Below are 121,896 nucleotides of genomic sequence, written 5' to 3' on the forward strand. Positions count from 1 at the left end.
CGAGCAATAAATATCTGTAAGGTTGAGATGTTATGATACGCCTCCTCGAGGAACTTTGGATCGTTGATGAGAATAATTCAGATGCGCGGGAGGGAGACGTAGCGGAACCGGCACGCGAATCACAAACGTCAAGCAAACTTTCTAATCTTGACGAGTATGTAAATAACTCATATACTATGGGCCGATTCTTTATGTAGGCGCGAACGGCAAAGCTTCGAAAAAATATTAGAAAATGTGCCGAAAAGTTTTTGTGCCAAGGCGCATTTACTTTTGAAACATTTAATTGATAAAGCAGAGAATTACCCGAGAGAATTACTTGAAACGAAGAAGGAATCGTAACTATCGACGGTAACGTTATAAAAAATTCGAATATCACGGAATTGATAAACGATGCGATGCGCGAGAGAAAAACCATGAAAGCAATAGGAAGAGGTCAGTTTGCGCGATTACTATGTACGACAAACACCCCGGCTGTACTTGTAGGAAATAAGGAATTGTTAGCAACCACATTTGTCGAGATATTATCACCACTACGAGCGAGTTCCACTCCGAGTCCCACTCTTAAAGTACCGAAAAAACTTTCGACGACGAGGAGGAGAGTACGACGCACGAGAAAGGGACAAAAACGCAAGATCGATGAAGAAGAGCGAGCGAACTGCGCATTGTTTTATTCGCCTCGCTTTCGTAAAGCCGATATAACGTTCATGAAAGATTCTTCACAGGCGAGAAAGAGACGCTTACTCGATTGGTGTGAATTGAAATGACCGGGCTTGAAAATTTGTGCTACGATCCAGCGCATGCGAGGTATTCAGCAACGGATAATCTGTCGCGTGCAGCTAAACCGAATTTTTCTCGTAAAGAAGTAGCTCGATGGCTCGAATCGCAAGACGCATACACGTTGCATTGTCCGTCGTGACGAATATCAACGATCTATGGGAGGCCGATTTGATCGAACTCTGTAATTTCAAAAGTTACAACGACGGATTTTCTTCTCGTGATTAGCGACTTAATAAATTTGTCTGGGTAGAACCGTTGCGAGATAAAACAAGTAATTGCATGACAAAGGCCTTCCAAAACATTCTCTCCAGAAGCGATGGTCAAGTATCCGTGTACTTACAAACCGACAAGGGCAAAAAATTTATCGCGCGACCGTTGCAAGATTTTCTGAAAGAAAGAAGCATACGTTATCGAGCAGCTCGCAATCCGGACATCAAAGCCGTCGTTGAACGCTTCAATAGAACATTGAAGGAGCGAATGTGACGCATAAAAATTTTACGCATAAAATACGCGGCGTTACATTGAAATGTTGTAAGATATCGTGCGCGCTTACAATCATACTCGTCATTTATCCATCAGGATGCAACCGGCGGCCATTACGAGAGAAAATGCTCGCATCGCACACGAAAATATGAAGCGGCGTAGATATGGAGAGAGAAGGGGGTGCCGAAAGTAATAGAACGAAAGGCTAAATTCGATGTTAACGATCTCGTTCGTATCAATAGAGCAAAAGTCACTTTCGAGAAAGGCAGTGGAGCGAGGAGATATTTCGAGTTTGTCGCGTTCTCCATTGACGAAGACTCCGCGTGTACGAATTGTGTGATTTATCAGGAGAACACATCGATGGGATTTTTTATGAACAAGAATTAACACGAGTCAATAAAATTTGGCGGAAGAAGAGTTTATCATCGCGTGATAAAGAGAATGCGGTGCTAATAAATAGCTGCTAATTAATTGGCGAGGATATCCCAGTAAATTCGACAGTTGGATTCCCGCTTCGAGTTTAACTTTTCTCCAAGAGGAAAAGTAATTTTTCATAATTCTTCCGAGCAATAACAGTATGGTTGTTGAGTATAATGAGGATGTGTTGTACCACCACGTGTCTCGAGAGGAGAATTGAATGTGCGGAAATTGAATGTGCGAAAGGAGAATACGAGTGTGTATGTGGTCTGTTGTACTGCGTTGTCCGCGATTGGCTGAACAGGCTGATGATAGCCGGTGATCTTTCTCGAGAGAGGTGTCCTCGACCAGTTATGTGGCAGGCCAACGGTGTAGGTGTCGGTGTCAAACAAAGCGGAAAGATAAGCAGCCAATTGTCTGTGTTTCGCAGGTAGCGCAAGCTAAAGAATGTGCGGGATATGAAGGTTGCATGCACGCTCAATAATCAAGAAACTGCAGAGTTAATCAAAAGCCATGATATATATTCTATACGATAAAGCAGATACAGAAAGTTTGGTTAACGGGATTGCGTTTGAGTCCCGCGAAAAAAGCGTGTGGGTGCGTCTAGCGTGTCCACTTGTGCGCGCAGGCAACTTTCACAAGTTCCTGGAGTCGTTCTCGGCGCCTTTCCCGGGTCCCGGCTCCTCCTCGTCGTAGCTGAGCGGTGCGTATCCGCGGAATAGCGTGGGCCGGCGGCAAGCCCTCGTCTGCGTGGCGGCTTCCGCATAAAAGTGGCGAGAATCGCGGCGCGGTGGCCGGTTATGGACGTGGCCGAGCTCGATGGCGCAGAGGCGCCACGGTCTTTCTTGAATGGTGTCGAGTTCCAGAGAGCGACCAGGAATGGGTGGTCGCTCGAGCATTGTCGGCTCCTCCTGTGGAGTCGACGGTCTCGACGGGCTATTCTCCTGTGGAATCGGCGGTCTCGGCGGGCTCTCCTCTGAGGAGAAAGCTGATCCAAAAAGGTCTAAGAGCCGCTGTTTGAACCGGCGAGAAGAGCGCCTAGTTCGCCGTCCGGGAGGTCGTCCCTCTGTGTCCGCGTGTGCCGAAGGAGGCACGTAATCAGGCGGCGGCGTAAATGGCCGCGAGGTAGGCTGCGACGGACATCACGGTGCGGGTGACTGCCGGGCGGCAGGCAGCGTCGGTCGTCCTGATGGAGTAGACGAATCGTCGCGGCTGGCCTCTAAAGAGGACGCTTGCGGAGATCCGCATGCTGCATGGCATTTTCTCGAGGCGGCTGAGATCGGCGCGACGAAGGCCGCGGTTCTAATCAGGTCGCCCGGACACGAGCGAATTGGGCGGCGTCTCTGGCCGCGAGAATCTTTCCCGGATGTGGTGTCTGCGGCATTCACGGCCGCGTAGGAAGGTCGCGGCGATAACTGCCACGGAGGAAGGATTGTCCGGAGAAAAGACGGACTGGACGGCTTTCACGGCCGTCAGAGAGATGCGCCCGGAGGAAAGGACGAGTTGGTGTGGTGGCTTTCACGGCCGTCAGTGGTGCGTCCGGAAACGGACGGATTGGAGTGGCGGCTTTCACGGCCGCTAGAAAGATGCGTCCGGACACGGACGGATTACCGCGGCGTTTACTGTCGCGGGGAGTACGGTCGAAGATCAGTCGGTTTTTCCGAACAGAAAAAAAACTGCCGTGTAGTGGAGCTTGAGGCCAGAGCAGGCCTCCAGAGCTCGGAGGGCGTCGCAGTACAACTCTTAGCCTTTAACAGGGAGGCGACTGAGACAAAGAGCGGTGCTAAGTGCCACTCTTATATAGCACCGGTGGGGCGTTTCGAACACGAGCAAGTAATTTCCCGACTCGCCATCTAGTGGCGGGCGCGCGAACCACTATGCTGCGCGGGACTGACGGTGTGTCGTGGTGCGATAGCGTGGCAGTGACCGTCACAACAGTAAGAAATATTTTCCAGGAAATACATGCTCTTCTTTCACCACATAATTTCCTCATAGTACATTTATTCGGAGAATGGGAAATCGCTTAGCGAGATTCAATTTTCCTCTAATCTTTTTTACGTACGTCGAAATGATAATAAGATTAGATTTGCCGATTTGAAGAGCATAAAGGATGAGAAGAATGCTGATTACATCAAGGAAGTTTATAGTGAAAGAATCACATTTACGGCCAAGTGTTTATGAAAATAAAGAGGATCTTATCTACGCGATTAATAGAGGATGTAGATACATCAATTCGTATTTTATTTTCGAACTACAAAAAGGCTTTGGTGATAATGTCCCTATAAGCATCGAATGTGACAAAAACTGCACTCTCGTTCATTATATAAATCTGCCAGCTAATATTTTTCAAATATTGGGGAAAATCAACACCAATGATGCCAGTCTTTTTTACCATCACGAGTTACCTAATTTAACTCCGTTTTTCAAACTCGGTTTTATCACCGGTGGTGGAGGATGCGTTATATCTTCTTGGACTATAGAACCCTGTAGTCTATGGCACAGTATCCCTGATAAAATGTACTTTTATTGCGATATTTGCGAGTCTTACATAACCGGCGATACGTGAAATTCGTTTCTTTAAATCGTTCCAGTCGAAATACCCAATTGTAATTATACGTACGGGACGAATCTGGTAAAATATCTCTCTACTCTGCAATATACTCCACTGCGTCAAACGAAATTCTGTAAAATTGAAATAGATATAAAAGACCATTATGGAGAAAAAATACTATTCGGAACGCTGATAGTGACATTATACTTTAGACGTGTTCGTTAATTACCATTTGCGGTGTCTACGGAAAATTTACGGAACTTTAAGAAAAAACTAATCCCGCATGGAATACGAGTATTACGAAATGCAGAACGGTGGAGGTAAAGGAGGAGGAATTTTTCGAATTTTCGTCGGATCAGCATGTCAGCGTGGTCATGGAATCAGAAGTTTTCTCGGAGGATTATTTAGAAGAGTATTTCCTTATCTAAGCAGGGGAATGCGCGCAGTCGGAAAAGAAGCTTTACGCGCTGGAATTGGCGTGATAGAAGATGTTGGAAACACTCCGTTCAAGGAAGCAGTCAAAACGCGGCTCAAGAAATCAGGGGGAAATTTCAAGAGAAAAGCCAAAAAAAATATAAGTAACTTGATGAAGGGATCAGGATATAAAACATCCGCGAAAATACGAGTGGCTCAGTTTCCCTTCGGAGAGCACGACGCACGCACCGGTAAATCCGGGAGAAGCACGGTATGCAGACAAGTCAGTAAAAAAAAATAAATCGAAAATCGGCGTGAAAAAAACGATTTAAAAAAATCATCGAGGAGGAAAGCGGGAAAAAATAAAAAGGCAACGAAACAGCGGGAAAAAGTGCACCGTATCCGATATATTCGTTTAATCGACGTGAGTGCGATTTGTAAATTTGAGAGATATGTCCTTTCTTCTCGAGCGAGTGTTACTCAAGAGCGAGCTTTTCAGTTTACCTCCTATTCAAACCAGTATCGAGAGTTCACAATGAATTTATTACAAACCGGTAACTTAGCTCGCGGACGACGCACTTATAGAATTCGTCGTACCCGGATACGGCGAAAATTATCTAGATTTCACGTATACCATGCTAAGTCTTCGCGTACGAATGGAAAGTTTATCCAGTTCTGGAACATCGGCAGGAGGAGAAAACAATGTAGGCCTTGTAAATCGCCAATTACATTCGATGTTCAATCAGATCGACGTGTACTTCAATCAAAAACTCGTATCACCCCCAAACAATGCTTATCGCGTACCGCGCGTATATCGAAGCATTGTTAAATTATTCTTCACCGACAAAAACTTCCCATCTGACTTCTTGTCTATGGGACACGGACGAACTCGGTTATATGGAGGCGCTATTAGAATCGGACAACCTCAATCAAACTCTCGTGAGACGCGCGCGATACATCCAAGGAGAACGTTCGCTAGATCTAATAGGCCATTTTCATTGCGACGTTTTTAATCAGGATAAATTTTTAATTAACGGAGTGGAGAGAATGAAATTCGTTCGCTCGAGAGATGCATTTTATCTCATAGGCAACTCAACGTCGAAAATACGTATTCTAGATGCTAGTTTCCTCATAAGAAGAGTAAAAATAAATCCTGCAGTGTTATTCGAACATGCGAGAATGTTGAATAAAACAACCGCCAAGTATCCTTTGACGTGAGTCGAAGTTAAAACATTTACGATTCACGCCGGAGTGATAGGAGAATCGGTTGATAATGCTATACTCAGGCAACTTTCGAAGCGCATAATAGTCGGATTCATCGATAACAAAGCGTTTAAGGGTGACAGAAAGTGAAATCCATTTAATTTCAAAAATTACATTTGTATAAATTTCTTCTCGTTATATGCCGATGACGTGCAAATTCTGAGCAGACCACTACACTCAAATTTCTCAAAAGACCAGCCGCTCTATCGAGACTTATAACGCCCTCTTCTCGGAAACCGGTATCCATTTTCTTTCAAATAAGGGGAATTCTATAAGCAGAGAAGATTATGCCAAAGATTTCACGCTTTTTGCTTTCGATCTCACCCCCGATCTATCGGCAAATTGCGCGGAATATTGGAATCTTGTCAGACATGGAAGTTTACAATTAGAGGTGCGATTTGAAAAAGCTATTACCACAACGATTAATTGTATCATTTACGCAGAATTCGATAACGTATTAGAGATTCTTCGCGTCAAATTATCATTGATTTTAATGGATAAGATATATTCGAATTTCTCCCCTTTTCACCGTCGACTTTTCATTTCTATTTCTCCGAAAGCATAACGAAAAATAGCCGCAGTTTTACTTTAGACGTGAATGTCATCACTTCGTGCAAAACAGATTGAAAGTGCATCTATGCATCATGGATATAGTTATCGATATACAAGGTTTCTGCGAGGGGAAGTTTATACCGAAGGAAGTGGCGGTTGTCGCTGTTAACGAAGTATTCATAAGTCACTGCATTATGTTATCTCCATATCCATTTGTCAAATTACCCGAAAAATACAGACAAGAAAACAACTGGCTCTCTCGAAAGTTCCATGAAATCGAGTGGTTTGACGGAACAACCAATTCCAAACATTTCCTGGCGGAACTACGTGAAATTGTACGGCAAACGCGTTACATATACACCAGAGGTCGAGAGAAGTTACATTATTTGCAAAACACACTCGCGAGAAACGTATATAATCTAGAAGGAATCTCTTCCGCATTCAAAAACCTGTCGGAAGGCGAAGAGCATGAGTTACGCTGCAGTCATCACGAGTTTCATCGAAATTCCGACAAATTTCATTGCGCGTTATGCAATGCATGCAAATTGAGATACTGGATGCATTTGCAAGAAAGGAACTGCGACATAAGCAGCGATAATTCTTTTACCGATGAAAGCTCCGATGACAGCGATGCAGAAAGCGGGGTTTTTACGATAAAACAAAATTTTCCGAATCTCGTTACATAGAAAAATAAAAGATTAGAAACAGAACAAGCGAGGTGCGAATAAATAAAAGCGGAGAAAGAAGATCTATCGAAACTCACGCATGAAAAAAAGGAAGCTCCTATCGTATAATTCTCACAAGAGGATAAAAATATAACGACACCGACGAGCCAGGAAACAACTCAAACATCATTCCTCTCTGCGAAAGATGTTAGGTGTACAAAAAAATTCTGAGCTTTAGATTTCATACAACCGAAATAATAATTTAAATTTTATATATCTTCCCGCCCTTTTGCGGTTTTAAAGCGTTGACATTTGACCTTCTAAAATGCTATACGGTTTGATGCACATAACCTCAAAAATCAGTAGTGTTCACGATGGCAATAACAAAAGAGCATATTCGATTTTCCATCCACTTCGCGTTTCATCTGAAGAAAAATGCTGCTGAAGCCACTGCAATGATTTGTGCTACATATGGAGAGAATGCTGTAAGTCATACTACATGTAAAAGATGGTATTCAAAATTTCGCCAAGGAGATTTCAGTCTTGAAGATGAATCGCGTGCTGAACGAGCCCTCAAAAGATTGAAACGGACGAATTGCAAGCACTGCTGGATATAAACTCTATCAACGCAAACTGAAAAGGAGCTTGCAGAACAACTTGGCGTTACGCAGCAAACCATTTCCGTACGTTTACATACGATGGGAAAGATTCAAAAGGAAGGCAGAGGGGTTCCGCATGAATTGTCCGAAGACAACAAAAATCGTCGGCGTGACACTGTAATCACTTTGCTTTCAAAGTTCCGGAGAAAAGATTTTCTGCACAAAATCATTACAGGCGATGAAAAGTGGATTCTTTATGATAACCTTAAACGTAGAAAATCATGAGTTGATCCTGGTCAACCTTCGACATCGATGCCAAAGCCCAATATTCACGGAGGTTTTGCTCTGTATCTGGTGAGATTGGAAAGGTGTATTGTATTACGAGTTGTTACAACCGGGTAAAACAATCACGGCAGACCGCTACCAACAACAATTGACCAATTTGAGCGATGCATTAGAAGAAAAGAGGCCATTTACTGGCCAAGGACGTCGTAAAGTGATCTTGCTTCATTATAGTGCTCGACCACATATTGCGAAAGCGACTCAGGACCATATCTAGCTGATGGAATCGTCTTCACCTTTTTCAGAGCAGATTCACTCTTTGCAGTCCACTGTTTTGACTGTTCTTTTGTCTCTGGAGTGTAGTGGTGGATCCAAGTTTCATTTACAGTTATGAATCGACGCAAAAAATCTGACTCGTTTCGCTTGAACCGCTCCAACAGGGCCTTGGAAATGTTCATTTTCGTTTTTGATCCAAAGTGAGCAAGCGCGGCATCCAACGCGCGGATAGCTTGCGCATATCCAAATTCTTCAGTCAATATATGACAAACGCGTTCTTTCGATATGCCCATAGCCTCTGCTATCTCTCTAACCTTGATTCGACGGTCGTCCAGTACCATTTGATGAACATTTTCGATGTTATCAGCGGTGGTCGCAGTTTTTGGCCGTCCCGAACGCTCATCATCAGCCAAGCTGATACGACCACGTTTAAATTCAGCTGCCCATCTTTTTACGGTGGCAAATGATGGGGCAGAATCCCCGTAAACAGCATCCAACTAAATTTTAATTTACACAGGCGTATCGCCTTTCAAATGTAAGAATTTAATCATGGCACGATATTCAATTTTTTCCATTTTTACAAAAACACTGACACAAACGACTGTCAAATAACAACTGAGCGTCCAAAATGGCTGAAATTTTCACAAAAGTCTTTCAAAGCATATACTATTGTAGTATTAGAATGGTTTTGACGAGTAACGTCATCTTCATGTTAAGGCTCAAAACTTTTCAGACTACCGTATTACACAGTTCATTGTGGCGCTCGCAAAAATTTACCTGACTTATCGAACGACCCTCGTAATTAAGAGATGTAATATCGAATACAAAAACAGAAATAATGTTAAAGCTGGCAATGATAGACAGACAAAAGTACAAAAGACAAAAATACGAAGCCATCGAGGGAAAGGTAGGGGAAGAGTTATTGTTGTTTATTTATTCGAAAAAATATCGAGAATATCAAAATAGAAGTCGCTAAGCAACTCGGTGTCTTTGTTTAAATTAATGCCTTTCTTTTGTTCTTTGATATGTACCATCTCTGAAATCAATCTTTTGTGATAATTGAACTCAAAATCTAAAATCTTTACGTTGTCCCAGTCGAATTTATGATTTGTGTTAATAATGTGTAATTCAGAGATGACCGAATGTTTAGATGGTCAGATTTTATATTGTAAATATACTCTCTAATTCTGATCTTTAACAATCTTTTTGTCTGCCCAACATATGAAGCCTCACAATCCATTCATTCTATTCTATATACAACATTGTTGTTCATCAATGTCTGGTTGGTGTCTTTGTGGCCTCTTATAAATCGATCTAAATTATTAAAAACTCTGTATTCCTCCATAACTTCCGTATTTTTTATGGCCGACGCAGCAGAATCAGAAATGCCCAGATAGGGGATAATAAAAACCTTTTCCTATTATCATTAGTGGAATTTCTCTTGTGTTATGTTGTCATATACATATCTCTTTTACTCAGTTTATCATAAAATAGTACTTTAAGTCTGTGGTTTAGTCTATTAAATATAGTTTCTAGCGGGTAACAATTGTTTAATAAAATGTTTATACATAATTCAAGATTTTTTTGCAAAAAACGTGGATGTGATAACAATATAGCCCTATTGATTGATACAAACTATTGATTGATCCAATTTTATGGCAAAGTGGGTGGTTTGAAAAATATGAGAGAGAGAATTTTTCATTTTTATTCGGTTCGGTCGGTGCGGGCATCACGCATACGGTTCTTGCAATCGAAGCACGCGTCGGTCACGAGGCACAGTCATTTCTTGACGCATCAGTCACGAGGCATGGCCATTTCTTCTCGTGTGCATCATGAGCCACGGCCATTTCTCCCGGAAAAGGTCTTTTTATGAAACTAATCAATATAAATTATGTTATCGATGACTGATAAAGTAAGGTCTAAAAAATTAATGCTGCGATTAGTTTCAAGCTCCATAGTAAATTGGAGACGTTCATAGTAGTTGTTAAATTTTTCTAAAATTAAGAAAACGTGATCTTTGTAAATCTGAAAACATCATTCCGCAATATTTATCACATTGTTTCAAATCTAATGTAATTTTACAGCATTATAAAACACGACGAAAATTTGAAGGTTTATTACACAGATCGAGGACAAGAGTTCTGAATTTTGAAATCTTTGATTTAAATAAGATGATTAACTATCTGAAACTTGAGCTTCTTGATGCCTCTTATCTCATGACCGCTGAATTTCCAGTCAGAATCGTTTAAATATTTTATTAAGACTTTGATACGATTTTTACAACATTTTAAAGAATTTTTCATTTTTATTCGGTTCGGTCGGTGTGCTGGCATCACGCGTACAATTCTTGCAATCGAAGCACGCGTCAGTCACGAAGCACGGTTATTTCTTCTCGTGTGCACCACCAGCCACGACCATTTCTTCACGCGTTGGTCACGAAGCATGATTATTTCTTCTCGTGTACATCACGAGGTATGGCCATTTCTTCACCGCGTGATCACCACGAGGAACGGCCATTTCTTCTCGCACGTGAGAGACACGCGGCGCACATTTTCCGTGTATCTATTCTTCGTTAGCCTGTAACAAAATGGACAAAATGGAACGTTCAACGTTAGATACTCATGATATTGGAGCAACTAAAAAAAGAAACTCGTAAATATCACTTACAAATCACAGACGATCATCAAATACTTATCGAATCCTCTCTCTATAGAATCCTCTCTCATTTTGTAACAGTCCGACAATGGATCTATTGTTTCACCGCTGTTCAGAGGAGGACTGATGAGTCGTTCACTTTCTCAGCTCCGCTGAGCGCTGCTCCTGCACATCCTCGCGCTCAAGCTAGAAAGGAACCAACTTTTTCGTCGAATATTGCAGCAGCGTTCACGACCGTAATAAAGCCGATGCGTCTGATGCAGCAGCAAATTCTACAAGCCCAACAGCATTAGAATGACACACTTCAGCAAATCTTAAAGGCCTTTTTAAGGACGATTCCTTGGAACGATTCTTCCACCAGGAACCGCCAGACGTGGGTGAGTCGAATGTACCATCACCACACAGCGCTGCTTCACAGCCGTCGGGCATTGCGTCAGTGTCTTCCACGCATGCAGTGTTTATGCTTGCCTCTCAATTTCCTGAGTTTGTGGCAGGAATCAGATAATGTCCAGCTGTGATTCAGGATCGAGCAAATCGCTCGTATCCACCGAGTGCACGATGATCTCGTGCTGTTAGCCGCCTCTTCAAAGTTGACGGATGCTGCACATCGCTGGTTCGATCTAGGAGCAGGTACGATGTTGGAATCCTAGCAAGGATTCGAGGAAGTTATTCTGCTTCCATCTCAGAAGACCATGTAATCCTGCAGAAAATTGAAATTCGTAAGTGGCAATCACAAAGAGAAAGTTTCATAGAATACGCAATGGACAAACTTATGTTGATGCATGGCCTCGACTTATCCATGGATAGTCAAATACAATACATCTTCTGATTGCCGGCATCAATAGCAGGTCATTGCGCAAAACAGCAGCCTCTCTCAGTACTCAAACCGTTGATACATTTCTTGACGAAGTGCATCGCTTTATTGGAGAACGTTTTAAGATCCTCCAGTGAGCCGAAAGCATCGAGATCCAAGGATCAGTCAGTCGTATCCGGTCTACCACTTCCAAGGCTTCCCTGCCACCTAGCAAATAATGCAGCTTTTGCCACAATTTGAGTCATATACGAGACAAGATGAGCGTAAACTTAAAAGAAAGGCCGCTGAAGCAGCTTTATCGCGGACATTCTCACACATATCAGTGTCAGTCTCAGCAGTCCTCGTCGCCGGACGTCACCCAGGTGCAACAGAGCAGGATCCTACGGATCAATAGTTTTCCAACAAAAATTGTACGTTTAAACAATCTATATTATTCGCTAACCGCGCTAATCGACACCAGTAGTCCAATCTTTTTTATTAAGTCGTCCATTTCAAGTAAGATTGTCTATGTCTAATCATAGAAGTAAGTTACCTTCGGCATCACTCATCTACCATGCGATCAACGACAAGCCAGTCGACATTATTCGTCGTTAAAATCTCTATTTCACTTGCACGTTATGTCTAACGCGCAAATCTTTCAATGAATTTGGTTATCGGTCAAGATTTTCTCGATCATATAACCGCCGAGTACAATTGTTTAATTAGTGACGTGATCGAGGATTTTCCGAAACATTTGTTACAAATATTAGCATGCAATGTTCATCAAGTAATACCAGACCCGTACGAACAACCATTATCTACCGATTGCGGTGCACGAGTGCTTTATAAGCTCAAAAGTTTATTAACTGAAATTGATAATATGATGGTCGATACGATAAACAACGGATATACCGATAAGATCGATAAGATAACAACGATCGACTATACCGTCAGTATTCGTCTTAAAGACGAATCGATCTTTGCTTTCGTGCCACGCCGATTTGCGCACGTCGAACGCTTGCAATTACGCAAAATCACGGATGATCTATTAAATCGCGGAATTATCAAATGTAGTAACTCCCCATACTGCTCTCGAGTCGTTCTGGTTAAGCGCAAGTAACCGAAGAAGAACGTCTTTGGTTATGCGTGGACTTGCGACTACTTAACGCTTGTATAGAAAAGCAGAAATACCCTACTGATCGAATATTACATTGCTCATTTAATTGATAAGAAGATCTTTACTCTTTTGGATTTAAGAGACGGTTTTCACCAGATTAAAGTTCACAAAAATTCACAAAAATTCGACAAAATATTTAACTTTCGCAACCCCAGACGGTCAATTTGAATATACGTTTATCTTTTTTTTTTTGCAAGTCTCCGGTCGAATTCCAGAGAAGGATCATAAACATCCTCGAACCATTGATTCAAGCAAATAAAGTCATCGTGTATATTGACGATATAATGATCGCGACGGAAACGATAGATACGAATCTAGCAATAATACAAGAGATAATGATATTACTTAAAAAATACGGTTTCGAAATTAATCTCGGTAAATGCCAATTCTTGAAACATAAAATTGAATATTTAGGCTACCACATTTCTTTTAACAGGATTTCGTTAAGCTCGCGTCACATCGACATGATTAAAAACTTTCCTTTGCCACGTTTGGTTTACGAGCTGCAGCGATTCTTGGGTTTAACAAATTATTTTAGGAAATTTATTATATTACGGTTATACCGATATTACGAAACCTTTTCGCGCCCTTCTAAAAAAAATCGGTTTGTTTTCATTTCGATAACGAATGTATTAACGCCTTTAAGCAATTAAAAAAGAAACATATATCGAAACCAGTCCTCACTTTCTATAATCCATGGAGATCGAGCTGCATACCGACGCTAGTACACAGGTCTTGGCGCTATATTCTTACAAAAGCAGTAGCAAGGGAATTGCGCAAATAAAGCGGAATCGAACTATCACAGTTACAAATTACGAAAAATATTGACAAGAGAAAGAATACAATGCAGAATTTGGAATTAATAATATATTAATAATATATTACTTAATAAATTGGTACATCGTTGATATAATAATTACACAACTTTGATTTATCTATTGTAATCAGAAATCAATTTTGTCACTAGAAATGTTATGTAGATAAATTATTGATATATCGATTTATCAAATAATTCCAGCTTCTTATATTCTTCCTCTTCAATACGTTTCCGAATAGTTTCATCTTAATTGCGTTCTTGTATATTATATTAATATAAAACATTGGAGTACTAAATAAACCGAGTGCCAATATTTTTATAGGTTACATTATATTGAAATTGATCATGTCATTTATTCCAATCAAAAAATATGTAGTCGCTTCTCGATAAATGTCACAATCGGTAATGTAAATAACTATATTTAGAACTGCCATTCAGAACTTTTAAAGGTTATATTGATGACAGATTGAGGTTATGGAACATATGTCTTAGAAAAGATGTTTTTAAGACGTCAGAAAGACGTCTTTTTGACATAATCTTAAAAAACATTTAAAAGGACATCTTTAAGATGTCTTTCTCAAGACATCTTTAAGACATGTCCAAAAGACGTATTTATGACTTTTTTTGGTAAAGTCTTAAAAACTCTTATAAGACATCTTTTAGACGTCTTTTAGATTTGCGTGTTGTCTGGGTATATATATATATATATATATATATATATATATATATATATACGAGGGCGGTTTGAAAAGTCCATGCAAAGTCAGAAAAATAGTACTACTGGTGTGTATTGAGATTATTTTCAGTTAGTAGCATCTCTTGGAAGAACACACACCAAGTTTCAGCCAGACTGATCTATTTCTCTGTATTTGGCATTGATCTGAATCGAGGAAGTCGAGTGATTTCTTGTTGAAAAAGATTATTTCATATTCCAGTAGACACAATCTTTCTTAAAGTTTATTTATCACACTGAATACCAAGTGAACCACATAAAAAAAATGAAGATACAAGTGAAACTGTTTTATGGCTTTTACTCTCCTTCTTAGCACGCACGCAAGATTTTTTAGCAAGTTTAAACTAAAAGATCTTAAGATGAAACGAGAGCTTATATACGAGAATAGTCTGAAAAGTTTTGAGCTTAACATAGAAACAAGTATTTTTTCGGTCAAATATAGTTTTATTTTTCAATATAATCTCCTTTTAAGTCGATACTTTTCCCATCGATACTCTAACTTCTTTAACCCCTCCAAATAGTAGTTGGCGTCTTGCTCCGCAAAATTGGCAGGCGTTTACGTATGCGATGACCCCCTCGTTAGATGAAAATCTCTGTCCTCCAAGCGAAACTTTAGCTTAGGAAACAAGAAAAAATCACTGGAAGCCAGATCTGGTGAATACGGTGGGTGGTCAACCAATTCGAAGTGCAGTCCGTGAATTTTAGCCATGGCGACCGCCGAAGTGTGAGCAGGTGCGTTGTCTTGATGGAACAGCACTTTCTTCTTCTTCAAATGCGGCCGTTTTTTTGCAATTTCTGCCTTCAGCTTATCAAGTAATGACGTATAATACGCTCCCGTTATTGTTTTACCTTTTTCAAGATAGTCGATACACACAATTCCGTGACTATCCCAAAAAACAATCGCCATTACCTTCCTAGCTGATGGAACCATCTTCACCTTTTTCGGAGCAAGTTCACCCTTTGCAGTCCACTGTTTTGACTGTCTCTGGAGTGTAGTAGTGGATTCAAGTTTCATTTACAGTTATGAATCGACGCAAAAAATCTGACTCATTTCGCTTGAACCGCTCCAACAGGGCCTTGGAAATGTTCATTTAAGTTCGTTTTTGGTCCAAAGTGACCAAGCGCGGCACCCAACGCGTGAATAGCTTGCGCATATCCAATTCTTCAGTCAATATATGACAAACGCGTTCTTTCGATATGTCCATAGCCTCTGCTATCTCTCTAATCTTGATTCGACGGTCGTCCAGTACCATTTGGTGAACATTTTCGATGTTATCAGCGGTGGTCGCAGTTTTTGGTCGTCCAAACGTTCATCATCAGCCAAGCTAGTACGATCACGTTTAAATTCAGCTGCCCATCTTTTTACGGTGGCAAATGATGGGGTAGAATCCCCGTAAACAGCGTCCAATTCGATTTTAATTTGCGCAGGCGTATTGCCTTTCAAATGTAAGAATTTAATCACGGCACGATATTCAATTTTTTCCATTTTTACAAAAACACTGACATCGACTGACACAAACGACTGTCAAACAACAACTGAGCGTCCAAAATGGCTAAAATTTTCACAAAAGTCTTTCAAAGCATATACTACTATTGTAGTACCAGAATGGTTTTGACGAGTAACGTAATCTTCATGTTAAGGCAAAAAACTTTTCAGGCTACCCTCGTATATATATTAGGTGTACAAAAAAATTCTGAGCTTTAGATTTCATACAACCGAAATAACAATTTAAATTTTATATATCTTCCCGCCCTTTTGCGGTTTTAAAGCGTTGACATTTGGCCTTCTAAAACGCCATATGGTTTGGCGTTTGCTGCACATAAAAATCAGTAGTGTTCACGATGGCAATAACAAAAGAGCATATTCGATTTTCCATCCACTTCGCGTTTCATCTGAAGAAAAATGCTGCTGAAGCCACTGCAATGATTTGTGCTGCATATGGAAAGAACGCTGTAAGTCTATATATAATACTACATGTAAAAGATGGTATCAAAAATTTCGCCAAGGAGATTTCAGTCTTGAAGATGAACCGCGTGCTGGACGAGCCCTCAAAAGATTGAAACGGACGAATTGCAAGCACTGCTGGATATAAACTCTGCGCAAACTGAAAAGGAGCTTGCAGAACAGCTTGGCGTTACGCAGCAAATCATTTCCGTACATTTACATACGATGGGAAAGGTTCAGAAGGAAGGCAGAGGGGTTCCGCATGAATTGTCCGAAGACAACAAAAATCGTCGGCGTGATATTGCACTCATTTTGCTTTCAAAGTTCCGGAAAAAAATTTTTTGCACAAAATCATTACAGGCGACGAAAAGTGGATTCTTTATGATAACTCTAAACGCAGAAAATCATGGGTTGACCCTGATCAACCTTCGACATCGACGCCAAAGCCCAATATCCATGCTAAGAAGGTTTTGTTCTGTATCTGATGGGATTGGAAAGATGTGTTGTATTACGAGTTGTTACAATCGGGTGAAACAATCACGCTACCAACAACAATTGACCAATTTGAGCGATGCATTAAAAGAAAAGGGACCATTTACTGGCCAAAGACGTCGTAAAGTGATCTTGCTTCATGACAATGCTCGACCACATGTTGCGAAAGCGACTCAGGACCATATCTTTGCGTTAGGCTGAGAACTTCTCCCGCACGCGGCGTATAGCCCAGACATGGCGCCTTCCGATTACTACCTATTCCGGTCGCTGCAGCATCATTTGGCTGATACACATTTCGTGAGATTTGAAGAGATACGAAAATGCATTGATGACTTTATCGCTTCGAAGCCGGTGAGCTTCTATCGTCAAGGAATTCGCAAACTACCCGAAAGATGGCAAAAGGTCGTTAATGCAAACGGGCGAATATTTCGCTGATTAATATTTTTTTGTTTGTATTTTTAATAAAGATTGAATTTTACAAAAAAAGCTCAGAACTTTTTTGTACATCCAATATATTAAAGGATGGGTACAAAAGCAGTTACAAACTTCTTCGCTTATTCGTTACTTTGTGATACTCTCTGCGCGAGATCTCTCGACTCTCTGCTGCTCCTCGCGCTCATTGCCTCTTATATCTTTTGACTCACACACACGTATCGTTCACATACACGTACGCACACAACTTTACAATGTTTTTCCAAAATCTGGACTACGTATCTCGAAACGCTATGTCAAACGACACCGATCGCGTCTGTCGGACGTCGAACGCTACAGCCAATTTTGCTGAAGACGCCGCTGTCTTCAAAGCATGACGCCGCTGCCTCCATCAAATGACGCCGATCTCTCTTATGCGACGTCGCGATTTCTTCCATCGGACGTCAGGCTCTCTCTCTCTCTCTCTCTCTCTCTCTCTCTCGCTCTCTTTCTCTCTCTCTCATAATCAGACATCCTACACTCGCATCCATTCTGCAAGGACATTCGCCCTCGAATGCTTTCATCTTCATGGTCATCGTCGTCCGAATCATCGCTCGATAGATCCATCCATGGCTTCATATAATCAGCGGATGTAGATGTTTTTAATGGTCCCTCGTGTTTGCCTACCTTTTGCACGACATATCGGTCATTTCGCAGAACTTTTACTACGCTATATGGACCGAGACTTATTAGCTAGTTTCAAGCCAGGATCTAGTTGAGTTCGTCTTATCGCCACTAAATCATTTTCATTATATCTTCTCGCCGCTTTTCGCCTTCTCGCAAAAGTCTTTCTGTTTTCGTACTGAATCCCAGCGATACACTCTTTCGCTTGTCTACGTAACTCATCTCGATCACTGAAAATTATTTGCCTATTCTCTTTGTATAATAATAATTCTATGATTTGCAGGTTTTCTCGCACGCGCGCATGAGTTCCAAATAACAAATGAAATGGGGTAGTGCCGATACTTCTATGCGACGCACAATTCAAATACAGTTGAGCCAGATCGAGATGTTTAAACCACTCTTCACGCTTAGGATCTGAGAGCTTGGTTAGTAATGAAATCAAAACTCGATTTACGCGTTCAATCTGACCATTCGCACGAGGAACTCCGGTCGTAGTTAATACATGTTCTATATTTTCTATCGTACAGAAATCCGCAAATTCTTTAGACGTAAACGCCGCATCACGGTCTGAGATTATTCGCCTCGGATTGCCAAAGATAAACAATTGTTTTTTAAGCCTATTTACAACTTCAGCCGCATTCGTCATTTTCGTAGCGTAAAGCCACACAAATTTAGTAAAAGCATCAACTATCGCAAAAATATACTTATAATTTTTTCTCGTAGTAAGTAACAGCCCTAGATGATCAATGTGAAACATATCTAATGGCAATTCTCCTTTCTCAATCATATTCAGATATCCTTTTTGTTTACCTTGTTTTCTTTCAGCTAAAATACAAGTCATGCAATTTCGTATTATTTTCTCGATTCTCGATTTTGCATTCGGTATAAAATAATCTCTAAATAAAAGTGCTTCTGTCTTCGCTACCGAAAAATGACCTTGATCTGCTTGATAATCTGTATGCACATTGATTTCGGAACAACCAATAAAATATCTTCATTGCGCTTTTTAAATAATAAATCATTTCTTATTATGTAACCATCAATATTTCCTTTTTTTACTGCGTCAAATACCTTTTTTATGTCGCTATCATCCTGCTGTGCTTGCTTAAATTTTATAGTTAAACTATTGTGTTCGTCTATGATCATGCAAAACGGAAGAGGATTCTGACTTAACGCGTCTACATGCATCATATTTTTTCCGGATCTATGCTCGATAATATAATTAAATTCTTCTAAGAGTAGCACCCAGCGGACCATACGCACACACAAATCTTTCTTATTCATGGTTAACGCGAAGGCGCGACAATCTGTCACTATTTTAAAATTCCCAATAAATATACTCGAAACTTTATTAGAGCCTTATAACAATAACGAGTACCTCTAATTCATAGCTCATATATCGACGCTCTGCGGGTGAAGTCTTGCCGCTTGAATAATAGACAGGATGAAACGCACCGTCGTCACTTTTTTGCAAAAGAATTGCGCCATAACCATTGACTGACGCGTCCGTATGCAACTCCGTCGTCGCGTTTACTCTATACAACCGTAATACAGATTTATCGCACAAAATATCTTTTAGCCAAATAAATACTTTTTTCTCTTCTTCTCCAAAATGAAACTTAACGTTCGATTTTAACAAATTAACAAGTTAAGAGGCGTGCTATAATTGAATATCTCGGCACGAATTTTCTAAAATAACCGCTCAATCCAAGAAAACTTTGCACTTGCTTAATGTTGCTTGGCTCCGGAAATTTACGTACGGCCTCGATTTTTCGCGTAGACGGATATATACGACCATCTTCTACTGTGACCGAGAAATTCTACGTTGGTTTGCAAAAAACGACATTTTTTCCAGTTAATATTTAATCCTCCTCGCTTGCGATTTTTAATATAACTTCAAGATTCTTCCCAATTTCATCCGCGGAAAGGATTATTAAATCGTCTAAATAGCTTAACACTATCCCATCGCGTATCGCATCCTTGAAAGTTGCGTTTATGAATCGTTGAAAAACTGACGGCGAGTTAAAAGCCCGAATGGCACTCTCAAAAATTCGTAGTGTCCGTCTGGCACTATGAAAGCCGTATATCTCTGACTATCCTTATATGGGAACGTGAAAAAAACCATTTTTCTTAAATCTAATGTACTGAAATATCTCGCATTTTGCAAAAAATTTAATTGATCCTCAATAAGTGGAAGCGGGTATCTATCGCGTATAATTTTTTTATTGAGCTGTTTATAATCCACGCATAATCGAGTGCTTCCATCCCTTTTTTCGACCAGAACTACAGGGCTCGCATAGTCGGATAAAGAAGGCCGCGCAATGTTGTCTCCACTCAGCAACGATATTATTTACTTTCTCTCTTTCTATCGCTGATAACCGTCAAGCCCTCTGATACATCGGTTCTTCGTTTCTTAAAATGATTGACATTTTAACGTTAGTCTCTTTAATCTTTACCGGTCTGTAATTACTCACAACGTTTTTGAGTTTCGCATCGCTACTCGATGCTCGTTATTTGAAATGTTTGTCAAATCTATTTTATCGGTTTCTTCGCGTCCTATATCTATTTGAAATATTTCAGGTAATATATTTTTCGTAATCGTATTCTCTACAGGATTAATCAGTACATTTCCGCCTTTTATACGCAACTCAACTGTATTTAAAAAGTCGGTGTCGATAAGAAACCTATGACTAATTATATCGTCAGCGACAACTCTAATAAGAACGGGGTAAGAATGCCCGTCCACTGACAATTCTGCACAGAACTCTCCGAGCATTACATTTTCTCTACGCCACGGAATCGCGTTTCTTTATGATCTAACGAAGGAGATTCTATGTCAAAATATTGATCTGCACGCATAAGACATAAATCGCTCCCGGTATCGACTAATGCAACAACACTATGACTGTTTACCGCAACCTCTTTACTACATTTTGTCTGTGTTACCTGCGTTGCGACGTAACTGTCCTTCATGTCCACTCGCTCATGTTTAGGACATTTTGCTGCGATATGTCCGTGCCCACCGCACTTAAAACATTTCGGGCCACTTTCTTTCGTTGGACAATCTTTATCATAATGATCCGACAAGCCGTAGTTAAAACAATTTCTCTTCCTTTGCTCATTCTTCTTGTTCTCGTTGCTCATATCCATCTTCGGCCTGAATTGTGATTTTTCCTCACTACTCCTTATTCCCGACTTTTTATCCCACAATGTGATTCGCTCGAACGATTCCATTAACGCTGCTCTTGTTTTGAGACCTAACTCGCACTTGATCTCTTAATATGCGATCAGGAATGCCATCGATAATATATTCGACAAGCTCCTCGTCCTGTATAGGAACGTGATTTCCAAGAATGACCTTCTGGTGCACGTAATCGCTGAATACTTCGATCATCTTTCTCCACGTTCCTCGAACTTTTTACGCAGCAGTATTTTACTGGGACGATGGTCAAACATAATCTTAAGTTCATCAAGTAAAGCTTCCATAGATGCTTCCACAAGTTCAGCTCTTGAATGTAGCCATTCCAGTGCCTTTCCTCTTAATCGCATACCAATTAATATTCTCGCATGTTCATCCAATCGATAGGTGCGCTTCAACAATCTTAACTGATTTTCTCAATTTTCAAAATTACTCGTCGTACCATCAAACGTAGCGAGAAGTTCGATTATGGCACTCATATTAATTTTGGGTTGATCTGCTTTCTGTGTCTGCACACGCATCCGACGCACGAACGGCTGTCCGCGACTAAATCTTCAACAACTCTATTTCAATATCTCCAATTCCATTTCAAGCATACGTGTGTCTCGAGGACGATGTTCCAATTGTGCTTCAGCCCCGGAAATGCTTCTCTCGCTTGTCATTATGCCAGCAGCTTCTTCTAAATTTTCAGTCATTGAAACTTCCGGTTGCTTCTCGATCCACACACCGAAGGAAACCGAATCATTTAATCGTATAATTAAGTCATTCTTACTGCCTAAATAAGGTAGCCCAAGCTTCCTCAGTTCCTCCTTCAGCTCTACCATCGTCAAATCACTTGCACATCTAGCACTCATTGTCTGTCTTGAGTTTACTAGTCTCACAGAATTATCATCTGTCACTCACAAAGCTCGTTGCACTGTAGACTAAACTGGCTTTATCCGGCTGAGCCCCCAAGAATTATGTAGGAATTAAGGATATTATATTTTATAATATAATATATTAAAGGATGGGTACAAAAGTTACAAACCAGTTACAAACTTCTTCGCTTATTCATTACTTTACGATACTCTCTGCGCGAGATCTCTCGACTCTCTGCCGCTCCTCGCGCTCATTGCCTCTTATATCTTTTGACTCACACATACGCATTGTTCACATACACGTACGCACACAACTTTAAATGTTTTTCCAAAATCTGGACTACGTATCTCGAAACGCTATGTCAAACGACACCGATCGCGTCTGTCGGACGTCGAACGCTACCATCAATTTTGCTGAAGACGTCGCTGTCTTCAAAGCATGACGCTGCTGCCTCCATCAAACGACGCCGATCTCTCTTATGCGACGCTGCGATTTCTTCCATCGGACGTCTCTCTCTCTCTCTCTCTCTCTCTCTCTCTCTCTCTCTCTCTCTCTCTCTCTCTCTCTCTCTCTCTCTCTCTCTCTCTCTCTCTCTCTCTCTCTCTCTCTCTCTCTCTCTCTCTCTCTCTCTCTCTCTCTCTCTCTCTCTCTCTCTCACGCACACGCACGCACACACACACACACACACACACACACACACACACACACACACACACACACACACACACACACACACACACACACACACACAAACACACACACACAAACACACACACACACACACACACACACACACACAATCAGACATCCTACAATGATACAATAAAGTATAGTCCTTTTTGCAAATATGTCTGTTGCACATTTTATTAACTATTTCAATCATATATGATAAAAATATCAGAATCGAAACGATGACCAACGAAGTTCTACGTTGGTAGAACTTCATAGTGCAATGTATGAGACTTTCTGTGCAAAAAGCTGGAATTTGATCTCCAGCCACTTTCCGTTAGGAAATATGCTATTTGCTCATATCTTCTTTTTTTTATCTTTCTTACAATATAAAATATACGACTAATGTCTGACAAATTTAATTAGAATAAAAAATTTTTTTTAATAACATTTTATTTGCAAAATAAAAACGTTATACGATATGGGTGTATCTTTAAAAATATGAACAATTTATATATCATTGGACATTACAAATATATGTAATATATATATAATGTAATATATTTGTACATTATTTATATATATATATATAAATAAATATATATAAATATATTTTACGTATTTGTAATGCCCAATGATATATAAATTATTCATATTTTTAACGATACACCCGCACCATGAAAAATTCACAAATATACAGCGCGTTAACATTTTTATTTTGCAAATAAAATGTTATTAAAAATTTTTTATTCTAATTAAATTTTTTAGATATCAGTCATATATTTTATGTTGTAAGAAAGATAAAAAAAAAGGAGACATGAGCGGATAGCATAATCTCTTAACGGAGAGTGGCTGGGGATCGAACCCGAGCTTTTCGCACGACAAGTCTCATACATTGCCACTCTACCAACCCAGAACTTCGTCGATTACCGTTTCGAGTCTGATATTTCTATTGTATACATAATTAAAATAGTTAACAAAACGTACGACAGATATATTTGCGAAAATTTCTTTTCTATGTTACAATTTGTACATTTGCCTTATACGTTATGCAAGGCAGAAACACGATGTCTTATTTCGACGAATATAAAAGTTTTGCAGCTTTGCATGTACAAAATGATATAGTTTCGCACTTCGGATTACTTTAAAGTACAATACTGAGCTTGTAAAATTACAATCCAAAATCTAACAAAAAAGATCTAAGCATCAACAGTAAGTATAATCATTTCTCACTTCGACGAAATGAGAATGAAGGACTCTGATTGGTCTTTCATGCCTTACACGTTATGCAAGGGAGAAACAACGATATCGCCTGTCTTTTTTTTTTTCGTGTATTCATCCTTGTCTTTCATCAAAATCAGATTGCAACGCCATCTACCATAAAATCACGGCGTTGCAATCTGATTTTGATGAAAGACAAGGATGAGTACACGAAAAAAAAGACGGACGATGTCATCGAAATGAGAAATAATTATACGCATACTGTGATTGATGCTTAGATCTTTTTTGTTAGGCTTTTGATTGTAATTTTACAAGCTCAGTATTGTTCTTTAAACTAATCTGAAGTGCGGAACTGTATCATTTTGTACATACAAAGCTGCAAAACTTTTATATTCATCAAAATAAGACATCGTGTTTCTCCCTTGCATAACGTGTAAGGCATGAAAGAATGGACCAATCAGAGTCCTTCATTCTCATTCCGTCGAAGTGAGAAATGATTATACGCATACTGTTGATGCATAGATCTTTTTTGTTAAGCTTCAGATTGTAATTTTACAAGCTCAGTATTGTTCTTTAAAGTAATTCAAAGTGCAGAACTATATCATTTTGTCCATACGAAACTATAAAACTTATATATATATATATATATATATATATATATAAAATAGGAAAAATAGGAATATATATATATATATATATTCCTATATATTAGGTGTACAAAAAAGTTCTGAGCTTTAGATTTCATACAACCGAAATAACAATTTAAATTTTATATATCTTTCCGCCCTTTTGTGGTTTTAAAGCGTTGACATTTGGTCTTCTAAAATGCCATACGGTTTGGCATTTGATGCACATAACCTCAAAAATCAGTAGTGTTCACGATAAAGTTGGTCTTTAGCCATCGAGTGAGTGGGACGTCTTTTGTCCTCACATGAATTTTTGTGTTGCGTCATGCAATTTGTTAAGGATAAAGAGAAAGCTAAACGTGGATAAAGAGAAAGTTGAACTAGAATATCACAGAATACAGAGAAACTTATAAAGGATTTAGATAAACCTGTGTTATATAACCCTAGGGTTGAAGACACATAGTCGGAATTAATCCGACATCCTCCAACCGGAGGAAAAGAGAAAAAAAAAATAGTGTTCACGATAGCAATAACAAAAGAGCATATTCGATTTTCCATCCACTTCGCGTTTCATCTGAAGAAAAATGCTACTGAAGCCATTGCAATGATTTGTGCTGCATATGGAGAGAACGCTGTGAGTCATACTACATATAAAAGATATCAAAAAATTTCGCCAAGAAGATTTCAGTTTTGAAGATGAACCGCGTGCTGGACGCTCTCAAAAGATTGAAACGGACGAATTGCAAGCACTGCTGGGTATAAACAATGTGCAAATTGAAAAGGAGCTTGCAGAACAGCTTGGCGTTACGCAGCAAACCATTTCCGTACGTTTACATACGATGGGAAAGGTTCAGAAGGAAGACAGAGGGGTTCCGCATGAATTGTGCGAAGACAACAAAAATCGTCGGCGTGACACTGCACTCACTTTGCTTTCAAAGTTCCGGAAAAAAGATTTTCTGCACAAAATCATTACAGGCGATGAAAAGTGGATTCTTTATGATAACCCTAAACGTAGAAAAGCATGGGTTGACCCTGGTCAACCTTCGACATCGACGCCAAAGCCCAATATCCACGGAGGTTTTGCTCTGTATCTGGTGAGATTGGAAAGGTGTATTGTATTACGAGTTGTTACAACCGGGTGAAACAATCACGGCAGACCGCTACCAACAACAATTGACCAATTGGAGCGATGCATTAGAAGAAAAGAGGCCATTTACTGGCCAAGGACGTCGTAAAGTGATCTTGCTTCATGAATGCTCGACCACATGTTGCAAAATCGACTCAGGACCATATCTTTGCGTTAGGCTGGGAACTTCTCCCGCACGCGGCGTATAACCCAGACATGGCGCCTTCCGATTACTACCTATTCCGGTCGCTGCAACATCATTTGGCTGATACACATTTCACAGTGAGATTTGAAGAGATACGAAAATGCATTGATGACTTTATCACTTCGAAGCCGGTGAGCTTCTATTGTCAAGGAATTCGCAAGCTACTCGTAAGATAGCAAAAGGTCATTGATGCAAACGGGGAATATTTCACTGATTAATATTTTTTTGTTTGTTTTTGAATAAAGATTGAATTTTACAAAAAAAGTTCAGAACTTTTTTGTACACCTAAGTGTCGGTCCACAATAGGTGATTTAAGCTTTAAGAAGTAAGAAATTGACCAATTATAATCGAATATGAAAAGAATAATCGACTATGATTGGTCAATTTCTTACGGCTTAAAGATTAAGTACCTATTGTGGATCGAGACTAATATATTTAAAGTAAAAACACAAATTATATGTTGACTGTTTTTATTGAAAATACTGAAGGGATTATCGACATATTACAGTCGGCATCTTTGAATTGGCTTTGCAGATTACAAAATCCTTTTGTGCAATTGAAATAAAGCACGAAAAAGAAATGCGGGATAGTCGATTTCGATAAAAAATTAAATTCATTCTAGCAAGCAGGCTTATTGAACGTTTTATCGATTCCATAGATCGTTTATCTTTATCTTTCCTCTGCAATGCCATCTATTGCAAGATCTGTCAACTACAATTACTGCTCTACTTATTATTTTATATCTGCGCCAAGCATATATATATATATATATATATATATATATATATATATATATATATATACGCGTAAAATCATATACAATCTGTTCAAGCCTCAAACTTTTTTTCTAAGCTTTCAATCATAAATCCAAAAATATAGTTATTGTATATTATTTATTCATCTAGTCCGAAGTGCGTACTCATTTTGTATATATATGAGCTGTAGAATTTTTGTATTAAGGAAACGAAGATCTGATGTAACAGCTGTACGAGCTAAAATTACGTGAATTTTTTAATTTTTTTCTTATTTACTTGTTAAATCGATTGTCCCGCATATTCTTTTTGTGCGTATTTTAATTGCCTGAAAGGATTTTGCAATCTGTCAAGCCAAAGTTCTTTGATGCATTATAATGTGTCGGTAATTCCCGTCTCTTTAGGGCCCCTTAAGAAGAAGGATTGGATAATTTGGAGCGCATATTCAACTTTTTCAAAAGCATTATAAGAATCATATAATTATAGAGGAGGTCACATAAGGAAGACAAAGTACCTATACTAAATCACTCCTGAGAGATTGAAGGCACTACTTTAGCTTCCAACCGGGAGTAACAAAAAAAATGACAGTTCCAAATAGTTATTTACATAGTTATTTACATTATCGACTGATTGATTTCTGATTATAATGGATAGATCGTTATCAAAGTTGTGTAATTATTATATCAATGATGTACTGATTTATTAAGTAATTCCAAATTCTGCCTCGTATTCTTCCCCTTGTCAATACTTTCCGTATAATTAATTTTTATGTTATCATAGAATGTCCAAAAGACTCCAAATAAGACTAAAAAAAATGTCTGAAAAAACATCTAAAAAATGTCATTTATTTGAAAAATAAGACATCTTTGAATGTTCAGAGTGTGGACCTTGATAACATACATCAAAGTCAAAGCCCATCAGGGCAGACTCCTCTCATCGATATATTTACTAAATTTAATTTTATCAGAATCTTTAATGTTAAAATTATTCAATAAGATTAATTTTATGCACTTATTATGTATCAATAACTTATTAGTTTATTTTTATGACAAGGTAACTTTGTCACTAATTGGGATATTGATCTTACGAAAATATTTCGATAAGTTCATTTACCAATAAGAGATAGTCTCGCAAAAAATCACACGAGACTTGTTTCACTATTTTTGTAATAAAATTTATAATATTGAGTTGGCGGAAAAGTCATGACGCATTTTTGTAACAGATGGTGCTAATTCATTTTTAGTACTAGAGTTTGTGGCGGTCCCCCGCTCATACAACTAATACCTAGCAAAGCATTCACGAAAAGTACCATGACCCGCATAGTGCGCCAATTAGACATCTGAGGACCTAAGTTCGAATCTCACCGCGGCCAACATCTTTTTCCGTCATCAAATTCAACACATCGTGGACAATGCTCCTCACTAACGTCACCAAAGTGATGATCCCGACGTGATTTGAACACGCAACGCAACTTTTCAACTCCGTCGAAATGCAGACACGGCCACATGAAGCTCGCTGCTTTCGACGACGTGACTCTCCATGGCCAATCGGACGCACTCGACTTGCCAAGGTTCGCACACATCTCCCTGTCGACGTCTATACGGCCAGCTCAACATCGCCAACCGGTAAAGACAGCCAATCACTGGACACTTCGACACTTTCAAGGTTCGCTCACAACCTCACTGTCGATGTCCAAATTGGCTAGCCCACGCAACGGAGGAGCAACTAGCGCACAACTGAGTCGCAGTGGCAACCATGTCCTCTTCACATCGCGCATCTCATACCTCCCCCTAGGCAGTAACATACCGGGAAACGGGCAACAAACATCAAAAGAGAAGAAAAATCGGAGCTTGTCCCTTAAGGGGGGAGTCCTGTGGCGGTCCCCCGCTCACACAACTAAAACAGTCTCGCTTTCCCGCGCGGAGAGCGGTCAGTCGGTTACCAGGAGGAGAAGCGAGGACGTTGGAGACAGAAAGGTGTGATTAAATTGTTGGGCGATAATTATAACAAAAAAACGATGTTTATTTGACTAATAGTGGTGCGATGGAATGCACCGAATCTTCGCGTTAATGTTCGTGGCCGTGGACGGGCGAGACGGCGATCGGCGCGCGGATAGCGCGTGAATATAAAATAAGATATCGCTCGGGCGGTCGGCGCGATACTGATCGCGGCGCGCAGTTCGGTGGCGCGGGGCGCGCGCGGCGGCGGCGGTGTCGCACGTGTTCGTCGCGGGCCTTTAAATCAGCGTGGATTTAAACGTGCACGCGTGTCGCGGGTGTTGTCGCGAGGGTGGATATTTTGCGAGGTCGGCGGATCGTTGAGATCGGAGAACGGGTGCGCCCGTTCCCTGCCGAGAGTGCTCGGCTGACGGGGGGTGCGTCCCTCGTCTGTCTGTCTGAATGCCGAGTGAACTCGGCCAGCTGGGGAGGGCCCCAGCTGTGTGCGGAGAAGAAAGTGGCGGTGCCGAGTGTACTCGGCCGACCAGGGTGTACCCTGATGCTCGGAGAGGTCGTATCGGGGAGAACCCCGATACTCGGCGGTGAAATCTCGGGAACGGCGGAGTCGGGTCGAGCGAACTCGACGCACTGGGGAGACCCCAGCAACTCTCGGCTTGCCGTGCGAGCTACGGAGACGGCTTTCGGCCAGGCCAAGCGAACTTGGCACGTTGGGGAGAACCCCAACAAATCTCAGGCTTGCTACCGGTTACGGATGCTCGCTTCCTTGAGACGGGCTCTCAGAAAACGAGCTAGGAACAGGAGTAAACGAGGAGTGATTTCCTGTGGAGAGCGATGCCTTTTTATATCCGAGATCGACCTCGGTATTTTCGGTCGGATCGGTCGAATTGGTCGATCTCGGGGTTAGCATCCCTCTTCCCGGGAGCGGGAAAAAAGGATCGGGGGATGATTGGTTTTTTGGTAGGGAAGGAATTCGGTGGGAAGGTAGCGGCGCGGTGCGGGGTGGTTGCGCGCTTGTGGACGCGGTCGTGGCGCGGTGCGGGACGCTCGCTCGGTTGCGTGGCGCGGCGTCGGTGCGGCGCGGGACGCGTTCGCGCTCGGTGGTACGGTGCGTGGCGCGGTGCGGGGTGCGTTCGCACTTGTTGACGCGACGCTTGGCGCGGTGCGGGGAAATACCACGAAAACATACGTGTTTTCGTGGTATTCTCCGACGCTTTCGGAGTTCGCGTATAAAAGTATTAAAAAGGTGGCATTTCTGCCTTTTTGCGGCCACTGCCGCACTCCGCCTGATGTTCGGCGGTCCCCGACGGATGGTCGGTCGGGGGAGATCCGGAGGAGGACTGGAGCGGAAGGATGCGCTCCGTTACACAACTAATACCTAACCAAACATCCATGAAAAGTACCATGACCCGCATGGCAGATAGCGCGCTAGTCTTAGACACCTGAGGACCTAGGTTCGAATCTCACCGCGGCCAACATCTTTTTCCGTCATCAAATTCAACACATCGTAGACAACGCTCTTCACCAGCGCCACAAATCATTCGCATCTATGTCATTTGACAGCTGACAGTTCTAGCTTCATTCTAAAAAAAAAAAATTGAGCGATTTAGTCGAGTTTTGGAGATTTTATAACATGTTGAAGATGGAAGACCAAACTGTGCATTTTCGCCATATATTACTGTTTTACTTCCGTAAAGGGAAGAACGCGCATCAAGCTTGTGAAAAATTGTGTAAAGTTTATAGTGACAATGCTCTACAAGAACGTCAGTGCCAACGATAGTTCACGAAATTCCATGCTAGTGATTTTGATCTCAACGACGCTCCTCGGTCAGGGAGGCCTACCGAGGTTGATGACGACAAAATAAAAGCAGTGATCAAGTCAAACTCACGTTACACGACACGAGAGATTGCACAAACATTGAACATCCATCATTCAAGCATTCACGACCACCTGAAGAAGCTGGGATACGTAAGCTCGATATTTAAGTTTCTCATGAATTCAAAGAAGTTCATTTGATGACGCGTATAAATATCTGCGATATGTTCATTAAACGTGAGAAAAACGATCCTTTTTTGAAGCGACTGGTGATGAGAAGTGGATTGTTTACAACAATGTGGTGCGCAAACGGTCTTGATCCTGACGTGATGATTCGCTTCAAACGATAAAAGCAAACATTCATCAGAAGGTTATGCTCTCAGTGTGATATTTTAAAGGTGTTGTATTTTTCAAGCTCCTACCAAGGAATTAAACAATCAATTCGAATGTGTACTGTCGGCAATTGAACAGTTTGAACAAATCCATCATTCAAAAACGTCCAGAGCTCGTTAATTAATTTAATCATAAAGGAGTTGTGTTCCATCGACAACGCGAGATCACACACAAGTTTGACCACCCATCAAAAATTATTGAAGCTTGGATGGGATGTGTTATCACACCCACCATACTCGCCTGACCTTGCGCCGTCAAACTTCCACTTGTTTCGCTCTCTTCAAAATTTCTTGCATGGTATAACATTTAATTCAGATGAGGCTAAATCAGCACCTTGTTTAATTTTTCGCCAATAAAAACAGGTCCTTCTATGAACGAGGAATTATGAAACTCACTGAAAGATGGCGAAAGGTTATCGAACAAAATGGGCAATATATCATTGATTGATCTTTGTTCTTTATAAATAAATAACCTTTGAAAAACAGAAAAAATATGTCATAACTTTTCCGACAATCCAATAAATGTAAATTAAAAACAGACTAGATTTGTACGGAGTTTTACAAAAAATTTTGCACTCTCGATGATTCTTAAATCTATAATTTAAATTAGCACTTAATAATTTAAGCATGCATAAGCGATATCTCCGATTATAAAAAATATATTAAAGAATTATTTATCTATATCTCTTATGTATCTCTTACCTATTATATTCAGTGCAAATGGCAATACTTTTATTCCATAGATTCTGATATCAAATTCGATCTACTTTGATATTTCTCATATAATTTATAAGAAATGATTTTATTGTAGTCATTTATCTAATCATAAGAAAGGATAATCATATATTAGTGTAATATCTAAAAAAAAATGTGAATTTAGAAAATTGTATGCAAAATAAGATATGCACGTATATTCATGTATATGTATGTATTCAGACAAAAATAATCGAAAAATTTGATAAAAAAAACCTACATCAACTTTTTCTTCATGCTTCTCTTATTCTAATTAAAAATGTGTTTTATGTCTATGCCACGTCCACTTTTCAACATTGTTAATAAATCACTAATATATATTCATATGCTAAAATTATATAATATATTCGATAGAGTTATAATATACACGTGACATCAAATTATAATAAATTATTGGATGTAAAAATTATATATTTTACAGATGTATCAAAATCGATTAACATAAAATAGATAGCAAATATTTAATTTCAGAATCACTATTTTTCGATTTATTAATTGTGCTTAAAAATTATATTATTTATGTACAATTTTTTAATAGAAAAAAAGAAAAGAAAGAAATGCAACAAACAGATAAATCTCATATGTATTAAAATTTTTGTTGTTGAAAAAATAGATTTAAAAAAATAAAATGCGCAAAAATATTTTTTGTTAATTTAACAAATGTTTTATATTTTTTAACAAAGCATCGTAGACATTCTAAGATTTTTTATTCATCAGGATTTAGATAAAATAATTATAGAGTATCAATCCTTGATAATAATAGTATAATTAAATGTATTTTGTATACTTAAATTATAGATTTGTATGTCTTACAAAGTCACCATAAAAAGTATTTGCTACTTAAAGTATAAATAATTATGTGATTTTGATATATTAAAATCTTTAATATACACTTTTAAGCATTGCCATTCTATTAATAAATATTTCTCTCTCACTCGTGCACTCATGCACGCACGTACGCACACGCGCACGCACGGGCGCGCACACGCATATGTGTGTAGAATTTTATTAAATGGAATGATGATATTTAACATATGCTATGGCTGCAAGATCTTTGCAAAATTCCTCCGTCACTACAGCGCATTCATATAAAATGTCCTCCTTTTTCCTAAAATACAAATATTAGAACATAAAACATACTATTTTATATTTTATATGTATAATAATATAAATTAATGTAATATAAATAATGTAAATATAATTTTGCAAATTAAAAATGGTTAAAAATGATTTTAAAAATGAATTTAATGGATAAATATGAATATATTATAAGTATATATTATAATAATATATTAATAAATTATGAATCAAATAGTAAAACTTATTATTTTAAAAAGGATGTTTAGAAATAAAATTTCTTTTAACAAAGTTTTAACTTGACAATTAATTACAAACATATTTAATATAAAAGAATAAAAGAAAAAATATTGATCCATCAATGATTGATTGATCAAATTTTCACTTACTCTTCTTGGGAACAGTAACTCAGTAGTCTCTGTCTCGTCTCCTTCAATATCATCTTATTCTCTGGTGACTTTGGTATCTCATTAACAAGTTGCTTGATAACCTTTTGTAAGCACAAGAACAAACTTTTTGTACCAGGAATTAAAGGTAGTAGAGGATTCAACAGAAACTCATGCAGGTACGGGTGTGGGAGTAGCGCCAATCTGGAAATCAATCCTGTGATCTCTAAATTGATCTCATATGTTTGCTTCGGCATATTGCTGATTTTGTCAAAGAGCATGCTCAGAAATGGTCCCATATAGAATCGACCTGAGCAATGATCGGCTTCTGGTCGCGAGTCGGAACTCGCAGAGTCGTCTACCATCACCGCCTCCAATGGCCATGCCATCAGACCACAATCGGAAAGTACTGAAGTATATTGCTGTTCCCAAGCTGGTACGTATTTTTCATAATTATTGACATCTGAGTCTGTTTGCAAGTAATATGGAATCATTGATAGAAAACTGAAATAAAAGTTCATTTCATAGTAATTATGTGTGTCATTTTCGCATTCTTATTTTTTATTTATCTGATTTTCTAAAGGCAAAGAGCGCCACACACCTTTATATTTAAGATTGAATAATTATATTTTTACTTATTAAAAATTATCTTTTTATTATTGTAGCATTCTTAATTAATTAATTATAGTCTCACCAATTAATAACTCGATGAATATTGCTTGGTGCCAAAGTCCGGCTATGATTCTGCTCATACGAAAGATCTAAAGATCCTTTCTTCTCCTTCTCCCTTTCGTCTTCCTCATCACTCCATGAAGCGATAGCACTATCGGCAGCGGTATTATCATAATACGCTCGCGTAGATAGATAAATCAGTAAGAGACAGTGCAGTATGTGCTCATTTCTTTTGTCAATTGCCTCCTCAAACAATTTCAACGTTTCTACCACAAGATCGTTACTATCCGTAAAACAGTTCTCTATCAATCTGTGCAATACTGGCGATGTCCATACATTTGATATTTCCGGATCTCTATTTTGACCGACCAACCAATAACTCATCTCTAATAAATTGTTACAATTTTAGAAATATATAGAATAAATCAATAATATGTATATTAAAAAATTTTTGTATCGCATACCTGTGCACAATATGGAGGAAGTTGTTTCCTTCAAGCATTTGGCGACAAGAGTTGTAATAAGTACGACATGATGATCGGCCAGAGCAGGCGTCACTATTCTCTCAAAAAACATTACTCGAATAGTTCTTGCTAACGTTTCGGCGAGTTCCATCTGGGCTTCCCTAATCAGTTGGTCACAATAATCATACCACATGAAGAACGCTGCTACTTGCCGGCAACCAGGAAATTTCTTTTCCTGCGTCCATAATGGCGAATCGAGACCCCATGTGACATCTACGTTGTAAACATCTAAGTGATCCACGTGAGCTGGAATGGAATTGAACAAATTCTCCAGACGATTTGACACAATCGACGGTAGCTTGCTCCTGGCCACTGTTTGTGCGAATGAAGTATCATCCAGAGAAGCTAGAACCATTATTCCTTCGCACGCTCGTATCCTCACGGTGTTGTCCTGCAAATGAAGAATAGAGAAAATACAATCAATTATTATGTAGCCACAGCTATGACTAATTAATCGTTAGTTTTAATCATTAACGAAAAGAATATATTTTTTACCGCGCTATTTAGATAGCTCATTAAGGCGTCCAGCAAAAGACATTTGGACTTTTCCGGTATCTTTAGTGATTTTAAACTCTGATTATCACCCGTCATATAATTCGCATTGTCATAGAGATTGCAATCAGTATCTAATCGCAAGTCTCGCAAATTCTGTAAATGTTCATCGATTTTATTTTCTGAATAATCTCCGTTTTTATCTCCCCACTGTTCGTTTTTCACATCCAATGAAGGTGAATCACAAACAGACTTTTGGGCCAGAGGGCTCGATGATACACTCTCCTCCCTCGAGGACACAGACTCGTTCGATCTCCTGGACAAATATCCAGGATCTGATGCGATCGTCTTGAAAACATGATTTGAACGTAGCAATTTTCGATGTTCCTTGTCGAAGATATTTGGATTGATTAATGTGACCGCTTGGGTATTCAAGGGCTCAAACAAGAGATTGGAATTATTCCTTTTTCTAGTCGGGACATATGTCACTCTCTGGATTTCTGTTCTTTCATTATCTTTTTTAATAGAACTTTTGACTGTTTGTACAACTGCGTCATAGATAATATTAGTTATATGAGGATATTTGCACACCACGAAGCAGATTGTCAGCAGAAACTGCACCTATAAATCAAAATAATATTCCTTTAAAAGAGTAAATATTTTTGTCATTTAAATAGTCGCATCAGCATTTACTGCGTCAATATATTTATATATTCAAAAATTAAAATTTTTACATTTACCCAGAATCTGTTTACAAAAATTTGAGAATTAATATATGTAATATGGACATGTAACAATACATAATAGGATGAGAAAGAAAAACAAAATATCTTGTTCCTTCTCAAAAGATCAGACATTCATTTATAGAAAACTTGCTATTTTTTGCTGTTTTTGCACTCACTTTAGAAATTAAAGACTTTAAGTGACTTATAAACAATATTATTTTTTGCAATTGTAATGTTTTAGTAAAAATTGATTATTTCTCTTTCTCTTATACAATTATACGATTATATATATGTGTGTGTGTGTATATATACAGAGTGTTCGGAAAGTGAGTTATTTAGATTCCTAAATAACAGATAGAGATAATTGTATAAAATTTGGAGAACATTTATGGTATCAAAAAATCTATCTTTTGACATAAGGGGCAACAACCCCCATCTCCGGGAACTCAGGGATAAGATATAAATCACAAATCTTAAATGGAATAATGGGTCAAATGATAGCTTGTTTGAAAAGCCTTTGAAAGACCTTTTCAATGAGCCTCTTTGCAACCCCCCACCTCCATGAAGCGGGAATGGGGGTGATCTAAAAATTTTAAGGTACAAAAAAGATAAAGTGACAGCTTGTTCGAAAGACCTTTCCAATGAGCCCTTTTACGACCCCTCATCTCTATGGAGGCAGGGATGGTTCACAAACCCTAGCTAACTCGTCTATTCTGAAAACGTTCCACGGGATATCATAAGTATATTTGAGATATTCTCCGAACATTTAAAATACGTATTACGATATACTGTGGCATGTACTACGATATACTGTGGCACGTACTTAGATCGTTACCGTTCACTAACCTAATCCCTAGTATGTACTGGAGAATATCCCGCACTATGGCCATAGGATGAAGATGGTTTAAGAACATTATATCATGTAGGGCATAAGGGTATCCCAGACAGCCATATAAATCGTGAAAATCTATAATATACGTGATATCTCTTACGGAAAATAAGTAAAAAAAATGAAAAAAAATGAGAAAAAGTAATGAAACATTTTTTATCTTGCATGCTTATTATTGCATGTTTTTAAAACGGTCATCTATCCTACTTGGGATCTTGCTCGATGCTGCTTAACTTTTATAATGGGATGAAACCTGTAACTGAAATGATGATATAAGTAAATACGGAATTTTGACATAAAATATAATTCGGTTAATGAATGTTGTCTACTATATTGTCATATAAATAATCTTAATTTTAAAATCTCGATTGCATATATAATTCTTGTGAATAATTTAATTACATAGATTCGTAAACTTAAATTATCTTTAATAAGAGTCATTTTTATTATGAAAATTGTTTATAAATTGTTGAATATATTTTGTTTATAAATTTATCAATAATTGTATTATGGTGGCGTGTCACCAATGTGGCGTTTGTTGCCTATGCGGGTTGTCACCCGATGTGTGTTGTCGATGTGGTTGATTGTGATGGTAGTTGTGATGTCTGAACGGATTTGACGAAACCATCTCGTTGTACCTCCCTGCACGCCCCGTCAGTTCACGCTCAGGCGAAGCAGAAAATGGTGGCGGGTTCGAGAGGAAAATGAAAGTTGTCGTGCAGGTTCCCAAGATTTAAATGAGGCGATCTTTAAATGTTCATTGTATATTTTCTACGTTCTAAAACTACAAAAAACTACAAAACTACAAAAAAGAATGGAGATATCATGGGCGTGACGCGGGGGTTTGCGTGCCTCGTGTGTTTGGCGTGCGGCCTGATGTGGCGGAATCGCGTGGCTCTTCGCGGAAGCGCTGTGCTCGCCTTTCGCGAGCACCAGCCCCGCCATGGTGCGTGATCCTGGCGCGAGTCGTCAGCAAGCCTCCAGCGTGCTGCGGGGCCTCAGTCTGCGAGGCGACGTAGGCTCTGGTCGGCGCGAAGTCGCCGATGATCCGGGATGAGTTGGAGCCGGGGTGTCTCGCTGTCCTCCTAGCCGGTGAGAAGTCCGCTCGGCGCTGGTCCTAGCGGCAGCGGGGGAAGGTTTCCCCGCGGTGATGGCTGCCAGCAGGTTACTCGGGCACGGGCTGATGCGGCTGCGAGGTCGGCGGCGGTGAGGAGGCGGTCCCGACGTAGTGGCGAAGTCCTGGTCCCGGGGCGGCGTACTCCGGTGGCGTCTCCGCGGTGTGGCTCTCCTCCGGTAGCGGAGACAGCGACTCGATCGGCGGGTGTGCCAAGAGTCTCGTCCAACGGCGTGTACGGCCGCTAAAGAGAACTCAGGCGAGAGGAGGCACGGCGTGCGCGGCCACTGAGGGGGAAATACGACCAATAATGGTCGGTAACGCCGGCCGTGTAAAAAGGGCCGTATAATGACCGCAAGTGGTCAGTTCTCAGTGCTAGCTTAAGTCGTGCGCGGGCTCCAGTGCGCACCGAAGGGGTAGTGCCAAACGGTGGTGCTGGCCGCTCTTATATAGCGTAAAGACGGTTTCCGCGCACGAGTGGATGATCAAACGGTTGGCCATCTCGTGGCGAGCGCGTGGATCACTCCCGTGCGTGGGCCCACTGTGTCGGCGCGCGCCGGCGCGCTTGTCGATGGGCCAGAGTGGCGATGACCGCCACAGTATTAAATATGAGAAATATTTTTCTTATTTATATATTATAGTTAATCAAAAAAGATAATAATTAATGTAAATTAATATAATTAAAATAAATTATTTCATTATTTATTCATTAAAAATGACTTAAAAATGACGATTAAATCAATATATTTATGATAATATTTCGCGACAAATGTTACGTTTATTTTACATTGTTTACATTTTTAGTACACTGACAAAAATGACCTTAAATCATTGACATCATCTTGTTATTTGGGATACATAGATTTTATACGAATAATCTTAGTATATTCGGTATGATATCAGTATAAATACAGAATATTCGTACTGCTGCTGGGGTATATTTGGTATATTAAAGAGCTTAAGAATATACGAGAAACGATATATCATTAAAATATCATATGAATGTTCTCTGGTATATTAGGCAATAGTACGTATGACCACAGTACTTTCGAGTGTACGAGTGTAAAATATTCGAATGATATGTGCAAGTTGTATGCTGTTTGATTTTAAGGTCGTTCTATATTTCTAATAATATGTATTATTATTAATATGTATTATTACCTAAATATATCGCTCTATTTAAAATATATAGCAGAATGCGTGGCACACAGTACAATTATATATATTCGTGTAATATTGAAACTGTTTTGGAATTCTGATAGTTATTAATTAGAAAACATATGTTCAGTGTTTAATACGTTTAATGAAACGTTATTGTTATATGAAGCATCAAATCCTTTATAGATATAATTATTAGGTCTTATTTTTCGAAACTGACATATAATAATTTATATAACTTGGCGCCAATTATTGATATCAAATCTTTTATACAAATGGTATACATGGTATTATTTAAGAAATATATCACTTAGATTGGATACATATTATTTGAATTAAGTTAAGCAATTTCATATTATTATTTTTTAAAAAGAATTAGAACTACTCATTTGAATTAGAATAAGAAGACTTTAATGGGAATATAAAGATAGTATCATATGAATTTTATTTTTTAAAAGCAGTTGTATATTGAACTTTCGAGATAACATCACTATAACTATAACTTGGCGCCACTTTTTGATATCAAATCTTTTATAACAAATAATACAAATAATAATATTATTACAAATAATAATATTATTAGGTGAGTATTATATATTATTTGAACATCAGTAAGATGACGTAATTTTGTAATATAATATTTGGATCTTTGGTGCAAAGATATGTGAGTTTTTACACACTGTGCGTAAATTGGCGACTTTTTTTACTTTTTTATAAAAAGTAAATTTGATATCATTTATTTTGTTGTGTTAAGCATTTTATAAACAGTATATATATTCATTTTTTGCGACATGATTACATTATAACATGATAATAAATTCTGTACAATTATATATGTCGGTGCTACATAAAAAAAAAATGGAGAAACTATAAAAGCTTCTGCAAATAAAAATAAGGTATAAATAAAATTAAATATTGACAGACATTATAAAAGACGACACAATTCTTTATTATAAAATTATGATTGTCCTTAATAAATTTATTATTATATTTATTATTATTATATATAATAAAGAAATAACTTATATGCAATAAAATATAAACATATTTAGTTTAAAGTAAACTTTTGTACAAAAAAATTATTTATGAAAATTTGATGAAAATATATTATGTAAAATCTGCATCTATATTTTCATATTATGCTGTTTATTATATATTTTTATTTAAACTTTTTTGTAAGAATAATATATAAATATCTTTAGCACCTCTGGGCCATTGCTTTTTTTTAATTTGCGCATTATCAATTTCAATTCAAGATTTTTCTTCTCTACACAATTTATTTTTAAATAGTATATTATTTTTTCCACAATATTCACATAATTTGTCATATAACTGATACCAATGTGAATATATTAGGTGTACAAAAAAGTTCTGAGCTTTTTTTTGTAAAATTCAATCTTTATTCAAAAACAAACAAAAAAATATTAATCAGCGAAATATTCCTCGTTTGCATCAACGACCTTTTGCCATCTTTCGAGCTTGCGAATTCCTTGACGATAGAAGCTCACCGACTTCGAAGCGATAAAGTCATCAATGCATTTTCGTATCTCTTCAAATCTCACGAAATGTGTATTAGCCAAATGATGCTGCAGCGACCGGAATAGATAGTAATCGGAAGGCGCCATGTCTATACGCCGCGTGCGGGAGAAGTTCTCAGCCTAACGCAAAGATATGATCCTGAGTCGCTTTCGCAACATGTGGTCGAGCATTGTCATGAAGCAAGATCACTTTACGACGTCCTTGGCCAGTAAATGGCCTCTTTTCTTTTAATGCATCGCTCAAATTGGTCAATTGTTGTTGGTAGCGGTCTGCGGTGATTGTTTCACCCGGTTGTAACTCGTAATACAACACACCTTTCCACCAGATACAGAGCAAAACCTTCTTGGCGTGGATATTGGGCTTTGGCGTCGATGTCGAAGGTTGACCAGGGTCAACCCATGATTTTCTACGTTTAGAGTTATCATAAAGAATCCACTTTTCATCGCCTGTAATGATTTTGTGCAGAAAATCTTTTTTCCGGAACTTTGAAAGCAAAGTGAGTGCAGTGTCACGCCGACGATTTTTGTTGTCTTCGCACAATTCATGCGGAACCCCTCTGCCTTCCTTCTGAACCTTTCTCATCGTATGTAAACGTATGGAAATGGTTTGCTGCGTAACGCCAAGCTGTTCTGCAAGCTCCTTTTCAGTTTGCGCAGAGTTTATATCCAGCAGTGCTTACAATTCATCCGTTTCAATCTTTTGAGAGCGCGCGGTTCATCTTCAAGACTGAAATCTCCTTGGCGAAATTTTTGATACCATCTTTTACATGTAGTATGACTTACAGCGTTCTCTCCATATGCAGCACAAATCATTGCAGTGGCTTCAGCAGCATTTTTCTTCAGATGAAACGCGAAGTGGATGGAAAATTGAATATGCTCTTTTGTTATTGCTATCGTGAACACTACTGATTTTTGAGGTTATGTGCATCAAACACCAAACCGTATGGCATTTTAGTAGGCCAAATGTTAACGCTTTAAAATCGCAAAAGGGCGGGAAGATATATAAAATTTAAGTTATTTCGGTTGTATGAAATCTAAAGCTCAGAACTTTTTTGTACACTTAATATATATATATATATATATATATATATATATATATATATACAGGGTGTCCCAAAACTCCCGCATTTGGAATACGCTACGTGATTTTTTATGCTAAAATAAACAACTTTTTCCTTTAGCAAAATTGCGTGCGAGTAGTTTTTAAATCATTTAATAATTTTACAATAAATCAAATTAAAAGTGACGAAAGAGCGCGCGTATGTGCGTAACGGTTAAGGCCGGCGCACGTTCTTCAGGCCTGGGACTTAATCTTTGACGACTTCACGTATTGTATTGTTTAAAATATAATACAAGTTAACAAAATAAGTATTCATCCTTTACGTAACAATTCAATAAAAAAATTGTCTGATTTCATAGCATTATCTGGAAATAAAAATAAATGTAAATTATATGGTGTATGAACTGAGCATTCTATTATTTTCATTATCATCATCATTTTTTATTGTCGTATGCGCAATTACATATAACAATAAAAAAATACTGAATTTAATGAATACTTACGTGAGTACGTAATCAAAAAATAAAAAAATTAATTTTTTTATAATAGTATGTAAATAATTCGTTAAATTCAGTATATTTTTTTGTTATATGCAATTGTGCAATAATTAAATTAATAGAATGCTCAGTTTATACACCATAGTGTATTTACATTTATTTTTATTTCGAGATAATACTATGAAATCAGACAATTTTTTTATTAAATCGTTAAAAGATGAAAACAATACTTATTTTGTTAACTTTTATCATTTATTTTAAATAATATAATATGTGAAGTCGTCAAAGATTAAGTACCAGACTGCGGTCTGAGAAACGCGCGCCAGCCCTGACCGCTATGCACATACGCGCGCTCATTCGTCACTTTTAATCTGATCCACTATAAAAACTATTCGTCGCACGCAATTTTGCTAAAGGAAAAAGTTTCTTTTAGCATAAAGAATCGCGTAGTGTACTCCAAATGCGGGAGTTTTAGGACATCCTGTATATATTCATACAAAATTTTGGTTAACTTATTAATTGTTTTAATAATACATAATGACAATTATATAATGCATCTGATATATTTCATAATCTCTGGAAAGCTAATCTTTTTTTACATATTATCAAGATTTAAGGTTAATTATTATGTATGATTGCAATATGTAAAATTCGAAAGAGTTAGGAGAACACGAATATCCCGCGTACTGCAGTAGACTACACATATTACTTGATATAAAATAAAAAATGCTATTAAACGCAGTGATAAGAATAATACATTGGATATTATCAATTTCAAAACAGTCAATCGAAACGGTAGTCAATCGGGACGGTAGTCAATCGGGACGGTGGTCAAACGGGACGATGATCAATTGCAATGTGGTCAATCGCAACGTTACCAATCGTAACGTGGTCATATGGGACTGTGGTCAATATTAACATAGTCAAACAGGTACCACTCGTAAGTGAAAGTACTGTGGTCATACGTACAATTGCCTAATATACCAGAGAGAACATTCATATGACATCTTGATGATATATCATTATATATATATATATATATATATATATATATATATATATATCGTATATTCTTAAGTTCTTAAGTTCATCTTCAGAATATACCCTATCAACACATGATCTCATACGAATATTCTGTATTTATACTGAATGTACTGTGATCATACCGAAGATATTAAGATTATTCGTATAAAATCTGTGTAGAATATCATTTGTCGTAGCAAGATGACATCATTATGACGATGATTTGATTATTTTTCGTCATTTGATGTCAGTGTACTAAATAATAATGTAAAATAAAGGTAACATTTGTCACGAAATATTACCGTTATAAATATATCATCATTTAATCGTTATTATTAATGAATAAATAATGAAATAACATTGTTATTATCTTTCTTAATTAATTGTAATATATAAATAAGAAAAATATTTCCCATATTTAATACAATTATTGACAAATTCATAAACAAATAAACAAAATATATTTATCAATTTATAAACAATTTTCATAATAAAAATGATTCTCATTAAACACAATATAGGTTCACGCATCTATATATGTAATTAAATTATCCACAAGAACATATGCAATCGAGATTTTAAAATTAAGACTATTTATATGACAATATAGTAACATTCATTAACTATCATCTTTTGGATCTATCATATTTTATGTAATTCCGTGTTCGCTTATCATCATTTCAGTTGCAGGTTTCATTTCGTTATAGAAGTCAAGCAACATCGAGTAGGATTCCAAGTAGAATGGGTGACCGTTTTAAAAACATGCAATGATACAAGATAAAAAAATGTTTCATTACTGTCTCTCATTTTTTTTCATTTTTTTCACTTATTTTCCGTAAGAGGTGTCACGTATATTATAGATTTTCACGATCTATATGACTGTCTGGGATACCCTTATGCATGCCCTACATAATATACTGTTTTTAAACCATTTTCATTCTATGGCCATACTGCGGGATATTCTCCAGTACATACTAGGGATTAGGTTAGTAAGCGGTAAAGCGATCTAAGTACACAGTATATCACAGTACGTATTTCGAGTGTTCAGAAAATATTTCGAATATACTTGTATGATATCTCGTGGAACGTTCTCAGAATAGACGAGTGCTATTAGGGAACTCAATAATTCAATACATATATAACAAAATTTATTTGTTATAATTTATTTGCCGAATATATATGAAAATATACGACAAATGACATTCTACACAGATTTTATAATTATAATTATAATTGTAAAAGATACCGAATAATTTTATTCTTTTACAATACCTTTAATATAAATACAGAATATTCGTATAATATCATGTAGGGTATATTTGGTATATTCTGAAGAAGAACTTAAGAACATACAAAAAAAATGATATATCACCAAGATGTCATATGAATGTTCTCTGGTATATTAGGCAATAATACGAACGATCACAGTACTTTCAGTACGAGTGTAGAATATTCGAATGATATCATGTGCTATTAAAATAAGTATATCTCGAAAACTAAACAAGATCGCCGATTAATTTATAAGGAAAAATTGATCAGTATCCTCACCTCTATAACATATCAAGGTCAAGATCATCGGAGTTGTGTCCCCTAATGTAAAGAAATACTTTATATCTATATATGTATATAATTGTATAATTGTATGCAATGCAATACCAGCGTTAAAAAGCTAATGCTATCGCTTCCTACCTTCCCTTTTCACTGGCTTTAGATTGTATTATTATTTATATTTGTCTTGTATTTGTGCTGAATATATACAATAAACATCACAATAAAAAAAAAGAATTAAAAAGTAGCTTGAAGCGTATTAAAAATGGATTACAATAATCAATACATCGCGTATATCCGTATATAAGAGATTCCCCTCTCTTCCCTCTTGAAGATAAATGACGAACATAATGTCCTTAGTACGGAATGTCCGACTTTTAAAAGAGCAATACAGGAGGAGAAGAGAAGAGCTGGCTAGGAGGACTAAATAGCAACTACGGAAAGAAGCGGAGCTAATACGAATGCGCAAAGTTTAATGGTACATAAAGATGAGATACAGCATCAGGTTTTGAAGAAATTAAATCTTGTGTTCTTGGCATTATTCGAAACCAGATTGACTGAAGAAATTGAAGATAGTGAAGTGAATGTGCCGGGATATAATATAATTAGATGTAATGCTGAGAATAGAAATACAGAAGAGGTAGTTCTATATATAAGAGACGATATGAAATATGAAATAGTATTAGCAAGAAAATTAGAATCGAACTGTTAGTGTGTTGCGGTAGAAGTTAAAGAAAAAATGTATAAAGGAATAATAATGGTAATATATCACTCACCGAGCATGGAGAATTTTTGAGATTTTTAAAAGACACAGTATAGGAGTTAATAATAAAAGGAGAATGCATGATAATAGAAGACTTTATATATAGATCTTAAGATAGGTTCGTTCTATGCGAAGAAGCTGCAAACCACAATGTTAAATTTAGGTATGAAACAATACGTTAACAAACCGACAAGAATCACGAAAGATCAGACAATTATAGATTTAATTTTCGCTAATAATAATGAAATGGCAGCACAGGTAATTCATGAATCTAAAATTACGGACCACGCGTGGCTAAAAGTTGAGTTGAGTGCGAGTAAAATTGAAAATAAATATAGGGAATTTAATGCTAGGAATTATAAAGAGTTCGATGTAAATAAATTTACTAGATTAGTGGAAAGTAAGGTATAAAAAAATTAAGATATGGATGTTAGTGAGAGCGAAAAAACTTGTCGATAGTGTAAAACGGTCTCGCTTTCCCGCGCGGATAGCGAGTCAGTTACCAGGTGGGGGAAGCGAGGACATTGCAGACAAATTTGGTTTATAAATTCGAATCAGTTGTTAGGAAATTATAGTGTAACAATAGTTTATTAAAATAAAAAGAATAACAATGTGTAGTGGCGATGGAATGCACAAATAGTCGCGAATAAAATTGTCCGTAAACGGGCGAGACGGCGATCGATGCGTATTTACGATTTTTACGCGGATGAGGTATCGCTCCGGCGGTCGACGCGATATTGGTATCGCTGCGCGGAATTCGGTGACGCGGGACGCGCGCGGCGGCGACGGTTGTCGCGGACCTTTAAATCTTCCGGCGATTTAAATCGTGTACGCGTGTTAGGAGCGCGGGCGTTGTCGCGAGGATGAAATTTTCGCGAGGCATTCTGACCGTTCAGGTCGGAGAACGGGTGGGCCCGTTCCCTGCCGAGAAAGCTCGGCTGACGGGGGGTGCCCCTCGTATCAAGAGTGCTGAGTGAACTCGGCCAGCCGAGGAGAGCCCTAGCTGTGGCAGAAGATGTAGGTATCGAGGCCGAGTGAACTCGGCCGACCGAGGTATACCCCGGTGCTCGGAATCGGTCGATGGTATCGGGGGGGGGGGAGGGCACCCCTATATGGATATACGGCGATGGAATTCAGAGACGGCGGAGTCGGATCGAGCGGACTGGGGAGACCCCAGCAGCTCTCGGCTTGTTGTGAGAGGTTTCGGATGTGGTTTTCGGCTAAGCGAACTTGACGCGTTGGAAAGGGCCCCAACAGAACTCAGGCTTTTTACCAGAATCGGTTCGGATACTCGCTTTCCTCGAGACGTGCTCAGAAGGCAAGCGCGGAACAGGATTTTCTGTGGAAAGCGATGCCTTTTTATATTCGAGATCGACTTCGATATTTTTCGGTCGGATCGGTCGGATTGGTCGATCTCGAAGGTAGCATCCCTCTCCACAGGAGCAGAGAAAAAGGATCGGATATAATTAGTTTTTTGGGATGATAAGGAATCGGAGTGGGGATGTGGAAGAGTAGGAAAAGGAGTTCGGTGGTAAGGTAACGGCGCGGCGCGGGGTCGGTTACGCGCTTATAGATGCAGTCGTGGCGCGATACGGGATGCTCGCTCACTTGCGTGGCGCGGTGTCGGTGCAGCGCGAGGTGCATTAGCGCTCGCTGGTACGGCGCGTGGTGCGGTGCGAGGCGCGCTAGCGCTTGCTGGCGCGACACGTGATGCGGCGCGGGGGGAATATCACGAACATAGTCGTGTTTACGCGGTATTTCTTCGTTATGCTCCGACGCTTCGGAGTTCGCGAATTTAATAAGATTAAAAAAAGGAGGCATAAATGCCTTTTGCGACCACTGCTGTATTCCGCCTGGTGGCGGGTCGGCGGTTCCCGACGGATGGTCGGTCGGGGGAAAATCGGAGAAGGATCGAAGCAGAGGGATGCGCTCCATTATAAATGTAGTAGATGTGTTAGATGTAACGGCGCCAAAAAAAAAGTTTAGAATTTCGAAAGTATGGGATGGGAAAAAGTGGTATTCTGATGAAATAAGAGAAGCAGCGAATAGAAGGGATAAGGCATATAGGAAAGCACTGTATGAGATACGGATTGGTCGCAAAATTGAAAGAAATGCAGTAGTAAAATTAATTAGGGAAAAAAAAGAGTATTATGAAAATATGATAGATCTTAATAAAGAAAATTCTACGACTATGTGGGAAATCTTAAAAGAAATAATTAGAAGCGATAGGCGTTAAGAAAGTGGAAAATATAGACTTTGAGATTTTAGATAACATTGAAGAATGCGAGTTAGCGGATAAATTTAATTTATATTATATACAAAATATCAATAGTATAGTAGAATTAGATACAAAGTATCAATAGTATAGTAGAATTTATAAATATAAATAGGCCCGGTGACACAAGTAAGAAAATTATTTATGTTATCAAAGATAAAAGAATTATGAAAAATTTTGAAACAATCAGATTAGAGCAGTTAGAGAAAGTTATGGAATTGCCAAAAAAGAAAGGTACGGAAGAGAGGATAACTAACGATATATTAAAAGCAGCCTTTTACGTAATAAAAGAAGAATTTATAGATATAATTAATAATTCTTTGAGAGAAGGATGCTTTCCGGAAGATTAAAAAATTTCTACAATAATACTAATATCAAAGTTAGAAAAAACCAAAAAAAGCAAGCGAGTACAGACCTATCAATATGTTACTAATATTTGAGAAAATGTTAGAATTAGTAGTGAAAGATCAACTTGAAATGTATTTGGAAAATAATGGGCATTATAACATTAATCGGGATTTAGAAAACATTATTTATACGAAACTGCGATTCAAACTGTCATCGATGATTGAAAATTAATAGTGAGCGAAAGGAAAATGGTGAAAGTAATTTTCATGGATCTTAAGAGAGCGTTTGAGACAATAGACAGAAAAAGATTATTAGAAAAAATGTTTCAATATAAAGTGAGAAAGGGTATTTGAATGATTTAAATCATACTTAAATAATAGAAAACAACAGGTACGATTTAATCATAAATAGTCTAAACTTCTAACAACAGAATATGGAGTGCCACAAGAATCTTTATTATTTATAATATATATAAATGACATGTGATGGCACGCATGCCGTCACTAGTGTAAGGACCGACCTTCAGTCTGGCGCTCTTAGAGCGCCACTATCTGTGTAATCCCCACCGTGGGGAATTCCCCCCCGAGAAAAATCGGAGAGGTAGGGGCAACCGGAGCGGTATAAGCCGGACGAGTCGGCACTAGTTCCCATCTCGAGCGAGATAACTCAGCGTGCTCCCGAGCCTCGACCGAGACTTCCTTCCTAGCCTTCCTTTCCAAACGAGACCACGGAGAAGGGTGCTATCTCTCCGAAACCAGGGTATTACAGGTGTTGATCTTCCCGACTTCCTGACGCTACCGCGGAGAAGGGTGCTACCTCTCTGAAGCCAGAGACTCCCGGCGTCGGTAGCGGGCTTGCGCACGCGCACGTGACTGCCCTCGCTTGGGCTTGTATATATTGTATATAGTTAGCTTGTAAGTCTATCGCTGTCGTTACTCCGCTTCTGCTAGCTTGTGCGTCTATAGTTACCGTTACTCTGTTTCTGCGATCCGTGTAAATATCGCTTCCCGCTTCGGCGGCCTCTGTTCCGCTACTCCGCTTCGCAAACTTTGTATTTCCGCCTACCATTGTGAATATTATCATGCGAAACATTACACTACGCCTGAATACACACTCGCATCTACACACACACACACACACACACACACACACACACACGCGCGCGCGCGCGCGCGCGCGCACACATACGCACGCACCCACCTCTATCTTCTGTATATATAATTAGTCTCTCAATAAATCTTATATTTTGGTTAATTGCTGAGGTTAGTAAGCTCGGATCTCCCCCCTTCTCCCGAATCCTGGCGAGTTAATCCGCGACATCGGGAAAACTACACCGTTACATGGTGCCCGAACAGGGACCTGCTCTGTGGATATCCTAGCTTATACAACCTTCATGAGCTCATGGATAAATAATCTACCCAAGGAACAGATTGTTAATTATATGAATCAGCTTGTGTCGATACAATCGCAAACCTCGATTCCTTGCGAAAGCAATTGCGTCAGTTCGTGTCCGCTAATCCCGCGACCGCCCCTCCAAGCGAAATGGCGAAACAAAATGTCCCCTGCGACCTGATCGAGGTACCCCAGCCAACCATACTAATGGGGCCTCCACTTCGAGGGGAAGGACCCCCTCGCATTCCTGGAACACGTGGACGAGCTACGCCACGGCTATGGTTTCGACGGGGAGATGCTATTACAAGGCCTACTAGAAATGTTAAAAGATGAGGCCCCGCTATGGTATCGGAACTATAGTGATTCCTGGATGACCTGGGCGGACTTTAGCCGCAGCTTCAGAATCCGCTTTTTACCCCCTGACTACTATCATCAAGTAAGACGCGATATGCAAGGCCTTTACCAAAGACCAGGAGAAACGTTCGCTACGCGAACTCCTGACTATGATGCGGCGGATCGGGGGATACACGGAGAGACCAATTATACGAAATACATGGACCCAGACTTGCAACTTTGCATTGCTCCTAATGATGCCTTCACAGTAGGAGAGCTGAGTATTCGAGCAGCTCGCATAGAGGCCATCCAAAGTCGGAAACAGGACCGTCAGATGACGGCGTCACGACCCACCAAGAAGACCACCGCCGTCTACAATCGAGAAGACTATTGCTGGAGATGTAAACAACGGGGGCATACGAGGAGAGAATGTAAACACCCTCCCAAGAAGTTTTGCTCCCGGTGCGGGAAGGACGGCGTCCTTACCCGAGACTGTCACCCATCGCAGGGAAACGGACCAAGGGTCGAAGAAGACGATCATCGACCCGATTCCATCTAATCTATAATTCGCGACCGCACGTCCAGATTCAGATCCAGAATCAAAAATTGTGGACTCTCATCGACTCGGAGATCTCTTTTCTGAGTACCGAAACGGCTCGACTACTGGACTCTGACCGACTCCAACGGAAGCCGACTACAAGCCAAGTCAATCTAGCCGATGATACCAGAGTCAATTAGCGAAACTCTCGAGATGCCCTTCACTCTAGGCGACAAGTCGTATTAGGTGTACAAAAAAGTTCTGAGCTTTTTTTGTAAAATTCAATCTTTATTTAAAAACAAACAAAAAAATATTTATCTGCGAAATATGTCCCGTTTGCATCAACGACCTTGTGCCATCTTTCGGGTAGCTTGCGAATTCCTTGACGATAGAAGCTCACCTTCGAAGCGATAAAGTCATCAATGCATTTTCGTATCTCTTCAAATCTCACGAAATGTGTATCAGCCAAATGATGCTGCAACCGGAATAGGTAGTAATCGGAAGGCGCCATGTCTGGGCTATACGCCGCGTGCGGGAAAAGTTCCCAGTCTAACGTGTTACGTCCGGGGGACTTCACGAATTCTTCTCTTTCGGGAAGAAAAAATTAACGGCCGCTAACCCATAAACGGAGCACTTCGAACGATCTAAAGAAACCCTAAATAAACAAACTTTCTCTCGAGATATGTCTTACTATCAAAAAAATCCTTGGTAAACAGCCTTGTCGGCGCCGACAAGTTTACGACTTACCAATAAAAAATTAACATTAACAAAAGCAAATTCCTAACGGATAAGAAACGCGTTGGATCGTTCGGGGGTGACACTCCCCAAATTGGTGGGGAAACACAAAAAAAATGCCAGTTAAGAAGAAACGATTAGTGGCCGTTGGCGGGCACACCAATGAACGATTGAGGGTGTGAACTAGCGGGAAAATTTTTATTAACTAATTCTGTTATTCGCTGGGAAATCTGGAAATATAAAAAGAACCACAATTCACAGAACACCGCTCCCCTCCTTTCTCTATATTCACAATTTTCCTAAACTATCATTCGACAAGCCAACACGAAAATCCATCACGCCCTCAGATATTCCCACCCCTCCGGAACCCTTTAAAAACCGCGACTTGGAGCGGATCGCTCTCTTCTTCCTGCTTCATCGCAACATTCGTGGTCGGCACCATCCGAAATTATTACAGTTAGAATCTGTGCGCGACTTTATTATTTTCGAGTGATTCAACGATCCAGCCTAGCAATTGCATTCCTCGACCATCACCAGCGGCCGCTGCAACAAAAGTCCAAGTTTATCATTTTTCCCCCGCGGTAACTGGCAGTTTGGTTCGCGACCTCTTATTTACTTATTTATCTCGTTAAAACACTCCAACCTTCCAAATTGGCAAGCCGCCGATTAACTCGGTGAAGCTGCCTCCCCCGACTCCACAACTTTCTATTCCACAACCTTCTAACCTGGCAAGCCGCCGATTAACTCGGTGAAGCTGCCTCCCCCGATTCCACAACATTCCAACCTGGCAAGCCGCCGATTGATTCGGTGAAGCTGCCTTATCTCGATTCCTCAATTTCTCTCTTATCTGACTCTCATTTATATAGTGAACCAAACAAATGCCATTCGGAACGGACGAACGAAACGGGCATTGCGACACCGTCGAGAGAAAGCGAATAAGCGGATTCGTCGCGAAACCAGCCACGCCGAAGAACTCGCTGAGCGATTAATAGAAGTAGAGCCGGGACTAGCCAACATCTCGCTGCATCAGTACGCCTCCGCCCTCCGCTCCGCGGCCGAATTCGAGAACCAATGTACTCCAGAAAACTTCGATGTGGAGAAGTTTTTTTACCTCGTCCGTCAATTTCCTCGCTCTCCCACCCATCCACCTCCTGGCACCTTCTTCATCCCAAGAAAATTTAAACCCGACAAGCAATTTTGGGACCAAATCTTCAAACACGAAATAACTGATACCGTCCCTATGTATATTACCCGTGATCCTCTTCCCTACCTCGTCCCAATCAAGGCTTTCCGCACCGCGCACCCTAATCCTCCTCCACACCTGCAACCCGATCCCATAGACATGGTCGCGATCACCAACTTTTTGCCCCAATTAGAACAATTGGGAATATAAGTCCAGATTTTCCTTATCCGCGATTATTTTTTTTTTTATATTTTTTTATGTATAAGACTTTTCTTTGTAACGAATACCTCAACTCTTTTTAATGTACACGAACGGAATATTGTAATCCATTTTTATTATTTATTATTAAATTAGTTAATCAAAATTCGGTCTTAAATTTTTTTTCTCTCTCCTAAACTTGACCCCGCGCCATTCCCGGCTCCCTGAGGATCATACTAGGTCCATCCCTGGTCAAAGAGATTCGGTTCTCTGACCTAAAACGGACCACCGATAGCGCGGGCGCAGGCAAGGGTAATAACGTCGCCGACGCTGACCCGATCCCTGCCCCCTTAACGCGCGTTCGACTCGCGGATCGGCATCACGACGTCGTTCCGCGAGAACAGAGGTTCCGTGCGTCCACCCGAGTTCTCCTCCTCCTGACGAGAGATATTATCTTTCGTCCAGAACACGGACGTAACAAACGCAAAGATATCCTGATCCTGAGTCGCTTTCGCAACATATGATCGAGCATTGTCATGAAGCAAAATCACTTTACGACGTCCTTGGCCAGTAAATGGTCTCTTTTCTTCTAATGCATCGCTCAAATTGGTCAATTGTTGTTGGTAGCGGTCTGCCGTGATTGTTTTACCCGATTGTAACAACTCGTAATACAACACATCTTTCCAATCCCATCAGATACAGAGCAAAACCTTCTTAGCATGGATATTGAGCTTTGGCGTCGATGTCGAAGGTTGACTAGGGTCAACCCATGATTTTCTACGTTTAGGGTTATCATAAAGAATCCACTTTTCATCGCCTGTAATGATTTTGTGCAGAAAATCTTTTTTCCGGAACTTTGAAAGCAAAGTGAGTGCAGTGTCACGCCGACGATTTTTGTTGTCTTCGGACAATTCATGCGGAACCCATTTGCCTTCCTTCTGAACCTTTCCCATCGTATGTAAACGTACGGTAATGGTTTGCTGCGTAACGCCAAGCTGTTCTGCAAGCTCCTTTTCAGTTTGCGCAGAGTTTATATCCAGCAGTGCTTGCAATTCATCCGTTTCAATCTTTTGAGAGCGCGCGGTTCATCTTCAAGATTGAAATCTCCTTAGCGAAATTTTTGATACCATCTTTTACATGTAATATGACTTACAGCGTTCTCTCCATATGCAGCACAAATCATTGCAGTGGCTTCAGCAGCATTTTTCTTCAGATGAAACGCGAAGTGAATGGAAAATCAAATATGCTCTTTTGTTATTGCCATCGTGAACACTACTGATTTTTGAGGTTATGTGCATCAAACGCCAAACCGTATGACATTTTAGAAGGCCAAATGTCAATGCTTTAAAACCGCAAAAAGGTGGGAAGATATATAAAATTTAAATTGTTATTTCGGTTGTATGAAATCTAAAGCTCAGAACTTTTTTGTACACCTAATATATTATAATTAATTAAAAAAGATAGTAATTAATGTTATTTCATTATTTATTCATTAAAAATAACTTTAAAATCACGATTAAATGACAATATATTTATGACGATAATATTTCGTGACAAATGTTACGTTTATTTTACGTCATTTTTTTAGTACACTAACATCGAATGACAAAAAATGACCTTAAATCATAATGACGTTATCTTTCTACTTGGGATACGACAAATCATATCGAGAGACACGATCGTGGCTCGTCGCCAAGTGTAGTTTAGACGGAAGTCGGAGGAGATGCTTAGCCAGCGCCAGTAACTCCTGGCTGGGACAGCGAATACGCTACCTCGAGCGTTTCCGGCAAACGGATTTGGTGGATCGGATAGGAGAATCGGTTCTGGCCAGTAACTCCTGGCTGGGGCGGCGTACTCGCAACCTCTGCTTGGCGAATTCTCAATTTGGAATCGGAGTCGGTTTCGCTAAGCGAGCCCGGCGGATGTTTCCGAGGATCTATCTGTTTTCTGATCGGATCGGGTTTTTTATACCCTGCGGATCGATAATTCGGTGAAATTTGGTATCTCTTCGCGTCGATCCGCGAGTATTATTTTGCCGAACTAATTTGTAAGGACAAAATAACTTTGTTCGTTGCTTCTGATCTTTGAAACGCATTCGGGTTTCTCTGGGCGCGTCCGTGTATCTCCGCCGTGTCGCGCTACGTAGCGCAGATTCCCCGTACGGCCCGTAGGCTGTACTAATTATTTCGGTAATTTAAAGCGTTTATTGGCGCTTTGCGCCTTTTAAGCCGACGGGTGTCCGGTAGGATGATGATTCGGAACGATGCGGCGGGATGCATTGTCACAACTTAAGTGGCTTCATCAACTCGAGACCCCGTCCGGACGGTTGGGAAGATGGCTCTTCGAACTCCAGCAATACGACTTTGAGATCCGATACCGCAAGGGGACTCTCAATCAGGTGGCAGATGCTCTCTCCCGCGAGCCAAGTCTGCATCATAAGCCGGAATCCCCGCTATCCATGGTACCAAAGAGTCAGCACAGGGATCAAGACGCAGCCCACCGAGTGGCCCGACTAATCCGTGCAGGCCGCCTCTACCGACACATTCTCCACGACCTAGACTTTCGTGAAACATCAGCGGAGGAGCAATGGAAACAATGCGTGCCCCGAGAAGATCGGCCCAATGTAATACGACGGTTGCATGATGATCCGGTCTCCGGACATTTGGGAATAGCCAAAACTATTTCCCGCTCGCTCGGCTGTATTACTGACCAGGCATGTTCCATCGCGCAATACGGGCGATGATGCGTTAATTGCCTGGCACACAAACTGGTGCAGCAACCGCCCGCAGGCCACTTTGCCTCGGGCATCCCACGCACTACGGCCCTGACCCCCCCCCCCGTTCCAAACGCCGCTCGGGGCGCTGCCGACCCGCCGAGTAAAAGGCGCATCCCGTAGGGCGGAGCCACCCGCCTGATCTGCTTATCCCGCCAGCCCACGAGCTGACCTATATAAGGCACTGCACCGGTCAACAACCCGTCAATCGATACAGCGAGCCATAGCGAACGCCATGTCGAACGATACGGAGCGAGCAGAAACGCGTGATGAGGGAGCTGTTTGGCGAGATGTCCGACAGCTCAGAGGAGAAACTGCGATCGATCACTGTCCGATTACCGCCAGTGTCTCCAGTCGAACCGAGCGGCCAGTGGAGCGTCCATCTGCCCTGGCCCGGTATTTCGATCCAGCGGTCGGACGCCGACCGCCAACAAAAAGCGATCTGGCTGGCGTCGCCACCAGCCTATCGTGGTCCGTCTCGACGATGGAACCATCGTCGAAGTACTATTCCTGACGGCCACGATAGGCAAGAAATACCGCGCGACCAGCCCGACCGGCCGATGGGTCATCCGGTCGACCCTCGGGGCAGGCCATGAGCCATCCGCCGACTAGGTGCGATCACTCCACCCTCCGCGTCGTAAGAGGATGATATGACGGCACGCATGCCGTCACTAGTGTAAGGACCGACCACCAGTCTTAGAGCGCCACTATCCGTGTAAACCCCACCGTGGAGAACTCCCCCCCATCGAAAAATCGGAGAGGTAGGGGCAGCCGGAGCGGTATATAAGCCAGCTCGCCGGACAAGTCGGCACCAGTTCCCGTCTCGAGCGAGACCTCCTTGCTAGTCTTCCTTTCCAGACGAGACTACGGAGAAGAGTGCTACCTCTCCGAAATCAAGGTGCTACCGGCGTTGGTCTTTCCTAACTTTCCAGACGAGGTCACGAAGAAGGGTGCTACCTCTCTGAAGTTAGGGATTCTCGGCGTCGGTAGCGGGCTTGCGCACGCGCGCGCGACTGCCCTCGCTTGGACTTGTATATATTGTATATAGTTAGCTTGTAAGTCTATCGCTATCGCTACTCCGCTTCTGCTAACTTGTCTATAGTCTATAGTTACCGTTACTCCGTTTCTGCGATCCGTGTAAATATCGCTTCCCGCTTCGGCGGCCTCTGTTAGCACCGCTACTCCGCTTCGCAAACTTTGTATTTCCGCCTACCATTGTGAATATTATCGTGCGGAACATTACACTGCGCCTGAATACACACTCGCATTCACACACACACATACACACACACACACACACACACACACACACACGCGCGCGCGCGCGCGCGCGCGCATCCACCTATCTTCTGTATATATAATTAGTCTCTCAATAAAGCTTATATTTTGGTTAATTGCTGTGTGGTTAGTAAGCTCGAATCTCCCTCCTTCTTTCGAATCCTGGCACCGACGAGTTAATCCGCGACGTCGGGAAAGCTGCACTGTTACAGATATAATCAAAGTTTGTCCAGAGGGGTGCAATATAAAAATGTCCGCAGATAACATGCTTATATATGTAAATAGAGAAAGTAGCACGGATTTAGAAATAAAGATGAACACAGTATTCAATGTAGTTGAAACATGGATGAATATAAATAAGTTAAAAATGATTGCAGGAAAAATAAAATATATGATAGAGGTATAAGAAAGGAAGTGAAAGGTAACATTGTATTGAATTGCTTGGATGGAACTATAATAGAACATGTGGAAGTAATAAAATATTTGGATATAATTATAGATGATAGACTTAAATTTTATAATCATTGTAATTATATGTTAAAAAAGATAAGGAAGAAAACAAACTTCTTAAACAGAATAGGTAACTCGATATCGATGTATACTACTAGATGTATGATATATAAAGCAATTATAGCGCCGCACTTTGAATATTGTGCTACATTGTTGCAATGAGAGAAACTCATTTATGTAATTTATAAAAAGCACAGAATCGGGCTATGAGAGTTATTTTACAATGTAATAGGTATACTAAAGTAAGAGATATGTTGCAGGCGCTACAATTTATGTCGATAAAATAGAGATTACACTATAATGTATGCATATTCATTTTTAAAATTCTGAATAATTTATTACCGGAATAGTTAAGAAGAGATAAGTATAGGGTAGTAGGAAGTGAGGGAAGACACGACAAGCAGGCAATATTGAAATTCAACTTAAAAAAATAACTAGTGCACAAAAGAGCATGTTCTGAGGGATTAAGATTGTATAATGCATTATGTAAAGCAATGTACAGGATTGATAAATTTTAAATAAAAGTTAAAGGATTATGTGTTAAATGGAATAGAATAATTGTTTTCGTTGTTGTTTTGTTTGGCGTTAATTTCAATTCTAATTATATTAGTGTTGTATTAGTTATTAGCATTAGTTTAGTATTAATATTAATATTAGTTTTTGTTTGTTAAAGTAGCTCAGAAGGCTAATAAAGATTAATCTCTTTCTCTCTCTCTCTCTCTCTCTCTCTCTTTCTCTCTCTCCTCCCTCTCTCTCCGCCCTATTAAAAAAATCTTAAAGATTAGAAAGTACATAGCCAAAACAAACGTTTTGATATTTTTGTAATAAATTATCGATTTATTTTAATTAATCGATTAAATTTATTTAATTAAAATTATAATAAGTGTTCCAAGTAAGCCCCTTCTACTTTGATACATGCTCTTGCTCTTTTCTGTATGTTTTGCGTAGCTCTTTGAAACTTATTATTAATCTTATTTAAAGATATTGTCCGCCGTTATCTTAATGAAAAGTTTTAAGAATGGTTCGGGAAAGATTCAATAACTCCGTGGTCTGCTCAATCTCCAGACTACAATCTATGCGACTTTTCTTTCGGGAGCAAAAAAAAAGTATTGTTGTATACAAATATCGAGACAGCGGATGAGATGACAGAATTAGTATTCCGTATTATCGAGAAAATCAATAATGATAAAGTTCAAAGAGCTACGCGAAACATACAGAAAAGAGCAAGAGCATGTATCAAAGTAAGAAAAGTTCACTTTGAATACTTATTACAATTTTAATTAAATAAATTTAATCAATTAGTTAACAATAAATCGATAATTTATTACAAAAATATCAAGACACTTATTTTAGCTATGTACTTCCTGTTCTTTAAAACTTTTTTAACAGAATGGAGAGAGGGGGAAAAGGAAGAGAGAGAAAGAGAGAAAGAGAGAATTGAATGAGATTGATGACTACAACTGCCTCGCTCACTGTCGGCGTCGTTCTCCCTCCGTGTAATTCGTCTATTACGCTTTGCTCCGTCCCTGCTTTCCCTGTATAGACGGGCGTCGATTCATTAATTTTAACAATGTATAATAACAAACAAAAAGCTCAGATCAAAAAATGACTCAGGACTTTTTGATTTGGATTCTTGTCCTATATCTCATGGTATACACCATATGTTTTTTTAGTTACATCCTGTATATAAAACTATGAAGGCTTTTACATAAAATAAATAATAAATAAGGCTATGTTATAAATTATTTCTCGATTTATCAATTTTAGACATCCATGAAATATCGTGTTATTTTATAAAATTTTATTCTATATTTCATAATCTCTTTCAAAATATTTATGTATATTAGATATTATGTAAGTGTATTACATATATAACACACTTATAATATATGTAAAAAATAAAAAAACTTCAAAAGAAAAAATCAAAAGAATTTATTTTGTGCGTGCGTGCGTGCGTGCGTGCGTGCGTGCGTGCGTGCGTGCGTGCGTGCGTGCGTGCGTGCGTGCGTGCGTGCGTGCGTGCGTGCGTGGTGCGTGCGTGCGTGCGTGCGTGCGTGCGTGCGTGCGTGCGTGCGTGCGTGCGTGCGTGCGTGCGTGCGTGCGTGCGTGCGTGCGTGCGTGCGTGCGTGCGTGCGTGCGTGCGTGCGTGCGTGCGTGCGTGCGTGCGTGCGTGCGTGCGTGCGTGCGTGCGTGCGTGCGTGCGTGCGTGCGTGCGTGCGTGCGTGCGTAATAGACCTTTACAAAGTGATTGGCACAACGTAAATTAGCGCGTAAATTAATTAAATATGCAGTAAATTGAATATTATATACTTTTGTAAATATTTCTATTTCCATTTATCTATATTATTTGTTTAAAGACTCAAGCTGTATAAAAGTTTCCGTGGTGACTTTAGTAATTGCAGTAGTCATTGAAACAATACCCGGGATTATATATCTAAGGGAATCTATATTTCGAAAGATCACAAGATTTATATTTGTTTTAGAAGTATGGCTGATACTTAAATGCAGTATCAATAGTGAACATACTTAACTAAGTTTTATGCAAATTATTGATTTGCGAATTAAGCCAGTTAATAATTTTAATGGAATAATAGTACAAGTAAAATATCAACTACGAAGGGACTAAGGATAATTATAAATATTTTTAATTTTAATACGCACTCTTATTATTCTGAACAATATTTTATTTAGAATAAGAAAAAAAGTCGAACAAACAAGATACTTTATATGTAGAAAACATTTGTATGATTGATGGCATATTTCAGGAGAAAATGTAAAACAGATTGCATAATTTACACATAATCGTAATTGATTATTTAATTTTTTCAACATTGATTATTTTTATAATTATTACTATCGTTGGATTTTGTAAATTTTTTTTCATGCAGGGAATAAAAAAATATAGTACACACAGTTATTATAAGAGGGATATTAAACAGATGTTAAAAATTAAATGTACAAGTTGGAATAAAAAATAGAAAATTAAATAATATAAAGTCTAATCAAGAAAGAAGACGTAAGTTTTAATATATTATAAATATGTAAAAAAATGTAGAGAGCATAATATGTTATTATGTATGCATTTATTTGAAGATACTTTAAAAAGGAATAATATCTTTGAATATTTAATTATTGTGAAATTTTACACAATAAACTATTATACATTTTATACCGCTTGCATAGCTCTTTCACATGCGAACATGATTTAACGTTATATTTTATCAATAATGTATTTTTCCTTCAACACTGTACAAAAAATTCTGTATTTCAATATTTTCTGTAATTCATACATCATAAAGCGAGATTTTCAAACTTGAAAAGAATTTAATAGAGAATTTTTGTCATATCCTCTCGCTATGTTGATAAAAAAGTGTATAATATTGCTATGTACAATTATATATTTTTGTAGATCTAGAAAAGATTAGCGCTCAGAATATATATCTATGTCTCTGATCGGTATTTCCTATTCTTCGTTTATAATCAGTTCTTAGTGTTTATGGAATTATCAGCTCAATGTACTTCATAAAACTTCAGAAATTTTTTACACAAGAAGAGTAGGAAAAAACTGAATATTAGTTTTAAAATTATCAATTTTATATATATGTATGTATGATATGTATATATATATATATATATATATATATATATATTATATATATATATATATAAAAATATATGCACACACACACACACACACACACACACACACACACACACACACACACACACACACACGAAAGAGTTATCTGAAAAATAGTGTATTAATATTTTCTTATTAATATTAATATTTCCTTCAAGTAATTTTAAAAATGAAAAGTTATAATACTTAGCAAGGAAGCCTTGAGTTTAGTTTCCTATTAATGTTATTTTGTAAACTTTTCATATGACATTTTATATTTGACTATTCAATCATAATTAAATTATTTTTAAATACAGAATAGAATTAAAAATAATTATTAAAATATTTAATGTACATTCAGAAATACAATAATTATCGAACTTACGCGCGCGCATATATACATTCACATGTACAAAATTCAAGCATATTGTATACAATTCAATCGAAAGTAAAACATATATGTTATCACAAATATGTGTACACACGCGCGCGCGCAAATCAGTTTTGTGATTAATGAAATAACGCATATCAAACATTAACCTATTTATCTTCAAATTTTATAATTCACACATATGAAAATATGTTTTTGAAAAGAAAGTGGAAACTATACATCAAGGTCAACCTCGTAAATACAATAAAGTATACATACCGAAATACATTACCATTTCTGGTTATAAAGTGGAATATCCTGAAACTAACAGAATTAATGCGCAATTTATCATCTGTTTTTTTTTTTAAAGTAATATATTAGAAATAAATATATAATCTTATACAGAGAACGAATTAACTCTCTATTTTTACTAACAATGTCTCTTAAATAGAATTGTGAAGATACTAATATATCTCGATGGTACTTCAAATTTTTTTCTTTTAAATCTAACACGAAAGTTTATGGGGTTGATGAGTTTTCTCGGACGAATAATGCCGAGATGTGTGTAGAGGGAGGGGAGGGTGGTACAGTTACAATCATCTTTGCTGAATCTGAGCAAGTCTTTCCTTCTATTATTATTAGTTATAATGAAGAAATAAATGCATCCCAAATCATTGGAGTAGAGTGACTTATCGTAAAAAATCTCGTAGTTTTTCGCGACCTGTCAATCATTAATACCGTAATAATATGTTTCTTAATTTTATTTAAAAAAGTATTAGATTTTCAAGATTTACAAGACGAAGATTGTGAATTACAGATATATATATATATAAAACTTTATAATTTCTCAAAATGATTGAAGTCTAATTACAAATATTATATAGAGTGTATCTATATAACTATAAACTTAAAAATAATTTAATAGCTGAATATCTCCCTTTGCTTTTGTGGCTCACCTAGTGACAAAGGTATAATACCTATTAGTATAATACCTATTAATGGTATATAGTTTCAATTCAAATATTGCATCCATAGGACTGTACAGATATGCTTTTAAATGAAAAATTATATTTCGTGGCATAATCTTAATTTAATAATATTTTACAATATAATATGGGATTATTTAAATAATTAAAGTAAGCCACTTGTTTTGTAAAGATTTGAATTAGAATTTTAACATGAATTATTATCTTCCTGTAACAATGAATCTTTTTTACATATAGTCCTATTCTGCACAATAAGTAATCAACGTTATTGAGCCAAATATTTCATGAAATTAGAAAGAATTATACTAAATATAATCATTAACTAAAACAGCAAGGATTGCTTTTTTATGTAATTATACACACACACCACACACACACACACACACACGCGCGCGCGCGCGCGCGTGTGTAAAAAAATTTATATGTGTAATTTGTATATGTGCTTGTCGATTACTACCAATGTTTTTCAAACATTTTAACATTTGTATTCTACAGAATAGGACTATTAAGATGAGAAATTGTATAAAATATATACTTTCATGAAAACAAAAACTAGTGTTTTATTAATGTCACTGTTAGATACAATTATGTATCAATCAAGTTCAAATGATATAATCGAAGTAATGAAATAACTATAATACTGCATTTATTTTTTGTGATCTTATAATTGCTCTAAATGTTATTTACAATATTAATTATAAGATTATGGGAAACTCATATTTATTAATTTTATTGTTAAAAAATTGTAATATCGTACATATTCTATTATTATTATTATATAATCATTTTAAATCTTAATTGTGTTTACATGATATTGTGTTTAACTTTTTTAAAATTTTGCAAAAATTAATATCAAATAAATATCTTTCTCTAATATTTATCTATTATATTAATGTTTCACGAATGCAACATACTTGAAAGATTCTTTCATTTTTTATATTTATTCGATTATTATTATCGAATATCTATTTGATTATTATTTCTTTTAATGAATCATCGTTGTCACATGTTTTTATCGTAATCAGAAATTTGATTAAACAATTATTCATTTAATTTTTCTAAATCTTATAAATCTTCTTGATGAATTTGGAATAAAATAAATGTTGTACATTATCTCTTTATTAATCTATTACGAATTATTCTTTAATCTTTTTATAAAGTTTTTTCAGCCTTTCCTCATTCTTTTATTGAATCAGAACACAAGTCTGCCAGGGACATACAGATCCCCACTGACCAAGCTAATAACAACTATTAAAGTTTTGATATATCACAGCTTCTACTTAATCTTTCTTTTTCCGATTTAATTGTAGGACAAAGTAAAAATTATATATATTGCTATTCTCAAATGCGGCGTTTGAATCATACAGAGTTAAGGAAATAAAAAAAAGAGTTAAGGTCTTACAATAAGCGCCTGTCGTATATTGCAGAATTTCAGCGGTTTAAATGCGGTGATACATTATTTTAGATATATTAATTATAGTCATTGTATTCGTCGACATAATTGTACAATACCTGTCTATGTTTATTGTACATAATACGCAATTAAAATGATTTGATGGGAACAAATCTTTTATTTTTCATAAGTAAGCGTGTGTGATTACACTTTATCTATTTCTTTAAGCAATTAGTTAAATATAAAATACCTTGTTAATTATTATGTTATATTATCGCAACAAATTAGGATTATACCATTTTGAATAATGTGACTTTTTTATAGTGTTTCGAAAAAGAATCGGATAACAGCAAAAGTGACAATGGTCTATTACACAAATAGAATAGATACCGAATGCGGATATTCCGCGAGTTCTACTTTCTTTTTTATAAAAAGATTATATATGTGTTAGCCATAGTATATCATTGTAATTAATTACAAAATATTCGTATAACAGGATGGCAATAAGCATGTGTGATAAAGTTATCAATTATTATCTCCATCAAAAAAAAAGAACAAAGTAATTTGAATTAATGACATAGCTCTTAATGAAAATTTCAGACTACGTTTTTTTGTATTAATATTATATACGTTATTTTTTATTTAAAATACGTTTTCCCTAGAAATATGCTATTGATGTTATTAATAATTAGCTGATATAAGATATAAATGTTTGATGTCCACGTAATATTTGTCCATATAACATTTGTTTGATAAAATATTTTCAAATAATATTTATATAACTCTATTATTTAATTTATCTGAAGACCACTTTATAATTATGATTAAACGATGATTATATTAACGATGAAAATGCAATATTTTATTTTAGAAAATAAAATGTAAAATACAGAATTAAAATCATTTAAGAAAAGTATACACAGAATTTTGAATCTTTAAATAGATATCTAATGGTACAACTTTTATGGTACACGTTTTTAAATAATCTAAGATTTTCCATTTAACTAATATAATATTTCCTTTTTCTATTATTATTGATATTTGATAATAGTCAAACACTAATATATTTTCGTGTTATATTTAATATAAAGAAACAGTAGTTATTAATATTTATAGATGATAAATTATTGATATTTCATTTATATAATTTACATTATTTATTTGTACTAAATATATTATAAAGTGTATTATTACCATATAGCGATATAACAAGCTATAGTTTTATTAATCAATGAAATATTTGTATCGCAAAGATATAAATAATGTTGAAAATAGTGAAAATTAGATTAATAATTTTGGAGTCAAGAAAATTTCAAATTAGCAATTAAGAATTTTAAAAAATTTGAATTTAGATTGTCATATAATATCAATCATTATTCTGTGATGTTTTAGACAAAAAAAGTTAAATATAAAAATATTTCATATTTAATTTAAAACTATGCAATTATTTTTGTTTATAAAAAAATAAATTATTTATATACGTAATATTTAAATTATTTATATATGTAATATTACCAAATTAATTCAAAAATACTGAATGTCAAAAATATGTGTATACTCATAAAAAAACAATATAATATGCACGTGACTGTTATATTTTTAGAAAAAGATGTGTGCAAAAATTAAAGTACTATATAATGATGTGATTACAGAATTCACAGAGCAGTTAGTGTATACAATACGTATACGTATACGATTTCGTATATGCGAAATTGAAATAGACTGGCCAATCCAAAAATGGTGAAAATGAGATATCTATTATCAAGAATCATAATGGAGTACTATACAAGCAGAGACTGTGCAGAGTGGTAATTGAATAGTGTCAGGTTGTCACATTTATTTTGTGTGATATTAAAGGAATACATCGTACAAAGCGTTTTTTTTTTTTGTTTAGCTAAGGATAGAATGGAGAAAGATTTGAAAAATTCTTTTAATATATATCTCATACCTACATTTTTTATTTCTTTTATACATTGAATTATACATGAAATATATCTTCATAATGAATGTTTTTAATGAAATTTTATTAATCTCAGCAAAGAGATGGTTGTAACTTTGAAATAAAATTATGTTACATAATCGATAATTATGTAAAGAATTAAATATTATAATGTTACTCTTATTAAATTAGAAAACTCAGTATTGCTCGTGAAGTTAAAAAGGCTATTCTAAAATTTTACATATTTTTTTTGTGCATATAATTTTGTTGATATATGTAGAATTATATTTTATTTTAATGAAAACATGAGCATTTACATTATTTAGTATTTACATAAAAACATAATATATATTAAATGTAGAAATTGATGTATTTATTTGGTACTGTTGTATGATTATTATACGCATAACAGGCTTTTCAAGGCATAATTAATTTTTTTATACTATATTTGGTTGTATTGCTCTTCTGACGCAGTTAAAATAATTTTATTCGATCATAAACAAAATAAATTTTTTGCTTTTTATATAAAAATAGAAACCAATGCTTATATGTTCCTTTTCCTTTTATATAAGACTTATTTATCCAGCAACTTGTTATTTGGAGTTACCTGTGCCAATTCATTTTATGTATTCGCTCAGTATGTGCGTGCGTGCGTGTGTACATATATAATATATATATATATATATTTACGAATAAAGTATTACAGATTACTTTTACATATTTATTCCAAAATATTGAAGAAGATACAAAAGATTTAAAATGGTATGGACATATTATTATCGATATATTTAAAAAGTATGCAATTTTTCTTATTGATATTACTTAAATAGCAATAACAATAAAAAAACAGATCCTAGTTTATTCGAGATATCACAATATATCTTTGTTCAATAAAACATAGCCATTTTTATGATAATAAGATAAAAAACTGTATATTCGCCCATCCACGTACAATCCACATATGTAATATACTTACACTATTTCATATATTTTTACAATTTAAAAAATGTGATTCAAATTGTTGCGCTTTGTAATCCACTGCCATCGTTTCTATAATATATATAACTTAAATCTAATCTAATTTGAAATATATTGGTAACGCTTGTTTTAATGCTACAAACAACAATGGTCAAAATAATAATTACACACATACATACATATACATATATACATTATTAAATAAGATATACATTTGTGCTAAATCATATATCAGGTGAATTCATGTTTGTCAACATTTTAATATTGTAATCTGTCTATTTGTGAAATTATTTTTTTCTACTTATATGTTTATAAAATTTTGTAACATTATTCAGAAAATTGGATATATGAAAATTATGCTAATTATTATTAGTATTGTAATGAAAAAGTATTTATCTATTTATAATGTCGTTTTTTCGCGTCTTTATTTTTGTACTATTCAAAAAATGACTTAGGAAATTTATAACGGAATTTCAACATTTGATGATGTTTTATAGAAAGCATTTCTCATCATAATTATGAAATAGATTATGCTTACATTTATTGATTTTATATTCATCGACAAATTATTAATTATTTTCATCCTAGTCTTCTCCATCAAATGACCAAGAATAAATTACTATTTTTTAATATAAGAAATATGAAAATCAATGCATTATATAAAAATAAAATAAGATTATTGTATACTAAATAGACTAAATATTTAATCTGGAAAATCATATTATTAACTATCTACTTTTGTAGAATGTGTGCTAGTTTCTTATGGATGATCATATATTCTACAATGACCACAATATTATTTATTGATGCTCTTTTGATATAGTTAATATAATCAAATTCAGTTAATATATTTCACAATTCTCTTTTCGCTTATACTATTAAGTATGAAATTTAATAAAATCTATTTCTATATTTATAGTAGAAAATATATTACATAATAAATCATATAATAAATAATATATGTATTATTCACAGTTTACTGAAACATTTTAGTACTTATTTAGAATATATCAAATAAACAGGATTTATCTCGCATTATTTAGCAACAAACACTTTACATTATATTATTGCAATTAAAGTTTTTCTTCTTCGAACAGAAGCAAAAAATTAGTTACAAACTCAAGATACCCAAAAACTTTTACATAAGATGTCAAATATGTTAATGATATATTTAATATAGAGAAGCATATCTTATTTATGTGAATAATCACATCAAATACGATGAGCATAGAAAAGGCAGTCATTGCATACTTATATATTCTACCATAATTAATTCTATATAAATATATGCCTGTGCTAATACATCCTGTTTTATAAAATTATTAATATACATTTACATACATTTATATTAACATACTATTAATATACATTTTAATATATTACAATTTATTATTTTCGTGGTACAATATAAAATGTCTGTAAATTTATTAAAACAACCATAAGTTTTCTAATCTTTTTTTACTTTAAATTCGAGCTAAATTAGATATTAGATCTAACAGAATCTGTCACAATGTATTTGAACTATTTTGAGTGTTAAATGTAAGTTAAGAAAGTCACATATTTACATGTTGATTTTAAATCACATCTCCATATCTCCACAATATATAAATATTATTATATATAAATATCGCTTCATTTTACATTTACTTCAAAACATCTCTTCAGAGTTTCTGTTCTTTGACTTGAAATTCGAATATACAATACCTGTACAGAATACCTGCACAGAAAAAAACTTACTAGTCAAAAGGAAAAAAATTATTTATTAGTCCAACCTCGCCAAATCGATGCGATACTGGCTGCTGCACTTGTTACCAAGCCACCAGCGACACTCTGATGCACTTGCATACTAGAAGACTGCTGACTAATCATCGCTCCAGAGACAGGTACTGCCATTTCAGGACAAGCGATACTTGGTACCTATATACATATAGTACCACATGAATATAATACAATATATAATCATGTTCTTATTGTTCGAGACTCATAAAAACATATATAACTTACAGAAGTGTGACTTACAGCCTCCCAACCCCAACACAAGTCTTCTTCATCGGAAGCTGAATCATCGCTGTTTTCCAAATCAGGAACTAATTGATTATGAAGTTGTGCTATTATAGATGGATCAACTTCCATTGGTCCAATTCTATGATACATAGTACATAATTTTTTAATAATTTTTTTTATAAACTTAATTCTGTCTGTTAAAGTCATGAATTACCTTCCGAGGTCACTAATTTCAGTATTGAGTAAATGTATCAAGTTTTGCAATGTATGCATGGGATGTAAAACATCTATTTTTGTATTTTGTGTAAAACACAAATGTAATACATTACTATTTAGCCTTGCTACTTTCCTAGCAAATTTTTGGTCCGACAATTCATTCCCGCAAAACTCTCTGAAAGAACATAAGTAGGATAAAGAAACTGTTTATAAACAGCTTATGTTAATATGTGTTTGTGCATTTCATTATCTAAAACTGAAAATAAATATTCAAAATATCTAGCATTTATCATATATAGTAAATGCTAGATATCCTCGATATTTTTAGTTTTAGATAATGAACAAAATAGTTCAGGATTTTTCGACTTTTTTACAAGGAATAACGCTATATAATGAACAAGTGCTATTTGAGTTACACACACGCGCACACATAATAAAAAATAAATAATAAAAAGTTTTTGTGTGTGTGTGTGTGTGTGTGTGTATAAAAAGTTTTTATACATACCCACAGGTAAGTTTGTATGGTAATTTTACATTAACATAATAGGCAAGAACATTAACCAGTTGTGTAGCATATGTCAAAGCAGCACTAATATTATACGCCGGATTGTGCATTGCATTTTCTTTGTTCGCACCTGGTACTCCATCTTTATTTGCTGCAACTACATATAATATGGTTTATATTACAATTTATAATTACGCATAACATTGTTAATCAAAATGAATAAATGCAATTACCCCAAAGAGAGTAAGCGCTGTAATCTCCCGTTGCTGGCAACGTTGGTTCAACTATACAGTGATGGATTTCTAAAGAACTTTCTTTTTCACTGATCCATCTACCTCGAACATATGACGTACCTGATGCATCTGCTAATGCACTAGTAAGGATGTCTGAAGTGGCACTGTCGCTGTCCTCGTTGCATAAGCTATAAATAATAATTATTTTAACATTAAATTTGATGATTTAATATTAAAATTTTAATATTAAAAATTTTAATTAAATATTAAAATTTTAATTAATTTTTAATTTTAATATTAAATCTTGTATATTTAAATTTCTAAAGAAATATTTAAGGATCTGATACCTTCTATTTGGCTGGATCTTAGATAACGGAAAAATATACTGAATTAATTGCTTAGCAGCAGTTTTAATAACTTTCTTTAGTTGCTCCCGTTTTCTTTCCACGGCTTCCTTCTGCTTTTCCTGTTTAACTTTTAGACCATTAACATAACGATGTAATTTTTCTATTCTATCCTCATGCCGTGGCACTCGCAGAGTCAACTGAGAGTTGACGTCTTTCAAAACATTTAAACGTTCATTACCTATATGTAAAAAAAAGATCAAATAATTAATAAAAAAGTGTATAGAATAAATCAATTGTAAATTTTAGGTCTCACCTCTATTGATGCTCTGTCTTGTTTCATTTACTAAAGATTGAAGTAGTCTTACTCTTTCTTTACAAGTGTTTATATCACAAATCTGAAATTACAAAAATTTGAGATATAAAACATTATATTACTGAGTAAACATGTTGCATAAAAAAAAATATTCTACTTGATGATAACACAATATATTTGTTTGACTTATATGATAATTTTTTATAATAATTTTTATTTAATCATATTAAAATATTAAATTTGAAATTAGATTTGAAAATTCCCCTATATGCATGTATTGAAATGAATGTATAAACAACATGTATATATTATCTTCTTATGGATGTAAGAGCTTCAGAATAAAAGATAATTATTTTTTACCAGCTTGTCTCTTTGCTTGTGCCTCTCGAGAGCTTTCGTGCACTTCTCCTCTAATTGTGCTCTAGCAGCCTTCAATCGTCCGAGCCGTGTCTGTTTGTCTGCAAACCTAAACATCATCAGTAATTATAACCATGGTTCGAGCGTGTTACCGTCGCTCCAGACGTCTTACTAGATAGTTAAAATGTATTCTCAGAAATAACGCATTTGGAAAATCCCCACTTGGGGGACTCGATTGCATATTAAAAATGAAAAAAAAAAAACGGCGACACGTTACTCCATTTGTAGAAAGGCAATGAAAGGAGGAAACAAACGCACCGTTCCGAGTAAACGGTGTTCGAATGTATAAAATCCCCGTTCTGGACACACTGGCGGCAGTAAAAAATTCGACGGCTGTTATGGCACAATGGGCACTTGAGCAAGTTCATGCTCAAGCGACTCGACGCGTCCTCCAGTTCAGATGAAAGCTGAAAATCCGCGGGCGCGGTGCAAGAGCCGTCAGAGCTACTCGTCGCCATAATCAACGACAGCAACAGCGGCAACAGCGACAGCAACAGTAACAGCAACAGCAACAGCAACAGTAGCAGCAGCAGCAGCAGCAGCAGTGGTAGCGAGTAGCAACAGTAACGGGTAAACGACAGGCCCTCCTCACCCTCCGACTGGCTTGTGTTATGTTGTGCCTCATCAGCTGATTCGCAGTTGTTTACTCGTGTCGCCGCGTCGCGCCGCTCCGTACATTCCTCTCCCTCTCCACCGCATTCCATTTCTTTACATCAACGTTCGTCAAATTCAAGGCTGCGTTCCATAACTTACTGGCAGTACTGCCAGCATGACGTCATTATAGTGTGCTATGCAAGCGTTCCATTTTTACTAGTTCACTAGCGCTGTACTGTGAAATTATGGAAACGAAACGAGATTGAATAGTATTGCGTACAACTGCATATGACACTGTCACATAATATAAGAAAATGGAAAAAGTTTTTATAATTGATAATATTGCACATATAATGGAATCAAGTAGCGGTGAATCTGATAGTAACTCTGTATGTAATGGAGGAAATGTTAATAATATTAAAGAAAAGTAGATCAAATTCTATACCTAAAATACGTTGTAGAAGATGTAGTATCTCGATATACAAATAAAGAATTTAAAACTCACTTTTGGTATATTTTTATAATCTTTTATTCTTTGTAGATACGATAAACTGTTTTTGTAATTTTACTAAAATATATTTATTTTAGATTACATCGGAATACATTTTTTTTATATTGGAATTAATAAGGCCAATCTTAGAAAAGAATAGAAAATCAGATAGACGATCTCTCTTGAAAAGCAATTAAAGCAATAATTTCGCATATAATAACGTTTATACAAATTTGGTGTAGCGCGAATGATCGAATCTGCTATAATATATCAAACTTTATTTTTATCTCGCAATGCTTTTTGTGCGTTTTCTTTATTTATTATTATTTTATATTGAATATTTGTTTCTGCATCAAGTAGAATTAACTTTTCTTTTTCGAACGTCGCCATTTTGTACTGTGATTGCTGCATCTTTTTGGATACGTTCCTTTATTCACTCCGAATACTGTCAGGTTGGTATCCCATGGCGCGGAAATCCACAGCAAAACGGAACGCGCAAACCAATCACAGCAAAAGAACGAACAGAATGAACGAGTTTTCTTTTCTTTTAGTTCTTTCGCTGTGATTGGTTTGCGCGTTCGGTTTCCCAGTAGATTTCGCACCATGGGACACCAGCCTCAGCATTACGAATAGCGTTCCGATATAGAGAGTAGTGCACTCCGAAAGTATTGCCTTGAATTCTATGAGTACGTCATCGATTTTGACGTACTTCCTATTGCGGCTATTGCAATCAGCGAAGTAAAGCAGTTAGAGCACAAAGATGGCTGTTTTCATGGAGATTGAAATAACCTTGATTGATATTGAAAAAAATAAAGCGTATAATATGAAATAATATAATATAATGAAATTATTATGATATTATATAATTTATACAATTATTTATTATTATTATTTATTATTTTTTATTATTGTTATCATTAATATTAATATTATTATTAATTTTTTTATTATTTATTATTTATTTATTTTTTTATTATTATTAATTATTTTATATTATATTTAATATATATAATAAAATTATATTTTTTTTAATATTACATATGCTAGCCATTTTCAGTTGGAGCTTGAAAATATATTGCAACTGCGTTTCGTTTTATAATCTTGAAGCAGTAAAAAGCGTACGAAACTAAAACGATACACTTCCATTACATATCATGACGTGATACTCGGAGTGAATAAAGGAACGCATTCTTTAGCTACAGTAGCTGCAGAAAGTGACGACAAAATTTATAATATCATTATTCTATCGTAGTGCTATCGCAGCACACTGGAATGAATTTCGGAACGGCATTACAGTACTGACAGTGAGTTACGAAACGCAGCTCAAGTCTATTCCTTCTCTTTTATTCTGACGTCATGCAATGATTTCCAATACGGTTCTATTACTACCGCGATCCATCAAGGAAAATATTTCTTTCTTTTTTTTTCTTTCTTTTATTTTTTCTTTCTTTTTATTCTGATTCTTTTAGAATATAACATCATTCGGAAATCATCTTTCAATTCTTTTTTTTAGCTTTTGTTTTTTATTAGCAGTACTGTCAAAATGACGTCATAATGATATAGTGTCATAGGGTGCGTTCCTTTATTCATTCCGAGTGCTCATACTACGATGTAATGGAAGCGTACTGCGGCTGTCGTTCTGGTTTAGTTTCGTGCGCTTTTTAACTACTTCAAGATTATAAAGCGAAACGCAGTTGCAGTATGTTTTCTAAAACTCCAACTGAAATAATGGTTGGCATATCTAATATTTAAAAAAATATAATTTTATTATATATATTAAATATAATATATATATTAAAAATAATTAATAATAAAAAATAAATAAATAATAAATAATAAAAAATTAATAATAATAATAATAATTTTATAATATTATATAATATCATAATAATTTCATTATATTGTTGTTCCTCATAAAATGATGCACTCGCAGCGGGTTCACTTACGTTACACTCGCGTCAGGAAAGGAAGAACAGTTTAAGAAAGAAACACTTTATTATACACCGAAATACGAGAGTAATAACAAAAGCTTTCACAATAAAATCAGAATTTGCGATACGGCTCAAACTCTCGCGCCGCGTCGTCGACTCTCTCATCACAAAATTTACATACAACATAATTATTATCTATGGACTACTTATTGTTATCAAACAGAACTTCTCATCGTAACGTGTGTCGTGTATGTAACACATCTTTATCAAATGATTTCAAAACCAGTCGATTAATTGGTAATAATTAAATGTAATTTATTACTTTGTAATTTATTATTTGTGAATTTTTCGATTTATTGATCACGTGTATAAATCCGTAAAAGTGTGATATGTGTTTATAATATTATATTTCGCGCCTCCTTCTCTAGATTACAACATGTAGTACTTCCTTCGTGTCGCCAGATGTCACATCGGTTAAGAGAAATTTCAAAATAAAACGGGCCCGCGCGCCCCCATCACGATCCGCCATCCTTAATGAAAAAATGTGAAAATTTCCTATGCACTTGCACGAGTGGCAAGACAATGAAACATAAGTACGCGCTTGCATAGGTGGCAAGACGTTATGAGATAATAACCTAGATCACTGTAGGAATGATAATTTGTCTTTTAACATTGGCCTGTATCCGTAAATAAGTTCAATTCCTTGTAGAAAAAGAGACACAGAAAAAGAGATAAAATGCCTCCTTTTCTTACTTTTTTTTTTAGTTACAGAAAAGAACAAGGAAAATGATTCATCCGTTTTAGAAATAAAATATATCTCAAATAGCGAAGCTTATTTGGATGAGTCAATATTAGAGGTTATGGGAGAGGATCCTAAATCACAAGCTTTAGAGCTGGATATACATCCAACCTTTTTAAAGAAATGGCGCTTTTGGACTGTAAATGGCGTGCCAGAGACCGAAAAAGACAAATTATTAAAAAAATATGTTAGATCATTACAGTTTGAAGCTCCAAGTTTAAATCCAGAAATAGCAGCTTCCTTAGGAGAGTATGCCAGCAAGAGAGATAATTATAGAAAAGAGGCACAACAATTAACAGGTGCAGCATTATCAGCTTTAGGAGCTGCAATCACTAGTTGTTCACAAGAAGAAGAATCTATAGATAAAATCTCTTATCTATAGATAAGAACTCTTAAGATGACTGTTTGATGCGGCAAAATTACTATCTGATCTGCATTATAACCAGACAAGGTGTAGAAAGTCAGTTACCATACCAGGGCTATCGCACGAAGTTAAAAATGTCCTACGAAAGACAACACCCGGCAGTTTACTTTATTTGGAGAAGGTCTAGGAGAAAAAATAAAGGAGGCTAAAGCATTTGAAAAAATGAGCCTCAAGTTAAACGTTTCAGCCACAGAATCTCCCAAATCTACCATACGTGTCGAAGCAGCCTTTAAACTTAAGAGGCCCGTATGGGATGAGGCCTTATCCCAGAAATACGGGCAATTCATATGTATCAAAACAGGCCAGAACAAGATTGTTCTTCAGAGGAAGGAAGCCAACAAACAATCTGAGGACAGATTTTGCACCAAGAAGTCAAGGAGCTTTCACGCTGAGAGGACAAAACAAATACAAGTAAAGGTTAGAATTATTAGAATTTTTACTAAAGTATTAAATGATATTACAAAAGTTATTAGAATTTTGTTACAAAAAGGAGCTATTGAAAAATGCAAAAGCTCAAAAAAAAACAATTCTAAATTTAAAAAAAAAATTAAATCGATTTATTCGTACTACACTCATTTCAAGTTGGAAGATATAAGAACGGCAACAAGATTAATATTTCCTAGAGATTTTATGGCGAAGATATACTTGGAGGATGCATATTTCTCAATTCCGATTCATAAGAGGAGTAGAAAATACCTAAGTTTCGAATTTTCTGATGGAATTTATCAGTTTACTTGTTTACCGTTTTTATGCACTAGTCTCAGAGTATTTATCAAAGTTTTAAAACCAGTTATTAATCATTTAAGAATTAGAGGATGGAAATCTGTGATTTATTTGGACGACATCTTATGTGTAGCGGATAGTTTTGTAGATAAAATGTTTTAGAAACAATTAATTGTCTGGAATCGTTAGGTTTCATTATAAATAAGGAAAAAAGTATCTTATTCCCCACAACAAGATGTACATTTTTAAGCTTCGTCATAGACACTATAAAATTCTCATTAGAATTACCTGACAAGAAGAAAATATCGTTAATAAACCTGGTGAGCTCTTTCTACAATAAGAAATCATGTTTAATATCCAGACATCTTTTATCGGAATTGGATTAATAGAAATTGTCACTTAGATCAGCATACTGTGATATCAAGAGAGATATTTTTGATTTAACGATTTTTTCGGATGCTTCAAACACAGCTGGGGGGCAAGGTGGGGGGCATAGTTCTCAATAGGCGTATGGTTTTTGGAACAATGAACAGAAATTGCGGCACATTAATTATAAGGAGTTATTAGCGGTAAAATTAGCTCTAGAAGCGCTAGCTCCAAAAAAGACAAAATGTAACATTTTATTGAGAATCGATAATACAGCCGCAATCTCTTATATAATATAATAAACAAAATAGGAAGTATAAGATACCCTGATTTTAACAAGCTAGTTAGAAGTATTTGGCAATGAGCAGAAAGCAGACAGATTTTTTTGTGGGCTTCATACATTCCGTCAAAGGAAAATAAGGAAGCAGATAAACTTTCAAGAATAAAAAATGATGACACAGAGTGGGAATTGGGCATTTGAGACTCGTTGATTCTTTAGGCAAATCGCATTTAGATTGGTTTGCGACTCTGGCTAATAGGAAATGTGATGTCTTTTTCTTGAGATTTCCTATTAATCAAGCTTCAGGAATAGATGCTTTTACAGTTTCATAGTCACAATTAAATTTCTATGTTTTTCCACTTTTCTATGATCTTAAAAGTGTTAACTAAGATTAAGAATAATAAAGCGACAGGAATCGTAGTTATGCCAAACTGGCCAAGTCAGCCGTGGTTTCCATTTTTTTAACGAATTATTAATAGATAAACCATTAATATTTGATCCAGATAAAAGTATACTTTTATCCTTACGCAGGAGAAAGAGATATCCGCAGACCAGACATAAGTTTAATGGCAAGAAGATTATTGGCCAGGCATTCATTTATAAATGAAAGCGTACCAAGACAATAAGACATAAAAATTTTACTTGCATCATTATCTGAGGCGACACTTAAACAATATCAATCGGTCTTAAAGTTATGGTGGATATTTTGTAGAGGCTCAAGAGAAGAATTCTTTAATCCATCGGTGAATAAGGTACTAAGATTTTTAACGGAAAGATTCAAAATGGAAGCGTCATATGGTACTATAAATACATTCAGAAGTGCGATTTCTCTAGTTTCAAAAAATAAAATAGGAAAAAATAAGATTATAAGCAAGTTCTTAAAAGAGATTTTTAATTTGAGATCAATGAGACCAAAGTATACCTTCACATGGGACGTTTCGATCGTATTGAAATACTTGGAAAAATTGTATCCGTTAGAAACCCTGTCCTTAAGTCAGTTGACAGAGAAAATGGTCATCTTGTTAGCCTTATGTGCAGCACATAGAGTACAAACTTTAGTAAGTATAAGGATATCAAATATTGAAACAAGCACTAACGTACAGATTGCAATTGATAGCAGAATTAAGACCTCAGGACCAGGAAAATTTCAGCCATTATTGATTTTGTCTAAATATAAAAAGAAACCGAGTTTATGTGCAATAGTGCTCACTAGATATTTACAAGTAACAGAAAAATTAAGAGGAGGAGAAAGCAACTTATTTATAGTTACAAAGAAGCTGTATAGGCATGTTGGATTACAGACATTAGCAAGATGAATCAAAAAGTTGTTACAAAAAAGTGGAATAGACACATCGATTTTCAAAGCGCACTCGGTACGGCATGCATCTACATCAGCAGCATTTAAGAAAAGTATACATCTTGAAACTATCAGAACAGCTGGCTGAACTGAGGCGTCATATACCTTTGCAAAATTTTATAATAGACCGATAGTTAAAAAACCAGACACATTTGCGAAGGCTGTCCTGAGTCATAAAAAGTAAATTAGAATATGTAGGGTTTATTTTCTTTTGATTTAAGAATTTCTGGTAAAAAATCCAGAGCAATATAGATATTAAATGGTATCAAATGTTAAATTCTCTTTTATTTATTAGTTACAAACTCTGAATAAAGATATAATTATGAGTGATAATTAAAATGCTATAAAATATAAAATAAAATTGCTGCTCCTCTAAATAACTACATGTATTGTAATCTAGAGAAGGAGGCGCGAAATATAATTGAATAGTCGAGCGAACTTACCTGTAAGTGAAGTTCTACAATTATATGAAGAGCCTCCTTCGAAGAGATTACAATCCCTCCCAAAAATAAACTTTTAGAAAACCTTAGTCAGGTTTTCTCCCTCCCTATGTGAACAAGTTTACAGCAATTTTAATTACTTTCTAAAAATTGAGGATAAGATGGCGGATTGTGGTGGAGGCGCGCGGGCCCGTTTCATTTTGAAATTTCTCTAAACCGATGTGACATCTGGCGAAGGAAGTACTACACGAAGGAAGTACTACATGTTGTAATCTCTTCAAAGGGGGCTCTTCATATAATTGCAGTCGAACTTCACTTACAGGTAAGTTCGCTCGACTATTCAAATATTGATTATTGTAATTATGCATAATGTGTTTTTTTTTCATCAAGTATTCTCATTCGCCGAATGATTAACTGATAGTGATTATTATTGATGAACCGATTCATTCGTCTTTTCCATTCGTCAAAGACCTTATTTTATCGATTGAGTGCGTCAGTAAATGTGTTGATAATGTGATACAATTTATAAGAAAAAGAAAATTTCTAATTTCTCTAAATTGTACGTAATGTGCTGTTTAATTCGAATAATTTTCAGTCGCCAAATAATTAATCGTGGTAACGGTTAATAGTGATGTGGACCGATAAATTTGGATTTTTATAAATCAATTGAGTGCGTGAGTATTGATATAATTCAAGGAAGAAAAACTTTGATTTATTCGGTGTGGATTCGTCGTATGGAAAAGAATTGCTATCACGGCGAGTGAAATTATTTGTCCGTTTTTTACAAGGTATGAAGACATCGAATTTTTACAAGATAATGTGTGCATGCATGTGCGTGTGCGTATGTGTATGTGTGCATGCATGCGTGTGAGCGCGAATGTGCATGTGTATTTGTGTCTCGTAGCAAAACAGCTGATCGCAACGTGCACCCGCGTCGGACGGTGAGTTGCACCATTCCTGCCTACCTTCTATACTCAGCCCGTAATTGAAACTATTTCTGCTTATAATTTAAAAACTAAGCTTCGGATAAAATTTTGATAAAGGAAAAATTGTCTTAGAATAAAGTTAGGAATATGCTCCCTTAAAGACAAACGATTGTTCTAAGTCAATCTGTATATAGTGAACACGCTTAATAATTTATTGTGAGGAACCGATCTTAACCTCACAACTGGTGAGCTCGACGAGATTTTCCGGGAGTGAATGGACAAAAGAATTTTTAGAAATTCATCATGCCAGTCATGCCATCTACAATTAACTTTGGGGAGGATCTACCAAGGGACTCGCTATCAGCCTTAGCAAGGGAATTTACACATACAGATCTGGAGGAGGTATGGATTTACGCCGCACAAAAGGTCAAATTACCTATACCTATATGGCGTGAGATGCCCGCACATTGATTTAACGTAGTCGAGACGAGGTTTTCTTTGAATCGCATCGTAAGAAACGACACTAAATTTAGACATATACTAAGTAACTTAGATCCGCAAACCATTTCGTATGTAGCCGACTTAATAATTAATCCTCCCGCTCAGAATAAATAAAAAATCATTAAAAGACGCATCATAGACACGTTCGGCGAATCTTAAGAAACCAAACTGCGTAAACTCTCAAGTGGCCAGGTACGCGGAGAGGATAAACCGTCACATTTTTTGCAGCGGTTACGAAATTTAGCAGACGGTAACTGCACAGATTTGATAGTATGCAGCTTATTTCTAAAGCAACTACCCGAGGTCGCGCGAAGTATTCTCGCAGTTTCACCGAGGGAAAATTTAGATACGCTAGCTACTCAAGCAGATTGAATCATGGATGCTATCAGACCGCAAGTAGCGAGATTCGGACTTAGAAATGCGGCGCAAACATTCCAGCGTTTTATGGATACGATACTTAAAGATTTAGATTTTTGCTTTTGTTATATTGATAATATACTAATAGCTTCTAGAACAGAGGCAGAACACAGAGGACACTTAAAACAATTACTGTAAAGACTATAGGAATACGGACTCAGCATCAACACTGAGAAGTGTACCTTAGGACAAGCGGAATTCAATACCTCGGTTGTACAATCAATAAGGATGGCACTAACTATTGAAAGATAAACTGGACGCAATACTTCGCATTCTGAAACCTCAAATAATTGGTCAGTTACGTAGAATACTCGGAATGATTAATTTTTATAGGAGATTTTTACCGGCAGCAGCGAAGATCCAGGCACATTACAGACAGAACCATTAGCGCCCTCATCTTAGGAGCATAGAAGAAGAATAAACGATTAATAAAATGGAACGAACAAGCCTTCGAGGAGTGTAAAACGCAATTGGCTAAAGCGACACTGTTGGCACATTCAATCGACAGAGCTCCGTTAATCCTTACCACGGACGCATCAGATATAGCTATAGGAGCCATCTTGGAGCAAGAACACAACGGGAATCATCAACATTAGGATTCTTTTCCAGGAAACTGAATGAAGTCCAAACTAAATACAGTGTCTACGATCGCGAATTTCTTGCAGTCTATGAAGCCATAAAATTTTTTAGATACATGGTTGAAGGATGAGAATTAACTATGCGCATCAATCAGAAGCCATTAATATATGCTTTTCAGCAGAAACCAGAGAAAGCTTTACCTCAACAATTACATCAACTCAGTTTTATTAATCAATTCATCAACCGTATGGAACATATATCTGGAAAAAACAATATAATAGCCGACACACTCTCTAGAATCAACGTGACATGCCAGTAATAGTTAGTACACAGAAACTAGTGCAGGAACAACTTGTAGATCAAGAACTTCCAACTCTTCTACAAGAACACAGCACTTATATTAAAAGAAATTACGATTAAACGATATAAACATGACGATCTATTGCGACGTGACAGACAAAATAAGAATTTATGTTCCAACCTCATATAAATCTTTATACTACTGCATTTTATATAAAATTATAATATTTAATATAATAATTTTATAATAATCTTATAAATCATTTTATTGTAAATAAAATATTTTATTTAAACTAAATTAGTAAAATTTTATTATTATATATTTATTTAAATTAATTTAATATATTTTCAAATATTAAAAATAATAAAATATATTTATATTTATATATAATTAATATATTTATATTCGCAGGAAGGTTCTCGATACGGTGCATAGAGCTTCTCCTGGCATCAAAGCAACACGCAGAGCTATTGCAGATTCATCTGGCCAAACATGAATTAAGACATAGTAAAATAGGTTAGAATCTGTCTACTTTGTCAACGTTCAAAAATTCAGCGCCACGTACGACAGATTCCAGAATACATCGACGCAAATGATCGCTTCCATCATATCCACTTGAACATTGTGGGTCCATTACCATTATCTAAAGGTAATAAATATTGCCTAACGATGATTGATAGGTGCAGATGGTCGGAAGCAGTACCTATGCCGGACACGTTAGCAGATATTATCGCATTCTTCTGTACTTGGGTAACTCGTTTTGGAACACCAGCAACGGACTGCGACAGCCAATTCGAATCCCTGATGTTTGAAGCATTGGCAAAATTGATTGAGAGTAGAAGAATTAGTACCACTGTATACCACCCGCAGTCCAACAGTATAATCGAAAGGTGGCATCGATCTCTAAAGACAGCCATTAAATGTCACTCAACGCAAAACTAGGTAGCTGCACTTCCTGTCATCTTATTAGGCCTAAGAACCAGTTTTAAAGAGAACATCAACGTATCAGCAGCAGAACACGGCACTATACGGTACTTCACTTACCTGGCGAATATTTCGCTACAGAAGAACCTATCGGATATTCACAAATGTTACTGAGAAGTTTCGAGAGAGCATGAAAGTAGTCAGAACTGTACCTACAACTCATCACACCAAAGGGAAGTCATTTATTCATAAGGAATTAGAAGATAGCACGTACGTGTAAGTAGATAAACCACGCGACTTATTAGAGCAACCATACGACGGCCCGTATCCTATTATTACAAAAATTAATGACTCTCTTTACAGAATCAACTTCAAAGGACAACCAACAACAATCAATGTAACAGATTCAAACCAGCACTTATGGAGTCTACAGACCTGCAGCAGGATTTATTTAAAGAGAGAACTTCGAGACCGCAATCAGGATCATCCACGGGCTCTCCACATCAACTCTCCAGAAAGACAGTCAGGTTTTCATCTTGACGATCCAGAGATTCAGGGGAGAGAATGTGGCGACCTGGACAAGCACCACAGGCAAGCAGCGCTATCACAGCCTGCGACCAATGCGTTGGCGACCAACACACTTTTGGGTACAACGTGGCCGAGATTTCCTGATCTCTCTCTCTCTCTCTCTCTCTCTCTCTCTCTCTCTCTCTCTCTCTCTCTCTCTCTCTCTCTCTCTCTCCCTCTCTCTCTCCCTCTCTCTCTCCCTCTCTCTCTCCCTCTCTCTCTCCCTCTCTCTCTCTCTCTCTCTCTCTCTCCGTCTCGAATCGTCACAGCGTGCAGTTCAGTAATTACAACTAGTAGTCGAAAGTCTTTGTTATAAAAAATAAAGCCTCGTTATATATAATGAACATGCTTAATAATTTATTGTGAGGAACAGACCTTAACCCCACAGCTCTCTATATCGAAACGCTTCGTAATACTGATAGTCGGAATGAATAAAGGAACGCACCTATAGTATGTAGCGCAACTCTCCGTCGGTGCCTTTGATGAGCAGTAACTTCCATATTATTTGCAAGACCATTAAAACGGTACACTCAGCACACTCTGGTCGAACTGGGGGAAAATTAAAACCAATATGGCGATCTCGGGGTAAAATTTAAATGATTTTTTTAATAATAGTAATTCTTTAATTTATGTTACAATTATATGTATTCACATAATTATGCAAACATAATGAGAAAAAAATTTAATATTAAAAAACTTTATTTTAAATATTTAAAACCAATTTTATTATATAGATCATATTATATAGATGCGTATTTGAATATAATTATGTAAATAAATATATATATTTTTTATAATATTTTTTTCAATTATGTATATATATATATATATATATATATATATATATGATTGAAAAAATGTTTCGAATTATATAAAACCAAAAATAAAGTTATTCTACATCAAATTTTCCTTTCTCAATTATATGTTGCATATAATTATGTGAATACATATAATTGAAATTCAGAAATTATTTGTAAATACAATATTTTATACATAATATATAATAAAAAAATTTACACATAATAATAAAATAAAATTAATTATGAGATTGCAAAATATAAAATTAAGTTTGAAAAAGAGACACAAGTATATAAAGAAAAGCACATTTAAAAATATATACACATTTAAAAATATATAAAAATTATTATTATAATTTATTTTGTTGTAAATAAGCAAAATAAAGTTTTTACACTTTAAAGAAAATATTAAACATATTAAAAATATAGTACCAAAATATTTATATTACATATCCACAACGAAGCTACTCGATCCACCCCGTTCTTGTTTGTAACAGAAACACAACAATATTGGAGGCTTCGTTCTGATATTCACTGCCAATACTGAAAATGTATAGTTCGAGTCACGTATATTATAGATTGTCAGTACTTGCAGTGAATATCGGAATGCAGCCTGAAACACTATTAAACACTCAGAATGAATATTTGCAGTAACCGTTAATTCACAATGTCCGTTAATAAATAATAACATTGATGATAAAATAAACCAGTAAAATCATATAATTTTTCTATACTTATCAGAATCATCATTTTTCATTGATACTGGCACACTCTAGTAGAGTCGGGAGCGCATAATGAAGAACTCGCGATTGCCATTTGAGTTTACTGGCTGTTTACCTATAATAACTGGATGTTTACCTATAATAAAATGAATGCGCATGCGTGAGCGAGGTATATAACCAATCAGGGCACGGATATTCCACCTCACTTCCTTTTTTTATTATTTTATTTCTCTTTCTAACTTGTACATACACACAATGTACGTTTAGAATAGAAATGTACATAGGCGCATGAAATTTATCTTTTGGTATTTATTTTATTATATATTCTTCAATGAAGTATACATACAGAAATAAAATTAAATTTTAAATATAAAAAAAATAATTTTAGATAAATTTTATTAATTTGTATTGCTATATTATGTATTGTTTAATACATAAATAAAATTATATATGGCTTTTCTAAAAATAAAAATTAATTAACAAAGTTAATAACAATTGTTAATGATTAGCAATTTATATTTGAAAACAAAAAAAGTTACAAATTATTTAAAAAAACATACATATAAATTATTTTTTATTATATAGAACTAATTTATTATATGATAATGTATATGCAAATATGCAAATAAAAAATAAAATAAAAAAAATAAAAAGAAAAATATATTAGATAAACGTATTGTGAATATAAATAGTAACGTATTGTAAATATAAATAGTATATTAATTATTAATAAATTTTTTTTTAAATTTAATTTGTTTTATATATTTTATAAAGTTAACACTGATAAAAATATCAGTGTATTTTTATCAGTGTTAACTTTATAAAATATATAAAACAAATATTATAATAATGAATGAATTAAATGAGCAAATAATGAATAGAAATAAAAAGTTTATAAATCATAGACTTATAAGACAAAACAATATAGATTTAGAAAATGAAGAAACAAATATTGACAAATATTAATAAATATTATTAAAAGTATAGTGTCATATTAAAAGATACAATAATACAATAAACATGAAATTTAAATGCAGATGCAATGTTAAACAAAACAGGATGCCTTAACTTTTAATATTCATGAATTAAAGTTTTATTTATTTCTTCCATACAACTCATCAATTATTATTTCATGCCTCAGCTAGTCGATCCATTTCAGTACGAATCAAGGAAAGAGCAGTAAACAAAGAAATTTAACAATTAAAGTTAAAATTTTAATTTTTTTATAACACCTACTAGATGTATGTTTCCGCCACTTTCTCTTGAACGTTAAATGCTTGTATAGGCATCTCATGCTAACAAAGGGAAAAAATATAGAGAAAAAGTGAAACGGAATATCCGTGCCCTGATTGATTACATACTTCGCTCGCGCTAGAGACACTACAATAAGACTGGCCACGATTCCAATCCGCCATGTTTTGGCTAAATCCTACGAGAGAGAAAGAAATATACCACCTCACTCAGGACCACCTAATACTATAAAACCCACCTAATACTATAAAATGATGCAATATTGTATAGTATTGTATTGTGTATAGTATTATAAAGTTGTATAGTGAGTGGTTGCAATAGCAGTTCTGAATTAAACAAAAATTATAGAAACGCTATATATTTTGTATAATAAATCTGTATAATAAATCTCATTTGTTCTTTCATATTCTTGTACTTTGTGTTTTATACTGTTTCAAGTCATGTACTTTTATAAATATTGCATAAATGTTTGCTATTTTTGTTTTTTTTAATGCAAATTTCCTTTGTTCTTCATCGCAGCAAAATGGCCAAAGACTGCATGTGAACTCCAAAATACTATATTTAGATACTCATCGGAATCATGCTGTTTTAGAAAAAAAATTGTTTAAAATGTCATAAAAAAAGTATATTGTAATTTTTGTAATTATTACATATAGTATTTTAAGATTTATTATTTACATGCAAAGTATCAAAATATTTATGTAATCTGTAATCATTTTTCTCATGCATATCATAAAGATTCTAAGTACAAAAGAATGATTATTCTAAAAATCCTCCCAATAGAGATTATAAATTATTCTATTGGTTATCAATACTATCATTGTTTATTTAATTTTTTATTCAATATTGAAAGATATCTATTAGATTCGGAAAAAATTAACGGAGACCGATTGGATTTGAACTCGGGATCCCTCGTCTACCAATCCGACACTTAGTCTGCACGATCACGACGGCTCCTCTCTGTTAGCTGTTTATATTCCGAATCTCTTTCATGACCGCTTACGGTCGTCTAATTCTTACAATATTTAATTTAAGACAGAAATCATGAAGATTAGAAAGAGATTCTACGATGCATTATAAAGTGTATGAAACAAGGAAAGATTCAGCATACCACTTCTCGGCGCGAAATATATTCGCGTTTCATAGTTGTTAGTCTTGCCTACTACAAGCAGTCAATAAACGAAAAGCGCAGATATTTAGAAAGAGACACTGTCGAACTGCGCACACCATGTATTCCGTCCACCATGTACTATATGTCAAAAGTCGGCAAAACGCTGAAATTGGGCACGGGCGTCCGCGAGTGCCTGCCTGCTGTGCACACTTCAGGAGCGTGTCTAATATTTTTTGTACCTTGGGATAAAGTTTCACACTCACAAAAATAGCATTGCATGTATATAAACGATAGTGCAGTTTTAAATTACTAGTACTCGAATCTTTGTAATATCATAAAATTTTTTTATAACAGTTAAACCGTTTAAAGATGAAATATGCAAAAATATGTTGTATATAGGATTCAAAAGTTCTTATAAATAAATATAAGTTCTTATAAATTCAATTTATATATTAGTTAAAAAATTAACTATTTAGTTAACTTTTTTATTAGTTCAAATAAAGAAATGTGCCCTAGCATGTTTTGATTGTCCTAATAATAAGCATTCATTATAAGAAAATTTTAATTAAAATGCTTATCTTTATTTTTAAATATTGTAAGTTGTCAAAATTTGTGCTTTAGCATATAATTTATTAAAAATTGTGTAATATAATTATTATATTTAAATATGTTTAATGAAAATTTAAATATAACAAAGGAATAAAACAATAATATAAACAATAATAATGTATTAAAATATAAACTTAAAACGTCTCTATCTCCGCGTCGATCGGTTCTGCAGGATAGCATCGATCGGTTTTTGGTCAGGATTCGGTACGAGAAATAAAATATCGTGTCTCTTGGTATGTCTAGGTTTATATTTACAATGCCGACTGGCTATTTTTATATGTACAGTATTTACAGGTATTTCGCCGTTGATACGGAGAAAAGACGCGCAGTTTCTACGTATTATATACAATCGTTTGCTCGCGGTCGGTTCTCCGAATTTCGTCGCGTTCCTTGATAGGCGCGGCGCGGGCGCGACGGTGCGCGAGGATTTCGGCCGTCTTGTTTTAACGGATCAGCTGTGTATAGTGCTATGACGGATCAGCTGTGTGTAAGGCTATGACGGCTCGAATGCAGGAAGCTCCCTGCTTCTCGATCGTCAGAGGAATATGTGCACAAGGACTTTCTTTGTGGAGCCCAGGTTGAGAAGCTCCTCAACCTGTGAATACTTGTGCGCTGGTGGATTTAGAGGAGCGATCGGCCAGAAGCTCCTGGCACGATAGGTAGCACCCTAGATCGCTTTTTCTGGAGAGGATTCGGAATATCGAGAGCAATGTCGGACTGGTTACTGTCTCGCCGGAGATAGGTCTCGTTTATCTCCCGGATTCGCTTAATATACCCGAGCCGGCCATCGGTCGGGAGTCGTCGGGAACGGGTCGGCCGGACTCGGGTCGGGGTAGTTCCGGGGGATGTCTTTGTCGGAATCCCCGCGATAATTCGCCGAACGCGCTCGGGAATTCCGCGAGGATGTTCGGTAGCGCGGTCGGTAGCGGGGCCGGCGGTGGTGGCCTTACCGTGTGTCTATTGTTTCACGCAGCGCGCACGTGAAGCCGCGTGATCACCGGTTTGCCACGTCCGCTGTTCGACGGGCTTTTCGCGACGTGGGATCGCGGAAGGATCGCCGTGTCGGCGCCCCGACGGTTGATCGGTCGGGGACTTTTAACATTGTTAATAATTGTTAGTAATTGAGGGGGGTGAGTCGGGTGTCGTTATATCACCCCCTCCTTTACGTGCCCGAATTTTGGGGCATATTCTAATATACTCTGCGCCACGTGCGCAGGCGACCTTCGTGGTCGAATCGCAATACATATTTTTCGTCACCGCGGCGGGCCCGATATTTACACCCGATATGTGCCGCGAAGTACGGTACCGTGAATCGGAGGCCTGGCGCTAACTCGACCTCCACGGGCGGTGGTCCGGCTGGTCCGAAGGGGACTCCTAGACCCTGGTCGTCGGCTGTTGCACGTCCGATGGTGGCGTCGATTGTTGGCACCGGGGTATTGTTATTGTAATCCGGAACGGTCACTGGCTTGCGGGCCCTGGCGGTTAGTTTTTGCGGGGCGGCCGCGTTTCCTGGCCGCCGGCGCACCGGAGGCAGTGGTGGCGGTGTCATCAACGCTAGCATCTTCTTGCGCTGCTGGACGTCGGATCGTTGGATAAGTGTTCCTACTCGTGGCACTGTCCGTGGGGGTTGACTGATTCGGCGGAGGCTCGTCGTGTTTGTTGCCGCTGGTTCCGCTGGCCCATGCAGGGTTGGGTGCACGCTTTGTAGGAGCGATTGCTTTTTCGGGGCCTTCCCCGCTTTCGGCCTGTCCGATCGGTGTTCTCGGGCTGCTGCTTTTCGGCATCAGAAGTCGATTCCACAGCTCGTCGAGTCCCGGTCTGATAGGATCGTATCCGGGCGGATCTGCGCATTCTAAGAGATGAACGATGTCTTCTAGGATATCGTCCATGATGATTATTGATTTCTCGACTGACTGGTCCCGACGTCTCAGTCGGTGGTCTCGCCGCCTGGATCCTCCCTCTCCTGGGCTGATTCCCTCGTCGTGCCGGCGCGTCATCGTGATCGGGGGTGCCTTCGTTGTCCTCCGGGGTTGGTTCGTCAACGTTCGGCTCGATCGGAGACTCGCGTTCCGCGTGAGAGGGCTTTAAGTCCTGCAGGTGCGTATGGCGGTGCCACTTTCCCCGAGGATCTCGGAGATCGAAAATTACCGGGGAAATAGTTCTGCGCACTTCCAGGGAACCGATAAATTTCGGCGCTAATTTTGCATTAAATGCAGTACCTTTGTTGGAGAGGGGATGATTCCGCTTCCATACCCACTCTCCTACTTTCGGTCGCCAGGCACGGCGGCGCAAATTAAAATATTTTGCTTGCTTTTGAAACGCTCGCGCTAGATTTATTCGTACAAGCTCGTATGCGTTTTGCAAGCGGCGGTATACGGCGCTGAGCTTGTCGGGTGCGGTGGAGCGGCGGGTAGCGATGGTGCGGGGAGGCTGGATTTCGCGGCCGTATATCAGAAATGCGGGCGTGTAACCCGTCGCTTCATGGACTGCCGAATTATATGCGAATCGCAGCTCGTTTAAATGTTCGTCCCAGCGTTTATGCTCGCGTCCCACATATTGTGAGATCATCGTTTTGATCGTACGGTTCGTCCGTTCCGTCGGGTTACAGTGTGGTGCGTAGGGGGGTGTGAACCGCTGTCTAACGCCGAGAGCTTGTAAAAGACGTGTGACGGGCGCGGAATGGAACTGTGTCCCGTTGTCGGAGAGGATTTCGTCGGGACACCCGTGTCGGTAAAAGATATTTTCGGCTAGGCTTTGCGCGATCGCTTCGCCGGTGGCTTTTCGCAAGGAGCACATTTCCATCCATTTTGAAAACCGATCCTGCATGTTTAATAGCCACGTATATCCGCGATTCAAACGTGGCAGTGGTCTCACCAAGTCTACTATAATCTGCTGCCATGGTTGATTTATCGCGGTGGCGTGCATCATTCCCGGCGGTTTATTCTGTTCTACTTTGTAGGCTTGACAGTTCTTGCAATTTCGGACGAAGCGCGCGATGTCGCGAAACATTCCGGGCCAGCAGAATTCTCGGGCGGCCCGTGCGATGGTTTTCGCGATTCCGAGATGTCCGGCGGTAGGTTCTTCGTGCACGCGCCTCATTACCTCGGTGCGTTCCTGGGAGGGGACGCATTGTTTCCATTGTTCCTGAGGCGGGGTTTCGTGGAAATTTAAATCGTGGAGTACGTGATGGAACAGTCGTTTTTGCTGAATGCAATAGTCTGGTAGTTCGTGGGGTTTGGCTCTAATTTTTCCCCATATCCGATCGTACCATGAGCACCGCGTCGGTTGTATCGCGGCGACGGTTGTTTGTCGCGAAAGGGCGTCCGCCACGCGGTTGAGGGTTCCCTTTCGGTAGCGGATATTGAATTGGTATTGCTGCAATTCGAACATCCAACGTCCTAGTCTTCCTGTCGGTGATTCTAGGCCTTGTAGTCACTTTAGCGATTGATGATCCGTTATCACCGTGAATTGATATCCTTCGAGATATCCCCTCATTTTCTTAATCCCCCACACGACCGCGAGACACTCCAATTCCGTGGCGCTATAATTTTGCTCCGCGGCATTTAACGTGGTGTAGGCAATTACACGCTCTCCTTCCGTAAAAAATTGCGTGAGTACTGCGCCCACTCCGGTCGTGCTGGCATCGGTTTGCAGGAAAAATTGTCGGGAAAAATCTGGGCAGGCTAATACTGGTGCGGTAGTTAAACGGTTTTTCAACGTTTCGAAGGCTCGTCTCTGGAGTTCTCCCCAGGTCCAGCGAGCGTTCTTCTTTGTCAGCGCAGTGAGCGGGGCGGCAACCGTCGTGAAATCCTGTATAAATCGACGATACCATGAGGCAATTCCCACGAACTGCCGGACCTGCTTGACGGTCGTCGGGGATGGCCAGTCTAGTATGGCCTTTGTCTTATCGGGATCCGTTCGGATGCCCTGTCGGCCCACGACGTGGCCGAGATATTTCAACTCGTTTACGCAGAATCGGCATTTTTCCGGATTAATTCGCAGACGAGCGGCGCGTAGTCGTTGGAAAACCTCGGCGAGATGTTCGAGATGTTCGGAAAACGTACGACTCGCCACGATAATATCATCTAGATACGCGAATGCGAAAGGTTCTAGTTCTGGACCGATCACGTGATCCAATAGTCGCTGGAATGAGGCTGGTGCTGCATGCAATCCGAATGGCATTACTTTAAATTGCATTAATCCCCGGCCCGGTATGGTAAATGCCGTCAGCGGTCGACTTGCGAGAGTCAGTGGTACCTGCCAGTAGCCATTCCGTAAATCTAAGGTTGATAAAAATTGTGCCCCGCGTAATCCAGAGTGGCCGTGATCTGTAGAAGCGGGTACGCGTCTCGCTCGGTGACTTCATTTAAGCGTCGGAAATCTATGCAAAACCGCGGTCTGCTGTCACGTTTTCGGATGATTACTACTGGCGAACTCCATGCGCTTTCAGATGGTTCAATTACTCCTTCGCGCAGCATGCTGTCTACTTCGTCGTCGATCACGCGCTGCATCGCCGGGTTACGCGGCCGGTATCTTTGTTTGATTGGAAGCGTGCCTTTTTTCAGGCGGATATGGTGCCGCAGAAGTTCGGTCGGACCCCGAATCTCCGTGAATTTTCGCATTTCATTTTCCAAAAAGTGATGGAGCTTGATGCTTTCGGTTTCGCCGCATTGTCTAGCGGCGGAGACGCGGGCCGGCGTGAGGTCTTTCCCCTTACCGACTCGTGGTGGCGTAAGCCTTATATTTGATTTTCCCCACAGATCTACTCCGATGAGCATTTCGCTTTCTAATTCTGGTAGGATGTGAAAGCGATGCTCAATGATTTGTCCTTCGATCCGTACTGGAAGCTTGACGGTGCCTGGTATTTCTACGGGTGAGCCGTCCGCGAGTTTGGCCTGACTCGCAGAGTCGTCGGGTACGAAACGGAGTTCCTGCATACGACGTGCAGTATCACAATTGATGAACGAAATTTCGGATCCGGTATCTACCAACGCGATTACTGATTGATTGCAGATCTTGAGTTGGAGGTGCGGTCGTGGCGTGAACGTTACTTGCGGGGCCGGGATTCGTTCGCGTTTGTCTCGACCCCGGCGGCTTTTCCCGCCGAAGGGTGACATTCCCGAGTGAAAACTCCGTCCCGTCCGCATTGTGAACAGAATTTGCGCGGCGGGCGCTGACAATTAAAGCGCGTATGTCCGCGTTGCTTGCACCGCCAGCAATGTTCGGCTCGGTTATATACGGCGGCGGTGATTGGTTTCGTGAGTGCAGGGGCGTCGTGTTTTGCGGTTGTCATCGTTGTTTTTCGTTGCCGTAAGATATCTTCAAAATCCGCCGCTAAGTTTTGGAGTGTCTCGAGATCGGTAGCGTCTTGCCGGCGGATATACATTTTGTACTCGGGATGCATATTTTCGTAAATTTGCTCCGCCTGTGCGGCCGTTGTAAACCCCCCGGCGCGACGCATCATGGTTTCTACTTCGTACTTATGAAATTTTTCGTCGGGTTTTTGTGCGCGACCGGCGATATCTTTCAATAATTGATTGCGGTAACGGCGTGGACAATATTGTGTTCGAAAGGCATCGCAAAATTGTTCCCACGTACTCCACTTGTGTCGTCGATTTCGGTACCACGAGAGTGCTTCCCCTCTCAGTAGTTTTGGTAAACCGAGTATAAGATGCTGACCGTTGTATCCGTACGCGAGACTTAATTCCTCGACTCGCTCTAAAAAAACCCACGGGTCCTTGCCATCGAAGTGGCAGCCCCATTTTCTAATTTGATTAATGGTTTTCGCGATGGCTTGCCCTGAGTTGTTCTCGGTCATTTTGACTACGGACGCGGCGGCTGGTATGTCGGAAGATTTCGCCGCGCTGGCCGCGTTTTCCGCTTTTATTAGCTCTCGTAATCGCTGACGCAAAATTTCTACTGTCCCTTCGGTTTCGGCGTGACGGCGCGTAAGTTCGATTTCTAGCTCTTCTTTTCTAAGACGGTGCACCCAGTCAGTCGGCATTTTCCTCGATATTTTATTTCTCTGTCACGGTCTCTGTTCGGGCGCCATAAAACGTCTCTATCTCCGCGTCGATCGGTTCTGCAGGATAGCGTCGATCGGTTTTTGGTCAGGATTCGGTACGAGAAATAAAATATCGTGTCTCTTGGTATGTCTAGGTTTATATTTACAATGCCGACTGGCTATTTTTATATGTACAGTATTTACAAGTATTTCGCCGTTGATACGGCGAAAAGACGCGCGGTTTCTACGTATTATATACAATCGTTTGCTCGCGGTCGGTTCTCCGAATTTCGTCGCGTTCCTCGATAGGCGTGGCGCGGGCGCGACGGTGCGCGAGGATTTCGGCCGTCTTGTTTTGACGGATCAGCTGTGTGTAGTGCTATGACGGATCAGCTGTGTGTAAGGCTATGACGGTTCGAATGCAGGAAGCTCCCTGCTTCTCGATCGTCAGAGGAATATGTGCACAAAGGCTTTCTTTGTGGAGCCCAGGTTGAGAAGCTCCTCAACCTGTGAATACTTGTGCGCTGGTGGATTTAGAGGAGCGATCGGCCAGAAGCTCCTGGCACGATAGGTAGCACCCTAGATCGCTTTTTCTGGAGAGGATTCGGAATATCGAGAACAGTATCGGACTGGTTACTGTCTCGCCGGAGATAGGTCTCGTTTATCTCCCGGACTCGCTTAATATACCCGAGCCGGTCATCGGTCGGGAGTCGTCGGGAACGGGTCGGCCGGACTCGGGTCGGGGTAGTTCCGGGGGATGTCTTTGTCGGAATCCCCGCGATTCGCCGAACGCGCTCGGGAATTCCGCGAGGATGTTCGGTAGCGCGGTCGGTAGCGGGGCCGGCGGTGGTGACCTTACCGTGTGTCTATTGTTTCACGCGGCGCGCACGTGAAGCCGCGTGATCACCGGTTTGCCGCGTCCGCTGTTCGACGGGCTTTTCGCGACGGTGGGATCGCGGAAGGATCGCCATGTCGGCGCCCCGACGGTTGATCGGTCGGGGACGTTTATCATTGTTAATAATTGTTAGTAATTGAGGGGGGTGAGTCGGGTGTCGTTATAAACTTATAATATATATATATATATATATATATATATATATATATATATACGATATATGTATTCATAATTTTATGATTATATATTATAAGTTTATATTTTAATACATTATTATTGTTTATATTATTGTTTTATTCCTATATATATATATATATATATATATATATATGTTTAACGAAGAAATTAGCGCTTTAAAATTATATTTTTAAATCCAGAAGAATAGTTCTTTTTCCGCGAAGAAAACTTTCAACAGTTTCAAAATAAACATCTGCTAAACATCAATCTGCTAAACACTTAAAATAAAAGAAAAATAATAACTAAACAACGGTATAATCAATGCTCTTGTATAGACCAGTGTAAGAACAGACACATTTGTGATCTTGTAATTTAACGTTTGTGATGGATAATCAAAGTAATAATAATAAGCATAATAAATATAGTATAATGAATATGTATAATGAGTATATTCGGTTCTACATATTCATATGAATAATTATTTTTTATTATGAAATTAAAAATTAAATCGTGATTACGCGAACAGTTAACAAATTCACATTTGAATACAATAATTCGTTTAAGTTGTGCCAAAACAATAACACTTGATATATCGTATATAATATCGAAAAACTATGAATCAAATACTAATTAAATGTTATAAGAATTGTTATTTAATGTTGTTGTAAGAAATGTTTATTTAAAATATAGATAGTTATTATTTTATGCTAATTCTGGATCTGAATTTGTGTGACACAATATCTTTTGACTCCTTGAACAATACGTTTAACGAACAGACGTTCCTGCTATCCTCTCTCCTTCCTGTGTATGGCCATTAAATTTCTATAAAAATGCCAGCATCCTGTTGCATCAAAAAGTGTTGTAATAAAAAAAAGATGATATTAGTCTATTTAAGTAAGTTTTACAATTATAATAAATATATAAATGTTTTATGAAACGTAAATAGTGATTAATGCAATTTTATAGATTATGATAAAAACGAAATTTTTAATATTTTAGATTTCCATTTAAAAGAGAACTATTTGAAAAAATAGTTTCAAAATATTATCTAAGGAACATCAGGATTTTCGAATTTCGCGCAATAAAATGTATTTCAAAATATCTCAGAAAATCACTTTTATTGCAACATAGATTGTACAATTTAAATTGTAACGCGTACCGATAGCGTCTCTCTTTTAAAATTCGTCATGAGGCAAGAAGGGAGCAATGACGCCGAGTGCTCCACGTTGCCGATGCATAAGTAGCGGAAAGGTAAATTAAATCTCTCTTTATAACAGCATAGAATTTAATAGCAATAATAATAGCATAGAACAACCATTTATCCGATCGACAGCGCGGGTGCTTACGGATTTGCACAAGTTTCAGACGAACAAACAACTTACTCTACGGAGACTCTCGGCTATCGCGGATCGAACGCCGTCACAAAAAAGAGTGCCGATTGCTCCGAAAAATGTCCGACTCCGGAGCAGACACTAAAGGTTCCGATTTCGCCTTTGTTTTCGGCTCATTAGCACCGTTTCGGGGAACTATGGCATCAAGGCGACTCCAGCGCCTATAGCTCAATTTATTTTCGCCGCCCGTTCTAGGCGTCATGAGAATCAAGGGCGCTCAATTTAAATTATTTTGGATTATTTCATTTTCTTACATTTTCCTTTTAACAAAAGATAACCATACAGATTCTAAAAAGAAGTATATATAATAATTATTACTAGAGTAACAGGAAAATTTGTATTAAATACAAATGTATTTACATTAAATACTAGAAGTTTTAACGAATTAAAAATTGGAATAGGTATTCCACACTGTGTTCAACTAATAACTGTGATATGTAGGCAATATTTAACAATAAGAATGTTTTCATACTTGAATAAATTGAATAAGGAAATTATTTTAATTCGTCAACGTCATCGATTGACCAAACTCATTTTATTTTATAACAATTAATTTTTTAAATTTTTGTAATAATTTTTATTTTTATTTTTTTTTTATATTTTGCTTCTTTCTTATTATGTTGAACTACATTTTTTAATGTTCTGCAAACTCTTTTATGTTCTGCATCCCTGATGAAAATAAGGCAGAAATAAGGAGTTGAGCGCATAGCATAGATAGACCGAGCATGCTATATACCAGGCAATGAGCGAGTGAGAAGAAATAACACTTGATTTTTTTTTCTCTCTCTTTAGTAGAAGAAGATGGGGGAAACATTAAGTGGGGACTATGTCTAGATAGGGATCATACACACAGTTCCTACTCGCACCTGTCGTCCATTGCCTGATATATAGCATGCTCAGTCTATTTATACTATGTCTATGGTTGAGCGTAAGTCAAATGTAAAAAAAGAGTGACAGAAGTGTAAACAAAACTTCTAAAGAGCGTAGATTGGAACAGCGAAACGTAAAAGAAATGTAAAACGTTTACGAAGTTAAGTTTTAATGCTTCTATTACGTTCCATGTTTCAATCTACGCTTCCTAGAAGATTTGTTTACACTTCTGTCATTCTTCAGTTACATTCGGTTCAATTCTTTATTCAGGCCTTATTTTCGCCAGAGACTCTTCATGATAACAATTGTTCATAATTTTTTATGTTTTTTTATATTATAAATATATATAATGTTAGTGTGATATATAATTTTAACATATGTTAAGTTTAATGTATGTTTTTCAAATATTATTTATTACAGTTAAATAGACTTTCTGATTACTCAACAATTAAAATAAATATTATTTTTGTAATTTACACAATTTGTTTGAGTAAAATAATAATTATTACAAAATTATTGAATATCACACGCAATAAATTTTATTTTTTATATATGTGGTGGCAGCAGCCATTTTCTCGCATACACCTCTGTTGGACGCAAGCTACACTATCTCGATAATGACATATTAGTAATCTAGGGTACGGTCAGGGGCTTACTATGAAAGTCCCTTAAGTCCCTTACACAAGCGAGGGAATAGCGATAGCGATAAAAATAACACAAACAATAAGCATGTGTTACATACAGAACAGTTAATGTTAATTTGGGAAAGAATATCTAGTGTATTTATGTTGCAATGTGGCGATACTGGATATAATTAAACTATATTTTCGGATTGGAACCCGCGACCGAGCGAAATCGCAGGAAAATATGTTTTGTTAATATAATAATCGGAATATGATATTGTATTATAAAGTTACGATTGTTGGTGTAATTGGCTGTGAAATTATGATTCAAAGTTATTTAATATGACAGAAAGAAATGATTTCTTGGATTATTGTAAAATATTAAATATAACACGAATAAATAGTTACATTAAAATAATAATAAAGAAAATAAGATAAAGAAAATAATAATAATATAATAATAGTAATGAAAGTATTAATGAGAATTATATCGTGAAATATAGTGATGAATAAAATAATGCCATAACATCGGAAATACAGGTTTACATATATATGAATATTTGATCTATGCAAAAGATGAGGGTGATATAAACTTAATTATATATGAAATGGGAATGGAAATCAGAAAATATTAAATAGGAATGATAAGAAAATAATGTGTAAATTCAAAAATATATGATTAAGGAATATTAATATACACACACACACACACACACACACACACACACACACACACACACACACACACACACACACACACACACACACACACACACACATATATATATATATATAAACAGAGATATTGATGTTGAACATAACCTGACGTATAAGCTATAATAATAATATGAATGATATACAACTCAATCAATATAAAAATACCAAATAATAATAATGAGATAAGATGTGAATATGATAATTAAATTCTAAGTTATCTCTGAAATTTATATAGGTAATGATATTAAAACGAAGTGAAAATCAATAATATAATATAAGCAAATCAAATAATATATATAAGCAAATTAAATAATATAATATAAGAAAATCAGTAGTATAATATAAGCAAATCGAATAATATAATATGAGAAAATCAAATAATGTAATATAGGCAGATAATCAGATAATATTCCAAATAGTATTAGAAGCAATGATTACCTTAAATTGTTAGAGGTAAATTATTAAACGTATTAGAATTCTAGTGATTTCCTTTTCCTTTCCTTTTACTTTTCCTTTGTAATTATAAGATTCAGTTTGAGACAATGACTGCACTTCCTGACGATTTGGTAACGATTGCTGCGTCCAAGCCGTATCTCTAGGATAGAACCTGATCCAAAGGGGAGGGGCAAACAAAGCACTCCTCGACTGAGCATTTTGTATTACGGTTATTTACGCGAAAATAGGAAAAGATAAATGGAAAAGAAAAAAAGAAAAATAAAGCTAAGACCTAATATTTTTCGGAGATATTCGTTAATGCTTAATAATAAATATTATTATTGTAAAACGAGAATTCATTTAACGTTTTCGTCAGTTAAATTTTCGTTGCGCAACGAAAGACTCTCCGAACTAATCCTTCGTTGGAAAGTTTATATTAGATTTAATATTTTGAGTGCGATAAGCCCTTTAGTATAAACTAAAATCGTCGAACGCTCCTTTGTCTCTTCTACAGTTGCAGCATCGAGAATCGAAGAAGAGGTGATTTGAGAAAAAGAAAATTATAAAAATTATGTTATAAAATTATATTTCCCAAAAGAAAACAATAATAATAGTATGACGACACCCCCCTCAATATTCGTAATAATATTAAAAAGGCCCCGATCGATCAACCGTCGGGGCATCGACACGGCGATCCGTCCGCGATCCCACCGTCGTGAAAATCCCGTCAAACAACGGACGCAGCAAAACAGAGATCCCGCGGCTTCACGTGCGCGCTGCGTGGATAAACACGCACACGATTAGCGGCCCCGCTATCGACCGCACCACCGAACATCCTCGCGAAATTCCCGAACGCGTTCGGCGAATTATCGCGGGGATTCCGGCAAGGGCATCCCCCGGAACTACCCCGACCCGAGTTCGGCCGACCCGTACCCGACGACTCCCGACCGACGGCCGGCTCGGGTATAGGCGACTCCGATAGGTAATCGAGACCTATCTCCGGCGAGACAGTAGAAAGTCCAGTACTGCTCTCGATACTCCCAGTCATCTCCAAAAGCGATCTAGGATGCTACCTATCATGCCAGGAGCTTCTGGCCGATCACTCCTTTCATCCACAAGCGCACAAGCTGTTCACAGATTGAGGAGCTTCTCAATCTGGGCTCCGAAAAGTAAGCCCTTGTGCACACCTTCCACCGCTGACGATCGAGAAGCAGGGAGCTTCCTGCATTCTAAAAACCATAGCATGAATCCCTGACAAACCGTACGCGCAACGAAAAACAGCTAATCCGTCACAACAAGCCGGCCGAAAACCCCGCGCACCGTCACGCCCGCGCCGCGCCTACCGTGAACGCGCCGAATTCGCGGAACCGACCGCGAGCCGAGCGATTATACGATACACAGAAACCGCGCCTCTTTTCACCGTATCAACGGCGAAATTCAGAAAGATACTTGTAAATATTGTACATACAAAAACCTCAGTCAGTCAGTCAGAACTGTAAATATAGACTTAGATATATATAAAATAAAGAGGCTCACGACATTTTATTTCTCTTACCAATCCTGACCATATCCGACCGACGCTATCCTGCGAAACCCGATCTACACGGAATAGAGACGTTTTAATAGTAATAAAATAAAATTATATCTTATCACAAGACGAAAGAAAATGAGTTCTCGCTTTATTATTAATTATCTTAATAATAAAAGTTATATAAAAAAAAGAATATATATATATATATATATATATATATATAAAATGATAAAAGTTATATATCTTAATATTTAAAATCGCGCATGCGTTAACCTAAGGTACCGCTCGACTGCATCTACATCATATCGGATGAACGTCCGCAAGTTTTAATTTTCTGCGGACGTTATACGGGATTGAAATGAGCGCAATTTGTTGCGTTTCCATCAACTCAAATCTGGTTCTACATCGTATTAGGCTGGTATTATATTTGTCGTACGACAAATTTTTCAAGCGTCTTGATTGATTGCAGGATAGAAAGTTTCTAGAGATTCGAAAATTTCTTTATTCTGTAGCCAATCAATACATCTGAAAAATTTGTCGTACGACGCATGTAATAGCACCCTTAGAAGCGAATTAAGCATCGATGGAAAGACCATTGAAAGCCAAGAAAGATAGAATGATACTTGTGTCACTAAATGAAAAGCACCCATAAACATAGTGGGTCTGTTCTTTTTACCTGAACTAGTTCAGAATTTATTCCAGTGTAAGAAAGAAAGATAAACTGTGAAGTACAACCAGTCAGCCAAAAAGAACAGGCCTAGTATAGATAGACCGAGCATGCTATTAGTGATGGGCGATATCATATCGATATTAGCATATCAATATTTTTTATCTTGAATATCGATATTTTGTATCAATATCTCATTCAATGATATTTCTATATATCCATACTTAGGGTTTGTTTTTTATTCCCGCACTAGGACTGCACTGAACTGAACTAGTGTAAGCCAGAACGACGAGTGTGAAGGCTATATCAGACTAGCGGTTGTCCGGCTATGGTTGCCGGTTGACGATTCTACTATTACCAATCACATTGACCATAACCAGGACCTACTACATTGTGATTGGCTGAAATAGAATCGTCAATCGGCAATCGTAATCGCGCAACCGCTAGTCTGATATGGTCTTAAAGCTGATGGCAAAAAAACGAGATGTAAGCGCTTACGTTTACCGTAAACGTAGACATAGATTAAGGCTTGTTCTACAATGCGTCGTGTGTCGGTATCTTGGATCATGGGCCGTAAGAATAAGCCAATTACAATCAAGTATTCTCCCCACATTCGTCTGTAATTGGGTCATTCTTACGGCCCACGACCCACGATATCGATACATGACGCATTGTAGAACAGGCCTTCGGCTTGTATGTCTATGGTAAACGTAAGCGCTTACGTCTCATTCTTTGCCATCAGCCTAAGCGTGCAGGTAGAGATCCTAACAGCACATGATATCATTCGAATATTCTACACTCGTTCTGAAAGTATTATGATTATATGTACTATTGCCTAATACTAGAGAACATATGACATTTCATATGACATTTTGATGGTATATCATTTCTCGTATGTTCTTCTAAGCTCATCTTCAGAATATACCGAATATATCCTGTCAGCACATGATACAAATATTCTGTATTTATACTGAATGTACTGTGATCGAATATACTAAGATTATTTGTAAAATCTATGTATCCCAAGTAACAAGATGACGACGTCATTATGACGATGATTTAAGGTCATTTTTTGCTAGTGTACTAAAAAACGACGTAAAATAAACGTAACATTTGTCATGAAATATTATCATAAATATATTGTCATTTAATTGTCATTTTTAAATCATTTTTAATGAATAAATAATGAAATAACATTATTAATTGAAATAACATAATTAAACTATCGTTCTTAATTAACTATAATATATAAATAAAAAAAATATTTCTTATATTTAATACAATTATTGACAAATTCATAAATAAAATATGTTTAACAATTTATAAACAATTTTCATAATAAAAATGATTCTCATTAAACACAATATAAGTTCACGTATCTACATATGTAATTAAATTATCCACAAGAATTACATATGCAATCGAGATTTTAAAATTGAGACTATTTATGACTATTTTATGACAATATAACATTCATTAACTGGATTTATCATATTTTATGTCAAAATTCCGTGTTCACTTATATTATTTCAGTTGCAGGTTTCATCCCATTATAGAAGTTAAGCAGCATCGAGCAGGATCCCAAGTAGGATGAGTGATCGTTTTAAAAACGTGCAATGATACAAGATAAAAAATGTATCATTACTTTTCACTCTCTCATTTTTTTTTATTTTTTTCACTTATTTTTCGTAAGAGATGTCATGTATATTATAGATTTTCACGATCTATATAGCTGTCTGGAACTCTTATGCATGCCCTACATATTGTTTTTAAATCATTTTCATCCTATGGCCATACTGCGGGATATTCTCCAGTACATACTAAGGATTAGGTTAGAAAGCGATCTAAGTACATTCCACAGTATATCGCAGTACGTATTTCGAATGTTCAGAGAATATCTCGAATATACTTGAATGAAATCCCGTGGAATGTTCTTAGAATAGACGAGTGCTATTAGGGATATATAGATGCGTGAACTTATATTGTGTTTAATGAGAATTATTTTTATTATGAAAATTATTTATAAATTGTTGAATATATTTTGTTTATTTGTTTATGAATTTGTCAATAATTGTATTAAATATGGGAAATGTTTTTTCTTATTTATACATTACAATTAATTAAAAAAGATAATAATTAACAATGTTATTTCATTATTTATTTTTTAAAAATGGTGATTAAATGACGATATATTTATAACGATAATATTTTGTAACAAATGTTACGTTATTATTTATTTTACGTTATTATTTAGTACACTGACGTCGAATGACGAAAAATAATCTTAAATCATCATAATGATGTCATCTTGGGATACAACAAATGATATATTCTACACAGATTTTATACGAATAATCTTAATATCTTTGGTATGATCACAGTACATTCAATATAAATACAGAATATTCGTATGAGATCATGTGCTGATAGGGTATTCGGTATAATATTTGGTATATTCTGAAGATGAGCTTATAATATACGACAAATGATATACCATCAACATGTCATATGAATGTTCTCTGGTATATTAGGCAATAGTACGTATGATCACAGTATTTTCAGTACAAGTAGAATATTTGAATGATATCATGTGTTATTAAGATATATATATATATATGTATATATATATATGTATATATATATATATGTATATATATATATCTTATGTATATATATATATATCTTATGTATATATATATATATATATGTATATATATATATATCTTATATATATATATATATATATATATATCTTAATAACACATGATATCATTCAAATATTCTACTTGTACTGAAAATACTGTGATCATATGTACTATTGCCTAATATACCAGAGAACATTCATATGACATGTTGATGGTATATCATTTGTTGTATATTATAAGCTCATCTTCAGAATATACCGAATATTATACCGAATACCCTATCAGCACATGATCTCATACGAATATTCTGTATTTATATTGAATGTACTGTGATCATACCAAAGATACTAAGATTATTCGTATAAAATCTGTGTAGAATATATCATTTGTTGTATCCCAAGATGACATCATTATGATGATATATATATATATATATATATATATATATATATATATATATATATATAGGCTGCGTTCGGGGAGCGCGCTATTAACACTATCACATTATTTCATTTTTATTGTTCATTTATTTGTAAAATAAGAATGCTGCAATAGTTCCAATAGCGTGCTCCCCGGACACAGCTATAATATATCAGTTACTGAGCAACTGTAGCGTTGTGCTACTGCTGTTCACGGAGCTCGTCATCACTATCACGCTATTGGTTCCACAGTCAACAGTCTTTGGTAGCGTTTGCGTTGATAGTACGGTAGTGAGCTCCCTAAATGCTCCCTCTATTTATACTGTGGGAAAAAGATCGGGATGGCTGCTTTCAGGTTCCACTTTGGTAACATGCGACAGTGCGACACCGCGTGGTTTTATAAAAAAAGGTCGCCTATTCGCGAACCGCGGGAATTCGTTTCTAAATTTCTGTCTCAGTTTCTAAATTTCTATCTCAGTTTTAAATTTCTGTCCGCGATTAAAATTATAACGCGATAGCAGAAACGTAATATATTATAATAACGGAGAAAATAAAGATTTATAAGAATAATGAGTGTTACTGCAAATTTTTCGCATACCTCTACCAGTCCTCTTCGTGGGTTCCAATTCTTCAGACGGACCGAATCCCGAATTTTTTCCTTAGGTCTGTTCTTTTTGGTTTTGATTGTTCACAGTTTATTTTTCTTACACTGGAAGAAGAAAGATAAATTCTGAACTAGTGCAATCAATTCAGCTAAAAAGAACAAATCCCTTGTTGCGATCGAGAAATACAAGATGAATAAAGACAAGGATAAGATGACAAGGATGAATAAGCTTTTATTTTTCACCGCGACAGTACGTCGCTACCGTCAACGTGGAGTTTTCAGTTGAGTCCTCGAGAACCTTAAAAACTTTTTTTTTTCTTTTAATCTCTATCATATTAAATATTGTATTATATGTAGTCTCTTAAATTATTTTGTAAAAAGGTAATTATACTGATATACCATGCAATGACTAACAAATTTATCAAACCATAAATTATAATATAATTGAGTACATTAAGCTTTAAATATATATTAAATAGTAATTAAGAAAAAATATCAGATCATTTAAGCCTGCTACTTTTTGCCAGGTTTCACGTTTTTTCGAGGCGGTGCTCCCCATCTCAATGCACTGCTATCGACTGTAAGACGTGGTCTTTTATATTGACTGCTTTTTATGTGTTCTTCCACTAATTTAGGTGTGACGCAAATAACATGTTGTCCTTTCCAATATTTAACCATATTCATACTTTGTAATGTTGATATAATATCAGTTTGCGAGATGCTGGTCATTTGACTATAGATTTATATTATTTTTGTATATTTTGTAACTAAAATATATATTATTATATATAATATGATCGAAATATATTTTACCTAAGATCTTTAATACTAAGAGTTCCTCTAAAGTCTCGAAGAATTTCCAATAAAATCCAACTCCAGTAGCTACGATAAGATAGTTTTCCTAGATCACTTAAAGGTTTTTCTGGACTTCCAACCATTTGTTCAATTCTACTTAATTCATAACTAAAAGCTATCAGCAATTTACCATATCCTTGCCTTTGAAAAGGTGGTAAAGTTAAAATACATGCAACATTATTGCCATCAGGTGATTCTTTTTCCTGAAAATGAAAAAAAATTACATGTAAGATTTGAAAACAGCATAAAATGATTTCAAAGTAACTAATGCAAATAATTAAGGATATAGATCTTTTTACTCTAACTCTTACCCATTTTTCAGATAAAATAAAAAAATAATACAAAAATTTTATAATCAGTCAAGAAGCACTTTTTTACTATACACAGTTAAGCATATATTATATATATTTAAAAATAATTTCAAATACTTAAAAATAATATAACAAATCTAAATAATTTTAAATCTAACAATTTTGTAACTTTATATTGTACAAGAATGGAGTATAATGGCAATGAGAGCACAGCGCAGTACTAAGAGTGCGTAAAATTTAATAGTAATCAATGTAATATAATCAAAATAACATAAAGCGGACGTTTCGGCTGATCTTTCAGGAGACCAACTGCTCGATTACACGGTCGAAAGTTTCCTAACACAACTACTGTAACTGTTCTTGAAGATGCACCGTATTTTGAGAAACGACCGACGTTTTGAATTTCAATGTTTGCTGCTACATTGATTATGAATTTGCGATTCGTCCGTCTAAGTAGATTTATTTATATTTTCTATTCTCTTGCGCTGAAGAAGGCTGAAAGATCAGCCGAAACGTCTGCTTTATGTTATTTTGATTATGTTACATTGATTACTATTAAATTTTACGCGCTTTTAGTACTGCGCTGTGCTCTCATTGCCATTATATCTCATTCTTATATTCTTTTATTGGGAGCCTTATCTTATATTCAGTTTATATTGTACCTTTGAAAAATAGCCAACTAAATGTGCACCATGTTTATCTACTTCGCATAAAATATAAAAGAGAAACGGTTCTACATCAAAATAAAGCGTTTTGTGATCCAAAAACAATTTAGCTAATAAACAAAGATTCTGACAATAAATTTTATATTCTCTGCCATCTACTTCCCAAATACTTAATGTTCCTTTTCTATAAATTTCTTTCCCAACTGGCTGTCTATGAGTACATTCACTCTGAAACAAATATATATTATACTTATAATACAAACTTTTATTCAAAATCAAATAATTTAATAAATAATTTAATAAATATATATAAAAATAAAAATAAATGTAAATAATTCTTTAACTTTACCATATGATATCTATAAGTTTTCTCGAGACGCATATATTTCAAGCAATATTCACAGATCCAGAGTTTTGGTTGTTTGCCATATTCTTCTGGATATGGACTAAAATACCAAGTATCAATCTCATATTTACCTACATAGGAAAAAAAAAAATTGTAAGATTCTTTTTTTATTGTTTATGGATTACACGCGCGCAGACACGCATGCACGCACACGCACGCGCGCACAATTTTTTTTGTGTATATACATATATACATACATATAAAATAAATTTGCCTAACAACTTACCTATCTGTATTCTATCTATATACTTTACTTTTGTTATAGCTTCATGTTCCTTTTCCAGTGCAGCTGTAGTAGGATCCATTTCTGCATAAGTCTGAAATAATAAAATGCTAATGTATATATATGTATATATATGTGTGTGTGTGTGTGTGTGTGTGTGTGTGTGTGTGTACATGAACGCATGCATGCGTGTGTATTAAATGGAAACAAAACAGAAATAATTTTTGTGTATATATTTATGTACATACATATATATGCATATGTATTAATATATTTTATATACAAATGTACACAAATTATATATGACTCTATAATACATACTTTTATCTTATGACAATATAGATATAATTACCTTTTGTATGTGATTAATCTCATCATGACGTCTTTTCTGATTTCTAGTGATTTTACGATCAGAAGAATCTGCTAACAAATCAGTTCCAGTATTCCTATCATGCCGCTCTATTTCACTCATATCAAATCTGCTGGACATGATTCTATCACGAGGTACCCATTCATCCAATCTTCTGTTATGTCCATCATAATGAACATAGTATTCATAATGACTTTCATTTTCATTATAACGTGTTTGAATAATTTCTGCAGGATCTATGTAATATGAAAATTATTGATATCAAATAAACAATTCTATTACTTTTATTCAAAAAAAATATTGTCTAATAAAGTAAATATTAACAAAGACAATTAATGATATTAATTTTTATTATAGCAATATTTCATGACAATGCAAGAAATTAAATATTACAATATTACTTTAATACTTTAAAAATCATGGTACAATACTAAAGGAAGATTAATATAGAGAAATTAAAATATATCTTAAACTTGTGATAAAGTCATTAACAATTATCTGTGATTTGGCTTTTGGAGTTTGAAAATAATTAGATTATATAATAAAGTTTTACATACGCCAGGAATCGTCTGTTCTACGAACAAGGTAGTGTTCGCCTATATCAAGCGGTAACTCCTCAAAGCTATCCGCATCATCACCAGAGCCTTTTCCACCATTGGTCAATGTATTATCACGCTTTTCTTGTTTCATGATTGTCTCTTTGGACAATGCCGTGTTAAAACCGTCTTTACTTCTCTGTTCGGATTCAGCCATTTTCAGATCGTAATTTACATACCACGATAATCACATTAGGCAAAAGCGAATCATCCAAAAAGAATGTTGTGTTCACTCATCACTGCTGAATCCGCTGATGCAATAACAAAATTACATAAATCACGCAAGCATTCAGAAAATACAACAGTTGTGTATCATTGAGTACAAGCCTTCTTTTTCTTTTTCCTTTGTAATGACCGTGGCTTTCTTACAATGTCAACGCAGATCACAATTTATACGCAAAAGTAAACAGACAAAAATATAGTTGAGCAGTAATCGAAAATATGTGATGAGCAATAACGGAAAATACGTGATGTGACGTAATACAAAAATTATAATATATACGAAACATCCAACAATCCGAGAAGGCTCACCACAAAACATACTAAGAGAAATGAAAGCTCTGTATATAAGCAACAACAAAATAGAGACACTCAGAGACTAACTCTGATCCATCAGAGACTCTGATCCGCCATGTTTTGGCTAAATCCTACGAGAAAGAAAGAAATATACACCATCTCATTCTAATCAATAGCGATATTTTTTATTACTAATCAATAGCGATATTATTTTTTTACTTTGCATTGATTCAAGTGTATCGTGCATATGTATTAAACACGTGGAAAGCGTGATAATATATTATTAAATAATAGAGATACTAAAATTGCAAAATATAGTTATAAATTAATTAATTGTGATAAATCAATATAAAAAATGGGTGGATGTTCATTTTTTTACTTAAATTTTATTTTATAATATTATTTTAGAATATTTTATAATATTATAATAAAATTTGTTTATAATAATAATAATAAATATGTTTAATAATTCTTTCTAAAAAAAGGCATGACATCAATACTTGCATCTTTCAAAATTTTTTCGAAGTTTATTGTTGATGTTTTTCCGCGATGAGTTTTCTCGCTGCGCTAACTTTGTGAATAACTGTCATTATATTAATTTCACAGAGGCTCGTTTTGATAATTGTATCAAAAAGTTAAAAATATTATAGTGTAACAGTAGTATAATAATATTATATTAATTTTTGCTCTTGTGTTGAAAAAAATAAATAGCGAAAAAAATAAATAAATAAATTTAAAATCGTTAAAATCAAAGGATATATATTAATAAATTGGTAATAAATTATGTAAAATAAAGTTTTGTAAATATACACATTTTATTACCTTCAAAATACTTATATTTTTAAATTATAATATTATAATTTAAGATTGTAATGTGTTCAAGAATGTAGGTAATATATTTGAAAATAAGTGGAAATAGCCAAAAGATGGCAGATCAATCAAAAGTTGCTTTTTCATGGCCAGTCTCTGATTATAGTGTCTCTACTTTATTACGATAGCCGACAACACAATACGCATGCGCCCGACATCCGATTTTGTCATACGACGTATTGTAGTGTCGATATCGTGGATCGTAGACCGTAAGAATGAGTCAATTACAATCAAGTATTCTCCCCACATTCGTCTGTAATTGATCCATTCTTACGGCCCGCGACCCACGACATCGACACACGACGCATTGTAGAACAGGCCTAAGCTTGTATAATACGTCGCATGTCGGTGTCGCAAGCCGTAAGCCACAACCCACATCGACACACGACGTATTGTAGAATAGGTCTTATGTCTTGTTCTCTGCTATCAGCCTTAACTTTTTACAGTGTCGAGCAGTATAAGAGGCTTTACACAATGCGAGGAAATAACGATAGGAAATAACGATAGGAAGGAAGCGATAAGAATAATATAGAAATAAGCGATGACCTCGCATTGCACAATGCCGTGAAAGAAATAAAAGCCAACTAATCAAATCGCGTGTGAAGAGTTTATTCTTTCGTCTGCCTAAGTGTCGGTCCACAATAAGTAATTTAAACTTTAAGAAGTAAGAAATTGACCTATCATAATTGAATATGAGAAAAATAATCGACTATGATTGGTCGATTTCTTACGGCTTAAAGATTAAATACCTATTAGTGTCGGTCCACAATAAGTATTTAATATTTAAGCCGTAAGAAATTGACTAATCATAGTCGAGTATTCTTTTCATATTCGATTATAATTGGTCAATTTCTTACTTCTTAAAGCTTAAATCACCTATTGTGAACTGACATTTATGGACTGAGACTTAGGTAAAACATAACCTAAAAACGTCAAAAGGACCAAGTTTACTAAATAATTTACAATATTATATCAAAATCGTCTTATTTTCGACTAACTTTTTCAGCAAGTTTTTGTTGACAAATTTTAATAAGTTTTATAATATTTGAACTGGAATATTACAGAAAAATTTTTGAAACGTATTCATATATATTATTCTACATATTATATTTTCACGCAAATTATATTTAGGTAAGGATGGAAGATGATTTGATATATTATGTACAATGCAAATAGCTGTACTAACATCATTGCCATCAAATGTGTTTTGTGTATCGGACAATAATTCATTGTCCGGAAAGTTATTGCAATAAGAATGTTCCATTTTTTGTTAATCCAACAAGTTTTGAAACTATCCTCTATATACTCCATAAAAGAGTTATGGCTGCGCAATATTCACTACCAGGACGCAATCTATAACCTAAACAAAAAAATCCGAACGCTGTGATTGGTAGGCTATAAGGCGATATAGAGTGTTTTCCAACGAGGAGAGTTTGGTGTTATCAGTGTGACACAGAGAGACACTGTAAGACAGAATTATAGAGTTTAATTGGAACACATAAGTTATTAAACATGCTCACTAGAGAGATTAAAGATTGTAACGTAGGAGAAGACCATCACGCATAAACATAAGCGCATTTTTTTCATTATCATCCATTATCGTCAATGCATTTTTTTGAAGAATTATTGATACATACTGAAATAAATTTAAGTAAATTATATATATTGATTATTTCATTCCTGGCTACAAAGCGCTTTATTTTATATTTGTGAAATAATTATGATCTTTTCGATTTGATATTACATGGAATCTCATTCATTTCAGGTGAGTATAATTTCTTTTCTCTTTCAAGGAAAACTTCTTTTCCTTTGAAATAAGCATGATGCTTAACATCAACTAATGTCGGAATAATTTCTTTACAATGCCGACAAAAAAGAACATATCTGCAATAAAAATTAGTCCAATAGAATATGTACTAATGATGAATCATCAACAAATACGTAATGTTTTTAAGCTTATATAGTTCTTTAAATAAAAAAAAACTGAACATTGATTACCTAAGAATTCCGGGTTCAGTACTACGTTATTCGAATGCGACGAAGACATTTTTTTGCAGATAAAGGATGCGTTCCGTTTCTCGCATGATGCGCATGATGTATCATGATGTAGCATGATTTATCCTTATCTATACATTAAACAAGGATAAATGAAACATTATGCGCAAGAAACAAAACGCATCCAAAAGGACAATAATGACCAGAATGTATATTAGTACCACACGTAAAAAAAATAATTTTGTTCGATATGTTAGCACTATTGACGTCCGAACGGCCAAACTTAGGATCGAGCTGTGTTTCGCAATGTCGTTCTGTGTCTCTCTGTGTCATAGATGGAAAGCACCAGTGTAGACACTGTGTTACATGGTATCGCCCGTGTACGTTGTTGGAAAGCACTCATAGAATTCTAACTCGTCGGAAATTTTATCGCTATTACTTATTCCATGTTCCAATCTGCATTGCCATATGCATTTCTGTAGGGAATGTCCCGTTTGACCACGTTGCGATTGATCACAGCGGCCGGTGCTTAGAGGTTTTCCTCTGTTTAAACGTTATGAGTGGCTGGTGCTCAATTGCAACGTGGTCAAACAGACCTTTCTGAATGTTGGATTCTTCTGTTCCTATCGCTATTGCCTGTGTTATTTCTATCGCTATCGCTATTGTGTAAGGGGCTTAACACTGTGGGTGCATTCGTTTACGCAGTGTTTTGTGCATCCACTGCTTTCTCATCTGCTTGTCACGTGATCGAAATTTACCGAATAGATAACTGCTTGAATAATTGTACGGATCATACCTTCCAATAGAAATTAAGCCGATTGTTTGAATGATAAATAAAGAAACAATTTTATACATAAATTTATATTCGAATAATTAAAATGTAATAAAACTTTTTTATTGTATAAAAGATAATATTTTATTGATATTAAATTTAATTGATATAAATAATGGATATTATAAAAAATATTTAATCTATGAATTTTACTTAAAAGTTAAATATTAAAAGTTAGATATTATTTTTTGTGAATTATATTTTATTATTCTTATTTTTTTTTATTTTTTAAAATTTTATCTTATTTTTATTTTAATTATATCTTATTATTCTTATTTTACTTGGATCAATTATTTGTTTCTGACTCTTTTCGCTTCTTATTCTAATAAAATTTATTTTGGTGTTCGTTTACGCAATACTGCAAGCAGAGCATCCAAAGCAGGAGTTCGATCATGTAACTTTTTCCCTAGGACGGAACGTGAAAAGTAAAAAATTTCACATGAACTTACGATCATGTACAATTTTGCGGAATAATGTAACTTTCTCAAACGTGAAAATATGAAATTTTTCATGTGAACTTTTTCGCCATGTATCTTGATGGCGAAAAGGTGGAAATCTAGGGAATTAATAAATATGCTTCGGAATTAGAGAAGATTAGGGCTGCGTAAGATTAAGTGTACGTAGTACATATACAATTGGTTATTGGTTATTAAAAGATGTATATAATACTGTATCAATAAAATAATTTTCATTAGTTATAAAACCTATGAAACTATGTTTCATGATTTCACTTTCCATACATCCAAGCTACATACATAATCGCTGTACGTGAAAAGTTTCACATGAAATGTCAAGGTGTGAAAAATGAAAAGTAAAAAGTGAAAAATGAAAAGTGAAAAATTTCACGTAAAGTTACATGATTGACCCCCAGGATTTCTGAGATAGCTGCATAGATGAGATACCTTCCTGCATAAACGAACGACGAACTGCGCTGCAGTCACTTTCGCAGACGAAGTAAACGAACGACATTTGCGGTAGTGACTGCATAAATGAATGCACCCTGTGTCACAGTTGAAACAGTTGTGTCAGATACAGTAAGTCTGTTCTTTTCAGCTGAACTGGCTGCATTAGTTCACAGTTTATCTTTTTTCTTCCAGTGTAAGAAAGAAAGATAAACTGTGAACTAGTGTGGCCAGTTTAGCCAAAAAGAACAGGCCTAGTGTTACACTGGCTGCGTTTCGATATTCATTACCATTGAAAATATATAGTTCATGTCATGTATATTATAGATTTTCTATAGTACTGACAGTAAATATTGAAACGCAGCCTGTGTATCTCTGTCATCTGTATCTTGTTGGAAAACAGCCACTACAATCAGAGACTGGCCACGAAAAAGCCACTTTTGATTGATCCGCCATCTTTTGGCTATTCCCACTTATTTTCAAATTATTAACTACATTAATCTTAAATTGCAATATTATAATTTAAAAAAATAAACGTTTCAAACATAATAAAATATATATATTTATAAAACTTTATTTTACAAAATTATATTACCAATTTATTAATATTTTTCTTAATTTTAACGATTTTAAATTTATTACAATTTATTTATTGTTTATTTTTAATTTAATTATGATATATTTATTTAAAAAAATAATTCTTTTTATTAAAATAATAGTTACTAATACCATCTTATCTTCTTGCAGTAATTAAAATATATTGACATTACTTATTTACATTTATTATATTATATATATTTATTATTATTATAAACAAACTTTATTATATAAATAATATAAAAAATATAAAAAATAAATAATTTAAATAAGAAAATAAACAAAAATATAAAATTAATATAAAATAGTCAAACTCTCGAAAATTAAAAATTAATAAAAGAAAAAAAGGATAAGAGTTTCTCATAAAAATTCTTAAGATCTTTTTCCTTCAAAAATCTAAAGATTTTATTATAAAAAATATTTAAATGCAAAATGCATCGTCATAAATTTATCGTCATATATTTTACGTGTACTAACATTATTGTGTACACGTATACACATATTTTCTTTTTTATAAAAAATTCTTAACCTAAAAACTATGTATTTTTTAAATTTTAATAAACAAATTGTAACAAGTTAATATATGATTCGCATTTATTTCTTTACATTTTGCAACCATAAAGTTTGACGTTTAGGATCTCTTGGAAAAACTTTCATGATATAACCTTTCCTCGATGAATTATTGTAAAATGATGCTGAACATCCACCCATTTTATTATATTGATTAATCACAATTAATTAATTTATTAATATATTTCATAATTTTATTATCTAGATCATTTGATGATATATTATCGCGCTTCCCACGTTTAATTTAATGCATTTAAATTAATGCACATGCAAAATAAAAAATATCGTCCACCAAAACATTATTGTAAGTTATGATGTATATTTCTTTCTCTCTCGTAGAATTTAGACAAAACATGGCGAATCAGTTGTGGCCAGTCTCTGATTGTAGTGTCTCTACTCTCGGCTAGGAGAAGGCGCTCTCACTCGCAACGTACACGCTTGTGTTCGCCACCGTCGTCGTCGTCGTCATCGTTGTCACCGCCAGTGCTCGAGAAGATTAACGGCGGGGAGAAGAATCCACTTCCAAAAACGTGCATATTCTGTCACAACGGGAGGGAGAAAGGATCAATCCAAGAGTTCCGTTTTTACGTATGTAACACAGTGGAGTTGTATATTGCAGTGTGGTGCAGAATTCGACAGAGGTATCGACTTGATCATGATATATCGATCAATCGTGCGGTTAACGAGAAAACGATTTTCGACAGGAAAACAAAAGTATGTTTATGAGAAAGAAAAAAAGAGAGAATGAAAGAGGAAGAAAAAAAATGAAAAAAGAGCGACAGATAGAGATCAACGCGCGAACACGGCGATGTCGCACGAAGGCTGTTTCGAATTGACAGGGTATGCTTTCCCAAATAAGGTGTTGCCGAACGCACGCGAGGGAGAGATCCGCTGTGTGGCCGGACCACAAATTTGGCGACATCTGGCGGGAATACGAATCTCCCTTTCGTGGTTCCACCCTTCGATCATCTTTTTTCTTTTTTTTTTTGTTCGATTACTCACGGTATTCACGCACCTTGAAAATGCGTGATAGTGCGCTGCGATAACGCCGTCGGATAATGATGATGATCGTAAAGCTTATCGGGTCGCTTATTTTTCGTCACGGAAAGAGAAAAAAGAATCTCTTCGTGAAGGAGTCGCAAGAATCCGCTGTAACAAGGGCAAAAGATCCGATTTTCGAATCTTTTGCCCTTGTTACAGATACGAAACTTCCCTTTCCCCTCCTTTCCTCATCAATCTCAAAGCACGCGAGAATGAGTCGAATGAGAGTGACGTATACACATCACATATTATTTCAAATCATTCGTGAATCACGACCTCTCTTGCTGTCTCTATTTCTCTCACTCGTCGGGTGCGGCCGCGCTCGCGCGACCTCGTCTATTTCGGTAAATCGAAATCATTTTTCGATGCACCATGTAAGGAGCGCGGGAATCTCTCTCTCTCTCTCTCTCTCTCTCATTCCCTCCCTCCCTCTCCCACTCTCTCTCTCTTTCTCTCATTCCCTCCCTCCCTCGCCTCCCTCTCCCTCCTCTCTCTCTCTCTCTCTCTCCCTTCTCTCTCCCTTCTCTCTCCCTTCTCTCTCCCTTCTCTCTCCCTTCTCTCTTCCTTCTCTCTTCTCTCCGTCTGCTCACCGCATAAGCAAAACTGTTCATTACGCATGCTACGGTCGTCACGTTGAAAACACGTATATGCACATGACGGAAGGCAACCGAGCATTCAAGATATATCATTGCGGCCGTATCCATTCGTCCCCATACGAAGGGATAGAGAGAGAGAGAGAGAGAGAGAGAGAGAGAGAGAGAGAGAGAGAGAGAGAAATCTATTTATAAAGAGGATGTTTCATGCGACGCCCACACCCATATCGTGGACGTGTGTACAACGATAATTTATTAAAAATAATCGCGATAAAAGAGAACCGGCGCGCACATCGGAGGACCTGTGCATTTTCTGCGTGCTATTGTCACCGTCTTTCTTTTCGCGTGTTTTCCTAAACAGGTGCAGACATGTCTTTCCGCGTGGTGCGCACCAGCAAGTTCCGCCACGTGTACGGAACTCCTCTGAAGCGCGAGCAATGCTACGACAACATCAGAGTTTCCAAGTCATCGTGGGACTCGACATTCTGCGCCGTGAATCCCAAGTTTCTTGCTATCATCGTAGAATCGGCGGGTGGTGGTGCCTTCATCGTTTTGCCGCACAATAAGGTGAACTCTCCCCTTTTTCTTTTTATCTCTCATATTTCTGCTTGTCCTAATTTCATCGAGTTTCTCTTGTTTTATTGGCTATATAGTTGGATTGGCATGTCATCTGTATATATAATTTCAATGGCATAGTAATAATGGCAGAGAGCTCTCCAAATAACAGTTTGCAATACCATTTTAAGTTCCTCGTCCCCGCCATAATTGGGGACAGCTGATTTCTATTGTAATACATTTGTAGGTAGGAAGAATACCGGCAGACTATCCTTTAGTAGGTGGACACAAAGGACCTGTATTAGACATTGCATGGTGTCCTCATAATGATAATGTTATAGCTTCTGGTTCCGAAGATTGTGTCGTCAAGGTATGGCAGATATCAGATGGAGGTATCTCTAGGACATTGACTGAATCGATAGTAGATTTACAACTACATCAACGTAGAGTCGGTCTAGTGCTATGGCATCCCTCTGCGTTAAATGTGTTGCTCACAGCTGGCTCAGACAATCTTGTTATCATTTGGAACGTTGGTACGGGAGAAGCTCTTGTACGCATCGACTGCCATCCAGATGTGGTTTATTCGGCATGCTGGAATTGGGATGGATCTCGAATAGTCACTACATGCAAAGACAAAAAAATTAGAATTCTGAATCCAAGATCGGGCGAAATATTAGAAGAAGCTATAGCGCACGAGGGAAGTAAAGCGACTCGTGCCATCTTTCTTAGGTATGTGCTCCATGTATTACATTCTCTTTTATCATTTTCTTTTATTGTACATTATGTATTTGTATGTTATATGTAAAGAGATTGATGCAATAAGAGAAGAAAGAAAAAGGAATAGATATATTTTGAAAACATATAGATTAAATCTTTTAAAATAAATTTTACTTCATTAATTATTAGAGCAATGAATGACAAACTTTTATAAACTAGGCATATATTTCCGATTGTGTCAATTTCATTTTACAAATATAATACATTATGCAAATAAATATCACTACATCATTTTTTAATATAAATGTTGAACATTTAATTCTCTCTTTTATTTAAGAGAGAATTAATTGAAATACATTAACATAAAAATGATGAAACAACACATGATTTTTCTTACAATTTTTCTAACTTCTTTACATATACATGATATAATTCAAAGTGCTTGTCAATATTTGAACGTCAAAATAACAAATTTTTATGACTATGATTTTATAGAGGAAGAGTGTATTAAACTAACGAGTGAATTGCATGAGAGTGTGGATGTAGAAAATACATAAATACCAGATAAAGGAATGTGTGAATAATATTGTAAAAAGATATAACTTCTTTACTTTTTATATTAATAGGTATTTAAATTTAATTAAAGACTATTTGAAAAGAATAATCTAAAATATGTTTATAAAATATAATCATCAAAAAATATATACATCCACCTTTTTACACAAATATATATTAATAATAATTCAATGTATGTGATGACACATATGATGACATAAGAAAGCAGAAATTGTTTCGTAGATAATTCTTAGATATAGCCACAATATCGAAGCTCTTCCTTTCTATATTGTTATTTCTTTCCTTTTTTTTTTTATATCATTTTGGACTAATAACTTGACGTGACTATATATATTCGCATCGATGTGTATATGATACTTCTTTTCGCGAATGTTTTATAAGATAAATATATTTACGTATATAAGAGTTCACTTATTTTTATATCATCTTATATTTCCGGTTTGTGTAGTGCAAGATTCTGTAATTTTTAATGGAAAAACCGGGAGACTGAATTTTCGACATGACGAAGATGCCAACTTAATATATACGAATGTCAAGATGTGTGTGCTCTATAATTCTCCATAGATATTGCAGTAAGTATTGTGTACTAAGTTATTAATTCAAATTGTAAATGTTAGAATGCTTAAATAATTATATAAGTTACAACAAAATCAATGGAAATATCTTTATTAAAACAATAATTCTTTATATCTATGCTTATGACAGAAAGAATTCGCCAAAATTTATATTTATATTTAAGCAAAAAATTATGTGAGCTATATAATTTGTATATTATAATTGTGATATTTTTTATATTGTAATATATGTGTTTTTTTTTTTTTTGGTAATATGAGAATTGTCATAAAAGATACTAGCTCGATAGGAAATAAAGCGGTAATAAGGTGGATGTAAAAAAGTTTTGATGATTACTTTCTATGTGCAAAAATGATGAGATATTGCAATATGCAAAATAATGTATGCGATGTAAATATATTTTTTTATCACAATATGTATGTATATCTGTATAAAAAGCTTAACATACTAAATAACAAATGATTGTCATATTGAATATCGGCAAAATCTTCATATTAATTAAAATTGCTTATATATTTTCAGGGGTGGTTTAATTTTTACAACGGGTTTTAGTAAGATGTCAGAAAGACAATATTCATTACGTGCTCCCGATATGTTGGGCGAGCCCATAGTTATGGTAGAATTAGATACGAGCAATGGAGTTATGTTCCCTCTATATGATCCTGATACAAATTTAATATACTTGTGTGGGAAAGGTGATTCTGTGATTCGATATTTCGAAATTACACCAGAACCACCATTTGTTCATTACATCAATACGTTTCAAACTCCTGATCCTCAACGAGGTATAGGAATGATGCCAAAACGGGGCTGTGACGTTAATAGCTGTGAAATAACCAGATTCTATCGATTAAATAATTCAGGCTTTTGCCAAGTAGTATCTATGACTGTGCCGAGAAAGGTAAGTAAGAAAGAGTTGCCTTGAAGATAGAAACCGAGAAGTAAGGAAGTTGCTTGTTCTATATAATTATGTTTTCAGTCTGAGCTCTTCCAAGAAGATTTATATCCCGATACTCCCGGTGATACCGCTGCGATCTCGGCAGAAGAATGGGAGGCAGGTACTGATGCGGAGCCTGTGCTGATATCTCTCAGGGATGGTTATCAGCCATCCGCTTCTAAGAACGAACTTAAAGTACAAAAGAAATCTAATATATTGAGCAAAGGCGCAAAAGTTGCATCTAATGCGCAAAATGCTATGCAGATTTCACCAGGAGCTTGCGTACGTATCAAGGATTCATCATCTCCATTTTTTTGACTAGATGAATGATTTAATAAATTTGTGTGATTGTAGGAGGAATTATTGAAAGAATGCAGAGAAGAGATAAGAAAATTAAAAGCAGTGATTGTAAAACACGAGGGAAGGATACGAGTACTCGAATCGGCGGTTGCTCTTCAAATGAAGGAAGAAGAAAAAAAAGAAAAGTCGACTTCTCCTGATGGCAAGGAAACGCTTGCTTCCGACGAGGTGTAAAAATTCTGGATTTCATCGTCGACGAAATCTCTGGCGTGACGTTATCTTCTAATGAGAATATTTTTTATTAGAATGACTAATATATTGTCTAAGAATGATCATATATTTTGATATAACAACTTGTGTAAATAGTAGGTTTTAACGACGCCATGTGCCCTTTGACTCTCTGCAATGATCTTTGCTATTTATTGTACATCTATTCATCGTACATTCTCTGCATTTGCATTATGTTATGTTTTATTACACAGCGCGTGCCCCACACACACACACACACACACACACACACACACACACACACACACACACACACACACACACACATTTATTTTACAAGCATTATAACCATACATGACAATGTATGCCCCTAGAGGTTAGGTTTTTAATTGATATAACACATCCAATGTACAAGACTTATGTATATGAACCTTTGTATGAATGATTCTGACATGCGAGTGCCTAACTTGTACAGATATTTGCTGTTAAATAACAAAGAGTATTATTTTGTTTCAACGTCTGATTTATACTTTGTCTTTTGATTAAATCTGAATTAATTTGTCCCAATTAATCGACGATTTAATTAGCAAAATTTATGAACATGGTTCGTTGTTTTCAATTTTTCCCAGAAGATAATTTTATCTGTATTAATCAGATAATATAGATATTACTTTGCACAAAGTCTGCATACTAATCCATATGATTTGAATCACTATGAACTGTTAATGAAGAAATCTACAAGGATGGTACGTTTCACTGACACTATCGGTTAAGGGTCGGCAAGAGTGACGGGCTAACTCCGACTTGATCTAAAATGATTATCTACTTATTTACAATGCAGATATGTATCTGTACTCAATTATATTTTGTCTTATAGTAACGATGTTTCGTTATGAAACTTTGTTAAGATAATTTCTTTTACAATTACGAAGCTACCTATAGAGCCAATTTTGTAATTTAGCTCTTAAATAATTAAAATAAATGTAACTATCTACTCCTTATTTACAATGCAGATATATATTTGAGTACATATATTATCTCGTAAAAGCAATATTCTGCCATGAATCTTTTTCTACGTATTTTTTAAAATTATGACTTCTACAGAGCCGGATTTTGCAATTTGACTCTTAAAAAAAAAATTTACAATAGATAAAAATATTTGCACCTTATTGCCCTATAGTGCAAATCTATTTATGCATAAATGAATTATTTATTTTCACACATTTTCTTACAAAAATTGTTCTGTAGCTTTCGTCAGGCAAATATTCTGATTATAAATATCATAATTATATAGCTTTTTTTTTGCAACATTTTGGCCGTAATATGGGTGAAAAGGAATTTATTTCCGATAAAGATCTCCATAGTCTCTCCTGTCGACCCTTAACATTAGAAACGTAACGAATAGTCGCTTTATATTTCGACGATTGCTATTATTCTTGAAGTATCACTCAGTAGAGAACTATCAGATTTGAGAAGCTTACAGCATGCGAGCATACAAGCGAGCAGCCTGTATACGTGCTCCCGCCGAATCGCGCCATTTCGGCTAGCGTCGAACAGAGGACAGATATACATGATACATATGTACACTACGCGACAATGATTCGCGTGATCTCGCCGGAACTCTAATTTATCGGCCTGACTTAGGCAGGATCGATAACGTCGATAATGCTGAACGCGCGCGCGCGCTTCGGAAAGGTGCATATCGAAAGGAACACATGCAATAATAAATAATAAAAATAATAACTAATTTTTTATTTATTTCACCTTTCTTTCTTTTTCTAATTTAAAAAATGCATGAATTATATCTCCGTCATGTTACAGGTCAATGCATCTTTACGAATTCAAAATGCATATATTACGAATTATATATTTATCTGTATAAATATATAATTCGTAATATATGCGTTTTGAATTAAACATTTATTCAAATAGATATAAACAACAGATTGTAATAAATAGTTAAATAATGTATAAGGAAATGGAAATTTGAGCAATTCGTTGGAAAGACGATAACAGCAAGTAATTGCACACTAGAATTACTAGAATACTAGATCGATTATTCGGATACGCATAAATTTATTTCTAATAAAAGAATATCTTTGAGAAACTTATTATTAATTTTAATAAATTACTCGCTACTTACTAATTAATTATCTTACTACAACGCGAAACATGGCATTTCCTCGGCAAGCAGGATCTTGGTTGCTAAAGTCTTTTTAATATGAAATAAATTCAATTAATTATATTACCCATCACGTGCCGCTTTGGTTTAGCAGACTTTCAACGTAGTGATTCTATAATAATTCGATGATCAATATTATTGATATCGATTAAAGTCCCCCTTTTTTTTTATTTATAGAACCACTACGTTGAAAGTCTTGAAAGTTACTCGGCTTATACCTATGTATTGTTAATTATCTTAATTTCAATCTCCTTCAACATTATCGATGTTATTGATCCTGCCTGAGTAAATCAGGCAGATAAGTTAAAGCTCCGGCGGGATCACGCGAATCATTGTCGCATACAATGAGTATACAATGAGGAACATAAATGTGGTCTTTTTTCAGAGTAGCTAGGAGATGAGCGCATCATCCGTGAATTATCATTGCTACTTTCCGGGGACCAGCATTATTGTATTAAAGTCTTTTACGTGCGGGCAATATGCAGAAACTGAGATTCGGTCTTTGACGCTGGTCCTCAGAAAGTAGGTGCAACGATAATCCACGGATGACGCGCTCATCTACTCCTAGCTACACCGAAAAAGGATCTCATTTATGCTCCTCATTGTAGATGAACATATGAAAAAGGAGAATTATCCATCCATTATCCTTTCTCGCTGGGGACAAATTTCGTATATAATAATATATATTTATATATCTTTATATACAGGATGTCCCAAAAAAATGACCAAGCGGTCATATGCAGGTAGAACAAATTAAACTGAGTCGAAAAGTTCTGTACTTCGGGGGCTCGAGCCATGCTTGATGCAATCTCTCCTGTCGTGCTCCAGGAGGATTATTTGTATATTTGCTAATGGCGTTGGAGGGTGTCGCCGTTGTAGTCCGATCTGCATCCATTGAGAGAATAGGACCATCATCTCTCTGGAGTACCGGTCGTGGGGATTCGAAAGAATGTATATATGTATATTGTAATATACGTATATATATGTATCATTGTATTGTTGACGTGTTATTTTAAATACATTATTTGCGATAAGTATCATCACATGCCTCGGTAGTCGAAGGGATAAGATGCCTGATAAGCAGGAGATCCAGGTTCGATTCCTGGCTGAGGTGATATTTTTTCGCAAAATAATTATGAGTTTTCACGACTGGTTCGGGCCCCGCCGTGACGCACACCCTCCCTTCTTATTTTGCGATTTTGCGCAATAGTTAACAAGTTATTAATTTATAAAAATAGTCAAATTGTAAACGCGCGATGAGATAGGACCGCCCAGTGAGACACGCGTTCGCCGTTGCTAGGCACGCGTGGAATTGTTGATTGCAAACGGCATTAGTTACGCTTTCATCTACGTATGTTATGTGCGCCTAATTGTGCTCCACACGTGCCTAGCAACGGCGAATGCGTGTCTCACTGGGCGGTTTTATCTCATCGCGCGCTTGTAATTTGACTATTTTCATAAATTAATAACTCGTGCGTAATAAATTATTAAC

General features: G+C 36.4%; 6 protein-coding genes and 4 long non-coding RNA genes across 16 annotated transcripts; 5 read left to right on the forward strand and 5 right to left on the reverse strand.

The window, feature by feature from the left end:
* Positions 1-7,527: 7,527 nt before the first annotated feature.
* On the reverse strand, positions 7,528-27,896 carry LOC148938009 (uncharacterized). The gene is made up of 4 exons (XR_016140520.1): positions 27,756-27,896; positions 11,705-12,128; positions 10,947-11,634; positions 7,528-10,856 (listed from the first exon to the last, which is right to left on the reverse strand). It is a non-coding gene; the product is annotated as an uncharacterized LOC148938009 (long non-coding RNA).
* Positions 27,897-30,424: 2,528 nt separating this feature from the next.
* Positions 30,425-31,484, forward strand: LOC105428566 (uncharacterized). Its single transcript, XR_968006.2, has 2 exons — positions 30,425-30,566; positions 30,677-31,484. It is a non-coding gene; the product is annotated as an uncharacterized LOC105428566 (long non-coding RNA).
* Positions 31,485-32,315: 831 nt separating this feature from the next.
* On the reverse strand, positions 32,316-39,488 carry LOC105428567 (FHF complex subunit HOOK interacting protein 2A). Its single transcript, XM_089082196.1, has 6 exons — positions 37,176-39,488; positions 34,713-35,330; positions 34,158-34,608; positions 33,716-34,079; positions 33,025-33,525; positions 32,316-32,666 (listed from the first exon to the last, which is right to left on the reverse strand). The coding sequence occupies exons 1-6, from the start codon at positions 37,266-37,268 to the stop codon at positions 32,567-32,569; spliced, it is 2,127 nt and encodes a 708-aa protein (XP_088938322.1). The 5' UTR covers positions 37,269-39,488; the 3' UTR covers positions 32,316-32,566.
* A 14,801-nt stretch (positions 39,489-54,289) lies between these two features.
* On the forward strand, positions 54,290-54,769 carry LOC148938010 (uncharacterized). The gene has a single exon (XM_089082246.1). The coding sequence runs from the start codon at positions 54,290-54,292 to the stop codon at positions 54,767-54,769; it is 480 nt and encodes a 159-aa protein (XP_088938372.1).
* Positions 54,770-65,601: 10,832 nt separating this feature from the next.
* On the reverse strand, positions 65,602-103,240 carry Atg14 (autophagy related protein 14). Its single transcript, XM_089082207.1, has 10 exons — positions 102,989-103,240; positions 70,166-70,736; positions 69,851-69,956; positions 69,491-69,572; positions 69,178-69,415; positions 68,831-69,018; positions 68,598-68,754; positions 68,091-68,267; positions 67,877-68,015; positions 65,602-67,789 (listed from the first exon to the last, which is right to left on the reverse strand). The coding sequence occupies exons 2-10, from the start codon at positions 70,609-70,611 to the stop codon at positions 67,628-67,630; spliced, it is 1,695 nt and encodes a 564-aa protein (XP_088938333.1). The 5' UTR covers positions 70,612-70,736; positions 102,989-103,240; the 3' UTR covers positions 65,602-67,627.
* Positions 73,474-81,866, forward strand: LOC148938011 (uncharacterized). Of its 3 annotated transcripts, none has more exons than XM_089073795.1 (6): positions 73,474-74,562; positions 76,046-76,266; positions 76,416-77,633; positions 77,907-78,639; positions 80,447-81,235; positions 81,323-81,866. In XM_089073795.1, exons 1-2 carry the CDS (start codon positions 74,308-74,310, stop codon positions 76,073-76,075), a joined length of 285 nt encoding a protein of 94 aa, XP_088929921.1. In that variant the 5' UTR covers positions 73,474-74,307; the 3' UTR covers positions 76,076-76,266; positions 76,416-77,633; positions 77,907-78,639; positions 80,447-81,235; positions 81,323-81,866. The 3 variants fall into 3 exon arrangements, 1 of the variants encoding a protein (XP_088929921.1); XR_016138594.1 differs by having other exon boundaries at positions 73,479-74,562; positions 77,907-78,099; XR_016138595.1 differs by lacking the exon at positions 77,907-78,639 and having other exon boundaries at positions 73,480-74,562.
* LOC148938012 (uncharacterized) lies at positions 99,470-101,531 on the forward strand. Its single transcript, XR_016140525.1, has 2 exons — positions 99,470-100,081; positions 100,860-101,531. It is a non-coding gene; the product is annotated as an uncharacterized LOC148938012 (long non-coding RNA).
* A 150-nt stretch (positions 103,241-103,390) lies between the features above and the next one.
* Positions 103,391-107,059, reverse strand: mof (males absent on the first). Its single transcript, XM_011638444.3, has 7 exons — positions 106,382-107,059; positions 105,807-106,060; positions 105,458-105,548; positions 105,175-105,302; positions 104,823-105,053; positions 103,808-104,052; positions 103,391-103,727 (listed from the first exon to the last, which is right to left on the reverse strand). Exons 1-7 carry the CDS (start codon positions 106,575-106,577, stop codon positions 103,508-103,510), a joined length of 1,365 nt encoding a protein of 454 aa, XP_011636746.1. The 5' UTR covers positions 106,578-107,059; the 3' UTR covers positions 103,391-103,507.
* Positions 107,060-112,708: 5,649 nt separating this feature from the next.
* On the reverse strand, positions 112,709-113,845 carry LOC105426975 (uncharacterized). Its single transcript, XR_967829.3, has 2 exons — positions 113,705-113,845; positions 112,709-113,241 (listed from the first exon to the last, which is right to left on the reverse strand). It is a non-coding gene; the product is annotated as an uncharacterized LOC105426975 (long non-coding RNA).
* Positions 113,150-118,738, forward strand: coro (protein coronin). Of its 5 annotated transcripts, none has more exons than XM_011638449.2 (6): positions 113,150-113,290; positions 114,698-114,903; positions 115,139-115,620; positions 117,280-117,658; positions 117,737-117,976; positions 118,049-118,738. In XM_011638449.2, exons 2-6 carry the CDS (start codon positions 114,706-114,708, stop codon positions 118,226-118,228), a joined length of 1,479 nt encoding a protein of 492 aa, XP_011636751.2. In that variant the 5' UTR covers positions 113,150-113,290; positions 114,698-114,705; the 3' UTR covers positions 118,229-118,738. The 5 variants fall into 5 exon arrangements, with proteins under 5 accessions (XP_011636751.2, XP_011636750.2, XP_011636752.2 ...); XM_011638448.2 differs by having other exon boundaries at positions 113,208-113,343; XM_011638450.3 differs by having other exon boundaries at positions 113,238-113,542.
* The last annotated feature ends 3,158 nt before the right edge of the window (positions 118,739-121,896 follow it).

The sequence above is a fragment of the Pogonomyrmex barbatus genome, unplaced genomic scaffold (assembly GCF_055798465.1).
Source record: "Pogonomyrmex barbatus isolate J1 unplaced genomic scaffold, ASM5579846v1 scaffold1, whole genome shotgun sequence".
Taxonomy (NCBI): domain Eukaryota; kingdom Metazoa; phylum Arthropoda; class Insecta; order Hymenoptera; family Formicidae; genus Pogonomyrmex; species Pogonomyrmex barbatus.

What these genes read in the sequence shown, in the direction of transcription:
- LOC105428567 (XM_089082196.1), bottom strand. Translation starts at nt 37,268, where the DNA reads ATGGCGGGGCTGGTGCTCGCGAAAGGCGAGCACAGCGCTTCCGCGAAG. An exon ending in TTCCTCCATATTGTGCACAG is followed by an intron (nt 34,080 to 34,157) that starts GTATGCGATACA and finishes ACAATTTATTAG; the next exon opens with AGATGAGTTATTGGTTGGTC. An exon ending in ATTCATCGAGTTATTAATTG is followed by an intron (nt 33,526 to 33,715) that starts GTGAGACTATAA and finishes CTTTTATTTCAG; the next exon opens with TTTTCTATCAATGATTCCAT.
- LOC148938010 (XM_089082246.1), top strand. Translation starts at nt 54,290, where the DNA reads ATGCGGCGGGATGCATTGTCACAACTTAAGTGGCTTCATCAACTCGAG.
- Atg14 (XM_089082207.1), bottom strand. Translation starts at nt 70,611, where the DNA reads ATGGAATGCGGTGGAGAGGGAGAGGAATGTACGGAGCGGCGCGACGCG. An exon ending in AAGACAGAGCATCAATAGAG is followed by an intron (nt 69,416 to 69,490) that starts GTGAGACCTAAA and finishes TTTTACATATAG; the next exon opens with GTAATGAACGTTTAAATGTT. An exon ending in GAAATTAGTGACCTCGGAAG is followed by an intron (nt 68,016 to 68,090) that starts GTAATTCATGAC and finishes TATGTATCATAG; the next exon opens with AATTGGACCAATGGAAGTTG.
- LOC148938011 (XM_089073795.1), top strand. Translation starts at nt 74,308, where the DNA reads ATGAGCCTCAAGTTAAACGTTTCAGCCACAGAATCTCCCAAATCTACC. An exon ending in CAAAACAAATACAAGTAAAG is followed by an intron (nt 74,563 to 76,045) that starts GTTAGAATTATT and finishes ATCCTTACGCAG; the next exon opens with GAGAAAGAGATATCCGCAGA.
- mof (XM_011638444.3), bottom strand. Translation starts at nt 106,577, where the DNA reads ATGGCTGAATCCGAACAGAGAAGTAAAGACGGTTTTAACACGGCATTG. An exon ending in TAGAACAGACGATTCCTGGC is followed by an intron (nt 106,061 to 106,381) that starts GTATGTAAAACT and finishes CATATTACATAG; the next exon opens with ATCCTGCAGAAATTATTCAA. An exon ending in AGATTAATCACATACAAAAG is followed by an intron (nt 105,549 to 105,806) that starts GTAATTATATCT and finishes TTATTATTTCAG; the next exon opens with ACTTATGCAGAAATGGATCC.
- coro (XM_011638446.3), top strand. Translation starts at nt 114,544, where the DNA reads ATGCGACGCCCACACCCATATCGTGGAC. An exon ending in CCCACACCCATATCGTGGAC is followed by an intron (nt 114,572 to 114,697) that starts GTGTGTACAACG and finishes TTTCCTAAACAG; the next exon opens with GTGCAGACATGTCTTTCCGC. An exon ending in ACTCGTGCCATCTTTCTTAG is followed by an intron (nt 115,621 to 117,279) that starts GTATGTGCTCCA and finishes ATATATTTTCAG; the next exon opens with GGGTGGTTTAATTTTTACAA.